The sequence below is a fragment of the Suncus etruscus genome, chromosome 12 (genome assembly GCF_024139225.1).
Source record: "Suncus etruscus isolate mSunEtr1 chromosome 12, mSunEtr1.pri.cur, whole genome shotgun sequence".
NCBI lineage: Eukaryota > Metazoa > Chordata > Mammalia > Eulipotyphla > Soricidae > Suncus > Suncus etruscus.
In genome coordinates, this window is record NC_064859.1 from 101,791,856 (window position 1) to 101,931,374 (window position 139,519).

Consider the following 139,519-nt stretch of genomic DNA (forward strand, 5'->3'; position numbering starts at 1 on the left):
TCCTCCTTCCTTCCTTCCTCCTTCCTTCCTCCCTCCCTCCCTCCTTCCTTCCTTCCTTCCTTCCTTCCTTCCTTCCTTCCTTCCTTCCTCCTTCCTTCCTTCCTTCCTTCCTTCCTTCCTTTCTTTCTCTTTTCTTTTTTTTTTTTTTGGTTTTTTGGGTCACACCAGGCAGTGCTCAGGGGTTATTCCTGGCTCCAGGCTCAGAAATTGCTCCTGGCAGGCACGGGGGACCATATGGGACGTCGGGATTCGAACCGATGACCTCCTGCATGAAAGGCAAACGCTTTACCTCCATGCTATCTCTCCGGCCCCTCTTTCTTTTCTTTCTTTTCTTCTTTCTTTTTTTCTTTCTCTTTTCTTTTCTTTTCTTTCTTTCTTTCTTTCTTTCTTTCTTTTTCTTTCTTTCTTTCTTCTTTCTTTCTTTCTTTCTTTCTTTCTTTCTTTCTTTCTGTCTGTCTTTCCTCTTCCTTCCTTCCTTCCTTCCTTCCTTCCCCTCCTTCCTTTTTTTTAAATATGGAACATTTCACGCATTTGCGTGTCATCCTTGCGCAGGGGCCATGCTAATCTCTGTATCATTCCAAATTTAGTAGATGTGCTGCCGAATCGAGCACACCAGGACGACTTTCAAAGCATCTTTTTTTAGTTTAGTTTTGTTTTGTTTTTGGGTCACACCCAGCAGTGCTCAGGGGTTCATCCTGGCTCTACGCTCAGAAATCCCTCCTGGCAGGCTCGGGGGGGGGGGGGGGGGGAACGGCCACGACCATATGGAAACCAGGATTCGAACCACCGTTCTTCTGCTTGCAAGGCAAACACCCTGTCTCCATGCTAGCTCTCTGGCCCCTTTTGTATTTTATTTTTTTAGCCTTTTCTTGAGTCAGATTAATTCAAAGAAAAGAGGATAAGAACTTGGGGCAGGGCCAGAGCTCTGTGGTTACACTTTGGGGTGCAGGAGGCTGGGCCTGGTCCCCAGCATCGGAGAAGAAATGCCAGAAAGGGTCAGCTGCTTCCCCCCTCGGCTCCCAGGCCCACTGCAGGCCAGCAGGGCGGGGATGGCACGTGACTGAGCGATGCTTGAGCTGGAGCAAAGACCTCGAGAGTCGAAGATCCTTCGCGTGAGCTCTTGGTCACTCAGGTGCCAGAGGCCCTTGCTCAGAGACCGTTTTGGGCCACGGCCCACAGTGCTCAGTCTGGCCTGGCTGCATCCTCAGGAGTGGCTCCTGCTGCGGGCCATGGTCCTCCTGGGGTTCAGACCCGGAGGGGAGCCTGCAAGGCATCCGGATGCTTTACCTGCAGCTCGGGTGTTCCAGCCCAATCCTTCAACACCCCTTTAGGATCGAGCTGCCCGGGCCCCATGCCAAGCACCACGGAGGCTCAAACTGCCCGAGTCCACTTTATAGATTCGCTTCCAAGCTTTCCACGGTGTAGCAGTCCTACCAGTTTCTTGTAGCAAACGGCATCAACTGGTTTTTTGTTTGTTTGTTTATAGGGTTTTGGGTCACACCTGCGGGGCTCAGGAGTTCTTCCTGGCTCTATGCTCAGAAATCACTCCTGGCAAGCTCGGGGGACCATAAGGGATGCCGGGATTCGAACCACCGACCTTCTGCATGCAAAGCAAACACCTTACCTCCATGCTATCTCTCCGGCCCCTCAAAGCATCTTTGCTGTTAGTCGAACGCAGTGCCAGCCTCACCATCCGCCCATCCCTTCCCTCTCCCAGCACTGGCATCCAGCATGATGCCATTAGGGCCACCAGGGACTTGGTGGAAAAGAGCAAGGATATGAGGCACTTGAGCCGAAGATGTTTGGCCCTGGGTTCAATCCCCGGCGCAGGACTAAGATTAGTGCTTCGGTTTTGTTTTTGTTTGTTTGTTTAGTTTTGGGGTCACACCCATCCCAGCGGCACTCAGGGGTTACTCCTGGCTATGAGCTCAGAAGTCGCTCCTGGGATCTGTCCTGTGTTGACCATGTGCAAGGCTATCGCTCCGGCTCCTAGTGCTCTGGTTGTAAGAAAAATAAGACAGGGCTGGAAAGATAACATGGAGGTAAAGGCGTTTGCCTTGCATGCAGAAGGTTGGTGGTTCGAATCCCAGCATCCCATATGGTCCCCTGAGCGCTGCCTGGTGTGACCCAAAAACCAAAAATCAAAAAAAAAAAAAGAAAAAAGAAAAAAAAGACATTATGGTCAGAATCCACAGAGACAATAGAGATGAGGGCTGGAAGGGCTGGCTCACAATATGAAGCTTGTCACAAAGAGTGGCGAGTGCAGTTAGAGAAAGAACTACAAATAAAGATTAAAATTAAAAAAAAAAAGATTATTGGGCCGGAGAGATACAGCACAGTGGTAAGGCTGTGCTTTGCCTTGCAAGCAGCTGACCCAGGACCAACAGTGGTTCGATTCCCATATGGTCCCCATGCCTGCCAGGAGCGATTTCTTTTTTTTTTTTTTTTTTTGGTTTTTGGTTTTTGGGCCACACCCGGTGACGCTCAGGGGTTACTCCTGGCTATGCGCTCAGAAGTCGCTCCTGGCTTGGGGGACCATATGGGACGCCGGGGGATCGAACCGCGGTCCGTCCTAGGCTAGCGCAGGCAAGGCAGGCACCTTACCTCCAGCGCCACCGCCCGGCCCCATCCCAGGAGCGATTTCTGAGCACAGAGCCAGGAGTAACCCCGAGTGCCGCCAGGTGGTCCAAAAACCCAAATAAATAAATAAATAAATAAATAAATAAATAAATAAATAAATAAATAAATAAATAGAGTAGTGTTTCCAGCAAGTCCAGGATGACTTCCGGGGAAGTGGGAGTATAGAAGTGCTTTCGCCCCATCTCCCCCTCCCTGCAATCCCCCTAAAGGACTCTGGTTGGAATCGCTGCTCCTTTGAGCCTGGGCTTTGGGGTGTCCAAACCCCAAACCGAGTCCTGCACTGGAACAAAATGGGCCTGGCTGGAGAAGAGTTGGTTCCACTCCCTCAGACTTGCCCAACTGAGTGTCCCCGGGGTTGACTCTGTCCTGGGGAGGAATCCAGACAGTTGAAGCTGCTTGTGGATTAAATATTTGCTCCAAACACCACAAGACAGGTCCAGAGAGAGCCATAGGGCATTTGCCTTTCATGTGGCCGACCCGGGAGGGACCGATTCCCAGCACCCCATATGGGCCCCCAGCCAGCCAGGGGTGATTTCTGAGTGGCGCTGGGTGTGGCCAAAAAATCAATAAATAAATAAAGTTAAAAAAAACAAACGGTGGCCAGAGATAGCATGGAGATAAAGCATTTGCCTTACATGCAGAAGGAAGGTGGTTCGAATCCCGGCATCCCATACAGTCCCCCGAGCCTGCCAGGAGCGATTTCTGAGCATAGAGCCAGGAGGAACCCCTGAGCACTGCCAGGTGTGACCCCAAAACAAACAAACAAAAAAAGAAAAACACAGCAGAGAGGTGCCAGAGTAATAGCACAGCAGTAGGGCGTTTTCCTTGCACGCAGCCAACACAGAATGGACCTGGGTTCAATCCCTAGCATCCCATATGATCCCCTGACCTGCCAGGAGCAGTTTCTGGTGCAGAGCCAGGAGTAACACTGAGAGCCACTGGATGTGGCCCCCCCCCCAAACCAACAAACAAAAAACAGGAAATAATTTCTGGGCCCAGGGATCAAGCGCTGGGTTCCAGTGTCTTGGCTTGGGTCCAGGTTCTACCTCAGCCTTAGCACCCCTGATGTAAACCTGGAGCTCCTGAGCACTGCTGGCTGGACGCATCGCAGGGCCCTGGGACTCTGACTTTAGATCCTCAGCCCCGGCTGTGTCCTTGCAAATGTCCCCTGCGTCCCCCTATCACCTCTTAGAGCCTCCTGGCAAGCAAAGCCCAGAAAACCCAAATCTCTCAGTACGAAATGTTGGGTTTGGGGCCGCACTGGGGATGCTCAGATGCTGTTACTCCTGGCAGTGTTCGGGAGGACCGCTGTGGGATCCCAAGGACCAGACTCTGGGTCCCACCTGCCAGTGCCCAGCACATGGAGTCCATCTCTGGACCTGACTGAAGCTGGTGTGTTTTTTCTGTTTTGTTTGTGTTGGGGTTTTTAGTTTTCTTATTATGTTCTTGAACAAAGTTTTTTTTTTTTTTTTACCTTTTTTTTTTTGGTTTTTGGGTCACACCCGCAGTGCTCAGGGGTTCCTCCTGGCTATGCACTCAGAAATAACTCCTGGCAGGCTTGGGACCATATGAGATGTCGGGATTCTAACCTCTGTCTTTCTGCATGCAAGGCTAAACATTTTATGGGATTATTATGTTACTGACCCTACCCTGATTGGTGACCTGGTGTTCTGCCGCCACCCTAGGATGGTACCTGATTCTGCTTCCACCATTGGGTGGTACCTGATTCTGGGGGATAAAAACAAGGGTCTGTGGAAGGCGAGGGGCTTTTGGCTGGAACTGAGGCTGAGACTTTGGACTTCAGTCTTGTCCACCGAATAAAGCTAATATTTCCACAAGCCTGACTGTCTGCGAGCTGTTTACCCACCACTTCACCTCAGAACCGCTGGCTGAACAGAGTGGCAGACGCATGCTCCAAGCTGGAGGGGAAAGACCTCATCCTCCATCCCTCCGTCAGTCAACCTCTTCAGGGGCTGACTTGCAATAGCTAACTAACGCCCTACCTCCATGCTATCTCTCCAGCCTTTTTTTTTTTTTTTTTTACCTTTTTTGTTTTTGGCTTTTTGGCTTTGTAGCCCACACCCAGCAACACTCAGAGCATACTCCTGGTCCTGTGCTCAGGAATCACTTCTGATGGACTTGGGGGACCCCATGGGATGCCAGGGAGCAGACCTGGGTCCAACGCGTGCAAGGCAAACACCCTCCCTGCTGTACGATGGCCTCTGCCCTGAGGTTTCACCCCTGTCCCCGCCTTCCAGGCTACCTGCAGAAGCAGCCGTACTTCGGAGCAGTGGTGGGCAGAGTGGCCAACCGGATCGCCAAGGGCCGCTTCACACTGGACGGGCAGGAGTACCAGCTGCCCATAAACCGAGAGCCCAACAGCCTGCACGGCGGCTTCCAGGGCTTCGACAAGGTGAGGCGCCCCCACTCCTGCTTGAGGGCCCCCCACACTCGAGGCGCTGTGCTGGGTTCACATCTGGCTGGAGGGACAGACGCGGGGGGGGGCACTTGAGTTTTAACAGGGAAATGGTTCAAAATCCACTTCCAGATGGGCTGGAATGATAGCACAGCAGGGAGGGAGCTTGCCTTGCACGCGGCCTGCCCAGGTTGGATCTCTGACATCCCTTAAGGTCCCCCACGCTCCGGGGAGTGATTCCTGAGTGCAGAGCCAGGAATAAGTCGTGAGCACTTCTGAGTGTGGCCCTAAAGCCAAAAAAATTAAATTAATAAAATTTCACCACCAGGGGGCCGAAGAGATGGCATGGAGGTGAGACATTTGCCTTGCATGCAGAAGGACGGTGGTTCGAATTCTGGCATCCCACACGGTCCCCCGAGCCTGCCAGGAGCGACTTCTGAGTGTAGAGCCAGGAGTAACCCCCGAGCGCTGACCTGCTGGTATGACCCAAAAACCAAAACCCAAAACCAAACAAACAAAAAATTAACCACTAGGACCTGGAGAGACAGCACAGCAGGTGGGGCACTTGCCTTGCACACAGTCAACATGGATTTGATCTAGGCCTTCCAGATGGTCCCCTGATTACTACTAGGAGTGACCCCTGAGCACAATCAGAAATTTATCCTTGGGGCCGGAGAGACAGCATGGAGATAGAGTGTTTACCTTTCATGCAGAAGTTCGGTGGTTCAAATCCCAGCAGACACCTTACCTCGAGCGCCACCTCGCCGGCTGAATATTTTTTTCTTGTTTTTTTTTTTTTTTTTTTTTTTTTTTTGGTTTTTGGGCCACACCCGGTGACGCTCAGGGGTTACTCCTGGCTATGCGCTCAGAAGTTGCTCCTGGCTTGGGGGACCATATGGGACGCCGGGGGATCGAACCGCGGTCCGTCTCCTAGGCTAGCGCAGGTAAGGTAGGCACCTTACCTCGAGCGCCACCGCCCGGCCCCTCTTGTTTTCATCGCACATATGTCAAGCTGCATATTTTAAGTAAGATCAACATTTCTGGGAGATAATTGGGTGTAAAATTAATTTCTGATGAAGATGAGTCTATTCCAATTGCCAACAGTTTCCCCCATGGGGGACGATGGCCAGCATCCCTGTCCTTGGCAGGAAGCCCCAGGTGAGGGCCGTGGGGGTCTGGGGCCCCAATCATGGTGGGGGGACCCCTCACTGCCCTCCTGCCTGTGGGGAAGAACAGTCTAGCTTCGCCCTGAGCGGGCAGCAGACACAAACTGCCGTAAGGAGAGGGAACAAATGTTCAGCCATATCACCTTAATCTATCCAGGGCTGTGGGTGACTTTATTGGGGGGCAGCTCCCAGGGCTGCTCAGGCCTTTCCTGGCTCCTCTCAGCGGTGCTCAGGAGGACCGCGTGTGGCAAACCAGGGTTGGCTGCGTTCAAGGTTAAGTGCCTCAACCCATGGACTGTGTGTCTGGCCCCCTGCAGGTGACTTTTTTTTGTTTTTGGTTTTGTTTTTGGGTCCCACCCAGCAGCGCTCCTGACTCTACGTTCAGAAATCGCTCCTGGCAGGCTCAGGGGACCATATGGGATGTTGGGATTCGAACCACTGTCCTTCTGCATTCAAGGCAAACCCTTACTTCCATACTATCTCTCCGGCCCCGACTTTTGGCATTTCCCCCCCCCTTAATAGAAAGCCTAGAGGAGTGGGGTGCTCTGTGTTTCCCTTGAATTGTGGGAGGCACATGTGGACTGGCGAGGGCCCCTGAAAACCTGTTCTGAGAACTGAGACATCTGTGACATCAGCGCCACTGGCCAGGGCACTCGGCTTAGAGGTGCCACGTTTGATGTTTTTGTTTGTTTTGTTTTTGTTTCTGGGCCACATCCATCAGTGGTTGGGGATTGCTCCTGGCTCTGCGCTCAGAAATTGCTCCTGGAAGGCTTGGGAAACACTATGAGACGCGGGGATCAAACCCTGGTCGGCTGCATACAGGGCAAACACCTACCTGCTGTGTTATCACTTGGCCACTGATGTTTCGTTGTTGTTGTTGTTGTTTTGGCTTTTGGGTCACACCCTGTGATGCTCAGGGGTTATTCCTGACTATGTGCTCAGAAATTACTTTCTCGGGGAACCATATGGGACATCGGGGATCAAACCAAGGTCCTTCTAGATCAGCCACATGCAAGGCAAACGCCCTACTACTGTGCTATCCCTTCAGCCTGTTTTATTGCCGTCTCTGTTTTGTTTTGTTTTGGGGCCACATCCAGAAGCACTCAGGACTTACTCCTAGCTCTGTGCTCAGGAATTCCTGCTGGCGGTGTCCCTCTGGGATGACTGACCACATCTGAAACTCTCTGCCCAGGTGCTCTGGACCCCACAGCTGCTGCCCAACGGTGTCCAGTTCTCGAGGGTCAGCGTGGATGGCGAGGAAGGCTACCCGGGGGAGCTGAAGGTCTGGGTGACATACACCCTGGAGGGGTCCGAGCTCCAGGTCAACTACCGAGCACAGACCACACGGCCCACCCCGGTCAGCCTCACCAACCATTCGTATTTCAACCTGGCGGGCCAGGTGAGTGGAGGGGCCGTTTCCCCAGCCAGAAGTTGCCCTGCTGAGACGAGCAGTGTCCACGCAGGAGGCAGGTGGCACATAGTAGGTGCCCAGTAAGTGGCGGTGCCAACCCAGCCAGGGGACATTGGCCAAGCTGGCTCAGTTTCCCGTGCGCTCAGATGACTCATTGCTATTTCAGACAAACTCCCCACTCAGTCTCAGGACGGTTCCATAACAGCGGGAATGCAGCTGGCATCTGCTGCCCTGTGCCAATCTCCTCGTGCCCACCCACCCAGCAGCGCCTCCCAGCAGGAACTTCCAACCTGGGGCTCTGGAACTGTGCGTGGTCTCAGTCCCTGCGAGGTCTCTGCCCCTGTCCAGCCCTAGCTCGGGGTCTGAAGAGGCAGCACAGCAGGTAGGGCACTTGCCTTGCCCAGGTGGGCCCAGGTTTGAGCTCTGACACCTGGCAGGAGGCAGAGAATAAAGTAAGGCTTGAGCATGGCTGGGGCTTGGCCAACAGCAAAAACTAAACAAAACCCAAAAGGAGGGGAAAAAAATGGTAGGGCCACAGTGATAGCACAGTGGAGGGCATTTACCTTGCACAGTTTTTTTGTTTGTTTGTTTGTTTTGGTTTTTGGTTTTGGGGTCACACCCGGCAGCGTTCAGGGGTTCCTCCTGACTACACTCAGAAATCACTCCTGGCAGGCTCAAGGGACCATATGGGATGCTGGAATTCGAACCACTGTCCTTCTGCATGAAAGGCAAACGCCTTGCCTTACCTCCATGCTATCTCTCCGGCCCTACCACTGTACTTTGCTCCAGCCCCTGGATGCTCTGAATCTGGGCTACAGCCCTGAACCCTCCATGCTGTTGACATAGTTTCAGGGGGGTGGCGAGGTGGCGCTCGAAGTAAGGTGTCTGCCTCGCAAGCGCTAGCCAAGGAAAGATCTCGACTGCGGTTTGATCCCCCGGCGTACCATAGGGTCCCCCCAAGCCAGGGGCAATTTCTGAGCACTTAGCCAGGAGTAACCCCTGAGCATCAAACGGGTGTGGCCCGAAAAAAAAAAAAGTTTCAGCTTCTGTGGATCATGTAAGGAGGTTGGTCTCTGGGGCCGGGTAGGTGGCGCTGGAGGTAAGGTGTCTGCCTTGCAAGCGCTAGCCAAGGAAGGACCGCGGTTCGATCCCCCGGCGTCCCATATGGTCCCCCCAAGCCAGGGGCAATTTCTAAGCACATAGCCAGGAGTAACCCCTGAGCGTCAAACGGGTATGGCCCAAAAAAAAACCAAAAAAAAAAAAAAGGAGGTTGGTCTCTGTGCATCCCCCAGAAGTGTGCAGCCCCTCAATATGGAGGAGAAGGAGAAATGAGTGGAGGAAGAGGGTGGCCACAGTGCTGGGGCTGGAAGGAGCCCTCTGGAAGAGGGAGTGACAGACATTCCCCCTCCAGCCGCTCTCTGCAGTCCCAGGACCTTTGCTCTGCCCTCTGCTGCTCTGAGGCCTCTTATTGTTTTGCTGAAGATCTGAGTCCAAATGCCTTCAAGCCACCTCTGACTCTGCCTTTGCCTAAGCGAAGAGAAATGCAGGCTGGGGTCCTTCTGTGAGATGCTCCCCCATTCCCGTTGTTGTGTGCAGATCCTAGGTCCCCAACCCAAGTGAATTTTTTTTTTTTTTGGTTTTTTTGGTTTTTTTTTTTTTTTTTTTTTTTTGGGCCACACCCGGCGATGCTCAGGGGTTACTCCTGGCTCTTTGCTCAGAAATCACTCCTGGCAGGCACGGGGGACCATATGGGATGCCGGGATTCGAACCACCATTGGTCCTTGGTCAGCGCTTGCAAGGCAAAGACGCTACCGCTGTGCTATCTCTCCGGCCCCTTTTTTTTTTTGGTTTTTGGGCCACACCTGGTGATGCTCAGGAATCACTCCTGGCAGTCTTGGGGGACCCTATGGGATGCCGGAGATGGAACCCCAGTCAACCATGTGCAAGGCAAACACCCTCCCCTCTGTACTGTTGCTCTGGCCTCCTCCAAGTAAACCTCTTAATCATCTCCCCCCAGTTCACCCCAAGGAGATTCCTACAAGTATCTGTCATGGCTGAGAATGTTTCTGTTTTTTGTTGTTGTTGTTTTTTGGGCCACACCTGTTGAGGCTCAGAAGTTACTCCTGGCTATGCGCTCAGAAATCGCTCCTGGCTTGGAGGACCATATGGGACACCAGGAGATCGAACCTGTGGTCCGTCCTAGGTTAGCGTGCATGCAAGGCAGACGCCCTGCCTCAAGTGCCACTGCTGTGGTCCCGGGGCTGAGAACATTTCTGCAGAACTGAGTTACTCCACAGAGCGAAATTCCACGTGAACTCCCCTTTCCCTCTCCCCTGCCAGGGGTCCCCCGATATATATGACCACGAAGTCACCATCGCAGCTGATGCCTACCTGCCGGTGGACGCCAACATGATCCCTACAGGTGGGTGAGAGGAGCCTGGCTGGGTCTTCCCTGTTCGCCGCCGGCCCTACGTTCGCTGTACTCTGTGGCTTTTCCAGGGGAGCTTGAGGCAAGTTTCTGCGAGACTAAAATTCCAAACTGGGAGAGTCTAGACGGGACCTGGGCACTGACACCCAGCGCTGTGAGGAGCAGGCAAGAATCAGAGCTCAGTCAGGGCAGCAGGTCTGCAGCGGTGGGACAGCGGTGCTGCCCAGCCACGCCTGAGACCCTGGGACGCCACTGGATGCAACTCTGAGTCACCTAAATGTTCCATGTGCCAGGGGCCGGAGCAATAGCACAGCGGTAGGGCATTTGCATGGCACACAGCCAACCCCGGATGAACTCCGGTTCGATTCCCAGCATCTCATATGGTCCCCCAAGCCTGCCAGGACTGATTTCTGAGCGTAGAGCCAGGAGGAACCCCTGAGCACAACCGGGTGTGACCCCAAAATAAAAATAAAGAAAGAATATAACCCAAGGTCCAGAACACCAGAGCAGTAGAACAGCAGGGAAGACCTTGCACATGACTGACCAGGATTCGCTCCCTAGCATTCCGTCGGGTCCCCCAGTCTGCCGGGAGTGATCTCTGGGTGTGGCCCCTAACCACAAAATTCCGCATCCTCTTGCCTACAGCTCAGTGGTCGGTGCTCCTCCTAGTCCGATTCTAGAAATGAGACAAAGATTTGGGTGCAGGTCCTTAGGCACTGACCCCCGTTTTGCTGTCTGGCCCCCAGGAGAAGTGGTCCCGGTGCAGGGCACGGCCTTTGACCTCCGGACTCCAGTGCAGCTGGGGAGGCGCCTGCAGGAGCTGGGACTCCCCGGCTTCGACCACAACTTCTGCTTCGAGAGATCCGGGGAGAAGCGTCTCTGTGCTCGGTGGGTGCAGCGGAGGGGAGAATCTGGTTTGGGGGGAGGCCCTTGGAGACTCAGGATGAGGAGACTCAGCCCTTCCTCCACTCACACCCCAGTGCCCCACATGGCCAGGATCCACGTCCCCCCCCAGGGGTCCCAGGTGGGATTGGGGCTGGACTGCAGGGACTCCCCTATAACCAGCTCTATCCCCAGGGTCCGCCACCCTGCCAGCGGTCGTGTGCTGGAGGTGTCCAGCACCCAGCCGGGGGTCCAGTTCTATACGGGCAACTTCCTGGACGGTTCGCTGCGCGGCAAGGGTGGTGTCACCTACCCGAAGCACTCGGGCTTCTGCCTGGAGACGCAGAGCTGGCCTGACGCCGTCAACCAGGTAACTGGTCTGGGGATGTTCACGCTGTCCCCCACGGCTCAGACACCGAGTCCCCCAGCTCATCCTGCCTTCCTGCCCTCCCTTCCCAGCACCATTTGAAGAGTGAGAAATCTTATTCCATGTGGGTCCCCCCAACTTTCTCTTCCTGGGCTACCCCATGACTGCTCAGAGCTGAGCCCAGGACAGGCCCAGCTCACAGGGCCACGGTGCCCCTCTGTTCAGCAGGATAGTGGGCCAGTCACGGGTGGGCTCCAGGCTGGTCTGTCTGAGCATGCTGGGAGGGACCCCGAGTGGTCCCACGTGCGACTCGGAGGTCTTTGGCCTGTCCCCCTCTGGGCCGGGCAGTTTCCAGATGGGCCCTGCTGTAACTTCATGTCCCCTTCTTTTCCCCTCACAGCCTCACTTCCCCTCCACGCTGCTGAGGCCCGGCCAGGAGTACAACCACACCACGTGGTTCACGTTCTCGGTGGCCTGAGGAGGCGGCTGCACCCCTGGGAGCACCTGGCTCCAGATTCCTGCCCTGATATTCGCAGCCAGGACTCTCGTTCTCGCCCCCCACCCCCGATGGGCTCCAGGCCTGCCCAGTCTCTCTTCTGATTAAAATGATCCATCCCCCCAAAAATGATCCCCCAGAAGTGCGTCTGCTTCTGCTTCTTCGTCAGGATTCGTCCATCATGCCACTGTCCTGGGGTCCTTAGACCGAGGTTGAGGCCTCAGAATTCTAGAGTTGAGGGCCAAGGGTCGACCCAGTGGATAGGGCGTTTTGCCTTGCCACACGGCTGACCCAGGTTTGATCCCCATCATCCCATCCCGAGCACAGAACCAGGAGTAACCCCTGAGCGCCGCCTGGTGTGGCACAAAACCAAAACCCAAAGTTACTGAGCTCATCCCTTGGGTACAGCGGCTCCTAGTGGGACTGATTTGAACTGCGGTGGGTTGTCGGGGAGCCCTGGGCACAACATTGACCTGAATGAATCCTGCAGCCAGCCACCAGCCCTCTTTGCTTTCTCCATGCTAGCTGGCGAAGGGTGAACCTCGCTCGGGCAGGCAGCCTTCAGCACGGTCCCGTTCTGGAAAGCCTCAGGAAGGTTTTGACTTCATGCCCAGGCCCTCGAGAGAGTACAGCGGCAGGACTCTTGCCTAGCACTTGGTTAAGTTGGGTTGAATTCTGGGCACCCCACGAGCCCAGAATCCCGCCAAGATCCTGGAGTATAGAGCCAGATTGAGTTCTGAGCACAACTGGGTGTGGCCCAAAATAAAAACAAACAAGAGTGTAGTAAGATGATGGGCTGGAGAGATAGCATGGAGGTAGGGTATTTGCCTTGCATGCAGGACAGTAGTTTGAATCCCGGCATCCCATAAGGTCCCCCAAGCCTGCCAGGAGCGATTTCTGAGTGTGGAGCCAGGAGGAACCCCTGAGCACCGCCGGGTGTGACCCAAAAACAAAACAAAAGAGAATGTAGTAAGATGAATATCTAAAGTTCGAACTCTGGCCTTGAGTGCTCGCTTCTGCAGCATATATACTAAACTGGAACGGTACAGTGAAGATTAGCATGGCCCCTGCGCAAGGATGACATGCAAACTCTGGCCTTGAGAACTGGAGCTAAAACACAGCGGGTAGGACACCTGGGTTCAATCCTTGGCACCACATACGATCTGCCGAGCCCACTGGGGCACAGAGCCAGGAGCAAGCCCTGAGCGCCTGAGCCAGGTGTATCCTGACCCCCAAAAAGAGATGTTCCCCTGAGCACCACCAGGAATGATTCCTGAGCTCAGAACCAGGAGTAAGCCCTGAGTGAGCGCCACAGGGTGTGGCTCCCGAACAAAGCTGTTTGGTTTTATGAAAACAGGGCCGGTCTAGACTACAGGCTTAATTGTTGGAATTTGGGTTAAGAGCCCAGCTTTGGGGCCGGAGAGATAGCATGGGGGTAGGGCATTTGCCTTGCACATAGAATGAGGATGGTTCTAATCCTGGCATTCCATATGGTCTCCCCAAGCCTGCCAGGAGCGGATTTCTAAGCATAGAGCCAGGAGGAATCTCCGAGCGCTGGCGGGTGTGACACAAAAAAAACAAAAAACAAACAAAATAGTCCAGCCCTGACCTGGGAGGTCTGAGCATGCAGGGGTCCTGAGGAAGGGGGGAAGTGCCTTACCTTGGGTCTGCCCTCTCGCTGCTTGGCAGAACTGAGGTGCGCAGAAAAAGACCCACGTTTCAAGGCTGCCACTGAAAGGGCAGGAAACTGGTCATTTTGTTTTTTGGGGGGGTCACACCCGGCAGTGCTCAGAAGTTACTCTGGGCCCTGTGCTCAGAAATCACTCCTGGCAGGCTCAAGGGACCAAATGGGATGCAGGGGATCAAACCCGGGTCTGTCCCGGGTTGGCCACATGCCAAGATAAACACCCTACTGCTGTGCTATCACTCTGACCCCCAAAACTGGTTGTGTTAACTGACCTGTGGGGTGACTGAGGAGCAGGCAGTGTACACAGCGTTTCCACTTATGCAGGATTTCTGAGGTCCAAATGAGGGCAGAGTGGGGGCACCATGCACCCAGGAGACGAGATCATGTCCTAGTCGGTGATACCGTGGTTGGTTGGATGGAGACCTTCTGGTCCAGAACTGTCTGGAAGGAGGAGTGTATCCTCACTCCCAAAATGAAACGAGGAACCAGAGATAGTGCAATAGGAAGAGTTAGTTTACATATAGCTGACCCAGGTTTGATCTCCAGCATCCCATATCCCGAGCATTGTCAGGAGGGATTTTTCTTGTTTTGGTTTTTGGGTCACACCCGGCAGCGCTCAGGGGTCACTCCTGGCTCTAAGCTCAGAAATCACTCCTGGTTGGCTGGGGGGGGGGGGGACACCACATGGGATGCCCAACCACAGTCCTTCTGCATGCGAGGCAAACGCCCCCCTCCATGCAATTTCTCTGGCTCGAGGAGTGATTCAAGCCATCAGTAAGCCATGAGCACTACTGGGCAAGACTCCAAAATACTCAAAACAATAGACAACAGCTTGAAAAGTTGGGCGAGCTATAAAGAGCTTAAGTTGCTTTCTACACCTAACTCTGGTTCCATCCCCAGTACACAAGTAGGACTTGATCCTGAGCAGATAGCCAAGTCTTTTTTTTTGGGCCACACCCGGTAACGCTCAGGGGCTACTCCTGGCTATGTGCTCAGAAGTTGCTCCTGGCTTGGGGGACCATATGGGACACCGGGAGATCGAACCACGGTCCGTCAGCGCAGGCAAGGCAGGCACCTTACCTTTAGCGCCACCGCCCGGCCCCATAGCCAAGTCTTAAAACAAGGTGAAGAGCCAAGTTTGGTAACACGACTCTGACTGGGGCCAGGGAGCGTGTGCCTTGAGTGCAAGAGACCCAGGTTTGATCCTCAGCACCGAAAAAACAGAAGTATACAGCAGCTAAGTAGAAAAGAGGTTAACTTTTTAGTTCTTGACTTTCCCATGCTTATTGCCATTTTTTAAATATATATCATTTGCTATTAACCTTCAAACGCTTGGCTTGCTTCCAGAAATCCCCACAATCAGGGTGGAGCGCTAGCAGTGGCAGGGCATTTGCCATGCAGTGGCAACCCAGGACAGACTTGGGTCTGATCCCTGGCATCCCAGATAGTCCCCCGAGCCTGAGCCTGCCAGGACCGATTTCTGAGTGCAGGGTAATAATCAAAGTGCCACCCGGTGCGGCCCAAAAACTAAAGAAAAAATCCCCATGCTCCTTTAGATTGCAGAAGTGACTAGCTTGAGACCCAGGGCGGTTGCTCAAGGAACAGAGGGCACAGTGGGAAGCCCAAGTTCAAGCGGGGGAGTCCACACGGTTGGACTAGTGCCACCCGGTTCCAGATGTGTCCAGTCCTGTGTTTCATTCAGCTCAAGGTCAGGTTTTTTATTCTAGGGGGGTCCAAGTTTTGGCCCCAACACCATATGGTCTTCCTAAGCTCTCTCTGCAAGAAACAACCCACTACATGGGAGTGCCAGATGGAGCCCAAGACAGAAAAACAGAAGCTGACTTTGCCTAAGGGGAGCCCCAGGGGACTCACTCCAAGGACTGCCATTTGTCCCAAGGCCACCTGGAGTCACTCCAGAGTAAGATCTTGGGCATCACAGGGTGTCAGACTGGAAAAGGCAGTTCCTGAGGCAGTCAGGGACACCCACATCCCTTCCCCAGGGGCAGGGAATCATTCTGGTTCCTGCCCTGGCCCCGCCCCATCTCCCTTTAACCCTTCTCTTCATGCTAAAAATTCATCCCAAAGCTGAAGAAGCTATCTCTACTTCCAACTCCCAATTTCAAACACAGTAGAGATCAGGATAGTTTGTTCTCGGCAGCTTTATTGAATAATCTTTATATACAAAACAGACCTGCCAGTTGTACAGAGCTTCATAACGGCATTGTATTTCAGCAGAAATTTTAAAAGCATCTGAATTCCCAACCCACTACACATCACTCAGGCAGACCAGTCATTCCAGATCTCAACGCTCCGGTTCACAGCTGAAAAGCCTAAACAAGGGTCAACACCAGCAGTTTTCTCTTGAACACTAAAACCCCCAGCCAGTGAAAGCTTGAGGCCAGAAGTAACCACTTGATCTGCCCTACTCCAAGCATTTCAAGTCTGAACAATTTATCAGCTACATCAGCCTAAGGACTACCAAGATACAAAGTACAGCTATAGGTCAGAAGCACAAAACTGCTTAAGTGTCTTTAACATTTCCGGCTTTAACATCTTTAAAAGCTTTGCACCAGCCTGGCAAAATAAGGTTCCACTATGTTGGAACAGGAATTGAGAAAACCAACTTGGAAATAAAGAGTTGAAACTAAGCCTATCCATATCAAGAGGGTAGGTAGATCCCGGCTGGAAAATTTTGCAAAGCTGGTTTACAATGTCTTTTGTCCTAAATTCAAACAATTCCTCAAACATGCAAATTATTTTATATAAAATATTTTTAAAAAGAACATAAAAGTAGAACTTTCTAAAGTGGGAAATCATAATTTGACACCACCGCATCGCATCCAATAACCTGAACTTTAGCTACTATAGGCCCCGAAATGTTTCCCCAACATTAAATAACGATTTTAGCGCTTACTTTCAGTGACCTATCTTGTCGCTGGAGACATCAGCCTGACCTTAGACAATGCCAACTCCAATTTCAAACCCCTTCATGATGCATTCAGTCCAGGTGACATGAGCGCCCATTTCACCCTAACTAATCATTCAGGATCTCGAGAACTCCACGAAGCTTTCGATGGAGGTCTGTCTGAGATCAAGGGCGACTCGTGTTTGCAAATGGAGTATTAACATTGAACACAAGTCCGAACTCTAGTTAGAAACATTTTATTTAAATGTGCCAAATAAAAACCCATTTTCAGACTGTAGGATGTTAGTCAATACATTCAACAACAACAAAAAAGTATAATCTGACTGCTGTGAATTTACAGAGTAATAGATCCATTTTGATTAGACCGTTGGTTCGAAACCTTCCCAGGTTATTGCGGACATCACAAATCCCTTAGAATAATGTAAACAAAAGAACTTTCCCCCAAAAGGCGGCATTTCAGTCCACTCTTTCCGGACTTGCACTTCTTCTAGGACTTCCTGATGGGGAGCGACTAGAAATGAAAACAGATCGGGAGCCGATTAGAATCTCCTGAAACCAAGTACTCACATAGATTCGCACTGAATGACCAGGCTAACAGTTGTGACTAAAAACTGTCAGCTTGTCTAGATTGCAGTATTTCCACTACGTTTTTATATATAGCACCAATTCTCCAAAGAGCTCAAAGTCTGAAAAGTGAGCAGAAGAGCCTGCTGAGCAGCATTTCCCAAACACCAGCTTACCTTCTTTTTGGAGATGGAGATCTGGACTTGGACCGGCTGTCAAAACATGAGAATATTCTATTAAGAAAAAGGTAGTAGCCAATCCCTTTCTCAGTCAAATGCAAAGAAATAAACCCCCGAATTCTCTTGATCTTCCTAGCCAAGGCTTCCTGCCTCCTTTGGCGCTGCTCGAAGCAGGTGTTGCCGAAAAGCTCTCTGAAGGGCTTCTTTAAAAGTCAAACCCCCATACTGCTCAAGACCAAATACAGCCTCAACTTCACGACCAGCCTGCTTTTTTTTTTATTAATAAGCAGTGTGCTCCCGTCCAACAACACACAAGTCGGTATTTGAACTTTCAGAACACTTTGAACTCTTTGGATATTGGTGCCATATAAACCAGTCGAGTCTCAACAGGAGCTGAGTTCTACCCACCTGCTTCTTGGCCGTGAAATCGACCTGGATCTTGATCTTGATCGCGAGCGTGATCTTTCAAGAAAAGTGACACCAATCAGCCCACAAATATTACTCCAACACCACCAAGCAGCCCATTTCGGTATAACGCAGAACATAGCCGCAGACCCAGTGCCACTTCCAGAAAAGCCTGCGCTCATCCCGCCATCAGTTCATTCAGTCCCCTACACCTGGAGACTCCAATTTGCACCCATGAGACGTCACTACATGCTCTAGCACCTTCACCTGGAGTCTCTTCAGTGAGGCTCAGCTGGGCCAGGCACAGAAGTCCAACCATGAACCGTTATGGCCCAGAGTGGGTAGAAAGGGCCCACAGTAGTATTGGACATCTCCAGCCCCCACCACACTAGAAGAGGTCCAGAGCTCTCAGGTGGGCAATTCTCACAAGTTTTAAAAACTAGGTTCAACACTAAGTGTCCCCCTCACAGAGGGAGCAGCTTTACTTATAGTTTGCACTTTTAAATCCTCTTCTACTTGGGGCCGGAGAGATAGCATGGAGGTAAGGCATTCGCCTTTCATGCAGGTGGTCATTAGTTCCAATCCCAGCATCCCATATGGTCCCCTGCACCTGACAGGAGCAATTTCTGAGCAGAGAGCCAGGAGGAACCCGAGCGCTACCAGGTGTGACCCAAAAACCAAAAAAAAACTTGCGTAGGGACCATTCATTTACAAGGCCAAGAGATAGATAGGATATAGCACCATCAGGTGTGATTCCCAGACAGCACCTTGAGGAGTCATCAAGACAATCTAGGGCTTAAAGAGCTTGCTCTTAGCTTTGGGGTCTCACCCTTTGGTGCTCAGAGGATTATGTGCTGTGTGTGCAAGGCAGTACAGTACCACTTGCCTTACTGTGGCTAGACCATACCCTCAGCACCAATAGATAGGTCAGGTCCGGTCTGGTCTCAAGCAGAGCCAGAAGCAACCCAAACCCCAATCCCTCCCCTCCTCAGACAACCCCAAAACGAGAATAAATGTGTTACATACTGGAAATACCTCGATCCTTTTATAGAACCAGACCTAGAACGTCTGAGCGAAGCAGATCTCGATCGACGTAGAGACACAGACCTTGATCGCCGGGGAGATGCCGACCTCGACCTAGAAATTAAATCCAAGTTAAGCTCAACTCCTAAATTTCTGCACCGGACACAGGAACACAACACACGCGAACCAATCTCTCACCTCCGGCCCCTGCTCCGACTGCGTGAGCGAGAGTACCGCCGACCTCGGGACCGCGAATGGGATCGAGAGCGTGACCTAGTTTTCAAGTCAGAAAAAAGAAGATCGTTAGGACAGTAGCTTGGGGTTACTGTCTATTTGCCTCTGCTGCAATCGAATCTCAGAACTATTTAAAACTTTAGTGTTTCGTTTGGAAATAAACTCTGGGCCTATTAGTTGTCGTTTAAAAAAAACTTCCTAAAAAAAGATGTTAAAAATGGAATTACATCTCAGAATTACATAATAGAAAGCACTGTAATGTGTATTTAAAATAAACCTTGCAAGTCTGCAGGTCGACCCTCTTTGGCCCATGGTCTAGTAGGTCTAGCAGATCTAGACGATCTAGAAGTATCTATAGCCGATCGCTGCATCTAGGAGTTCTCTTCAATCTAACGACGATCAAACTGACAGCCAAATGAGCCAGGTGAGGCTTGATTGACGCAAGAAGATTTTTCTAGGTGGGAATGTGGTCAATCTCGTGTTCCTCTTTCTAAACCGGAGGGGGCCCCAATTGTAAGCCAATTTTACTGCTACGGCGATCACCGGCTCAAATTTTCTGCCCTTTAAAGAATAAGGTGAAGCTAGGTGTAGATGACTCGAGGGGATCTGGCCTCTTATGCTGATCACCTCAAGGTCTAGGAGGATCTTAATGGTCGGATTTGCAAGGCGCCTCAGCATATCATAAGGCTCGTGACATTCTGAATCAAGGCGACTGACTCAAACGAAGAAACCTGAAAGGTTTTGACCAGGTTGATTATTAATATAGTAACATTTGTTTAAGTACACAAAAATCGTAAAAAAAAAAAAAAAACACCTGTACATTTAACATTCAAGTTTATAGAAAAACACTAAGCTCTGCCTGCTGCTAACAAAGAGAGTTACTTGATTAACCAGTATACCGACCGTCCTTCACTAAATAAATACCTGCTCCTTCTCCGGCGGCTGTAGCGGTGACAATCGTAGGCATAATGCCCCTTTTCGCCACACTCATAGCATCTGTCGTTGGGATCAAAGGGACGGCGGGCGGGTGGCCTATCGAAACGGGACCTGCGAGGCATGCCGGTGGACAGCTCAACTCTCACTCGGGAGCCACAAATGACCCTGCAAGGTTTAAGGAGGAAAAGGCAACATCAACTACAGCTCAAGTTCACAAGTACTTGCCGAGCGCATAGCGGCCCAGACTCTGGGGACAACTCGGCCCCCAGCAGCCTGCCCCAAATGCAGCCAGGTGTCAATCCTAAGCACCACGGGTGTGTGGCCCCAAAGCCAAGATGTTGAAAAAGAAAAACAGCAACCCCGCCTTGACTTCCGGGCCGGACATTACTTAAGGAGAGGTGAAGTTGCTTTGCACAGCGCCACCTGGACGACCCTTGCACCTGAGCACCTTGATACAGCCAGTGCTCCCCCCACAACCCAAACTCAGAGCAGTCGGGGCAATCTTACACCCCTTAAAAACAGTAACAGGGCCTGGAGAGATAGCACAGCGGCGTTTGCCTTGCAACCAGCCGCTCCAGGACACCAAAGGTGGTTGGTTCGAATCCTGGTGTCCCATAGGGTCCCCGTGCCTGCCAGGAGCTACTTCTAAGCAGACCGCCAGGAGTGACCCCTGAGCAACGCCGGGTATGGCCCAAAAACCAAAAACCCAAGCGGGCTCCCGTAGGCTACCGCTTTGGGCAACTTCGGGGCGTCCTCCTTTCCCCCCTCCTACCAGTACTCACTTCCCATCCAGGCCTCGGACAGCGTCCTCGGCATCACGGGGGTCCTCGAATTCCACGAAGGCGAAGCCGGGAGGGTTCCGGGCGATCCACACGGTGCGCAGGGGCCCGTAGTAGCTGAAGGCCCGTTCCAGCTCGCCTTTGCCGGCCCCGGTGCCCAGGTTGCCCACGTACACCTTCGTTTCTGCTCGGGGGGGGGGGGGGAAATAAAGACATAAACACAAGTTGATTGCAAAGAACATAACAAAAATATGTAAACCGCACGCAAAACATACTAAACGCTGCACGACTGAAACAAAAAAAAATAACAAAAGACATAAACTGCGTGCAAAAAGCATTCACCGCAAGCTGCGTCATCAAAACATAAATTGGACGCAGATGACGTGTCCATAGAGTGCGCAAAATATATATAACCTGTAAACAGCACGATTAAACCCAAACGCAAACTGGGTGGCGACGCTGCGAACAAAGCTGCCGGGGCGGGCCGGGCACTTCCGGTGGCGGGAAAAGCGGCCGGAAGTGCGCACCCGGCGCGCCAAGATGGCGGGCGGCGTGGCGTGAGGGAGGCGCGCAGCGGGCCCGCAGCGCCGGGGGCCCAACGGCCGCCTCAGGCCCGGCCGGAAGCAGTAGCCACGCCGCCATCGCGCACGCGGAGCCGCCCCGTCCCAACCGCCGCCCGCCCTCCCGCCCTCCCAGCCTACGGGGCCCGGCCGGCGCCCACCTCCTCCGTAGCGCCCGTAGCGCGACATGGCGTCCGTCCGGCGCGAGCGGGGCCCACAGGGAGCTGGCGTTGGCGGCGGGCGGCTCGCAGCGGCCGGGCGAGAGCGTGCGGCGAACGCGGAGCGGCGGGAGCGCGGCGCTCAACGGTCCCGGCGGCTCGGACTGGCGACTGACGGGGGCGGCGCCGGCGAGCGCGTTTATATAGGATGTGGGCGGGGGCCCGCCGCCGCGCATGCGCCGAGGCCGCGTAGGGTGGGGCCGTGGGCGGGGTTCGGCGCAGCGCATGCGCCGCGCCCGCGTTCGGCGCCGCACAAAGGCCCGCTGGGCGGAAGCGGCGGGGCGGAGCGCGGCGCGGCCGGGCGGAAGGATCCGTTGCCACGGCGACGCCTCCCTTGTCGCGCCTGACAACGACCCGGGCGGGCTGGCGGCCGGCCGGGCGCGCCGCTCCTGCATCCGTCCCCATCCTCCGTCCCCGTCCCCTCTCCCTTTGCCCCGACCCCTGCGCCCGAGCCGCCGCGGCCTCCCGAGCCAAGCCGCCGCAGGTGCGCCGCCGCCGCCTTCGCCTTCCCCGGGTGGTCGGGCTCCTCCTGAGGGCGGTCGGCCGGGCCCCGCCATTCATCGGGTCGGAGTGGGCTGGGCTGGACTCGCGGCCTCCGCTCGCAGACACGCACCCGCCCGCCGACTCCAGGAGCCCCGGATGTCGATCTTGGGGTGGACCAAGGGCCTGGCACGAGGCCGCCCCAAGCGGGTAATCCCCGAAAATCTGAGCTCCCCCAAAAAACGCAATTAGGCAAAACGGGGAGCAAGCCCTTGCCTAAAGTCCTGCTTGGAAGGGCCCCCCTTCTTCTTACCTCTGTTTTTTGTTTTTAGTTTCAGACATTGAGCACAACACCATGTTCGTTTCCTGTTAGCTGAGCTGCAGGGCTGTCAGTTGCCATGAAATTCAAAGTGATGCCACATGGCCAGCTCCAACGTGCAGGCAATATATAAATTGCTTTTTTATTTTACTTTTCCCAATTTTTTTTTTTTTTGTTTTTTTGGGCCACACCCGGCGGTGCTCAGGGATCACTCCTGGCTGTCGGCTCAGAAATAGCTCCTGGCAGGCATGGGGGACCCTATGGGACGCCGGGATTTGAACCAACCACCTTTGATCCTGGATCCTGCTGCTTGCAAGGCAAACGCCGCTGTGCGGTTGCATCTCTCCAGGCCCTTATTTTACTTTTCTAAGTTGCTGGGTCATGCACGGCGATGCTCAGGAATCACTGCTGGTGGTGCTCAAGGGACCCTATGGGACGCCCCCCCTTGGAACCACATCTCCTGCAAAGCTATCGCACAGGCTCTAGAAATGCCCCCTCTTTGGTCCTACCCTGGTCCCATGTGCAGTGGTGGTCTCAGATCGGTGCCAAGCATCTGGTCCCACGTCCTACCTATATGCATGCATCTTGCCTTGCTCTGCTGCATAGATGTAGGTATGTTCATTCTACACAGACCCCTCCCCACACACACACTCACAATACATCGTCACCCCAAGAGGATATGGAGCTCCCTCGTTTGCACACTGCAGGTCCAATCCCTGACGCCCCTTATCCCAATTCCCCGAGCCCTGCTAGGAGTAATCCCTGAGCACCACCAAAGGAAAGCAAAACAAAAAATCAGAGTACCTGAGTAGCAAGGCAAAAAGGCAATTCTTTGCGACCTTTTTTTAAATTTTTCATCTCCGATTTGGGGTGAAGCTGAAGTGGATTCTTTTGTGGAACGTGCTAGGGATTAGTGCAGACATTGTTCATAATACAGTAGTTCAGCACCAACTTGGCCACCAGCGTAACATTCCTTCAGCATTGTCCCCAGTTTCTCACCCACCCACCACCCTAGCCTGGCTCCTCAGCTGGCAGAAAATAATTTTATTCTTTAGCCAACAAAATGTCTAGTGGAATTATTGAGAAATACTTCAGCAAAAGAAGATTTGCATTTCTCACGAAGGGATCCTTAAGTCGTTGTTGGAAGGTTTACTGAGCTGTTCGTTGCTAGCTGAGCCTTCCGTGTTGATGTTTGATTTCGCTTTCTTTCTCTTTTCCTTTTTGGGCCACACCCAGCAACGCTCTGGGCTACTTCTGACTCTGGGCTCAGAGATTGCTTCTGGCAGGCTAGGGGTCTGCAAACGCCTGCCCTACGCTCCAGCCCCTATGTTGATGCTTTTGTTTGTTGAGCGCGTAGGTGGTTTCTAAGCTACTCTCCCATCCTGTTTGCTGTGCTTCTACCAGGCTGTCAGGGCGGAGAGAAATTTGGAGGTGTTGCATGGCCTCGGGCTACAGGAGCTCTGGGAGCCATAGAACTAGGACAATTCTCAGCCCACCCTGTCCTGAGGGCACCCCAGGAGTTTTCAGCTCAGAGACCTGTATACACAAGTGTAGCTTGGCTCGATCTTTTCTGGATCACTCCTGGTGCTGTCTATAGCACAGACTGTAGAACGTGGATGTCGCTGTAGCTTTAAGTTTACTTTGTCTTCTCCATTTTAGTTTCATCTCTCTCTTATTTTTTTTTTGGGGGGGGGGCACCTACCCTGCAATATCAGGGTTTCTCCTGGCTCTGCACTAGGAGATACTCCCACAAGTGTTCAGGGAGCCATATAGGATGCTGGGTTTCGAATTTGTGATCCCATTTGGTCCCATGACTCCCCCTGAAAAGATCCCTGTGAGCCCTAAGCAGAGCTGAGTGTGCCCCTCTCGAACAAAATAAAACAGGTCCAAAGCAAGAGCACAGCTGGGAGGACGCTCATGTGGTTCCATCCCCTTCCTGGCATCCCAAAAGCTCCACCACATGTCCCCAGCACAAGCAGGAGTCACTCCTTAGCACAGTGGGTATGGCCTGCCCCACCCCCCAAAACAACTCACAAAAGCGTGCCCTGTCCTGCCCCCGACCAAGCCTTTGATCTGGAGTGACCCTGCCCTGCAGGTCCCCAAGGGCCAGCAGGCACCAAATAAGCTGGATTGCACAAGGACTGCCGCAGGGCAGTTTAAGTAGTAAGCAGAGGCTTTCACTGAACTTTGTCATTTGCGAAACCTGCACTAGTGTCTGGGCCACTGACCTCACAGAAGTTTCCTTTCTGCCACTGGAGAGTTGGCTCCTGGGCAGAAGGACTGTGTAACCCCATCACCAAAGGACCCCCAACCCTTCCTCTCACCCTGCCTCAGTTTGGTGAATTTGTCCTCCCATATGTTGCCTTTGGATCTTATCACACCTTCTCACCACCCTCAGACACTATGGCTGATTTTGCTAAGAAAAAGAGAGGGGGGAAAAAAGAGGGGGTGGGCTACCCCTAGAGGTGCTCAGGACCATTTCCGACTCTGTGCTCAGGAGTCAACCCTGATGGTGCTCGGGACCATAGATAGCAGGGATTGAACCCGGGTTTGTCACGTGCAAGGCGAGTGCCATACTCCCTGAATTAACTCTCTGGGCCCTCATTTCTTTTTTTTTTTTTTCCCCCTTTTTTTTCTACACGCAGCGATGCTCGGGTGACTCCTGGCTCTGCACTCGGGGGTCATTCCTGGCAGTGCTCGGGGGACCATATGGGATGCCGGTGATGGAACCAAGGTCGGTCTCATGCAAGGCAACTGCCCTACCCACTGTGCTTTTGTTCCAATCCTGGGCCCTCACCTTATTTTTATTTCGGGGGGGTAACTACTCCTGGCTATAGGTGGGGACACAGAGCTCTGTGCTCTGCTACGTCCCTGGAGCCCAGGTAGACCTTTTTCCCTTGTTGGGTTATCCCCAGTGGCAAGGTGCTTCCTAGCTCTGTGCTCAGGAGACCACAACACCCCAGGGCCGAGCTGGTGCTCCTTCCAGCAAGCCTGTGTTCTAGGCCTCTGACAGTCTCCTCTGCTCTCAGGTAAACCTTGGGGAAGCAAACCCGATGGAGCTGGAGAGGCAGTATGGGGCACAAGACTGATCCAGGCCTGATCCTCAGCACCACGTATGGTCCACTGAGTCCCACCAGGAATGACTTCTTTTTTTTGGGGGGGGGGGTCACACCCGGCAGTGCTCAGGGATTACTCCTGGCTCCATGCTCAGAAATCGTCCTGGCAGGCACAGGGAACCATATGGGATGCCGGGATTTGAACCAATTACCTTCTGCATGAAAGGCAAATACCTTACCTCCATGTTATCTCTCCGGCCCCAGGAATAACTTCTGAGCCCAGAGCCTGTTCAGATGTGCCCCCCCCCAGCCAAAAAAAACAACTCTGTCAAAGAAATATGGATCCTTACACTGTCATTCTCAGCGCATTGTTTCCATACACATGAGAGAAATGACTGAGCATTGGAGAGATTGTACAAAAGTCAAGAGAAAATTGACCAAAAAGAAAAAAGAAACCCAAAAGGGGCCAGAGAGATAGCACAAAGGTAGGGCATTTGCCTTGCATGCCGAAGGACGGTGGTTCAAATCCCGTCATCCCATATGGTCCCCCAAGCCTGCCAGAAATGACTTCTGAGCATAGAGCTAGGAGCAACCTTGAGCGCTGCCGGGTGTGACCCAAAAACAAACAAACAAAAAAAAGAAAATTGGCAGCATATGGCTGTGGCTACAGCTTTGGTATGATCCAGCTCTGGTATGATCCATAGGTGGCCTTGAGCACCACTGGGTGTGGTCCAGAAGCAAAAGGAAGGCTGAGGGAAGGAATGAGTTGGCGGGCTTACAGTTTAGAGATAAGAGGAATTTTATTGAACCCCAATCTTGCTGCTCAAATGAGAGGAGCCTCCCCAGTATACAGAGGTGAAAACACACTTCCAGGTCCAGACCAAGAGAATTCTCAGGGCCAGGTCAGGGATATGAGAAGAGCATTTGCCTTGCATGCAGCTAGCTTACCCAGGTTGGTCCCCCCACACATGGATGGTCCCCCGAGCCCCATCAGGAGTGATCCTGAGCACCGAGCAAAGAAGTAAGACCTGAGTACCATGCGATATTACCCCACAAAAGAAAAAAAAATAAAAAGATCAGGGGCTGAGATGAGAGCACACTGGTAGGGCATTTACCTTGCACAGTGGCCGAGCCAGGGAGAAATCTGGGTTCGATTCCAGCATCCCATATGGTCCCCTGAACCTGCCAGGAGCAATTTCTGAGTGTAGAGCCAGGAGGAACCCCTGGTGGCCCAAAACAAAAAGAAAAAAGAAAAGAAAGATCAGTCTAACCTCAGTAGAGTTCTACAATGCTAGGAAAATGGGAATTTTTGCTTTGGGGCCACACCAGCAGAGGTCAGGGGTGGGTATTAAATAGATAGGGCAGGGGCTGTGAGTGTGCTTGCCCTGCATGCAGCTGACCTGTACTTCATATGGTTCCCCAAGCACCAGGAATGATTCTTGAGTGCAGAGCTAGGAAAAAACTGAGCATTACCGGGGGTGGCCCCCAAACAAACAAAAAAATAGGTGCCTATCAACTGGTTAGATTGGTTCCTAAAAGTGGGCGATGCTGGAGAGGTGGGACAGCGGGTAAAGCATCTGACCCTGGTTCAGCCCAGGCACCACCCACCACCCAGGGTCACTCCTGGGCACAGAGCCAGGGATAGGCTCTGGTCACCCCGACTGGGGCCTCAAAACCGCAAAATAAACACACGAGAGAAAAACGCGAAAGAAACAGCCCAAGAAACAGGGCCAGAGTATGCAGGACATTGACTGGCAGTGCCCACAGACTAGGGAATTTCAGAAGAGATCAAATTCCAGCGAGTTTGGATGGGGAAGAGGGGTTCCATGGACTCTGGTTACTAATCTCATTACTACCAGAGACTGGAGGGAAGGAAATAAACTCCACACACTTCCATTTTCTCCAGTTCTTGGGGATCTGATGACTATTGCTGCTGCCCAGAAAAGAATTTTCCTGCGGGGCGGAGGGGCTTTCCCTCCTGAGCTAAATCAGTGTGTTTGAACTTACCTTTTCAGTGCACAGCGACTACCTTGCACAGGCCCTGAGACCAATGGAGCCTTGAGGGGAGAAAGGAAGAAGAACGCAGCCAACATGTCCAGTAGTCCCGCCCTGCTCTGCCTGCTGTAAGAATCGGTTCCCTTTGCTCTAGTGTTTCTCTTCCCTTTTTTGGTTATTTCCCTGTTTGACAACCCTTCCATTTTTGTTTGTTTTTCGTCCTGCTCAGCTGTGCTCAGGGCTTGCTCTGACTGCACTCAGGCATCACTCCTAGCAGTGTTCGGGAAACATATGGATGTCAGGTATTGATCCCTGCAAACCTGCATTGGCTAATGCCATGCTAGCTAACACCGAACCCCTGTAAATACTTGAGATTCCCTCCTTTTAATATTAAAATCCAGAGTCGATGGGATCGGAGTGATTGTATAGCAGAGAGGCTGCTTGTCTTGCATGCAGCTGACCCAGGTTTGATCCTCGTACCCGTCCCACCAGGAGAGATCCCCGAATGCGGTGCCATCACCAGGTGTGACTCCCAATAAAGAAACAAAACCCTAGAACTAAGCCTTGAGCACCTCCAGATGTGGACTGGAAAGTTTTCTTGTTTTTGTTTGGACGTCACACCTGGTGGCACTCTGGTTACTCCTGAGTCAGAGCTCAGAAATCACTCCTGGCAGACTCAGGGGCCCATGTGGAATGCTGGGGATGAAACCTGGGCCAGCTGCGTGCAAGGCAAACTCTCTACTTGCAATGCTGTCGCTCCAGCCCCAGGACTGGAAAATTAAAAAATGGAAAGAAACTGGGCCCGGAGAGATAGCACAGCGGCGTTTGCCTTGCAAGCAGCCGATCCAGGACCAAAGGTGGTTGGTTCGAATCCCGGTGTCCCATAGGTTCCCCCCGCGCCTGCCAGGAGCTATTTCTGAGCAGACAGCCAGGAGGAACCCCTGAGCACCGCCGGTGTGGCCTAAAAACCAAAAAAACCAACAAAAAAAAAAAAAAAAAAAGGAAAGAACTTCTGTTTGTATTGGTGTGGGGGACTGGGTAACACCCAGCTGTGCTCTCAGTTTATTTCTGACTCTGTGCTCAGAGATCATTCCTGCAGTTTGGGATGCCCGGGGTCACCTGGGTTGGCTGCGAACAAGGTAGGCCCCACAGCCCAGTGCTACGGCTCCGGCCCCTCAGAGTGCTCCCAAGGAGCCTGTCTTCAGGTTCCTTCCCGCTAACTTGAACTGGTCGGATGCCAGCGACCCACGCCCTCCCTCCGCCCGTCTGTCTGTCCACCAGGTGAGGCCATCCCCAGGCAGCGCCTCTAGGACCCTGGACAGCAGCACGGACAGACAGGCCGCAGCGATGGCCCCCCTCGCGGGACTGAAGAGCGACGGGGAGAGCCAAGACCTCGCCCTGCTCCCGCTCAGCGGCCAAGAGCAGGAGAAGGACGAGCAGTTCCAAGACGCCTTCGAGGTCATCCCGGCGGCCCCGACCATGAGCCTGCTGGCCTCCCTGGAGGAGTGCACCACGGGCTTGTACCTGTTCCTCAACAACCGCTTCTCCGAGGCCCTGAGGCTCATCTACCCCTGGTCCCAGAGCAGCCTGTACCACGCGCTCATGCACAGCGTCCTGATGGTGGTCAAGGCCGCGCTGACGCTGGAGCCGCAGGACATCGAGGCCGGCCTCCTGGCCGCCAAGTCGGCGCTGCGCACCTGCGGCCGCTTCCGCCGGCGGTCCCGCGCGAGCTTCGGCCGCCTGGTGAGCCTGCGGGAGGAGGAGCTGCACGCCGAGCTGTGCTACGCCGAGAGCCTCCTCCTCAAGTCGGCCGCCAGCTTCATCCAGGACGACAGCCTGCTGAGCTACCTGCGCGGCGGGCTGGCCATCGGCTCCAGCTACCAGATCCTCAGGGACTGCCAGCGCGCGCTGGCGCAGATGCCCGCGCCCCGCAGCGAGACCTTCCGGCACCTGGCGGGGGGCGTCCAGTTCGGGCTCGGGCTGTTCAACCTGCTGCTGCCCCTCGTGCCGCCCAAGACCCTGCGGCTGCTCAGCGTGTCGGGCCAGGCCGGCGACCGCGAGGCCGGCCTGCAGCTGCTCGGCCAGAGCGCCGCCGAGCCCCACCTCAGCAGCGTCCTCAGCGCCCTGCTGCTGCTCTTCTACCACGGCTACGTGGACGTGGCCCTCGGGCCGGAGCGGGCGCCCGACGCGGCCGTGGAGCGCCTCCTGCGCGCGTCCTGCCGGCGCTTCCCCAACTGCGTGCTGCTCAAGTTCTTCCGGGCGCGCTTCTGCGTGCTGGCCGGCCAGCTGGCCGAGGCCCGGCTCCGGCTGCACGAGTGCGTGTTCGTCCAGAGCGAGTGGACGCAGGTGCACCACCTCTGCTACTGGGAGCTCATGTGGTGCTCCGTGTTCCTGCAGAACTGGCGCCAGGCCTTCCACTACGCGCGCCTGCTGGCCCGCCACTCGCGCTGGTCCCGGGCCGTCTACGTGTACAGCAAGGCCGCGCTCCTGGCCCTGCTGCCCGCCGACTTCGCCAGGCTGGTCGGCGAGGACGCCAGCTCGCTCTTCCTGCAGGTGGCCTCCCTGCGGATCAAGGTGTTCGGGACGTCGGTGCCCATCGAGAAGTTCATCGCCGAGAAGGGCCAGCGCTACGGGGCCACGACGGGCTGGTACCCGGCCCAGCCCATGCTGGAGCTCATCTACGCCTGGAGCGGCTTCCGCGTCATGAGCAAGAAGCTGGACCTCATCGCCCACTGGCTGGCCGTCATCGACAAGGGCGAGGACCTCCTGCGGGGACACGCCAGCGCCAACGCCGAGTACTGGGCCGACGACGTCACCTTGCTCTTTCTGCTCAAAGGCCTGTGCCTGAAGCACCTGGGCAGGTACCTGATGGCGGAGCACTACTTCAACTGCGTCCTGCAGAGGGAGAAGCTGCTGAAGCACGACCACTACCTGGTGCCCTACACCCACTACGAACTGGGGGTCCTCTACTACCTCAAGGGGGACTACGCCAACGCGGCCAAAAGCCTAGACAACATCAAGAACTACAGGGACTACTCCATGGAAAGCCAGCTGCAGTTCAGGGCGCACGTCGCTTTCGAGCAGATCTACAAGGAGTTGTGACTCGGCACCATGTCAGTCTGGTTCTGTTCGTTGTGAGCCAAGGGATCTACCGCGAGCCAGGCTGTGACGGGAATTTCTGGGTCGCAGAACTCAAGGCAAGACACACCCTGAGCATCCAAGCTGTGGCCAACTGCTGCCTCCATCCCTATCCCTTCTGATAAAGCGGCCTGGCCAAAACTAGCGGTGGAGGGAGGTCTGTGTCCTTGACAAAAAAGACCGATTCTGTCCATTGTAGACTCCTCTCTGTTACCAATGCATCCATTATCTCTGAGACCATTTTCCCAGCTGTGCATTTTTTCTTTTTGGTCTAGGGCCACACCCGAAGATGTTCAAGGGTTACTCTTGACTCTGTGTCCAGGACACACTCTTGACTGTGCTCAGGGGACATCTAGTTTACTAGATATGGGATGCCAGGAATCAAACCCAGGTTGGCCGTGTGCAAGGCAAACACCCTCCTCACTCTGGCATTGCTCTGGTCTTTCTTTCTTTTCTTTTCTTTTCTTTTTCTTTCTTTCATCTTCTTTCTTTCTTTCTTCTTTCTTTCTTTCTTTCTTTCTTTCTTTCTTTCTTTCTTCCTTCCTTCCTTCCTTCCTTCCTTCCTTCCTTCCTTCCTTCCTTCCTTCCTTCTTCCTTCCTTCCTTCCTTCCTTCTTCCTTCCTTCCTTCCTTCCTTCCTTCCTTCCTTCCTTCCTTCCTTCCTTCCTTTCTTTCTTTCCACACCCGGCGATGCTCAGGGGTCACTCCTGGTATCTGCTCAGAAACAGCTCCTGGCATGGCTCGGGGGACCATATGGGACACCGGGATTCGAACCAACCACCTTTGGTCCTGGATCGGCTGCTTGCAAGGCAAACGCCACTGTGCTATCTCTCCGGGCCCGCTATTTTCTTTTTTTTTGGGGGGGAGGGGGGCTTTTGGGCCAAACCCAGTGGTATTCAGGGATTACTCCTGCCTCTGCACTCAGAAAACAATCCTGGCAGGCTCAGGGAACCATATTGGATGCTGGGATGAAACCTGGGTCCTTCACGAGTCAGCCACATGCAAGGCAAACACCCTATGGCTGTGCTCTCATTCCGCTCCCTAATTCATATTTGACCAAAAAAAAAAAATCAAATACAGTTCATTGTGAAGACTCTCCTTTCTGTTACAAAAACATTTTCCTAGCTTCCCCCCCATTTCTCCCCCCTTTTTTGGGTCACACCCGGCAGCGCTCAGGGGTTACTCCCAGCTCTATGCTCAGAAATCGCTCCTGGCCGGTTCAGGGGACCCTATGGGATGCCCGGGATTTGAACACCATCCTTCTGCATGCAAGGCAAACGCCTTACCTCCATGCTATCTCTCCGGCCCCCATCCATCCCATCCCCCTTTGTCTGATGGTACCAGTGTTGGAACCTGCGCTTCAGATGTGCTGCTTCTCTGCTCTGCTGCTGAGCTAGCTCTATGGTCAGCCCAGATAAAAATCTCTTTTGGGGGCTGAGGCAATAGTATTGTGAGTGGGAAGGGCACTTGACTTTCAAGTGGCCGACCCAGATTCGATCCCGGAATCTCATAAAGTCCACCAAGTATTGTGAGAGAAATTCTTTTTTTTTTTTTTTTTTGGTGAGAGAAATTCTTGAGTGTGCAGGGTCAGGAGGAAAGCCTGAGCATCTCCAGGTGCTTCCCCAAACCAAAGAAAAATCTTTTCCTGGATCTGGAGAGATAGCACAGCAGGTAGGACACTTGCCTCGCATGCAGCTGGCCCAGGTTTGATCCCCAGCACTGCCATGAATCATCTCTGAGGGTAGAATCAAGAGTAAGCCCTGAGCACTGCTGAGTGTGGACCCCCAAAGACTTTGAGGCTGCGCTGATGACTGAATGGGCTGAGTGCATGTTATGTACCACCAGGCATGGCCCAAAACCAGGGGGGGAAAAAAAGAAAAATATTGTAATAGTTGATTAGATATTGCAAACATCAGCAAGTAATCAAGGAACGTCCTGTTCGGAAACCGTAGTGTCCTGTATATATTTTATTTAGTTCTCTTTTGGGGGTGGGGGTGGGGGTGTTGAGCCGGTGCACCAGGCAGTGCTCTGGGCCATGCCCAGCAGTATTGGGGAACCGTGTATGGTGCCATTATAGGGATTCAAACTACTGATTTTGCTACAGCATCATAGGAGGCAAGTTTTGTTTTTGTTTTTTGGTTTTTGGGTCACACATGGCAGTGCTCAGGGGTTCCTCCTGGTTCTATGCTCAGAAATCGCTCCTGGCAGGCTCAGGGGACCATATGGGAGGCAGGGATTGAGCCAATGACCTTCTGCATGAAGGGCAAAACACTCTACCTCCAAGCTATCTCTCAGGCCCCAGAGGCAAGTGTTTTAACTTCAGGCCTCCCTCTCCAACTCTGTTGTTAAAAGGAAAACAGCCTTTAATATTTTATCAAAACAATGATGTGGGGGTCAGAGACAGAACACAGCCGGCAAAGTGCTTGCCTTATACAGTATGAACCCAGCTTAGTCCTCAGCTCCCCATGTGGGTCCCTGAGGCCTTCGAGGAGTGATCTCAGAGCCAGAGTCAGCCTTGAACACTTGGTGTGCCCACAACCAAACCAAAACCAAACCAAAAAGATCAAAACACACTGAAACAAAGCTTGTAGGTGAATGTGCTGAGTCATCTATGCCATTTGCTTCGAGGGGCCAAGAAGGCAGGTCGGGCTGGAGTCACACCGCAGATCTGCCTCTAATTGTGGTCTCAGCGGCCTCAGCTAGAAATAAGTAACTGGTTACTGGTTCTATAACACAACGGTTGTGAATGGAGTTAACTCATTCATTGCAACCAGAAGAGAAATACTGATTTTTTTTTTTTTTTTGTGTGTGTGTGGTTTTGGGTCACACCTGGCAGTGCTCAGGGGTTATTCCTGACTCCAGGCTCAGAAATTGCTCCTGGCTGGCACGGGGGACCATATGGGACACCGGGATTCGAACCAATGACCTCCTGCATGAAAGGCAGACGGCTTACCTCCATGCTATCTCTCCGCCCCGAGAGATACTGATTTTACATTGCTTTCTTGAATAAAGAAAAGGTCTCTTATCTATTTTGACAATCTAAATTTGCCCCATTTTTCTTTTTCTTTCTTTTTTTTTTTTTCTTTTGGCCACACCTTGCAGCACTCTGGTTATTCTGAGCACTCCTGGCTCTGTGATCAGAAATCACTCCTGGCGGGTTCGGGGACTCATATAGGATACCGAGGATTGAATCTGGGTCGGCCATGGGCCTATCTATTGTGCTATTGCTCCGGCCTCATTTAATTTTTTGTTTTGAAGTTATTTTCATCACTTGTGATATCAGTAAATCTCCGTCTAAGTTACAGTTTTGTCTTTTGTCCCCGGAGACGGCAATTTTGTTAACGATTAAACAAGTGCGGAACTCCTGCTGTGTGGAGGGGAGGGAGCCTTCCAGCCTTAAAGATAATAACTCTGGGGCTCCCTCCTGAGGGTGCTGGGAAGGCAATGACTAGCGACAGTGCTGCTTAAACAGGCCTTACTCGTCAGCAAGGTGAAGGCAGGCACCTTAAGTCTGGCATGAGGTTTCCTGGCTTTTTAGTTTTGCCAGACAGAGAAGGGGGCCTTGCGTCGTGCCTAGCAAGGTTGGCTCTGCTCAGGAATCACTCCTGGTGGTGCTTGGGAGACCATACACAGTGCTGGGATCAGCCACATGCAAGGCAAGCCCCCAAACCCCTGACACCCTCTCCCTAACCCTTACAAATTCAAGTTTGACATGTGCTGAGTCTATAGAGTTCACAAGTTATGCCCAACATTTTCGTTTGTTTTTTTTCTGGGCTAATTGGGCAAGCGATAAGGGGTTACTCCTGGCTGAGCTCAGAAGTTACTCCTGGAAGGGGCCAGAGTGCTAAGACAGTGGGTAGGGCATTTGCCTCGCTTGCTACCCACTCAGGTTCAATACCCAGCACCCCATATGGTCCCCAAGCCCGCCGTAGTGATTTCTCAGATGCTGGGAATTTAACTGGGTCTGCTATGAACAAGGCAAACATCTACCACTGTGCTATCACTCCAGCCCCAGTCTTTCCTTTCTGAAAGGAAATCAATCTCTTGGACAGTGCAGGACGGAGGATAAAACTGATTTGGAGAAGCTACTTCCTTAAAAGTGGATCTCCTTCCAGAAAGTTGCTCTGGTGGGGCTGGAGCAGTGGCGCAAGCGATAACGCACCTGCCTTGCTCATGCTAGGCTAGGAGCAATTTCTGAACATATAGCCAGGAGTAACCACTGATCGTCACCGGGTGTGGCCGATAAACCAAAATAAAAAAAAAAGAGTTGCTCAAGGTGGAGCTGGGTGGTGGAGCACAGTGGTAGGTGCATTTACTTTGCATGTGGCCGACCCAGATGGGCCTGGGTTCAATCCCCCAGGATCCCATATGGTTCCCCGAGCCTGCCAGGAATGACCCCTGAGCGCCACTTTAAAAAAAAAAAAGTTTGCTCTGGAAACACCCTTTCCCAGCCCCACCTCAGTTTTTTTATTGTTTTTATTTTTGTTTTTTTTGGCTTTTGGGTCGCACCCAGAAGCGCTCAGGGGTCACTCCTGGCTCTATGCTCAGAAATTGCTCCTGGCAGGCTCAGGGGACCCTATGGGATGCCGGGATTGGGATTCAAACCAACAACCTTCTGCATGCAAAGCAAATGCCCTACCTCCATGCTATCTCTCCGGCCCCTGGATTCACTTGGAAAAGGCACAGGAACAAAGGAAAGGGGCTTTACCATCACCACGAAAACAACTTAAAACAGTTGTTTTCTGGTAATAGAGGTGACCAGACGGACTGGAAAGAGTATGGAAGGGCTTTTGCCTTGCATGTAGTTGATGAGGGTTCGATCGTTATGGTCCCTTGAACACCACTAGGAGTAATTTCTTTTTTTGTTTGTTTTTTTGGGTCACACCCGGCAGTGTTCCTTCTGGGGTTCCTTCTGGCTCCACGCTCAGATATCACTCCTGGCAGGCTCGGGGGACCATCTGGGATGCCGGGATTCGAACCACCGACCTTCTGCATGAAAGGCAAACGCCTTACCTCCATGCTATCTCTCCGGCCCCAAAGGAGTAATTTCTTAGTGCAGTCAGGAATACAGCCCTGAGCGGGTGTGCACCTCCCCAAGAGAAATTGTGTTCAGAGAGTAGAGACTAATTTTTTAGCTGTGCTGCTTCAGTCAGAATGAGCCTGAAAAAAGGCATCAGCCTTGAGGTGATCACCTTTAGCTACTACAGGTTGGGGAGATAGCTCCAGGGGCTAGAATACAGAAGGCTACTCAGCACTGCATATGGTTGGTTTCCCAAACACAGTCAGGGGTGGCCCCTAGGTATAGCCAGGTAGCCTTAAATACTCCCTCTGGAGGAGCAAAAAACCAAAGAAATGCACCCCAAATCATCTGGAAGGAGGAAGAGAGGGAGAAAAGATTGTTAAGGAAGGGAATCGAAGGCATGAGGATATCGATTGTGGGGGTGAGGGGAAAGGAAGAGGCAGCTGGGTCGGGAGGCCTTTCTGAGAGTGCGGCTAAGACAAGGGCTTCATGCTTTGTACATACTGGGAATAAATGTTCAGTCAGGAGGGTGGGAGCCACAGAGCAGCAGGGAGGGCGCTTGCCATTGACACCACATATGGTCTCCTGAGAACCGCCATGGCGTGATTCCTAGTGCAGAGCTAGGGTGTGGCTAAAAAATAAAACACCCTAAGATTCAGTTAGATGTCTAGAGGGAGGGCGGGAAAGGGAAGGGCACTGCTGAGCTTGTAGTTACACACCCACGGAAAAGAAAGTTAGTGGTTGGTTGGTTTAGGATGCAAATGACTTTAGCACTGGGGTTTTGGGGCACATCTGGCTCTGGACTTAGAGGTCACTGTTGGCCGTGCTCCAGAGCCATAAGGGATGTTGGGGACTGAACCTGGCCAGGTCAGAGTTGTTCAAAGCAAGTGCCCTTCCCACTGTCTTCTCTCCAGTGTCCTAATTCGTTTTTGGGTTTGCCTGTGTTCAGTCATGACTTGACAGTGCCGGTCTGGTCCACTGGGAGGGATGTGTCTATCTCCTGTATTCTGCGCCAGGCTGTAGCTATTTTTGTTTTTTGTTTTGTTTTTTTTTTTTTTTTGGCCACACCTGGTTAAACTCAAGGTTTGAACCTGGGCATTAAACCTGAGCCAGCCACAATGAAGGCCAAAGCACCTTACCTTTCTCTGTCCTATCTCTCTGGCCCTGTAGCTATCTTAAACGGGATATTTTATTATGAAAGCACTTTTTTTTTGCATATAATGCAGTGTTTTTATTTCATTATGCCATAATTATGGTGTCGGTACAGAAAAGAAGTATTTGGTCCTACGCACAGATCAGTGTTTGGTGTACGTGTCTGTGGCAGCGAGGAAGAACATTTGGTTCACATCACTGATGGGCACGTCTCTCAGTGCTGGGATGGCCTCTTCCTGGTATCTCTTCTGCTGCTGTTTTTCAGCATAGTTATCTGTGATGGTGTTGATGGAGTTGAGGGGTGCGGTGCTCATCATATTCATTCCGAACAAGAGAACGTAGCCGATTACCACGGTGATGAGGAGATAGATGGGCAGAGCCACGGCCCAGTATTTTTGAGGCCAGTAGGTCAGTCCGACGTAGTGCAGCCAAGAATCAGGCACGAAAGCCCACACGAGGTAGAGCATGAAGCCAAACTGGGAGCTTAAGAAAAGCACAAAGCCATAAATCGCTCTCTCTGGCAATGGCGAAGGTGAATTCCCCACCATCGTCTCCTCTCTTCCCTGGGGCTTCGGACAATCGCCTGGACGCGATTTTGAACACGGACACTTGGCGTCGTACTTCTAGAGCCGCAGCAAAGTATAAAAGCGACTAACGGGGCCCGGAGAGATAGCACAGCGGCGTTTGCCTCGCAAGCAGCCGATCCTGGACCCAAGGTGGTTGGTTCGCATCCAGGTGTCCCATAGGGTCCCCGTGCCTGCCAGGAGCTATTTCTGAGCAGACAGCCAGGAGTGACCCCTGAGCACCGCCGGGTGTGGCCCCAAAACAAAACAAACAAAAACAACCAGCCAGCCGCTCCTTCGATGAGTGTCAGGTCGCAGGGAGGGGTGCTAGGAAGTCATTCCCAATAAACCCCGCAGGCTGGGGCGGGATGAGCTCCAAAGACTGTGGCCGGGCTGGCTCCGGTGGCCGTGAATGACACCGGCCTCAGGACTCACGGAAGCCGCCGCGGGGAGAGAGGTCGGGAGAGCCCGGAGCCCGGCCTGACCGACTGTCAGTTTCGACGCCGAGGCGCCACCGGCCAGCCAGGCCCCTCTGCAGTTCGTCCGTCGAGGAGCGAGGCTCGGCCACCTCGGCCCCGACTTCCTTCCTTGGCTTCCCGGCCACTACCGCCAGGGTTCGGGGGAGCCTGGGTGATGCCGGGGGGAACCAGGTGGGCCCTGCCCCGTGCGCTGCCCCTCCGCCACTCAGAAGCCGGCTTTTCCCGAACGACTCCCGACAAAAACGAGAAATCAACACACGACTGTCAACAAGTCACACGAATTAGCACAAGCAAACAAACGCTCCTGAGTCATCACGCATCGACAGCGCACAGAAGGCGCTCTGCCCACGGCCCTGCCCGGGGCGGCAAGCGGCGCCAAGCTCTCGGGCCCCGCCACGCTCCGCGACCCGCGCTGCGCCCGCCGGCAGGCTCGAAGGTCCCCGCGAACGAGGCGCCTGGCTTTGGCCGCGCGAAGGCGGGCACCGGGACGGAGCGCTGGCGCCGGAAGTGACGCAGACTCGCCGGGACCTGCCGACGGAAGCGCCCCGTGGGGGCCGGAAGTGACGGAGCGCGCAAAGCCCGCTGGGACCGAAGCCGCCAGCACTCCCTCCGGAAGAGCCCACTGGAGACCGGAAGTGGTGCGGCGCAAAGCCTGCTGGGACCGAAGGTGTTTTTGTTTTTTAATCAAGTTCCCCAGATGCCGGAAGGACGAGGCTTAAGGCGTAAGGTGTCTACGCAGAGCGACGGAGCGGGGGGGCGGCGCGCTGGATTCCGGAAGTGACGCTCGACCCGCGGGCTTCCGGGACCGACCCGGAACGGCGGAACGGCGGAGCGGCGGCCGCTGGGGCCCGGACGTGACGTCACTCACGCGCCCGGGACCGACCCCGGAAGGCGGAGCGGAGGCCGGCGGGGCCCGGAAGTGAGGAGGCGGCGCTGCAGCTGGTTCGAGCCCCGCTCCCCGCTCCCCGCTCCCCGCTCCCGGCGGCCATGGGCGAGTGGGCGGACCGGGGCCCGCTGCAGTGGCAGGAGTGGACGCGGCGCGCGGTGCGCGTGTCGGCCGGCGGGCGCGAGTACCGGGGCTGGGTGCTCACCACCGACCCCGTGTCCGCCAGGTGAGCGACCAAGTCGGCTTGGATGAAGCCGGGTCGTGTCCAGTCAAATCGAACTATGAAAATCCAATAGGATCAGATCAAGTCGAATCCCTTTATTTTTGTTTTGTTTTTTTTTTGTTTTGTTTTGTTTTGTTTTTGGGCCACACCCGGCGGTGCTCAGGGGTTCCTCCTGGCTGTCTGCTCAGAAACAGCTCCTGGCAGGCACGGGGGACCCTGTGGGACGCCGGGATTCGAACCGATCACCTTTGGTCCTGGATCGCTGCTTGCGAGGCAGACGCCGCCGCGCTATCTCTCCGGGCCCCACTTGTCTGTTTCTACCAGACGCTAATTGAATAGGGGAGAACCTTGTCCAGTTTTGAAAAGCTTCTTCTTTGAGTCTTGCTTGTTTTCTGTCTCCTGGGGTGGGCGTGGGCTCCCTGCGGCGCTTGGGCATCCACGCTGGGTGGTGTCCAGCGTGCAAGGCCTTTGCATCTCCCCAGCCCGAGGTCCCCCTGCTCCCCCAGAGGCCTGCTGGGCCTCACCCCTGGCCCCCACTCCCTTCCCTTCCTCCTGTGGTTCTCTGTTCCTATCCCTGAAGGTTTTCCTTCTGCAACTCAGCTCCGAACTCGCTTTCCTTCCACAGCATCGTCCTGGTCACCTTCCTCGAGGATGGCAGCCTGTCCGTGACAGGCATCATGGGCCACGCCGTGCGGTCGGTGACAGCTGACACGGAGGCCGAGCTGGACGGGGACGGGAGAGAGCAGGAGACGCTGGCGCGCTTGTTCGAGTCGCCCGACTTCTCCGAGGCCTACAGCCCCGAGCTCCTGGAGAAGAGGAAGGGCAGCTTGAAGACGTGGCTGGAGAAGAACCACGTGCCCGTCGCTGAGCTGGGAGACGCGCCCTCCAGGCTCTGCGTGGCGGGGGCCCTGACCGTCGAGCCGCCCTACCGCCCGGAGGACTGCAGCTGTGCCAACGAGATCATCCTGTCGCGCATCCAGGACCTCATCCGCCGCTCCTGGCAGCCGCCTGGCGAGGCTGACCAAGAGCTGTGCGCCGACCTTTCCGCCCCCGGAAAACCCTAGCCCTGGTTGGCCTGGTGGTCAAGACACTGACCCACACTGGCCACCGCTGGGGGAGCACCCCACCCAAAAGGAAGAAGTGAGTTGCATAAATACCAGCGGCACCACACGGAATAAAACTAGCCCGGGGATATCGAGATCATCTTTCTTTTTGGACCATCCCTGGCAGTGCTCAGGGCTCTTCCTTCCTGGCTCTGCACATGCTCGAACCCAGTTCCAAAATGTGCGAGGCCAGGGCCCTACTCATTGTACTTATCTGTCCAGCCGCCGAGAATCTTATATTTTTTTGATCTTATTTTAAGCTTATTTTTACGTTTTTGTTAAAAAAAATGTTGTTAGAAAAAATGCACAAGATTCCATATAAAATCTTAGAAAAAGTCCCTTGTAGAGACTGGCTTTACTTGCGTGGGGGGAAATTCGATCCTCACCTGGCGCGGGGGCTACTTTATTTTCCGGGGCACTGCACCACTGCTAGCCCTACAGGAAGACTGCAGAAAGAGCAGAGGTAACCACGGGGCTCCCCATTCCCTGTGTGGGCTCTCTAGATGGCGTGTGATGGCTAGTGTGGGGCTCTGTCCAGGAAGATGTCTAAAGTGACCTAGGGATTCCCTAGAGTTAGAACTCGGTCCCTGGTGTCCAAGGAGAGGTCAGTTCAGTTCAGACTCGGGGGACCCATCTGGTCTGCTGTACCCCTTGTTTTTCTTGTTTGTTTTTTTGTTTTTTGTTTTTTGTCTTTGGGCCACACCCGGTGATGCTCAGGGATTACTTCTGGCTATGCGCTCAGAAGTCACTCCTGGTTTGGGGGGCCATATGGGACTCCGGGGAATCGAACTGCAGTCTGTCCTAGGCTAGCGCAGGCATGACAGGCACCTTACCTCTAGCGCCATCATGCTGGCCCCTGTTGTACCCCTTGTTAAGGCCGCATGATCGGGACCCAAGCCTCTGGCTGTTCCTCTGTTACCACCAGGACCGAGTGAATGAAGATTGCAGCAGTAGCAGCAGTGCCCTGGATAGTGTTTGTGGAGACTTGGACTAGTCTTTCAGGAGATCCATCCTGGGGCCAGGATGGATGTTTCTGAACCAGTGGCTCTTCGCCTCCAGCGATGCTCAGGAGTTTCTCCTGGCTGTGCTCCAGTCGCTGTGAAATGCTGGGAATTGAACCTGGCTTGGCCACACACAAGGCAACACCCTCCCTGCTGTTCTATCTCCCTGGCCCCTCTTGTTTGTTCTAGCACATTGACCAAGATCCAGGAGGTTTACTCTAGCTAATTAATAAAAGATGAGTTTGTTTTATTACTATGTGTTTGCTTTGGAGCCACACCGGGAAATGTTTGTAGTCTCTTGCTGGTGTGGTGCTGGGCTCACTGCCTGGCCTGGAGTAGCTTTTGAGAAAGATGGTTCAAAGGACATGCTTGCCCCTTGTTTCCAGGGAAGGCATAGGTGATGTCTCCTGCTGTCTCACTAGCTTTTTCAGTAACTTTTCCCCTTTTATTTAAAAAAATTTTTCTCCTTTTAGTCTCCATTCTCCAGCCTTTAATGCTTGAAGATGAAAACCAGCTATGAATCATCACTATTTTCTTTCTTTTCCTTTTTGGGTCACTGTAGCATAAAATAATTAACGATGGGGCTGGATGGCGGTGGATGGAGGCCTTTGTGCTTAGGCCCCAGCCACGTGGCTTCATCCCCCATCCAGCTGGCAAGTTCCAGGCCCAGGTAGTCGGCGTAATCAAGACTCACTCACACGCAGGCCATCAGGAAGAATCATCTTTATTCATGCCCTTGCCACCACAGGTGTGTGGCCTATGTTAACCTTTTAAGCATTCAGCTATATTTTGCTAGCCCTGCATCTTATCTCCTGTTAGCCATCTTCCCTTTGGGCTCCATGCGGCCCAAAGATTCAAAAGCCAGGAAGCCAAGCCGGGCCAAGAGAGAAACGGCAAAAGGCAAAAGGGGCCGAATCCCTTTCGTCCCAGGCTTATCTAACTTTTTCCCCGACCCCTCCCAGGAATGGGAGGTCTTGCAGGTAGGGTCACACCTATTATCCGGTTAAGACCCCTCCCAGAAATGGGTGGGTCTTAGGGTACACCACAGGTCACACCCTGTGATGCTCAGGGGTTACTCCTGGCTCTGCGCTCAGAAGTCGCTTCTGGCTCAGGGGACAATATGGTTTGCTGGGGAATCGAGCCCAGGTTCACCCTAGATCAACTGTGTGCAAGGCAAACGCCTTATCTGTGTTATCGCTCTGGCCCCGAATAATCACTATTTTCAAAGGCCACACCTGGAACTCAGAGCCTCATATTTGTGATCTGCAGTGGTCACGTTGCCACACTGAAACTGTAGATTAGAGTTGAGGTTCCACATGCAGGAAGGAAGTGGCTTTTCTGGCTGGGGCCATGCCAGGTGGTTCTCAGGGCTCACTGTTGAAGGGCTCAAGGGACCACATGGGATGCCGGGGCAAACCTAAGTTGGCTGTGTGCAACCAAGAGAGCCCTCCCTACGTCCTCTGGCGCCCAACCAGAAGGAAGATTAAAGCTGCCTCTGTGTGCAGGTCACGGCCACGCTCCGGAAACTGCCCAGTGACTGGGGAGGAGGCCACAGCTGGCCGTGCTGGGCTTAGTCTCCTGCCCAAGCAGTGCCAGGCTGGATGCGGTGTGGAGCGCCCAGCACACTTATCATAAGGGCCTTTATTGACACTGTCCCCAGTACCACCATGGCGGACCATTTGCCCCAACACTAACCCAATGTGCTGCTCACCAGGCCACACGTTCTCTTTCCAGCAAACACGTGGCAGCTGAACCTGTTCCTTCCCAAACACATCAGGGCCTCATTACTCTGATTCCTTTTGGTCTGTTTTTCGGGTCTCATGTTGGGGTCCTCAGTGGTCAGTGCCAGGCACTGGGGAAGCCCAGGAGTACAGCAAGTGCCCAAGCCCTAGTGGACTTTGGGCCTTTTACTTGGCTTTTGTGGTGTGTGTGTGTGTGTGTGTGTGTGTGTGTGTGTGTCTTTGGAGCACAGTGGTGGTGCCCAGGAGTTATTCTTGTCTCTGCACTCAGAAATCAGGAGACCGTATGAGATGCCTGGAATAGAACCTGGTCAGCAGCATGCAAGGCACCTCTAACCGCTGTATTATCACTCTGGCCTCGGCTTTGTGATTTTTTTTGGTTTTTGGGTCATACCTGGTTGTGCTCAGGTGTCACTCCTGGCTCTACGCTCAGAAATCGCTCCTGGCAGGCTCAGGGACCATATGGGATGTCGGGATTTGAACCACTGTCCTTCTACATGAAAGGCAAATGCTCTCTCCAGCCCCAGCTTTGTGATTTTTTTTTTTACTTTTTTTTGGGGGGTCATTCTGGCTCTACACTCAGAAATCGCTCCTGGCAGGCTTGGGGGACTATATGGGATGCCGGGATTCGAACCACCGTCCTGCATGTAAGGTAAATGCCCTACCTCCATGCTATCTTTCCAGCCCTAGCTTTGTGATTTTTTTCCCTTTAACCTTTGAGAGCTTTCGGAATCTGCTGGGGGCTGGAAAACCGCTCCCTGGGATGGAGCGCTGCTTTGTGGTCAGGCTAGATGGGACCACCCACAAGACAAAGTTCTGCTGTCGGGTGAGGTTTGGGTTTTGCAGTCCAAAGTTCCCACCCTCTCCGTGTTCTAGCACTGACCCATCATCATTAGTGGCCGTTAGTGCCTTGGGAGAGGGCATCAGGCTGTACCCTTCTCTGCAGCCGCGGAAGCTCTAGGGGCTGGAACGCAGCTTGGTGGCTGAGTAGTAACAGCCTCACCGTGAGGCCTTGCATTGTGTTGCAAGTCAGCCCCTGAAGAGGTTGACTGATGGAGGGATGGAGGGACGGAGGATGAGGCCTTTCTCCTCCAGCTCGGAGCACGCGTCTGTCACCCTGTTCAGCCGGCGGTTCTGAGGTGAAACGGCGAGTAAACAGTTCGCAGACAGTCAGGCTTGTGGAAATATTAGCTTTATTCGGTGGACAAGACTGAAGTCCAAAGCCTCAGCATCAGTTCCAGCCAAAAGCCCCCGCCTTCCACAGACCCTTGTTTTTATCCCCCAGAGTCAGGTACCACCCAATGGCGGAAGCAGAATCAGGTACCAACCTAGGGTGGGGGCAGAATGCCTGGTCACACCCTAGGGTAAGGCACAATCACCGATCGGGTAGGGTTAGTAACATAATTCCATAAAAAGTTTACATACACAACAGCATTGGACTTGCAGCACCAGATAATAATCAAGCCCGTTTTCAGGGGCTCAGGCTGCTTTTTCTCCCTTTCCCTGCAAGGTCCCCCATCTCAGATCAGTGGGTGAACCGAGGCAGAGCTCTGCTGTGTCATCCAAGTGATGACTACGGATGAGGGAGGGACTGCCTGCACACTTGGCTGAAGCCTCCCTGCTGTGCTAGGGTTCAAGCAGGTAGGCTCATCACTCTGGACTGGAGTGTCTGCACCCTCCAGTGACACTGCAAGGCTGCCCGAGGGTGCAGGGGGTGGGCTGTGTAGCCAACAGCATAATCCCGGCCCTGCAGCGGGGATGAGACAAACTTGAGACACGTCACCCAATGTGGAGTCTTTCTGGCCAAGTGGAATCTGCCTGGGGGCAAAGGGAACGCTCACACATCCAAGTTGGGGAGAAGCAGCGGTCTTAGGAGGGGCCTTGCAGAAGAGGCTGCCCACCCACCTGCCACTTTTCTGGCCACTGAGCCAGTTTTGCCCAGACACAGCCCAGCTCTAGGGGGATGGGGAAATAGGAAGTGAGAATCCCTAGGGAGGGGCCTGTGGGCATCCCCCACTCCCTGTTTATCTCACCTGAATGATCAGAATAACTGGGAGGGGTCTTGTAATAAAAAATAAAAGGTGCTGGCTGGGGGAAGGAGCAGTATGAAAGCATGGAGAGCAGCTGAAGGGGAGACAGAGCTCCTGAGAGAAAGAGGCAGAGAGCCAGAGGAGGAGCAGCTTAGAAGAAGCTGCTTGGAATAAACTGAGCAGAGAAGCCATGTGAGGAAATGCACATGGCGGACGGGGCCTTGGGATAAAGCTGGTTGACTCTGAGGCTGGAGAGATAGCATGGAGGTAGGGTGTTTGCCTTGCAAGCAGAAGGTCGGTGGTTCGAATCCCAGCATCCCAGATGGTCCCCTGAGCCTGCCAGGAGCGATTTCTGAGATTTCTGATCGTAGAGCCAGGAGGAACCCTGAGCGCTGATGGGTGTGACCCAAAAACCAAAAAAAAAGAGAGAGAAATTGTCCCTGGCTTGGGGGACCATATGGGACACCGGGAGATTGAACCACAGTGCATCCTAGGTTAGTGCTCGCAAGGCAGACGCCTTACCACGAGTGCCACTGCTCAGGCCCCATCAAGACCAATTTTTAGGGGCCGGGCGGTGGCGCTGGAGGTAAGGTGCCTGCCTTGCCTGCGCTAGCCTAGGATGGACCGCGGTTCGATCCCCCGGCATCCCATATGGTCCCCCAAGAAGCCAGGAGCAACTTCTGAGCGCATAGCCAGCAGTAACCCCTGAGCGTCACAGGGTGTGGCCCAAAAACCAAAAAAAAAAAAAAAAAAAAAAAAAAAAAAAAAAAAAAAAAGACCAATTTTTATATATACAAAGTTGTTGGGTTTTGAGGTCACATCTGGCAGGACTTAGGGACGCAGGGGCAGAACGTAGGCCTCCTGCAGATGAAGCATGTGCTTAACCCTTTTGCTCCCAGTCATTCTATTTTAACGCTGTGGTGGTGCTTGTGTGCTCTCGGCCTCATGAATGCGGGCAAGGCAAGCTGCCCCCAGCTGGCCCCGTCGATTCACTGTTTAGGCTGGTCTTTAACCAAAACCCAAATCCCTCAAAAATCAAGTTTACTCAGTAGCGAAAGCCCAAATGATTTTTTTTGTCTTTTTTTTTTTCTTTTCTTTTGGGGCCACACCCAGCAGTGCCCAGGAGATCAGAGGGTGCCAGGACTGAACCCTGGTCAGTCTCATGCTATGCCAAGTGCCCTCCCCACTGTGCTCTACTTCCGGCTTCCACAGCTAGATTTTCACTTTTCTCGTTCACATGATTTGTTCTTGGTTTTTCTTTCTCTCGGTTGGGCCTTTTGGACAGGCCCACGTTCTTTTCCTCACATCGCTGTCTCGTGGCTATAAAGATTGAGCAGGAGATTGATCTAGACCCACCACAGTGACCACGATGGAAACATTCCTGGGATAGTTATCAGGAAGGACAGGCTGGTGGGCCGCAGTGGAGTTCACTGGGTGGTGACAAGCTTGACGATGGTGCTGATGATGCGGGAGCCCCGGGGACAGGTGCTCAGGTCCATGCTCGGGGTCTTGATTTTGTCCTGCAGGAGCTGGTCGAGCTCCCCGCGCAGCTCCCGGACCAGCTCAGCCACCTGGGACGAGAACCAGGGTTACCAGAGTCACGGGTTGTGTGGGCGAGAGACTGTCCCCCGGTGACCAGGCCCTGCACGTCCCACAGAGTGACCGTCCGGGACTGAGCTCCAGGGGCCCGGCCCAAAGAGCCTCAGGCCAACATCTGCGCGGTGCAGCGGCCTGGATGTCTTGGTGGTGATGGCGCTTGTGGAACCCAGCGGATCAGTGCCTGGTGCGGCTCCTCCGCTGTGTCCCTCCATCCTGTGCTGCAGGGAGCCTGAAGCTGTGATGGGACACCCCCACCCCCACCAGGCCTGTGGCCACCTCACCTGTTTGGAGGCTGCCGAGAAGGAGATCCAGCCGTTGTCCAGCGAGACCAGGAACTCGCCCTTGTGCAGTCGGACGCTGACCTGGCCGCCCCCAAGCAGCAGCAGCGGGTACACGGACACCATGCTGCAGTCACGGATGAACACGCGGCTCGTCTTCACCATCTCGTGGTACACCAGGTAGGGGCTGTCGAAGTGCCGGACCTGGGTGCGGTGCATGGGGGGGGGGGGTGTGTGAGACCATCGCCTGCCTGCTTCTACCGATCCTTCTCTACCTGCAGCATCCAGGGTGCCCCCCACTTCCTCCCAGGCCTTCTCACTCCTCAGCTCATCGCCAAATGTTGCTTGATGCTGTGGTCTGGTTACTGTGGCACCTGACAGTCCTTGGGGGCCATAGGGGTGTGGGCCTGAACCTGGGCTCACTCCAGACCCTGCAGCTGTTTCAAAGGCACCACGCATAAACAAGTCCCCCACTCCCACCTGCACATCCCCTCCATCAGCTGTGGGGATGCTCCTGGTCGGCACAGGCCCCGGCTGGCACTCCTGTCAGTTCTGGGACATGACTGGGGACAGGTGGGCACGGGCAGCGGGCCAGTCCCTGGCAGGAGCCCAAAGCTGTGGAGTCTGGCAGACCCGAGGGTCGCTAGGGGCTGCATGTGGGAGGGGGCTATGAGAAACATGACGAACTGGTAGAGCACCCAGAAGTGTCCTCGTGTGACCCCAGTAGGGGTCACTGCCCAGGAGGAACTGGGCTTGCTGGGCTGGGTTGCAGGTCCAGACTCAATCCCAGCACGACCAGGAGTAGCCCCAGGACAGATGCATGAATACGGTGAGAAAAGACCGACCCCAATGGGGATCAGGGGAGGGTGTCTGTACGTGTGTGTGTGTGTCCTACCCCAGGCATTTCTGCAGCAAAGCCCAGCCCGGCCTGCTGGCTACAGGGTGAATCCAGGAGGCAGGTCTCTGAATATGGGGGGGGGGGACCCTGGGGTGACTTTTTTTTGGTTTTTGGGCCACACCCAGCAGCGCTCAGGGGTTACTCCTGGCTTGGCTCAGAAATCGCTCCTGACGAGCTCAGGGGACCATATGGGATGCTGGGGATAGAACCCAGGTCTGTGTGGGTCATCCTCGTGCAAGACAAACACCCTACAACTGTACTGCTCCAGCCCCTGGGGTGGTGACTTCTGAGGACGCAGGGTCAGGATGGGCTGGAAGTCATAGGTAGAACAACACTGAGCCAGAGGCATCAGTGGTGTGGGTGTGGGGGTCCCCTTAGGCAGGGGTGTCGTGTGGAGGGTGTGGTGGCCTGGCCTCTTCCTTTCATTCTGTGCTCTGGAGCCAACCTCTCACCTCAGAGCTTCCGGGGGCGCCAGACACAGGAATGGAGGGAAGTGCTCGGGGGACCGTGTGGCTCAGGGACCCCCTTTCCGACTCGAACCTGATAGTTCACCGACGACGGGTGGATGTACACAAAGCCATCGTTCTTGGTGACGAACTTCAGCTCCTCTGACTTGGACTGCGTCTTCCTGCTACCCCGACTGGTTTTCTGGAACTTTCCTTCCGCGCCTTTCACCTGAACCAGAGGCACAGCACAAGCCCATGACAGGCTCTCCGCTTAGGACACAGGCCTCCTCTGTGTCCCTGGGGGATGAGAATGGGGGACCCCTCCCAACCGCTACCCTCCATCCTCCATTGCCCCTTGCTTCCACCTCCCCCAGAAGGGCCGGGTCTGTGCTCAGCACCGAGGCTGGGTGCATTCAGAGCTGCAGGCGGGGCTGGCACCCGTGGGAGGCGGCTGCCAAACCTGCCAACAACCCAACGTGGCTTTACAGACACAATGGGAAAACCCCGAAACCACTGATTCCCTTCTAGAGAAACAGAAAAAGCACGTGCCGCAAACACGCCTGCGCACTGCAAGACGACTTGTTAGAACAGGCAGATTCTCTCCTGACTGGACTCATCGAAGTACTAATCTCCTCTGCTGGATTTACATGTAGAAAGAGGAACTAAGCCTCTAGGACTGTGTGCTTGGACCGGAAGTAAAAACAAAAGGGCTAAGACAGGGCTTAGGGACTGGGCCCAGCGGGCGCTGCTCAGGGCTGACTCCTGGCTCTGTGCTCAGAAATCCCTTCTGGTGGCCTGTGGGGGACCATCTGAGGGGCTGGACACGTGCCTCTCTTTACCTGCTGTGCTGTCTCTTGGGAGCCTCTGATTTTTTTTTTTTAGGTCACAACACCTGGCAGTGCTTAGGGGTTCCTCCTGGCTCTACGCTCAGAAATTGCTCCTGGCAGTCTCAGGGGACCATATGGGATGTTGGGATTCGAACCATGCATGCAAGGCAAATGTGCTACCTCCATGCTATCCCTCTGGCTCCCCCATAGAGATATTTAAAATAAATTCCTTTTTTTTGGCTTTTGGGTCAGACTCGGCAGTGCTCAGGGATTATACTCCTGGCTCTACCATATGGGATGCCAGGATTCGAACCACCATCCTTACCTCCATGCTATCTCTCCAGCCCGGGAGCCTCTGATTTTTGGGGCCACACCCAATGATACTCAAGGGGGTACTCCTGGCTCTGTGCTCAGGAATCTCCCTGCTAGTGCTCAGGCACCATATGGTAAACCAGTGGTGGAACCCGGGTCAGGTGTATGCAAGGCCAATGCCCCCCCCTGCTGGACTGTCATAGCTCAGCTCTGAAACAGGCTTTTTTTTTTGCTTTTGGGCCCCATCTGGTGGCACTCAGGGTGTACTCAGGAATCACTCCTGGCATGCTCAGTGACCATTTGGGATGCTGGGGACTGAACCCAATTCGACTGTCGGCAAGACCAATAACCCTACCCGCCGTGCTACAGCTCTGGCCCTCAAAATACATTTTCTTAAGGAAGTTCAGGAAGTGGTTCTTATGTAGTCATGCATATGTGTAGCGTGACTCTCTGGAGAGGGCGGAACTGAGGGGGCTTGGTGACCGGCCATGGGAATGGTGCCTATAAGATGTGAGCTGTGCGGGCAAGTACCCGAGCTCCAAACACAGAGGAATGGGCAGGGGAGGCATTACCTGCACGACGTTGGGGTACAGGGCAGCACACAGAATGGCCGATATCAACTTGGGGTTCTCGGCGTTGGAGTTTGCCTGCGAGTGAAAGTTTTCATTTTTGGGGCCACACCCGGTCCAGTGGTGCTCAGGGGCTACTCCTGATTGTGTTCAGGGATCACTCCTAGCAGGCTCGGGGGACCCTATAGGATGGAGGAGATTGAACCCGGGTTGGCCGTGTGCAAGGCAAGCCTGCTATTGTTCCCGGCCCCAGTGTGAAAATGAAATGCAGAACGAACGTGACTAGCACTAACACAGAAGTGATGGTCACCGAGGGACTCTTGGGACAGGAGCGGATCTGACTGTGGGATAACGGGAAGATGAAGAGATGTCCCTGTCCTTGGCTGGCTCTGCTCCCCTCCCTCCCCTCCCCACCTCACCTCCTCTCCGGTGGCTTCCAGTATGCCGTCTCCGGCCAGAGCCTTCTTCTCTATCTCACGTGCCCGTAGACCCTCCCTCACAAAGCCGATGTCCGACAGCAGCTCCGTGAACTGCCGCTTGAGGCTGGCTATTTCCTGGGAGGAGGGGAGGCGGGCGGCCCTCAGGTCAGCCAGGAAACGGAGGGCCGTGAGGGTGTCAGCCCCCCAATGCCAATGCCCTCCCCACTGCGCCATCATCGCTCCTGCGCCAAAGAATAACATTAGGTCTCGGTGTCCCACAGGGCAAGGAGAGGTCTCGGGGACTCACCTGGAGCACCCGGCCCGACAGGAAGTTCTCCCGGCAGTAGCTGTATCTCGCAGACACTCCGTTCCTCCAGCTGTGCTGCCAGCCCTGCCAGAGTTGGGAGTGAGGCCTGGTCCGCTCGGCCACCCCAGGGCGCCTGGCCCAGGCCGGCCCTTACCCTGTACGCCTGCAGGAGGGCCAGGTAGTCGCTGTTGGCCGAGGCGAACTCCAGCTTCTTCTGGTTGGCTTCCTCCTTCTTATCCCACGGAGACACCTAAGTGAAGGGAGCCAGGCTAAGTGAAGTGAACCGGGTTGGGGCTCCCAGGGGGACCCGCCTTCCTTTGGCTGATCAGGGAGAAGGCGCCTGTGGGAACACTACACCAACTTGTCCTCCCGGGCTGCGTTGTCCCCCAGGAACTCCGCGGCCACTCAGCTGGTTGGCTTCGTTTTTTGGGCCACACCCGGTGTTGCTGAGGATGACTCCTGGCTCTGCTCTCAGGAATCACTTCTGGCAGGCTCACGGAGGCCGGGATGGACTCCAGGCCTGGTACAAGGTCAGCAACCTCCCTGTTGTCCTCTTGCTCACCCTGGGACCGTTCAGGCCTAGACCACACGACAGCCACTCTCTGGTTGTATGTTTTGGGGCTGTGTCTGGCGACGCTCAAGACTTATTTCTGGCTCTGCATTGAAGCGTCATTCCTGCTGGTGCTCAGAGAACCCTAGGGGGTGCCGAGGCTCAAAACTAGGAGCTGCTCTCTGGCCTGTGAGCCTTTCACTATGAGTGAGTGCTCCACCCAAGACCTAAAGTCTGTGTGTGTCTCTGGTTTTTGACTTTTTTTTTTTTGGTTTTTCGTTTGATGCTCAGGGGTTACTCCTAGCTAAGTGCTCAGAAATTGCCCCTGGCTTGGGAGGACTGTATGGGATACCGGGGGATCGAACCGTGGTCCTTCCTTGGCTAGTGCTTGCAAGGCAGACACCTTACCTCTAGCGCCACCTCACCAGCCCGTGGTTTTTGATTTTTGTCTTGTTCTTTGGGTCATACTTAGTGGCGCTCAGGGATTACTCCTGGCTCTGCTCAGAAATCGCTCCTGGCAGGCATGGGGGACCATAAAGAATGCCAGGATTCGAACTACTATTCGTCCTGGATCGGCTGCATGCAAGGCAAATGCCCTCTCACTATGCTATCTCTCCGGCCCCTGATTTTTGATTTTTATTAATTTTGGTTTTGGGCCACATCTGGCTATGCTCAGGGGTTACTCCTGGCATGCTTGGGGCAACTCAAACCCTACGGGATGCCAGCGATCAAACCTGGGCTAGCCAGATGCGAGGCAAACACCCTCCCCACTCCGCTGTTGTGTCGCTCTGGCCCCAGCCCCACAGGTCTGAACGTGAGCAAGGAATCAAGTCAAAAGAGATCAAAACCCCTTTTAGGGTCTGAGAGGTGGGAGGGATGACACGGTTCTCTCAGGCACCACATGGTGTCCCAAACATCCCACGGGTAGCCCAGGGTCCCCACGGAGTCTGCCGGACACTCACAAAAGGGGACTTGAAGGCCAGGCTGGCGGCGATGGTGAGCGCCGGGTCGAGGCAGCGGAAGATGCAGCCAAAGAGCATGAGCTTCCCGACACGCACGTCCACGGGCAGCGAGGCCAGGTGGTAGCCCAGTGGCGTGAGCTCCTCCTCGGGGGTCAGGGCGCCCAGGTCCCGCAGGCGGCTCTTAGCAGCGAGGAGAGCCTCGGGGCGTGGGGGCTCGACGAGTTGGGAGAGCACGGACTGCAAGTCTTGTGCCTGGAACATCTTAAGGCTCTTGATCCTGGGGGGTGGGGGACACATGAGTGGCTGAGCCAGGTCCTTCCAGAGCCCACAGAGGGGCAGCGAGGCCAGGAAGGGGATGCCCGAGTTTCCGGGTGGCCTTTTTCTTACTGCTGCTTGTTTTTGGCTTTTGGGCCACATCTGTGGGGCTGGGCTCCCAACAACACACTGAGACAGAACAACCGTGACTTCGGTCTCCCAGCTGCCACCGCCCAACACGTTCAGGTCCCGAAGTGCGAGGCTCAGTGTCAGAGGAACCGCCACATGCAGCCTTGGTGCCAGGCACAGTGGGTGGCCGGCAGGCCCCACACACGGAGGCGCTTCTGGAACTCAGGGCAGGGAAGCGCTCCTGAGGGGACAGCAGACGTGGGCCAGGGAGGCCTGGGCTTGACCCTAGCAGCTAGGGCTCTGCCCTCCCCTTCCAGAACTTTCACCCGCACGGCATCGTACTTAGTGACTGCTCCCCAAAGTGTTGCTGGTCACTGGTCACCCAGGAGTGGGGACCCCCCTCCACTCAGTGTCTGAGCGGTGCCCCTGGCAGTGCCAGGGAATATGGGGCCGCACCCAAGCCTGGGTTTCCAGGTCATGCACTTCACCCTTGCGCCAATTCCCTGGCCCCAAAAGCTGTTTTAAATGCAAAATTCTTACAATTTCTGGGAGAGAACAAAAAACCCAAGATATACTCAACCGTGTGTGCCAGGGATAAACTCCACCTCACACACGTAAAACAAGTGCTTCTAGTACTGAGCTGTCCCACTGTACAACATTAGGGTGCCACGGATTGAATCTGTGTTCGCCACCCACAAGGCAACAACTGTGCTATCATTGCTCTTTTTTTTTTTTTCTTTTTTTGGTTTCTGGGCCGCACCCGGCAGTGCTCAGGGGTCACTCCTGGCTGTCTGCTCAGAAATAGCTCCTGGCAGGCACGGGGGACCATATGGGACACCGGGATTCGAACCAACCACCTTTGGTCCTGGATCGGCTGCTTGCAAGGCAAAAACGCTGTGTTATCTCTCCAGGCCCTATCATTGCTCTTTTTGACTTCCTGGAATACAGTCTAATCTGTTGACTGCAGACCTTCTTGGAACCTACTTTTGTGCAGTGTCTATACATCATTCATGCCCTAAATGTTTTCTTTGGGGGGGGGGGGGCATGCCTAGTGTCACTCAGGGGTTCCTCCTGGCTCTGCACTCAGGAATCAATCCTGACTGTGGTCAGAAGACCCTATGGGATGCCAGGGATTGAATCCGGGTCAGCCACGTGTAAGGCCAGCAGTGCCCTTCTCGCTGTGCTACCTCATGGAGGCGCCTCGAGCACATCCTTAAGCTCAGAGAGGCAGGGTGGGAGGGCACCCCCAGCCCGGGACAGGGAAAGCTCTGGGAATGGACAGACCTCAGGCAGAGCTGCTCCAGCGGCACCCTCTGGATTTCGGGGAGCTGCTGTTTGAGTAGCTGGTGGTGGAAGTGGTGGCTGGTGAAGAGGTGGAAGCAGACTCCCGAGGCCAGGCGGCCGGCCCGGCCTTTCCTCTGCAGCGCGTTGGCCTGCGAGATGAACGTGTCCTCCAGGCTCTCCATCCCTTTGCTGGCATCATACCTGGAGGGACACGGGAAGGCACATTGAAGGGGGGCGGGCACCTTTTCATATTTTGGGCCACACCTGACAGTGCTTGGCTGACTCCTGGCTCTGCACTCGGGCATCAGTCCTGGTGGTGCTCAGGGGACCCTATCAGATGCGGGGATGGAACTTGGGCCAGCCAGGTGCAAGGCAAGTCCCTCCCCGCTGTGCCATCTCTCCCTGCCCTTGAGGGCACTTTCTTGAGTTGGTTTTTGGGGTTCTTCTTGGTGCTGCTCAGGAACCCAGGGTGCAGGATGAGAGACTGGCGTCTGCTCTATAAACTCTCTTTCAGACCCCAATGAGCTGGCTGGTTTTATGGGGGGTCTTTTGGGCCACAGCTGGCAGTATTCAAGGTCATTCTTGGCTCTGCATTTAGGAATCACTGTGGCAGTGCTCAGGGGACCCTATGAGAGCCAGGGATTAAACCCAAATTGGCCATTTGCAAGGCAAGAGCCCTCCCTGCCCAAGTCCTCCCCATCCAAAACAAGGTTTTGCTGTGACATCACAGGCCAACTGGCCCCCACTGCAGCTCCTTGGAGTGCAGCGGCAGAAGAGGGGAGGAGGGACCCTCCCACCCCGTCCCCGGCACCATCCCGACTGAGGTCCCGCCTGGGATACGCGACCTCTTCTCCTTCATCCTCCCCGAGTCGATGACATAGATGACGTCATCTATGGTGATGGAGGTCTCGGCAATGTTGGTGGAGAGGATGATCTTGGTGATGCCCTTGAGCGGCCTGACAAATACGGCCTGCTGCTCCTCGCTGCACAGGGACGAGTGCAAGGGGTAGATCACACACCTGTGGAGACACGCAGCATGACCACTCAGGCCTCAGCGACACTCTGAGCGTGGCCTCTGGGGGCCGGGGAAGAGACCAGAGCTGAGACTCGGGGCTGCAGAGGCAGCAGGGACCGGGGAGGTGGGGGTGGGGAGTCCCTGACTGTCCAGAGGTAGCTGTTCACCATTGAGCTGGCTTCCTGGGGACAGTGAGCCCCCATGTGGGGAGTCTTCGTGGAGACTCAGGGGCCCTTTTCCTCAGAAAACATCAGCATGCCTGGGTTTTCTTTTTTTTGGTTTTTGGGCCACACCCGGCAGTGCTCAGGGCTTACTCCTGGCTCTGCACTCGGGAATCACTCCTGGTGAGCTCGGGGGACCTGATGGGATTCCGGATCAAACCCGGGTCAGCTGTGTGGCAGGCCAAAGCCCTCTTGGCTGTGCTGTTGCTCCGGCCTTAATGCCTGGCTTTTCTGGTGGGGGCATTTGGGCCACTCCCCCACCTCTGGCCATGCTCAGGGACTACTCCGGGTTTTGTGCTCAGGACTGACCCCTGGGGTGCTGGGGATTTCAACCCGCTCATGGCAGACTCCGCTTCATGCAAGGCAAGTGCCGTCACTCCTGTTCTGTCTGGCAGATTCCCCAGAAAGTAGCATTTCTTTTTCTTTTTTCTTTTTTGGTTTTTGGGCCACACCCAGTGTGTTACACACTCAGGGTTACTCCTGGCTATGTACTCAGAATCGCTCCTGGCTTGGGGGACCCTATGGGATGCTGGGGATCGAATTGAGGCTGTCTTGGGTCAGCCGTGTGCAAGGCAAATGCCCTATCACTGCACTAACACTCTGGCCCCACACAGTAGCATTTCTTTGGGGTGATGGACACAGCTTCTCCCAACCCCAAAGCAGACATTTGAACACAGCATCTTTGTCTCAGCTGGATGGAACCTAGGTTTCCAGGGGTGTGATTGGCACCCAGCCCTTCCGAGGCTGAGCCTGCCAGACCCCCCCGAAGGGACGAGGAAGTTGGAAGAAAGCAGGTGACTCACCGCTGGCTCCGCTTGTTGTTGAAAAGCGCGTTTGCCTGGAGCTGTTCATACAGCGTCTTGATTTCTGCCAGACCAGGTAAGAACACAAGTATGGCGCCTGGTGGAGGAAAAGAATCCATTTGATGATGCAAGAAAGAAAAAGCACCTTTTTTATTTGTCCAGTGCCAAGATTTTGTAAAACGTAATTTTAAAGAAATGAAATCACTGTGTCCTGGTTCCAAAGTTGTACATGATGCGTTATCATACTATGTCCTTCCACTTTCACTGGGGCATCTTCCGCCACCAATGTCCCCCGAGAGATTTTTCTTTGTTCTGGGTTACACCCGGTGGTGCTCAAGGGTTCCTCCTGGCTCTGTGCTCAGAAGTCGCCCCTTGCAGGCTCGGGGAACCAGGTGGGATGCTGGGATTCGAACCGAGGTCTGTCCTGTGTTGGCTGCATGCAAGGCATTTTAAATGCCCTACCACTTTGCTACTGCTCCAGGCCTGCCAGTGAGATTTTTCAGTGCAGGACAGTCGGAGTGGGGGTTCAACTGTGCTCAGGGGTCCATGTGTGGCACTGGGGATGGAACCTCAGTTGGTGGTAAGCAAGGCACCCTTTCTTCCCCCCTAACTCCCTATTTTTGTGGTGGGGACCACATTCAACAACGCTCAGGGGTTACGTCTGACTCAGCACTCGTGGCAGGCTTGGAAAATCCTATGCATTGCCAGGGATTGAACCTGGGTCCTCCTCGAGGAAGGAAAACATCCTCCCTGCTGTGCTATCACTATCTCCCTCCCCCCACAATTCCCTATCCTTAAGGCATTTACTCTGTACAGAAGGGAACAAGAACAAGCAGAACCCTGACCGGGCAGAAAAGGAATCTTATTTTTTGCAACTGTGAATGGGGATGGGGTGGTGAGGGCACGTCTGGAAGAAGAACACGTGACAAGGACCGGAGTGACAGTAGAAAGTTGTGGGAGGCAGAGAGAAGCTCTGGGCAAGCCTGGGGCTCAGCATACACATGGGCCTTCCAGGGGTTAGGCCCTCCTGGGGCAGTCAATCGGCGGAAGCCCAGGGGTCCCCTCAGGGCCAGGCACACTACTCCTGGGTGTGCATGAACTGACCCGGGAGTAAGCAGTGGGGGGGGGGGGATTCCTGGGCACTTACCCATCGAGTGTGTGTGTGTGTGTGTGTGTGTGTGTGTGTGTGTGTGTGTGCAGTGCTGTGTCTGTGGGTGGGGGGTTCCTGGGCACTTACCCATTGAGTGTGTGTGTGTGTGTGTGTGTGCAGTGCTGTGTCTGTGTGTGTGTGTGTGTGTGAGCAGTGCTGTGTCTGTGTGTGTGTGTGTGCGTGTGTGTGTGTTTCCTGGGCGCTTACCCATCGAGTATGAGTGCTTCCCGGACACGATCCACTCCAGCAGGGCCTCAATCAGCTCCAGGTTGACCTTCTCAAAGTCTAGGATGGACATGGTCCTGATGACTGACTTGCTGATGCCTGTGGAGAAAGGAGGGACTCAGAGGGTAGCCCAGACCCCACGGGCCCCACGGACACTGAAAGGCCCCAAACAGGGCTCTTTGGCTCCATGTAAATTGGAGCTTTCCTGTCCGCCTCCTGGAGGGCCCTTGGCTGGACCAGCACACCCAGGCCTGTTGTGATCCCCCTTGGAGTGGCCAGAGTGACAGTGATGCCCCCAGACCATAGATGCCTTGCATGTGAGAGCCCAGAAACCAAAACCAAAACCACCACCTAACAAAAGAAGTTACTCTGGCAGGCTTGGAGGACCCTCTGGGATGCCAGGGATCAAACCTGGGTCAGCCGCATGCTAGCAATGCCCTCCCTGCTATGCAATGGGCACCTCTGTAGCGGGCCAGGAGCTGCTTGAAGTCCAGCTGTTGATCAGGCACCGAGTCCTTGGGGACGTCAGCGTCATCCTCGGGGTCAAGCTGCAAGGCCAGCCTCAGGTCCTCCTCCACCTCCTCCATGGCTGTGCGCTGGCGCCGAGCCCGTACCTGCTCCTTGGTCAAAGGCTTCCCAGAGCGTGCGTAGGGGCTGCCGGACTGCAGCACATATCTGCGGGGGACAGAGCCCGGCTGAGCTGAGCCTGAGGGTGCGGGGCAGTAGGGACCTGCGCAGACTCGGGGCTCTGTCTAGTGAGCTGGGCCAGGAGGTGGTCGGACCCGACTGTCCAGCCATCCGGCCCTCTGGCCAGTCGCATCCCCTCCCACCCGACCACGTCATTTCAGGGCCCCTGGCTCCCTGGAAACACGTCCCAAGTCATTCTGGGAGCGCAAAGGGCTAAAAATGGCACATGTGGGTGACAGGGAGGGAGCCCCAATTTCAAACACTAGAGTCCTCTCCTTACTGGTGCTCAGGTCTGACTCCTGGCTGAGTGCTCAGGCATCTTCCTTGCGGGGCTCTAGGGACCGAAGACTGAAATGGGGTTGGTGGTGTGTAAGGCAAGTGTACTATTTCTCCCTCTCTTCTTTTTTTTTTTTGGTTTTTGAGCCACACCTGGCATTGCTCAGGGGTTACTCCTGGCTGTCTGCTCAGAAATAGCTCCTGGCAGGCACGGGGGGGGGGACCATATGGGACACGGGGATTCGAACCAACCACCTTAGGTTCTGGATCGGCTGATCCCCCAAGCAAGGCAAATGCCCTCTCTGCTGTGCTACTACCTCAGCCCCTAAATTTCATTTATTTTTTTAATACTTTTTTGGGGGTCAAGAAACTCAACCATGAAAGGACGGGGATGGGCCAAACATCTCAGGTGCACTGGGAAATTAAAAGTTCTAAATATCAAGCCAAAGGCAACAACAATAGAATCCAGAGACCCAAACTCTAACAATCTAAACTTGAAATGGGCCTGTTAGACTGGCAGGTCAGGTGGACAAAGGGTGGTGGCTGGGAGACGCTCTGGGAACATGGTGGAAGGAGGTGAACACTGGTGGTGGAACTGGACCAGACGTACTGTATGTCTGAAACCCAACTAGGAAGGACTTTGTAACAATGGTCTCAATAGGGGGCCGGGTGGTGGCGCTGAAGGTAAGGTGCCTGCCTTGCCTGCGCTAGCCTAGGACGGACCTCGGTTCGATCCCCCGGCATCCCATATGGTCCCCCAAGAAGCCAGGAGCAACTTCTGAGCGCATAGCCAGGAGTAACCCCTGAGCGTCACAGGGTGTGGCCCAAAAACCAAAAAAAAAAAAAAAAAAAAAAAAGGGGCCGGGCGGTGGCGCTAAAGGTAAGGTGCCTGCCTTCCCTGCGCTAGCCTTGGACGGACCGCGGTTCGATCCCCCGGTGTCCCATATGGTCCCCCAAGCCAGGAGCAACGTCTGAGCGCATGGCCAGGAGTAACCCCTGAGCGTTACCGGGTGTAGCCCAAAAACCAAAAAAAAAAAACCAAAAAAAAACAATGGTCTCAATAAAAGAAAAATGAAAAGAAATATGCCTTAGGGGCCGAAGCGATAGCACAGCCGTAGGGCATTTGCCTTGCACGCAGCAGATCCAGGACAGACGGTGGCACCCAATATGGGTCCCCTGAGCCTGCCAGGGGCGATTTGAGTACAGAGCCAGGAGTAAACCCTGAGTGCCGCTGAGTGTGACCCCAAAACCAAAACTAACACCAAACAAAAAATTTTAAAATGACATGGAAAGTGTCGTAAAAAACAATGTGATTTTTTTTAAATAAAAGACTAACCCCCACAAAATAGTTGTTATTTTAGAGCCATACCAGCCCCTCCTCCATTTGACCCTGCTCCATTCTGGGCCGCCGATCCCTAGTTTGGGGGCCCTGTGCTGAGGTGCTCAGGGGCGACCCCACACTCTATGCCTAGGGGTCGCTCCAGGAGTCCCCGAGGCTCATCTTTGCGAGCTAGCGCTGTGCTGGAGATGGAGCCTTGAGTTGGCACATGTGAGGGAATAACGGCCTGGCCTGGCCTGTCACTGGCTCCAGAGATCTGGTTCTCAGAATGGGCACAGTAGCTCAGAGCAGGAAGTGGAGCGATTCCAATGTGTCTGGGCCCTGCCTGCTCCCTGCCAGCCCCCAGAAACATCACCCCAACTTTATGCCTTGCTAAGTTTCCAGATTTGCGGCTGAAGGACCGATGGTATGCAGGTGCATCCGTGGGGGCAGAGGAACCCTCCCCACGCACAGCTGGACCCGAGAAGATAAAGTCTGTGAATCCTGGACTCGTGGCCTACTAACCTTGTCATAGCAATAGCATCTTCCAGAAAGAACTGATGGACCGGAAACGTGCGGCCTAGGAAAAGAACAGGAAGCCTCAGCACAGCTGCAGTGACGCTGCGGTTTGGCTGCTTTCTCGAGGCAAAGCTTGATACAAGAATTTTCTGCTTGTTCCATGATTTTAAAAGCATGGATAAAAAAATCTTTGGATGGGGGCTGTTGTGTATGTCAATATTTTAGGGGATTATTATCTTACTGACCCTACCCTGATCAGTGATTGTGCCGTAACCTGGGGTGTGACCTGGCATTCTGCCCCCACCCTAGGGTGGTACCTGATTCTGGGGGATAAAAACAAGGGTCTGTGGAAGGCGAGGGGCTTTTGGCTGGAACTGATGTTGAGGTTTTGGGCTTCAGTCTTGTCCACCGAATAAAGCTAATATTTCCACAAGCCTGACTGTGAGCTGTTTACCCGCCGCTTCACCTCAGAACCGTCGGCTGGACAGGGTGGCAGACACGTACACCAAGCTGGAGGGGAAAGACCTCATCCTCCAACCCTCCATCAGTCAACCTCTTCAGGGGATGACTTGCAACAGGGGGCCAGCGGTAAGGCATTTGCATGCACTAGCCTAGGATGGACTTCGGTTCGATTCCCTGGCGTCACATCATCACATATGGTCCTCCAAGCCAGGCGTGATTTCTTTCTTTCTTTCTTTCTTTCTTTGGTTTTTGGGTCACACCCGGCAACGCTCAGGGGTTACTCCTGGCTCTATGCTCAAAAACCGCTCCTGGCAGGCTCAGGGGACCATATGGGATGCCGGAATTCAAACCATCGACCTTCTGCATGCAAGGCAAACACCTTAGCAACATGCTATATCTCTGGCCCCCAGGAGCGATTTCTGAGCGAATAGCCAGGAGGAACCCTTGGTGTCACTGGATGTGACCCCCCCAAATAGCTTTGGATAACAGAAATGGGAAGATGGAAACTTCCTTCATCTCAGAAAACCCACAACTGCCCACCCATCAGGTGCCAATAAAAATTTAGTAATTGGGCTGGAGGAATAGCATACTGGGCAAAGCGTTTATCTCCACACACCCGGCTGGATCCCACCCTGTGTGGTGCCTGGAATCCGTCAAGTAATTTCTGAGTACAGAGCCCAGGAACAAGTCATCGGGTGTGGCCCCCTAACCAAAAGAGGGAAAAAGGCCCCTGAAAGAGGGCGGGATGTGGCTGAGTGGCAGAGCACATGCCTGGCATGCAAGATGTCTGGGCTTAATCCTTGGCATCCAACAAGAAAAGAAGGAATGAAAAAGCACAGGATGGGCCAGAGAGATAGGACAGCAGGTAGGTGGTTTGCCTTATACAAGGCCAACCTGGGTTCGAACCCCAGCATTTTGTAAGGTACACCAAAGACCTGAGCATCACTGGACTCAAAACTAAGCAACAAAAATAAAATAATACAAAATGGTAATCTCCCAGTAAATGGATATTACATTACAATACACTGATTACATGGCCATAATTCTGTTAAAAACTAACCATTTTTTTTGGGGGGGAGGGTGGGTATTGTATTTTTTTTTTGTTACATCCGGCAGTGTTTGGGGACCCTATGGTATGCTGTGCTAGGGCTCCGGCCTCATAAACAAACCCACTTTTCAGGGCTGAAGTGGTACTGCAAGCTGTAAGGCATCTGCCTTGCCTGTGCTAGCCTAGGATGCACTGTGGTTCGATCCCCCAGGATCCCCAATGGTCCCCCAACCAGGAATGACCCCTAAGCGTGGCCCAAAAACCAAAACCAAAACAAACAAACAAAAAACCGACCCACTTTTCTAGGTAAAGGTGCTTGCGAATCACCTGGTATGGTAACGACCGGGCAGGAGCCAAAATACTCCGAGAAGAGCTCCGTGTTTACGGTGGCGCTCATGAGAATCACCAGGAGGGATGGCCTCTGCCGCACCAGGTCCTTCAAGACGAGCAGCAGGAAGTCACTGGAGCAGAGAAACAAAGAGAAACAGTCCGGTGGAGAAAAGCCAGCAGGAGCTCGTGTGGGGGCCGGTGTGAGCAGAGCGAGCTTGGGCTGCACGGAAGACACTGCACCCCCTCGGCATGGCCTCAGCTCTGCCCGTACCCAACAGAGACACCGAGGTCAGGAGTGCAGCCTGGAGGATGCCACGGAGTCTGCCTCTGGACCCTCTTCTTTAGTTTTGTTTTGGGGCCCTACCTGGCGGTGCTCAGGGGTTCCTCCTGGCTCTGTGCTCAGGAATCACTCCCGATGGTCTCGGGGGACCCAATGGGAAGCCGGGGATCAAACCTGGGGTTGGCTGAGCCTTCCCGTCTCTGGTCCGGCAAGCTTTTGTTTAATGTGCATGAGACCCTGTGGGTCGCTGCTCCCCCAAACCACAGCCAGTTCCCCACTGAGCATTCCTGCCAAGCGCCTTCCCCATCCTGTGACTAACAGATCAGAGGTACTGCGGGGGTATTCAGTCATCTCTGGACAAACCAGCAGACCCTGGGAAAGCACCTGTTGGCCTACTAGCCCCTCAGCTCAGGCCTAGGGCCCATACAAGCTGCCTCCCAGCTCAGCTGAGCTCAGCGCACAGCCACGCAGGTCAGCACGAGGCCCCTTCTTTGCCTTGCTGCTCCCGTGCTCCCCTCCCCATTCCACACCAGGCTGTGGGAGAGTCCACACCGGTGATGTCACCCCGGGTGCTCTCACCTCTCCTGGGTGCGCTCGTGGACCTCGTCAATGATGACGTGGGTGACGCCACGAAGCCCCGCGTCCCCTTCCAGCCTCCGCAGCAGCACGCCCGTCGTGCAGTAGAGAAGGCGGGTGCTCGAGGACTGTGCCAATGGTGGAGAGTCATCAAAGCAGGGTAAAGGGAACTTCTGGCAAGCACTTTCTGTTTGCTTGGGGGGTTATTTGGGGAGGGGGTTGACATCTGGCGATGCTCAAGGGTGACTCCCAGCTCTGCATTCTGGCAGTGCTTAGGGGACCATATAGGGTGCCAGGATTGAACCTGGGTCAGCCAGGTACAAGGAAGTACCCTGTCTACTATTACTTTGGCCCCTAAGCAAGCCATTTTTAGTGAGAAAAACAGGAGAAAAACAATGGAAAATGCCAGTAATGCCATTTAATGTACAACCAACCGTCCAAAGGCAGTTTCTTGCCAAGGAAAGTAAAAACTTTTCTATCTCTGATAAAAATCCAAAGGTATGGGCTGGAGTGATAGCACAGCGGTAAGGCATTTGCCTTGCACGAAGCCGACCTGGGATGTATCCGAGTTTGATTCCCGGCACCCCATGTGATCCCCTGAGCCTGCCAGGAGCAATTTCTGAGCCCAAAGTCAGGGGTAAACCCTGAGCGCTGCTGCATGTGGCCCCAAAATAAAAACAAACAATCTAAAGGCATATAAAAGCATTCACAAAAGACCATAAAACATCAAAACAACAATGAGGGAAGAGATCCGTCCTAGCCTATCCCTTTCTAGTCATACATGGGGTCGCTCCCATGTTCAAGGGTAAAACAGCACGCCCTAAGTCACTTCTGCTAGTGAAAAATAAAGAGAGATGGGCTCTTCCCCCTCCCCCAACTTCCTGCTTATCTCACCCGGAAAGGGAGACCCTCCATAGCTTGGAGGGGTCTGGTTGGCAATATAAGGGGTTGCCACAGGGGGGAGAGAGATGCAGCAAGAAGCCTCAGCAGGAAACAGCACGGAGAGATGATAGACAGGATAGATGCAGGAGCGGGAGAGAGGCTTCTTAGCTTAGAAGCCATACATGGTGTCTAGGTTGAGCCTTGTAATAAAACCTTGTCTCATAAAACTTCATGACTGCTGTGGCTCCACTTCATAACTTCATAACCACCAAGGACTAAATAATTAATATTTAATTCTACAATGGGCCTAAGTGAGAGCACGGTGGGGAGGGCGCATGCCATCATTTCCTCAGAAAGGCTCCACTTCATAACTTCATAACCACCAAGGACTATATAATTAATATTTAATTCTACAATGGGCCTAAGTGAGAGCACGGTGGGGAGGGCGCATGCCATATGAGGCTCTATACCTGGCATCCCATAGAGACCCCCTGAGCCTGCTAGGAGTAATTCCTTGGCATCGCCGGGTGTGGCCCAAAAAGCAAAAAAAAAAAAAAGAAAAGAAAAGAAAAAAGAGGGCTGGAGAGGTAACAGGCCGACCCTGGTTCAATCCCTGGCACCGAATATGGTCCCGAGAGCACCTGCAGCAGTAGTAAACACTTGAGCACAGAGTCAAGAGTACGCCCAGAGCATAGTTGGGAATAGTCCCAAATAAACACACACACACACACACACACACACACACACACACACACGCGCGCGCGCGCGCGCGCGCGCGCCTGGAGAGATAGCACAGAGGCGTCCAGGACAAAAGGTGGTTGGTTCGAATCCCGGTGTCCCATATGGTCCCCTCACGCCTGCCAGGAGCTATTTCTGAGCAGACAGCCAGGAGTGACCCCTGAGCACCACCGAATGTGACCCAAAAACCAAAACCAAAAAAAAAACAACACAACACACACACACATCCAAGCCCAGTTGGGAATAGTCCCAAATAAAAACACAGAAACACATACACACATTAAAACACACACACACATATATCCAAGCCCCAAATAAAAACACAGAAACACATACACACATTACAACACACACACACACACACACACACACACACACACACACACACACATATCCAAGCCCAAATAGCCTGTATAGAGAAAATTAAGTGCAACCAACTACACACTTTCCAAATTTCTCAAAGGACTCAGTCCAGCTTGAAAAGGTCATTCATGCCCATCTCAGTGGACGGAGTAAAAAAGCGCCCAACACAGGGTCTGAACTGCCCCAGAGCCTTGACCCCCAGACACCCCTTCCTATGCAGGGAAAGCAGCCAAACCAACCTTGACGCTCTCCAGCCGGATCTGGTAACCCACGCTGAGCCCCACCTTCTCGCCTCTCTCTTTGGCCACTCGCTCAGCCACGGAGATGGCCGAGATGCGCCGTGGCTGGGTGCAGATGATGTTGGCTACCTTCCCAGGGGGGCCCTGCAGGGATTCGTCCAGGATGAACTGCGGGATCTGCGTGGTTTTCCCACACCTGCAGGTGGACCCAGAAAGTCAGGACTAGGAGTCCCCTGCCATCTGCTACAAGCTACCCTCTGGGCCACCCTGTTGGGGCTCTCAGGACAACTGCCCCTAACTCTCATGGCTGCCTTCTGTGTTCTCAGGGGATCTGGCCTTGCCAGCGACCCACCCAACATTTCCTCGGAGGGACACGCAGACTAGAACCCGGCTTAGGGTTCTAGGAGGCAAAACTCTTCTCTGTGGCTGGGTACTTCTCGTTTTCTTTTTAGGGTTTTGGGACACTCTAAGTGGCTCTCAGGGGTTATTTCCGGCAATGCTCAGGGGACTCTGTGGGATGCCAGAGATCATACCCAGGCCAGCTGCGTGCAAGGCAAACGCACTCCCTGCTGTGCTATCTCTGTGGCCCCAGTTCTAGGACGTTGGCACTGGCATGGGTGCTGAGGTGCCCCTTACCCAGTCATGCCGCTGACCACCAGCACTTGGTGCTGTTTTAGCAGCTTGAGGATAGTCACTCTCTCTCCCCACGCGGGGAGGGACTGCCGTTCCCGCAGAATGGCCTGGAATTGACTGGAATTCTAGACACACAAGAGAAGAATGAGCGGGCCCCATCCCTCCACTCCGCCAACCGGGACACAAATATGGACTCATCGACTGCTCAGACCCAGCTCTGGCCGGAAGTGGCTGTGGAATCCATGTGCCCCCCTCCCCCGGCCTCACCGCAGAAACCTGCCCTTTGCCTAGCACTCAGCGCCCTTCCCCATAGTGAGCTCTATGGCAGTGCTGCCCAGAGATCTTCCCACATCCAGGGCATGTGCCAGGCCTGTGCTGTCTGACCGAGGAGTAACCTCTGGCTACACACATCCCGTTAGGCGGCACTTTCTGTGAGGTCAGCGCTCCCGAGAGTCTAAGTTTCTGGTTGTGATGGTGGTTGTGTTTTGGGGCCACCCCTGGTGATGCTCAGGGCTTACCCCTTCCTGACGCTGCATTCAGAAATCACTCCTGATGGTGCTCATGGGACCACAAGAGATGCTGTGAATCAAACCCACGGTGGCCACAGGCAAGGCACGGGTCCTACCTGGTGTGCAATCTCGCTGGCCCCGACACTGAGTGTTTTCTTTGTTTTGGTTTGGTTTTTAGTTTTTGGGTCACACCCAGCAGCGCTCAGGGTTACTTCTGACTCTGGGCTCAGAAATTGCTCCTGGCAGGCTCAGGGGACAATATGGGATGCCAGGATTCAAACCACTGTCCTTCTGCATGAAAGACAAATGCCCTACCTCCATGCTATCTCTCCAACCCTGACACTGTGTTTTTAATTAATTAATTAATTTGATTTTCGGGGCACACCCAGCTGTACTCAGGGACTACTTACTCCTGGCTCTATGCTCAGGGCTTACTCCTGGTGGTGCTCAGAGGACCCTGGCACGCAATACCTGCTTTTCCCGGAACTGCTCACGGAGTCTGGCGTTCTGAGCCTGAGTTCCTTTTGCCATGCAGTTGTGCTGCAGGGAGACCTTCTTCCTCGGGTGCATGGAGCTCTCCTCCTCCATCGCCACCACCACGGGCTCCTTGTCCTCATTCATCTTCTTCTCCACCTCCAACTCCTTCTCAGCTTGCAGAGACAAGAGGAAATGTTTTTCCATCGAGAGCCCGTTCTTCACGAAAGGAAAAAGTTCCCGTGACAAGAACCGACAAAGCCATCAAACCTGAGTAGATTATTTATTCAGCCCTGCCACACAGGGAGCAGAGAGAGCGCATACAACACGAAGGGTGCTGGGCTTACATGTGGCAGACCAGGGCTCGAACCCAACCAGTGCCAGAAGTAATTACCAGCTGTGGAACTCGGAACACCACTGGATGTGGCCCTTGAAACAAACAAATTCCCACAAACAACAACAATCTACCATATATGGTGCGATGCTGCTAGGAACTTAAACATACATCAAGTGAAAATGACTAGTGCTGGGCTGGAGAGATAGCACAGCGGTAGGGCATTTGCCTTGCACATGGCCAACCCATGACAAACCTGGATTCGATTCCTGGCATCCCATATGGTCCCCGAGCCTGCCACGAGTGATTTCTGAGCACAGCGCCAGGAGGAACCCCTAAGCCCCACTGGGCATGGCCCAAAAACAAAAACAAACAAAACTTGCCCCCTAAAAAACAAAGAAATGTCTAGTGCTGAACCAGATTGAAAGTCAGGAGGGCTGGGGCCGGAGTGGTGGTGCTAGCAGTGTCTGCCTTGCAAGCGCTAACCTAAACGAACTGTGGTTCAATCCCCCGCCCAAGCCAAGAGTGATTTATGAGCACAGGAAGGAAGGAAGGAAGGAAGGAAGGAAGGAAGGAAGGAAGGAAGGAAGGGAGGGAGGGAGGGAGGGAGGGAGGGAGGGAGGGAGGGAGGGAGGGAGGGAGGGAAATCTTTTTCTTGCCTAATTGCTATTGCAAGTACTTCCAGTACTATATTGGTTAGGAGTGGGGAGAGGGGGCAGCCATGCCTTGTGCCAGATCTTAGGGAAAAGGCTTTCAGTATTTCCCCATCGAGTATAATATTTCCCATGGGCTTGTGATATTTTCCATAGCCTTGACTATATTGAGAAAAGTTCCTTCGATTCCCATCTTGTTGAGAGTTTTTATCATGAATGGGTGTTGGACCTTATCAAATGCTTTCTCTGCATCTACTGATATGATCATATGGCTGCCCCCTCTCCCCACTCCTAACCAATACTTCTAATACTTGCACTAGCAATAAGGCAAGAAAAAGATTTAATCAAGGGCATCCAGATAGGAAAGGAAAAAGTCAACCTCTCACTGTTTGCAAATGACATGATACTATATTTAGAAAATCCTAAAGACTACCAAAGAGCTCCTCAAAATGATAGATTCATACAGAAAAGTGGCAGGCTACACTTGCTGCACAAAAATCAATGGCCTTTTTTTTTTTGGTTTTTGGGTCACACCTGGCAGCGCTCAGGGGTTCCTCCTGCTCTACGCTCAGAATCGCTGGCAAGCTCAGGGGATCATATGGGATGCTGGGATTCAAACGACTGTCCTTCTGCTTGCAAGGCACTTGCCTTACCTCCATGCTATCTCTCCGGCTCCACAATGGCCTTCTTATATACAATGAGGTACCATCTCATGCCGAAGACTGGCACACATCACAAAAAAACAAGAACAATCAGTGCTGGTGGGGATGTGGGGAGAAAGGCACTCTCTTTCACTACTGGTGGGAATGCCGTCTAGGCCAGCCTTTATGGAAGACAAGATGGAGCTTCCTCAAAATACTGGAAATTGAGCTCCCATAGAATCCAGCTATACCTCGTAGGGATAGACCCTAGGAACACAAAAACACAGTACAAAAATGCCCTCTGCACGTCTATGTTCAATGCAGCTCTATTTACAATAGACAGAATCTGGAAACAACCCAGATGCCCGACAACAGATGAGTGGCTAAAGAAACTGTAGTACATTTGCACAATGGAACACTACACAGCTGTCAGGAAAAATGAAGTCATGAAATTTTCCTATACATGGATGGACATGGAAACTACTATGCTGAGTGAAATGAGCAAGAGGGAGATGGATAGACACAGAATATTCTCACTCATCTGTGGGATTTAAGAAAAATAAAAAAGTATAAAACACCCAGAGACAATAAAGATTAAGGCTGGGAGGACCAGCCCACGATGATAGGGGGTGTGTGCGTTTTATGACTAAAACCCAACTATAAACATGTTTGTAACCATGGTGCTTGGATAAACTGTTAAAAAAATGGAAAAAAAAGAAAGCTCAAGTATCTTACTCAGTACACTCATCTTGTAAGTGAAAGTAAAAAAAGAAAACATACCAAAAAAACAAACAAACATGGGGTTGGAGTTGATGGTCTAGTGGTCGGGCATTTGCCTTGCACGCAGCCAAACCAGGATGGACCAGGGTTCAATCCCTGGCATCCCTTTTGGTCCCCCAAGCCTGCAAGGAGTGATTTCTGAGCACAGAGCCAGGAATAACTCCTGAGTGCTGCTGGATGTGGACTCCCAACCCCAAATCTGGGCCTGAGAGAGCATAGTGGTAGGGCATTTGCCTTGTACACAGCCAACCCAGGACAGACGGTGGTTTGAATCCCAGCATCCCATATGGTCACCCTGAACCAGCCAGAAGCAATTTCTGAGTGTAGAGCCAGGAGTAGCCCCTGAGCGCTGTCAGGTGTGACTGAAAAACCAAAACCAAAAACAACAAGAACAACAACAGAAAAAAAACCCGGGGCTGGAGAGATAGATGGAGGTAAGGCGTTTGCCTTTCATGCAGGAGGTCATCGGTTCGAATCCCAGCGCCCCATATGGTCCCCTGTGCCTGCCAGGAGCAATTTCTGAGCCTGGAGCCAGAAATAACCCCTGAGCACTGCCGGGTGTGACCCAAAAACCACAAAAAAAAAAAAAAAAAAAAAACCCAAAAAATAGTGCCACCCAAGAGAAGCTTGTTATTTGGGGGAAAACATCTGAAATCCAGGGGCCTGACCAGGCCTTGCCCACATCATGGTAAGCTCTGTGCGATGAGGTCACGAGCTCCACAGCAACCAAAATGGCCACAAATGAGTTAGAATGGCCTCTGAAAAGGGAGTTTCCCTGAGGGGCAGATTCTGGATAAGGGCGACCTGGGTAAGGTCCAGAATAAACAAGCCTTTGCTCTGGGTTTATGAATCATGACGTGGGGGCCAGAGTAACAGCACAGCAGGGAGGGGGCATTTCCCTCCCATGTAGCCAGCCTGGGTTCGATACTCGGCATCCCATATGGTCCCAAGTATGCGAGGAGCAATTTCTGAGCGCAGAGCTAGGAATAACCCCCTAAGCACCATCTGAGCCGGGTGTGACCCAAACACCAAAAAGAGGGGGAAAAAATCATCAGGTGAAGGGCTGAAGAGGGATTATGGTGGGGAAGGTGTTTGCCTTTCACGCGGCCAACCCAGGTTCGACCCCTGGTGTCCCATATGGTTCCCAAGCCTGGCAGGAGTGATTCCTGAGTGCAGAGCCACGAGTAACCCGAGTGTCGCCGGGTGTGGTCCCAAAACCAACGCAAACAATAAGAACCCTAAAGTGAGTTGGGATGTGAGGACTGGGAGGACCTGGCAGGCTCTGAGGGGAGAAAGAAGAGCGAGATGGGGGTGTCACGACAGCATGAATGGACACAGACTCAAATGGGTCAAAGGTGAGTATCTGGGCTGATGCCATTGGGTTCTTTGCAGCTAAGACGCACGTTAGCTCTGCACTTCCCCTCCAGGAGCCCCGAAACCCACCTCACCATGCCCGAGGAGAAGGCACCATGCCCGGGGTAGCCAGGAACTGGCGCTGAACCAGGCAGCCCCCACCTACCTTCTGGAATCTGGCTGGACACAGAAAGGTGGGCCGGGAAGGCAGCTCTGTGGCAGGCAGGCTGGTGCTTGCTAGGCCTCGAGGACAGCGAGGGAGCACTGGCTGGGGGTCCGCTGTGCTTGTGCGGCTCCCTGCTCAGTAACGGGGTGATGACGGACTCATCCTCCAGAAGGGTGAGCAGCGAGTACACGGCAGGCTCCGAGGCAGCGGCCAGGCCCAGGGCCCGGGCGTAGAGGAGCTCAGTCACATGTAGGCGACAGGCCAGGGGCAGTGCCTCGTCGGTGGAGTAGAGTGCCACGAGCGGGGCTTCGTACGGGTACCTGTGGCCCGGAGTAAAGCGGACCTCAAGTTCGTACAAGGTGGGTTTGTGCTCAGGGCCTCGCGGATGAGTGCTGGGGGCAGTCCTGTCCACTTGCCCCACTGCCCGGTCTGGGGGCGCTTCGTGTCGGAGCCTGCACTTGGCTCCGAACCTACAGCTGCCTCTGAGGTAGAACCTGCAGACCTCGGGGGGCACCTCCTGCCTGGGGCTGGCTCTGTCCCCTGGCCTGGGCCTAGGCCTGCACAACGTCCTGTTCAGATAGTCCAACTCGAGCGCCACAGTCCACACGCGGTCCTGGATCCTCTCGGTGAATCTGTCCCCAAAGATGGACCTGAGGGCGAGAACCTCTGCCCGCCGCTGTTCTGCACAGTCGTCAGCACTAACTCTGGCCGACGCGGCCTCCAATGCCTCCATCTGGTCTCTGAAGGTCTCGGCGAAGCACTGGCTGAGCAGCAGCTCCAGGGATTTGCCCACGTCCCCATCACAGGTCTGCAGGGCCAGCTGGCAGCGGTCAGAGTGGAAGCCGTACCTGAGGCAACACACAGGCACGGGACATTCGATCACTTGGAGGGGCAGGTGTGTGTGTGTGTGAATGCACAACTGCCCCTGGACTCGGGTACTAATATGAGGTGATGAAGGACATCTGTCCTAATAGGTGATGGAGGACACCTATCCTAATAGGTGATGGGGAACAGCTGTCCTCTTGGTGATGGGGGACACCTGTCCTAACAAAACGTGATGAAGGGATGAGGAGACGGGCTGGGCACCACACCCCAGGGTAAGGAGTATACAGAGGGGCCCAGGCTCACCTGGACAGCTTCAACACCGAGATGATGCTGATGGGGCCCTCAGGGGGCGGAGGCTCTGAGGCCCCTGAGCCAGCACAGTCCGAAGGGTCATAGTCGGGCACCAGGGATGCTTCTCGGCCTGCTGACCAGTACTGGCCCTCGTCACCGTCAGGCTCATCCTCGGCTTCTTCCCCGGAAGCACCACTCCTGATAGAGGGAATGGGCTGTGGGTCAGGTGTGCTCACCACCAGCTCACAGGGACCCTCAAGAGGCTGCAACCTTCATCCAGGAGCAAAAGCGGAAGGTACAGTCGGCCCGGAGCTGCCAACTCTCGCTAACCTCAGGACTCCATCATAGTGATTAAGACTCTTCACTGCAGCACTAGTCACAACAGCCAGAGCCTGGAAACCGCCCAGGTGCCCGAGAACAGAGAAGGGGGTAAAGAGACTGTGGGACCTCTACACAGTGAAATACTACACAACTGTTAGAAAAAAAACAAAGTCATGAAACATGCTTGTATATGGATGGATATGGAGGGCACTGTACTGAGTGATGAGTCAGAGGGAGAAGGATAGACATAGAACGATCTCACTCATTGGTGGGATAGAAAAGATAGAGAGTATGGGGCCGGACAGATAGCATAGAAGTAAGGCGTTTGCCTTGCGTGCACAAGGTTCGAATCCCGGCATCCAATATAGTCCCCCCAGTCTGCCAGGAGAGGTTTCTGAGCGTAGAGCCAGGAGGAACCCCTGAACGCTGCCGGGTGTGACCCAAACACGAAAACAAACAAAAAAAGAGTATGATAATAATATCCAGAGGTATACTATTAATAATATATATTACTATCCAGAGGTAGAGACAAGGGCCAGGAATCAGTCCATGGGAGGGAGATTTTCACAGAGAAGGGGAAAGGCAGTGAGGGCAGAGAAGGAAACACAAGGACCGTGAAAGTTGGGAATGAGCACTCTGGACAAGAACTGGGTGCTGATAGGAGGGAAAGTGATAGGCAGGAACAATATTGCCTTCAGGAACAATATTGCAAAACCGGTATTTAAAAGGAAAAGAGGAAGAGAGAAAGAAAGAGAAGAAAAAGGTCTGCCATAGAGGCAGGCAAGGAGGAAGGTGGATACTGGAGGTGGGAAATGTGCCCTGGTGAAGGTTTTGGATATTTGTGTCCCTGAAACTCAATCATCCACAGAATTGTGTATCTCACAGTGACTCAAAGGAAAAAAACGAAATCAAAAACACAACAGAAAACATCCTGGTCCAAAACATAGGCCTGAGGTGTTGAGCTTAACACCTGCTTGGCCTTACCATTTCTGAAGGAATTATCATCCCCATCATCTCATCAGCTCCTACGGGACCCCCAAAGGTCTAGAGAGGCTCACAGTCTTCAAAGGTCACACAACTTAGAGGAACCGAAGCCCAACCAACCCATCTGCGCTTGTGTCTTGGGCTTGATGTTCTGGGGGGCAGTCCCAGTGGTGCTGGCTGGACTCAGGGCAGGTGTTGGGGACGGAGCCCGGACTGAGATTCTGGGAAGCAGAACTCACTCGGAGGCCGAGGCGGCGTTCTGTTCGTGTTCCTGCAGGTCCCGGAGCAGCGCCCGCACTTTCTCCTGGTTTTCCGAGGTCATGTGCAGCCTCTGCAGAGGCTCTTGGCCACTGAGATGCCGCCGGGGCTTTGCCTCGGCCTTCTGCTCACTGCTCTTGCGGAGTCTGCGGGTGACACAGACACAAGTGTCTCCCACTGGCTCTGGAAGGAGGGGGGCTGCGGGCATGTCAGTGGTGACAAGGGATCTACGATCTTGCAGAGACACAAGGAATAAAGCACCCTCACTGGCCTTCCTCAGGAAACTACCAAAAACCAAACCCAACCAGGGGCAGGATGCAGCTGGATACAGCCAGCAGGACTGGCACCACCAACACCAAAGCAAATCAAACAGGTCAACCTTTTTGTTTTATTTTGTTCTGGGGCCACACTTGGCCCTGCTCAGGGATTACACATGGCTCTGCACTCAGAAATCCCTCCTGGCAGGCTCAGGGGACCATATGGGGTGCTGGAGATTGAACACGGGTCAGCCATGTGCAAGGCAAATGGCCTACTCGATGTGCTATTGCTCTGGCCCCTGGTCAGTCTCTTTAGCATGAATTCTTTGCGTCTTATTTTTTTTTGGATGGGGGTTGGGGGGATATACATTCAGCTGTGCTCAGGGCTCACTCCTGGCAGGACTTGGGTTCCTCTACTTGGGGATGGGGAATGAAGCTGGGTCAACTGTGTGCAAGACCTTAGCCCTGTCCTTGTTCCCCAGCCAGACAGAATAGTCCCATTTCTTGTATTTATTTCCCAGCTCATGCTGGTGATAAGAAAAGACATGCAATTCACAGTGGGGTATAAGTTGAACTTAGCAAAAACAGCAAGCAGCTGTCATCTGTCTGCCTGTGGGAGAGCCTAGAGGGACCATCACAGGCCAAAATAAGAATGGGGAGTGGGACCAGCTTTCAGTTGCTCCTCACCCACTCTTTGGGCTCCCTAGTCAACACAAACGGGTACTGGTTCCATACCTGACATGCGAAAAGCGTAACTGAGGAAGATGCTTGAAAGGTGGGAGCCCATGTGTTGCAGCCCCCTTGCCCCCAACCAACCAACTACAGACAGACCCTGAAGGCAGAACAACCTGGAGGAGGAGGAGGGGCATCTCGATTCACTGAAGACACAAAAGTCATCATCATCGTCCCAGATCCTGCTAGAGGCCTTCTTGGTGCCACCGCCGCTGCCACCACCACTGTGAGATTTACTGGTCTGGCTTCTGCCTCCTTTCCAGTCTCGACCAGACCCCTTCTTCCCTCCTTTGCCAGGCTTGCCTTTTCTTCTTACTGAAGAACTCATGCTTACCTATAAGAGAAAAAGTCACAAATCCGGCAAGTTCCCATTATCTGTCAATACCACTGTGGAAGAATCAAAGAGAAATGCATATTTTGATTTTTGATTTGGGGGTCAAACCCAGTGGTGCTCAGTGGTTCCTCCTGGTACTGTACTCAGGGATCATTCCTGGAAGGGCTCGGGAGCTTATTGGATGCCTGGGATGGAACTTGGGTCAGGTGTATGCAAAGAAAATGGCTGACCTGCTGTTATAGTTCCACTCTTGGGAAATGCATTTATTTATCCAGTTAGTTCTTTCTTTTTGACCACATTGGCAGAATTCAGTGGTTATTCGTACCTATGCACTCAGGAATTACTCCTGGCAGGATCGAGGGACCATATGGGATGCCTGTCAGATACAAGGCAAACACCATACCCGCTGTAACTATTGCTCTGACCCTCCGTTACCCATGTTTTTTTTTTTTCTAAGAAAAGAGCCATAAACCAGAGCTGCCCCACTTTCCCAAGAGACGAAAATGCCAATGTTAAAATGGGCCATAAAACTGGGACTACCTAGAAGAAGTCATGGAAGAGTTATGCAGCCCACCCACTCTAATCTCAAGGTTTTTTTTGCATCAGACTGATCAATTGCTTCTCCAGAGCTGTGCAAGCCCCTTGGTGCAGCAGAAGGCCCTAGAGAAGGGCTAGTTAGACAAAGAAATGGGGCTGTAGGACTTAGAACTGGGAACCTGGGAGGTGCAATAAAACTTGAAATTGTTCAACTTTTGGTGACTCTGCAGGACTGCATAATGCTAGGACCGTGGGGTCTCAGCCCTACTGCCGCCATAATTTAAGGAAAGTTAAAATCAGAAGGCCCGCTGGATTCCCCCAGTGCGGATGGCTGAGAAAAGACCTCAAAGAGAGGTGGCTTCCTTGAAAAGTGAGGGTGGTATTTCTCAAGCTTAGTAATAGTTTCAAAGAATAGTTGCAAACATATATTTGGCCTAATAAGAATCTCCCTGCTTAGGTCGGAGAGATAGCATGGAGGTAAGGTAAGGTTTTGCCTTGCATGCAGAAGGATGGTGGTTCAAATCCCGGCATCCCATATGGTCCCCCCTGCCTGCCAGGAGTGATTTCTGAGCCTAGGGCCAGGAGTAACCTGAGCCCTGCTGGGTGTGATCAAAAAACAAAAAACAAACAAAAAAAGAATCTCCCTGCTGCTGTGCTAAGTATGTATAGAGTTGAACATTTACTTCCAGATGACAAAATCAGTACATACAAATGTGGCCTTTACCTGGGAAAAACCAGCATCCAGAGAAACATAAAAATCACTTTGTGGTGCCAGTGAGGTGGCACTAGAGGTAAGGTATCTGCCTTGCAAGCGCTAGCCAAGGAAGGACCGAGGTTTGATCCCCTGGTGTCCCATAGGGTCCCCCCCCAAGCCAGGGGCAATTTCTGAGCGCTTAGCCAGGAGTAACCCCTGAGCATCAAACGGGTGTGGCCTGAAAAAAAAAACACTTTGTAATCTATTCTCAAAGTAAAGTCAGTCTTTTAAAAGATATTCTGCTCAATCAGATGAAAGGAGCCCTTTGTAGGAACATCTGGGAAACTTGCTAATCTGTTCATTCATATCAGAATGGGCACCCAAGGTCCCGCTTAGGAGTAGAAAAACTTTAAGATGTTAAAAGTTTGGGGCCTGGAGAGATAGCACAGTGGCGTTTGCCTTGCAAGCAGCCGATCCAGGACCAAAGGTGGTTGGTTCGAATCCCGGTGTCCCATACGGTTCCCCGTGCCTGCCAGGAGCTATTTCTGAGCAGACAGCCAGGAGTAACCCCTGAGCACCGCCGGGTGTGGCCCAAAAACCAAAAAAAAAAAAAAAAAAAAAGATGTTAAAGTTTGGAGCCGGCGAGATAGCATAGAGGTAAGATAAAGGTAAGGCGTTTGCCTTGTGTGCGGAAGGGCAATGGTTTGAATCCCGGCATCCCGTATGGTCTCCTGAGCCTGCCAGGGGCAATTTCTGAGCGTTGAGCCAGGAGTGGCCCCTGAGCGCTACGGGGTATGACCCAAAAACCCAACCCCCAACCCCCAAAAAAGATGATAAAGTTTGGGGTCGGAGAGATAGCATGGAGGTAGGGCATTTGCCTTGCATGCAGAAGGACGGTGGTTCAAATCAAGCATCCATCTGATAGGGCCGTCGAGCCTGCTAGGAGTGATTTCTGAGCGTTGAGCCAGGAGTGGCCCCTGAGCGCTGCCGGGTGTGACCCAAAAACCAAAACCAAAACCAAAAGAAAAGTTAAAGTTTGCTCTTGGATCCCAGAGAAGCCTCTGGCTCAACTCCCCTGTGTCTTTTAATTGGCGCTTCCCATTCAGAAGATTTTGAACCCGCACTAGAGCCTGTGAATTGTCTGGTGAAGAAACCTATAGGAGGGGCCGGGCGGTGGCGCTAAAGGTAAGGTGCCTGCCTTGCCTGCGCTAGCCTTGGACGGACCGCGGTTCCCCCGGCGTCCCATATGGTCCCCCAAGCCAGGAGCAACTTCTGAGCGCATAGCCAGGAGTAACCCCTGAGCATTACCGGGTGTGGCCCAAACCAAAAAAAAAAAAAAAAAAAAAGAAACCTATAGGTCCGACAATATAGTGTGTCCTGAGAAGCTTGCTGCTAACAAGCCAAGTACAATTTGTTGTAACCCTGCAGGAAAGCAGGTGTAGGCAGTCTCTCACATGTAAGAATCATGTTTCCATACACCCCTGTTGGGGCTGGAGAGATAGCATGGAGGTAGGGCGTTTGCCTTGTACGCAGAAGGACGGTGGTTTGAATCCCAGCATCCCATAGGATCTCCCATGCCTGCCAGGGGCGATTTCTGAGTGGAGAGCCAGGAAGAACCCCTGAGCGCTGCTGGGTGTGATCCCCCCCCCAAAAAAATAAAACAAAAAAAATTAAATTACTGTCAGAAAGTGAAAAAGTTGGAGCCAGAGCGAGAGGACGGTGCTAAAGTGTTTGCCTTGCACACAGTCGACCCACTATGGACCCAGGTTCTACTTCCAACACCCCATATGGTCCCCTGAGCCTGGCAGGAGCGATTTCTGAGCGCAGAGCCAGGAGGAACCCCTGAGCGCTGCCGAGTGGGACCCCCAAACCAAACGAAAGAATAAGCAAAGAAAGAAACAAACACACCCCTGTAGCTTTCCACCAGCTGACAACACACTTGTGATCCCCACCGAAACCGAGTGTCTCCGCCCGCCCTCCTTCCCTTCCTTCTTTCCTTTCTTCCTTTCTCTTTCCTTCCTTCCTCCCTCTCTTCCTCTTTTCCTTCTTCCTTCCTTCCCTCCTCCTTCCTTCCTTTCTTCCTCCCTTCCCTCCCTCCTTCCTTTCCTTCCTTCCTCTTTTCCTTCCCTCCTTCCTTCCTTCCTCCTTCCTTCCCTCCCTTCCTCTTTTCCTTCTCCCTTCCTTCCCTCTCCTTCCTTCCTTTCTCTTTCCTTCCTCCCTCCCTCCCTCCTTTCTTCCTTCCTCCTTCCTTCCCTCCCTTCCTCTTTTCCTTCTCCCTTCCTTCCCTCTCCTTCCTTCCTTTCTCTTTCCTTCCTCCCTCCCTCCCTCCTTCCTCCCTTCCCTCCTCCTTCCTTCCTTTCTTCCTCCCTTCCCTCCCTCCTTCCTTCCTTTCCTTCCTTCCTCTTTTCCTTCCCTCCTTCCTTCCTTCCTCCTTCCTTCCCTCCCTTCCTCTTTTCCTTCTCCCTTACTTCCCTCTCCTTCCTTCCTTTCTCTTACCTTCCTCCCTCCCTCCTTTCTTCCTTCCTTCATTCCTCCCTCCCTCCTTCCTCCCTTCCCCCTTCCTTCCATCTTTTCCTTCTCCCTTCCTTCCCTCCTCCTTCCTTCCTTCTTTTCCTCCCTCCCTCCTTCCTTCTCCCTTCCTTCCTTTCTTCCTCTTTTCCTTCTCCCTCCTTCCATCCTCCCTCCCTCCCCTTCCCTCCTTCCTCCTTCCTTCCTCCCTCCCTTTCTTCTTTCCTTCTTTTTTTCCTTCCTCCCTCCCTCCCTCCCTCCTCCTTCCCACTTCCCTCCTTTCTTTCTTCTCTCTCTCTCTTCCTTCCTTCCTCCCCTGACCCCTGACCCCCGCACCCCCTTTCCTGGGCGACCCCGAGAGGTCCCTCAAGAGGCCCGGACGAAGGGGGCGAGGCCCCTTCCGACTCACCCACCGCCGCACGGCTCGCTTTCGGGGCGCTCCGGCGGCACGCAAGACTCCTCCGGGCTCCACGGAGTCCCGCGAGCGCGCTTCCGGGTCTCCCGGCGGTCGCCCCGCCCCCGCCCCTTCCGATTGGCTGCGCCGCGGGCGCTCGCGATTCACTTCCGAGTCACCGCCTCTGGCCCCGCCTCGAGCCCGGGTCCGCTTCCGGGTCAGGCTGCCCGTCGCCCCGGCAACCGGGGACGCCCAGGAGGGGCGAGGCCGGGCGGGCTGGGGAGGCGAGGAGGGAGCTGTCAGCGGCCTCGAGGCCAGGCGAGGCGAGCTGGCGGCCCCCGGGAGCCAGCCCAGCCAGACGGACGCGTCGCTGGCGTCCGGAGCCCGTGAGTGGCCGCTTGGGGGACACGTCGAGGAACCCGAGTTTGCAACTGCACTTGGGGCCCCCCAGTGTCCCGGAGGAGGACGACGAATTAGTCTATTGACATGACATTATGTTGATAGGCGATAAGGAGACGTAGTGACAGATTGTCTTTCGATTAGACAATATTATATTATACACATATATTATGATAGAATGTATTAAAGAATAGATGTCTTATATTCTAATAGGTTAGAATATATTTATATGATAACTATAGGCTATCTTATACTAGATAACAATAGATAGTATTATATTTATATTAGGGTATATATTAGATTTTATATTACATAGAATACACTATATATTAATGTGTGTTATATAGGACATGTAATAAATATATTAAGGGCCCGGAGAGATAGCACATCGGCGTTTGCCTTGCAAGCAGCCGATCCAGGACCAAAGGTGGTTGGTTCGAATCCCGGTGTCCCATAGGGTCCCCCGTGCCTGCCAGGAGCTATTTCTGAGCAGACAGCCAGGAGTGACCCCTGAGCACCGCTGGGTGTGGCCCAAAAACCAAAAAAATAAAAATAAAAAAGCAAACAATAACATCTAATTAAATATATTATACTTGTATTAGAAACATATTGTTTATATTACTTTTGTTTGTTTTTGGGCCACACCCGGCGGCACTCAGGGGTGGCTCTGTGCTCAGAAATCTCTCCTGGCAGGCACAGGGGACTATATGGGATGCCGGGATTCGAACCACCGTCGTCCTGGGTCGGCCACTTGCACGGCCAATGCCCTACCGCTGTGCTATCTCTCCGGCCCCTCTCTTACTTTAATTATGTTATACATATTATATATTAATAAATACATTGTATATTAATTTATTTTATGATCACTATATCTATGCGCTTATATTTCTATTATGTACTTAATCTAATACGATGATCTATGTAATCATGGTGGTAATTACAATAATATATAATTACAGTAATCATTATTATGACAATAGCGGTGAGGGTCCAAGAGGATCCTGCCCCATCCCACTTTTGTGTTTTTTGGCGGCCACCTCCAGCGATGCTCAGGGTTGACTCCTGGATCTGCACTCAGGGATCATTCCGAGGGGGTGCTGGGGACTCAGTGGGATGCCAGAAATCAAACCCAGGTCTGCTGCATGCAGGGAAAACACCATCCCCGCTGCGATTTGGCTCAGGCCCCAAAATTGAAAGGGCTAGGCCTGTTTAGGCAAACAATGTATATTTGGTTTGTTTGGGGGTTTTTTGGGGGGGCACACCCATGGTGCTCAAGAATTTACTCCTGGCTTTGTGCTCCAGAATCACTCCCAGTAGGCTCTGGTGACCCAGTGGGATGTGGGGATTTGAAACCGGGTTGGCCATCAGCAAAGCAGTCTCCTTCCTTGTTGGATTCTCTCTCCAGCCCCTTTGCTTCATGTTTCGGGGCCACACTCTGCTGTGCTCAGGACTGGAGTGCTGGTAGGACCCTATGGAGTACTAGGGATTACATCTAGGTCCACCGTATCCACCTTACATGCCCAAATCACTTGACCCACTTGCTATGCTAACCCTCTGGTACGTCTTAAAATGATTATTTAAAAACAAAACATAGTGCGCGCTTCGGCAGCACATCTACTGAAAGTGGAACGATACAGAGAAGATGAGCATGGCCCCTGCACAAGGATGACACACACATTAGTGAAGCGTTCCATATTTAAAAAACAAAAACAAAAAACATAGAGGTGAAAGGGTAGAGTGATAGCACAACATGAAGGCCATTTGCCCTACACCCAGCTGACAAGGGTTTGCATCTTGTAGGATCCCTGAGTTTGCCGGAAGTGCAGAGCCAAGAGTAACTGAGCCTTGTCGGGTGTGGGGCCAAAACAAGCAAACAGATGAAAAAAATAAACCCAAAACAAAAACCAACCAAAATGCTAAAAAACAAAACATAGTGGGCAGGGTGCTTGTCTTGTAAGTGGCTGACCTGGGTATGGTCCCTGGCACTGCATAAGATTCCCCGAGCATCGCCAGGTGGTGTGGCCCTAAAACCAAACCAAACCAAACCAAAACCAAAACAAAATACAACGATGGAGGAGTAGGGCTGGTAAAATTCATTTTTCTTTCTTTTTTTTTTGGGGGGGGGGTCACACAGGGCGGTGCTCAGGGGTTACTCCTGGCTATCTGCTCAGAAATGGCACCTGGCAGGCTCGGGGGACCATATGGGACACCGGGATTCGAACCAACCACCTTTGGTCCTGGATCGGCTGCTTGCAAGGCAAACGCCGCTGTGCTATCTCTCCGGGCCCAAAATTCATTTTTTCTTTATTTGAGGTTTCAGGTCTATCCCCTGCACTGCGAAAGTCAAAAAAACAGCAACAACAACAAAAACCGATGCTTTTAATATTTGTGTCTGTCTTCAGGGACAGGTTGGGGTGGGTGGTAAATTGGGGACGCTGCTGAAGGGAAGGTCACTCTGGTGCTGGAATTGGTATTTGAACATTTCATGCCTGAAATGGCCGTCTTGTGAACAACTTCGTAAAACATAGTGTTATAACAACAGGGGCTGGAGAAATAGCACGGAGGTAAGGCATTTGCCTTGCATGCAGAAGACGGTGGTTCTAATCCCAGCATCTCATAGGGTCCCCCGAGCCTGCCAGGAGCGATTTCTGAGTGTAGAGCCAGGAGGAACCCCTGAGGGCTGCCTGGTGTGACCCAAAAGAAAAAAAAAACACTGGGGGGGTGATCCAAAAAAAATTAAGTTTTGTGTTATGTGAATTATATATTAATAAAGCAGTTGTAATAAGAAACATCAGACAAGAAAAGACAAGCAAAAGCCAGAGAAGAGAGATAGCACAGCCGTAGGGGATTTGCCTTGCATTCAGGCGACTGGGATTTGGTTCCCAGCATCCCGTATGGTCCCCCAAACCTGCCAGGAGTGGTTTCTGAGCACAGAGCCAGGAGGAACCCCTGAGTGATGCCGGGTATGACCCAAAACCAAAAATGATTAATTCATTTTTAAAAATCAGTCAGAATCGTTTCACCAGCCCCTACATAGAATATGAGTATGTGAGCCCGGAGAGCCACAGCAGCGTTTGCCTTGCAACCAGCCGATCCAGGACCAAAGGTGGTTGGTTCTAATCCCGTTGTCCCACATGGTCCCCCGCGCCTGCCAGGAGCTATTTCTGAGCAGACAGCCAGGAGTGACCCCTGAGCAACGCCGGGTGTGGCCCAAAAACCAAAAAAAAAAAAAAAAAAAAAAAAAAAGAATATGAGTATGCCTAATAACCCTAAGATACATGACTGTGAATTATCTTATGAATGAGCCTGATTGGGCAACTCTTAAAACACATTTGTTATAGGCCTATGACATACACAGAATTGAACTTAGTTTACGTTTCTCAATTTGTTTTAAAGCTGCTGAAGAAGTATATAAGATAAGCTTTATTTTTCCAAATGGAGACAAGTACGGTAAGTGGACATTTAGAATTTTGCACATACAGACTAAAATGAAATAGCTGAAGAGCAAAATATGAGGGGAGACTGGACACATCTTAGGAAACTGATTTCTGGGGGCTAGAGAAAGAGCACAGAAGGGAAGGCACTTACCTTGCACACAGTTGACCTGGATTTGATCCCTGAGCACTGCCAGGAGTAACCCCCGAGCAGCACCGGTGTGGCCCAAAAACAAAACAATAAAACCCATATGACTGGGTGGTTAATGCCATTAAAAAAAGGTCTGTTAGAAATACTAATAGAGGGCTGGAGCAATATAGCACAGTGGTAGACATGCCTCGCACACAGCCAACCTGGATGGACCCCTGTTTGATTCCCAGCATCCCATATGGTTCCCCGAGCCTGCCAGGAGCAATTTCTGAGTGCAGAGCCAGGAGCAATCCCTGAAGTGCCTCTGCAAGTGACCCCCCCCCAAAAAAAAAAAAAACCACAACAAAAAATACTAATAGAAGTAATAGCACAGTGGAGAGGGCATTTGCCATGCACATGGCCAACATGGGTTCGATCCTCAGCATTCCACAGGGTCCCCCAAGCCTGCCAGGAGTAATTTCTGAGTGCAGAGCCATCAGTAATCCCTGAGCATCACTTGGTGTGGCCCAAACACCACCCCAAAATAAAAGACCTACTAATAGATAAGCAGGTGTGACTTGAACGGGCCTTCCCAACAGCACTTAGGGGCCTCTCTTGGTGGGTGTTGGGCTGACTGTGGGGGTCTGGTGGACTCAGCCCCTAGAATGCTGAGCTCCGAAGCCTGGTTGTACTCAGGGCTCTACTTGGCAGTTCTCCAAGGTCTTGTGGCATTGAGGAACTAACTTGGGGCCTTCTGCATGCCAAGCACGAGTGCCAGCCTTTCAGTCCTCCCAGGTCCAGTGAACATATTTGAATTTGGTTTTAGGGTCACACCCGGCAGTGCTCAGGGGTTCCTCCTGGCTCTATGCTCAGAAATCGCCCCTGGCAGGCACAGGGAACCATATGGGATGCCGGGATTCAAACCACAGTCCTTCTGCATGGAAGGCAAACGCCTTAACTCCATGCTATCTCTCTGGCCCTCTAATAGGAATTCTAACAATTCTAATGCTCTGTCTGTTTTGTTTTGCTTTTGGGCCACTCTGGCAGTGCTCAGGGGTTACTCCTGGCAGATTCAGGGGACCCTGTGGAATGCTGGGGATCGAGCCCAGGCCGGTGACATGTAAGGCAAACGTCCTCCCTGCTGCGCTATTGCTCTGCCCCCACCCCCAATGTATGTCATAACTCTGGCACCTGTCACTCTTCCTGGGCCTTAAGTCTCGATTGTCACAGGATTTTCTAGGCCCATCTCTGGATTCAGGGCTTAGTTTCAGTGTGTGGGATCCAAGCAGCCACAGGGGTGCCCGTCTTGAGCAGGCCTGGCCGAACTACTCAGGCACTGTGCTCACTTATGATCCCAAGTGTTCTCTCATGTAGAAGGTGAGTGCACAAGATCGCCTTCTGGAGTGGTGGAGAGAAACGGAACTGGAACCCACACCACTCCGAATGGGATTGTCTACACCGGCAGCTGGAAAGATGACAAGGTACCAGTTGTCTCAGATGCTGACAGTGGATGAGTCCTTTTTTAGATGAAAGGAATCATTTATTGTTTTTATTTATTATTATTATTATTATTATTATTATTATTATTATTGGCTTTTGGGTCACTCCTGGTGTCATCCATAGGTTACTCCTGGCTCTGCACTCAGACATCGCCCCTGGCAGGCTCGGGGGACCATATGGGATGCTGGGAATTGAACCATCTTGGGTTCTGGATTGGCTGTGTTCAAGGCAAATGCCTACCACTGTGTTATCTCTCTGGCCCCAAGAATCATTTTTCAGATTATACAATTGCCTAGGTTACTCACATGAGCATATCTAGACAATAGAAACCAAATGGTTGCATTGAGACACAAGCATTAAACACAGACAGGCCCTCATTAGCATCGTTATTTCTCTGAATTGTGAAGCAAAACCGAACTAGTCGTGTGGTTTTCTCCTTTTGTCCTGGTAGCACCTGCAAGATGTCGTGTCTTACTTTATAGTTTTTGGTTTCAGGGCCACATTCAGTGGCGCTCTGTACTTACTCCTGACCCTGCATTCAGGGATCACTCCTGGAGGGACCATATTTGATGCTTGGGATGGAATCCAGGTTAGCCACATGTAGGAAAAGTGCCCTCTACACTTTCCTGTGGCTCTAGTCCCCAATAGTCTCTCTCATAAGTGACTGAAGGCAGTTTCATTTTTTTTTCCCAGTAAGAATGTGTTCCATGGTGCCAGAGAGATACACAGTGGTAAGGCATTATATGCTTTGGACCTGGTTCGATTCCTGGCATCCCATATGTTCCCTCAGCCTGCCGGGGATGATTTCTGAGTGCAGAACCAGGAGTAACCCCTGAGCACCACTGGGTGTGGCCCAACAACCAACCAATCAATAAATAAAATTTACCAAAAAAAAAAAAAAAAAAAAAAAAAGAAAAGAATGTGTTCCAAATCTGCCTGAAAGCACTTGGTTCTTTGCTGAGTCCCATTGTCTGGGTCGGGCCTGGAGAGATTGCCTTGTAAGCAGCCGATCCAGGACCTAAGGTGGTTGGTTCGAATCCCGGTGTCCCATATGGTTCCCCGTGCCTGCCAGGAGCTATTTCTGAGCAGACAGCCAGGAGTGACCCCTGAGCACCGCCGGTTGTGGCCCAAAAAAACGATTGTCTGGGTCTGCTAAACTGGGTTTCCTTTAGGATTGGATTTATTTATTTATCTATTTGTTTATTTATTTATGTTTGGTTTGGGGCCACACCCAGTGGTGCTGAGGATTTACTCCTGGCTCTGCACTCAGAAATCACTCCTGGCAGGCTCGGGGACCATATGTGATGCCAGGGATTGAACCTGGGTCCATCCCAGGTTGGTCAAATGCAAGACATTTGCCTTGTAGGGCATTTGCCCTGCAGCTGTGCTCTCTCTCTGACCCCCTCCTTTAGGATTTTTAAATGTATTTTCAAGATATCTCGGGGACCTCTATTACCATCACATTGCCTCCCTAGAAGTTCAAATGCCTAGATTGGGACTATTTTCCTTTGTTTACAGACACATATGGCTATCTTTACAGACACATATGTAGGACATGATCAAGATGTTTTGGGTGATGTTTTGAGTGACAGCTGGCAGTACTCAGGGGTTACTTCTGGCTCTACACCCAGGGGTCATTCTTGGAGGTGCTTCAGGTGACCATATGAGAGCTGGAGATCGACCCTGAGTCAGCCACAAACAAGTCAAACACCCTCCCCACTGTACTAACGCTCTGGCCCCAAAACTTTTTTGCCACACCCAGCATTATTCAGGGGTGACTACTGGCTCTGCTCTCAGGGATCACTTCTGACAGGAACTTGGGAAAACTTATGGGGTACCAGGGACCAAATCAGGATGGCCAGATGCAGGGCAAGTGCCCAAACATCTTATTTCTGTGGAAATAGGAGGCGATACGGTAATAGATGAGACTGAGTATGTCATAGACACAGTTGTACAAGGGAGGCGTGTTCTGGGGGGGTGGGGCTCGTGGCTGAAGCATTTCCTTCATCCCAAACAGATGAACGGCTTTGGGCGTCTGCAGCACTTTTCAGGCACAGTCTATGAAGGACAGTTTAAGGACAACATGTTTCACGGACTGGGAACTTACGTATTTCCAACTGGGGCGAAGTACTCTGGAAATTTCAATGAAAATAGGTGAGGTGAACAGAAAATTCTTTCCGCAGTCCTTCAAGATTCTTTCAAGGCATAATTACTTCGGGACTATATTTAGTACTATCGTTTTTGTGTAAATGTAATATCTGTGATCCTTAAATCTTGGACACCCATATGTATATTATGGCATGCCATTTTTTTGGTGGGGAGCGGTATCTGGGAGCACACTTAGCAGTGTTCTGGGCTTACTCCTGACGCTGTGCTCAGGGATTGCTCCTGGTGGGCCCTATGCAATGTTGGAGACTGAACCAAGGTTTGTGCATAAGGCAAGGGCTTCAACCTGACAGTGGTTATTTGAAAAAATAAATTTTGGGGGGGGGGGCGGAGCAGTGGCACAGTCATTAGGATGTTTGCCTTGCATGCGCTACCTAGGACAAACCCGGTTCATTCCCCAGCATCCCATATGGTTCCCCAAGCCAGGATCGATATCTCAGCACATAGCCAGGAGTAACCCCTGAGTGTCAATGGGTATGGCCCCAAAACAAAACAAAACAAAACAAACAAATGAACAAAAATTTGGGGGAATGTATGAAATCAGCATCTGAAAGTGAAAAGAGAGAAATTCTCAGAGTAGGGTTTAGGTAAGTGGTGGAGGCATTGCCAGTGTGAAACTTTGGGATGGGGTCCCAGCACAGGAGGAAAGAAGAAGGTAAGGAAGGAAAGAAGGGTGCTGAAGCAATAGCACAGCAGTAGGGCATTTGCCTTGCACATAGCCAACCCGGGATAAACCCTAATTTGATCCCCAGCATCCCATATGGTCCCTGAAGCCTGCCAGGAGTGATTTTTGAGCGCAGAGCCAGGAGTAACCCCTGAGCACCAATGGGTATGGCCCAATAAACAAACAAAAGGAAGGAAGGGGTAGGGAGGGCAAGAAGGAAGTAAGGAAGGGGGGAAGGAAGAAAGGAAGACACTGTGGAATACCTGGACAGTCTCATCTGGACTGCGGCTCCAGTTCTTGCCAGGGTCCTGACTGCTGTTATGCTCCCTGCAGGGTGGAAGGTGAAGGCCAGTACACAGACACCCACGGGCTGGAATGGGTCGGCACCTTCCACTTCACCGCTGCTCCTGGCCTGCGACTCAAGATGCACATGTAGCAAGAGCAAGCGCCCTCGGCAAGGCTCAGCTCTGGAGGGAAGGAAAGCGTCAGGCGGCGTTCACAGTGTGTTGCTACCGCAAGGTTCAAAGTTGGCCAGGAGAGCCATCCGTCAGGCTTTGTTTCGTGTCACCTATGAAATGACGTGGTTCCACTAAGAGTGTTGTTGGTTTTAATAATTGTTATTAATAAAAATGTTTTCATCTTGACAGTCGATGTCTGGTTCTCTGCCTCAGTTTTGTCACGTGCTGCTTTTCAAAGTTCTTGTTAAGTCACTTCTTGGCTTTGTTTGGGTTTGGGGTCACACCTTGAGTGCTGGGGTCCCCCCCAGTGATGCTCTGGTGACTTTACAGTACTGAGATGAATCTAGGTCTCCCACATGTATTTTGTTTTTGAGGCCACACCCAGCTGTGCTCTGCTTACTCCTGGCTCTATGCTCAGAGATCATCCTAGCAGTGCCCAGAGGACCACATGGGATGCCGGAGATCGAACCTGGGTTAGCTGTTTGCAGGTAAGTGCCCGCTCCACTGCAATTTTCTCCACCCTCCCCCCATTTTGTTTTGTCTTGTTTTATTCCTCATGTATGTGAAGAGGGCTCTCAGTCCATTCTTGGGCCCAAGATCGTTCATTTTCTATGAAATATAGGGCTGGAGTGATAGCACAGCAGTAGGGCTTTGCGAATTGCCGACCCAGACAGACCTGGGTTCAATCCCCCAGCATCCCATATGGTCCCCTGAGCCTGCTAGGAGCGATTTCTGAGCACAGAGCTAGGAAGAATCTCTGAGCACCACTGGATGTGCCCCCCCCCCAAAAAAAAAAGATATTGGGCCGGAGAGATAGCATGGAGGCAGGGCGTTTGCCTTGCATGCAGAAGACGGTGGTTTGAATCCCAGCATCCCATATGGTCCCCCAAGCCTGCCAGGAGAGATTTCTGAGCATAGAGGCAGAAGTAATCCCTAAGCCTGCTGGGTGTGACCCAAAAACAAACAAACAAACAAACAAAATATATATATACACACATGTACTTTTTCATTTGGGGGCTGCATTGTCTATACTCAGGATTTAACTCTTGGCTCTCTGCTTTGGGATCATTTCCTGGAGGAGCTTGGGGGAAAAACAGGTGTTGCTGGGTTGAACTAGGTTGGCCGCATAGAAGGAAATTGCCTTAATCCATTTGTGGTGGATTTATAAAATTAGAGCTTTATAGACTTGTGTAGGATTAATTTATGTTTTTAGGATTAGATATTATTTTCATTCTATGTATAAAGATTTTAGACTTCAGCAATACTGGACAAGTTAGGATAAAGTGAAAAGGTATTTACAGGGACCAGAACATACAATACAGATTTACAAAAAAAATGTAGAAAATATCTACTGCATAATAAATTTCCCCATTATTTTTTTCTGGAATGTTATTAAAGGCATCCAGAATGTACTCTTGAAATATATACATTTTTTTAGTAGTCTTGAAATATTTGCTGTTTTTACTGACAGTGAAGTAGCTTTGCAGTGTCCAGGTTTCCAGTTTTCTCAGATAAGCAAGTCAGCCTCTGAGTCCTTCTCTTTCTTCTACTCCTTGAAGCTGAACCATCCAGTTTTTTGATTAGTTGGTGCTGGAGTGTGACCTAGAGCTTATATAATTAGAGGAGCCGCTGTTTTTTCTCATTGAAAACCCTACTTGGCATCTGACTTTCTGGGGAAGTCAAACCTCTCTACTCTTTTTTTTTTTTTTTTAATAACCTTCAAGTTAATTGAGAATTCAGATCTGATCCGAGGATGGTCTAAGCCAGCCTGCACCATGGGGTAAGTAGGATCTTCTTTGAGTTTCGAGACAGTCAAAGGGAAAATGTTTTCTTGGACAAAGAGTCCCAGGCATTCTTGCTCATCGAGAATAATTGGTCAAAATAAGCTAACATACCTCTCAACTGCCATTCAAGCAGTTAACTTTTTTTTTGAATTTGTGGTTAAACCAATTTTTAAAATACTGAATTTCTTACCTTGTTCTGTTCTGTTTTCACCTGCTTATCTAGGGGCACATTGGCATGAAATGTCTGAGGACTGAAGAGCTTTTTGCTGGTTTATATTTTGAGTGGGAGCTGAGTTAGATTCTGAGGGAGAACAGGAAATAAAGGATCAGGGTTCAAGAGGACAAAGCAACCCAAGTTAAACCTGAGATTTGCCTCTCTGGGATTCAGAGTGAATAAGGGAGATGTAAAAAGATCTCAGGGTGGAACTTCTGGAACAAAGAACTGATGCTTCTGTCAGTGCTGGGTTCACTTTAAGCAGAAATGGTGTTGAGAATGGCTTTAACATTAGTGAGGAAAGTAAGTCGAAAGTCTCTGGGGTTTGAAGAGCAGGATGAAGAGAGATGGGCTTCCGAGTGCCTGTACTGAAGTGAGAATGGAATTCCTTTGGAAGGAGTATTAGAATTCCTTGGGTTTCAGATGTTGAATTAATAGCATTTTGAAGATATGGAAATTTGTATCACTTTTTTGTCTTTTTTTAATTATTTTTTTGGGGTTTTTTTGGGGGGCATACTCAGTAACACTCAGGGGTTACTCCTGGCTATGTGCTCAGAAATCACTCCTGGCTTGGGGGACCATATGGAATGCCAGGGATTGAACCCCTGTCCATCCTGGGTCGGCCATGTGCAAGGCAAATGCCCTAACACTGTGCTATCGCTTCAGCTCCTCTTTTGTCTTTTTTTTTTTTTTTTTTGGTTTTTCGGGCCAGGGTTACTCCTGGCAAAGCACTCAGAAATCGCCCCTGGCTTGAGGGGACCATATGGGACGCTGGGGGCTGGGGGATCGAACCGCGGTCCTGATCCTTGGCTAGCGCTTGCAAGGCAGACATTTATCTCTAGCGCCACCTCACCGGTCCCCTCTTTTGTCTTTTTTAATTGTTCTTTTCTAAACAAAATTATGTTGCTGAAATTCACATAGCCATTTTGATCTAAAGTTATTTTGCTGAAATTCACATAACTATTTTATAAACAGTATTTCTGAAGGATGAATATAAATCATCAGAAATTTAGACCAGGGAGATAACTTTGCTTTGTTTTGTTTTGTTTTGTTTTGAACTACACGAGCAGTGCTCAGGGTTTACTCCAAGCTCTGAGATCAGGCCAAGAGAACTGGGGAGACTATCTGGGATACGGAGGATCAAACCAGAATTGGCCACACGCAAGGCAAACGCCCTACCTGACCCAGAAGGTTTTGGGGGCAAATGCGCTTCTTGACCAAACTTTTTAAATACTTTTATTCTCAAGCCTTTCCATAAATATCTATGCTTTCATCAACATATGTGCTCTGGGGTGGGGGTCTTGCTGGGAGGCAATTTGGTGGGCTGAGCATGCAGGAATCTCAGGTTCAGCTCCCTGAGACCTGCACGATTGGAACTGAGCCCAGAGCACTGGGCCAGGAGCAGCCGCTGAGTCCCACTGGGTGTGGCTCAAACACAGTCAGTCTGGTTCACCCTCTTCCTTCTCAAAGCTTCCAAGATTGCAGGCTGCATTTTCAGAGCCGGTAGTTTGCTCTGGGTTTCTGTTTTGGGGTCACACTCAAGGGTCTTCAGGGCTGGGGCTGGTTACCAGCAGAGCCTGGGGATCCACGTGGGGCCAAGGGATTGGACCTACATTGGGGTTTTTCTCAGTGGGTCACACTAGGCCACACCTGGCATTTCTCAGGGGTTCCTCCTGGCTCTGCACTCAAGAATCATTCCTGGAGGGCTGGAGGGACCCTATGGGATACTGGGGATTGAAAGCAGATGCAAGGCAAACATCCTCCCGGCTGTGCTATTGCCCCTGCACCAAATTTCACCCACTTTGGGTTGATTTGATTCGGACAAAACTGCGGAGATGGGGATCCTCTTCCTTCCTTCCTTCTCATTCTCTGTCCACTGAGCAGACATGCAAAGACTCTCTTTCCTCTCTTTCTCTCTCCTCTCTTACCCCCCTACTTCCCTCTTTACCTTTTCCCATTTCTTTTCCTGCTTTGTTGTTGTTGTTGTTGTTTTGGGTCACACCCGGTGGTACTTAGGGTAGTCCTGGTTCTGTACTTAGAAATTGCTCCTGGCAGGCTCGTGGGACCATATGGGATGCCGGGGATTGAACCCGGGTCCATCCCAGGTCAGCTGCGTGCAAGGCAAATGCCCTATCGCTGTAATATAGCTCTGGCCTCTCCTGCTCCCCCCCCCCAATCCATTTTTCTTTCTTTTAGGGATCCAGGATGCCTTTTTAAATGTTTTAGAAACCGAAACTGGAGAGAGGCTGGGTCAAGGTGTTTGCTTTGCATTTGGTCAACTTGGGTTCCATCCCCAGCATGGCATGGCATATGGTGCCCTTAGCATCTCCAGGAAAGATCTGAGCACAGAGTCAGGAGTGCCGGGTGTGGCCCCCAAACAAAGAACAGAGAAAAAGCCTACTTCTCCGCACTCTAAAGGCAACGTTGCACAAATGTTTTTGCAGTTATTTCAGACTGCCAGGTGGCCTGGAAAACCGGGTCTGGGGACCTCGGTTCAGAACCTTTGGAGCCTTGGATTTTGGTGCTGAGTGCACATTTGTGCTCTGAGCACTGTACTGTGTGGCTGAAAAAAAAATCACAGAAAGGGCCTGCGAGTTGGAGCTTCAGGACTGGAGCGGGTTGCTCAGTCTTTCTTCTTGGCTTCTAGGAATGTCAGGTAGTAATTCCTGCACAGCTGTCTGGGGGGCCATGTAGAAGGTGACGTGTGGACCCCTAGAAGCCCCCTTGTTGAGAACAGGTGGTTCTATTGGCTTCTAGGACCCACGTCACCCATCCTCATCCCCAATGGCTCTGGGTGGATCATTAGGACTTTGGAGAAAGCTGGGGTGCACCAGGGAGCAACAAACAGGTGGAGGCTGATCCCAACCAGGGGTGGGGGATCGGCCGGCAGGCAGAGGCTGGCACCCACCCGGGAAAGTGCTTTGGGGTCCCGTGAAATTCGCTCGCTCATAGCTTGTGGGGTGAATGCGAGCAGGCTGTCATGTTTGCTGCCCCGTCACCGAACTAAGAGACGCATCTTCCTGAGAGGAACTGAGCTGAAAAGGGGCCCCCTGGGAGGAAGGCACCTAGAATTGGGGTGGGGGCAGGTTCCTGAGCAGAAATGGGTCGAGAGCTCAGGTCACCCTTGCCTCTTGCCCGCGCTGCCCTAGTTTCAGCAGCTGCTGCTGTCTAGAAAGCCACAACCTCTGAGATTTCTCTAGGCTTCTTGTATTTTTTGAGGGGGGCTCCTGAGCAATGTTGGGGTCACCTTGGGGCCCCTCCTGATGATTCTCATCAACTGGGCCAGTGATTTCAAGGTCATGGAGTCCTCCCTAAAGGTAATGGGGGTCCCCAGACCACTCAGTGTCCTCACCCCGGGCTTTCTTTGCCCATGAAGAGGGGTAGGGGCCAGACTGGCTGAAGGGGTCCCTCTGTGTGTGGGTCCTGCCCCAGCAGAAAAGGAGGTCCAAAAGTGGGGGTCTGTCTTTCCTGCTGCCGAACTTACCCCCTTCCATATTGCTGAAGTCAGAGATGAACATTTTTCCAGCACATTCCTCTTTGTTTTCTGGTTCAGATGAGCAGAGACCAAGTTTTTTAAAATTCCCCTTTTTCTGGGGAGGGGGGAAACCTCAGCAGTTGCCAACTCTGCTTTCATCCCAGTAACCCATATAGGCTCCCCAAACCCTACCAGGAGTGAGTCCTGAGCACTTCCAGGTGTGACCCAAAATGGGAAAAAGCAATACCAAAAAATAAGTGTTTTTCTTGAATGCAAAGAACCCCAGGTCCGTCCTAGGATTCCAACCTTGTATCTGGTTCCCTGAGCACTGCCAAAAGTGAACCCTGAACCCCAAAGCAGAAACAGCCCCTTAGCACCTCTGGGTATGGTCACACTCTCCACTCTACCGAAACTCTCTTTTGTTTGATCATTTCTAAATTTATTTTGAGAGACTCTGCAGCAGGCATGGGGGTGTCAGAGCCATGTCCAATGGTGCCAGAGAGATGGTTTTGGTATCAGGGTTAAATTCCAGGGCCCCACGCATGCCACGAATGAGTTATCGCCCCAGCAGACAGCAAGGAGTAATCCCTGAGCACCACCAGGTGTGACCAAAAAAGAAAAAGAAAAAAAAATAAATCTGAAGGAGACAGACAGACAGAGACAGGGACAGAGCTGAAAAGGTGCTCTGCATGCAGGAGGTCTAATTCGGTGCCCACATGTGTCCTGTGCACCAATGACAGACTCCCAAGCACAGAGCTGAGGTAGCCCCCAGCATCTTCAGCTCTGGTCCCCCAAAACCACAACCACCAAAAATGGAATTTTCTGAAAGAGATTAGGTAACGTTCCAGAGGGGTTGGGAAGACAATACTGGTTTGGAGGTCCTTGCTGCAGACGGCTTGCGTCCCTAAGCAAAACCTTAGTGGGGTCAGAACATGCTCACATGAAGAGAGCGGGTACACAAAATGGACGAATATGAAGTATGAAATAATGATACCACACGCAGTATGTGTGGGATCAACACATTTCTGGTAGGAGTGCGACAAATTTAATCTTCAGGCAAGGGAGTATATAAAGGGAAAAAGAGGCAGTCATAACATGAAAGGAATGTAATGTACATTGTTTGATTTTTAGAACAAATACTCATAGCTTTAGGTGGTTTGTAACCTTAGAATAGAATAGGTTTCAGTTAGGAGTTAGAGGATAAAAGAACGGCTAATTTTTTACATATCAAAGAAGTTCCTGGCCCTAGGTGTCATTACTGATGTAAATTAAGGAATAGCAGGAAATCCTGGTTTTCTCCTGATACCAAATATTCTTAACCTGAGGGAAATAGTAGTCTAGCTAGGGGCTTAGACCCACTTCCTAAGATCTGGTAGTAGAAAAAGATAAAACTAAAGAAACGGGTGCAGAATTATACCTAGTAAAATAGCCCAGTTCTACACTGACCAAACCTGTTTGTAAGTAGGTATTCAAAGTGACAGGCTAAGTCCCAGAGGCAGAAATCATACTGTTGTTGTGCTCAAAGGCAGGGCGAGAAGACCATTGTCTTGAAGATGCTATGTTTTGCCTTGGCCTTTGGAAGTAAAAAGGCTGACAGAAAGAGAGGTAGCTGGCTGGATTTTGAGTTGCAAATATACTAAGCTAGCAGGGAACTTTTAGCAGTTTTCTTTGGTACTGAAATTCCTTTATGACTGCAGGATAACTAAGGCTGAATTTCTGTAGTATAGCAGAAACGAATTAAAGGGAAAATGTTAAGTCACTACCATGTAAGAAGTATGACAGAAATATCGCCAGTGATCCACGCAAGGGTCCATGATTGACTTCTCCAACGGGCCTTCTGGCAGATATTTCTCGAGAGGAAAATTAGGCACTGCACCAGGAAAGCCAAAAGCCACGTCTGGTGCGTGCTTCCTTAATAATTAGGGTCATGCATGCTGCATGCCTCTACAGTACTGGCCTCACATGAGGCCAGGACTAACCTGGTATGGTCCCCGACACCAGTCAGTCCCTGCAACACTGCCTGGTCAGCCCTGGCCCCCAAGCACAGTGGGATGGTGCACAGTGGGATGAAGCCTCACAACGGCTTCAGGACTCACAGGGGAGAGTTTTGGGGGACGAAACTGGTACTGTCCAGACTTACTTTTGGTGCTGTACTCAAGGATACACTCCTGGGAGGGAGTCTGGGGACCCTCTGTGGTGCTAGGGGCTGAACCCACATCAGCTACATGCAAGGCAAGTGCCCTGATCAAAAATCAAAACAAAAACCTACAAGATGTTGACCTAGGACAACTGTCAGGCAGCTGCAAAAGTCATGGATGGAACATAATACAGAAACATCTTCTGCACACCTATGTTCATTGTGGTACTATTTATAAGAGCCAGACTCTGGAAACAACCCAGATGCCCGACAACAGATGAATGCCTAAAGGAACTGTGGTACATATACACAATGGAATAGCCATCAGGAGAAATGAAGTCATGAAATTTTCTTACACATGGATGTACTTAGAATCTATTATGCTGAGCAAAATAAGTCAGAGGGGGAGAGAAAAGCGCAGAATAGTCTCACTCATTTGTGGGATTGGTGAGCGCAATTGAGAAATAACTACATCAACCACTATCATGACAATGGTAGTGAGTGAGAGAAGTAGGATGCCTGTCTCGAATATGGGCAGGGGGTAGGGGAGGAGGTAGAGGGGGGTATTGGTGGTGAGAAAGTTGAACTAGTTAAGGGGGGGTTTCTTTTTATGACTGAAGCCCAACTACAATCATGTTTGTAATCATGAAAAGAGTCACAAATGATGCCTGAACTTGGCACAAAGCCCGTCTACATTGCTGAGACATAAGGATATGAATCCAAGGCCTGTTTCACTTTTTACTTTGAGAAAAGAAAAAGAAAACTTTTCTGGGATTTAGCGGGGAGGACAGTAAGCCCTGAGCTCCACCTGGTGTGGCCCAGAAACTCATTTCCTCAGGAAACTCAAAGCTCTCTTCCTTTCTTTGTAGGAGTTACTCCTGACTCTGTGCTCAGGGATCAATCCTGGCAGGCTCAGGGGACCATATTGGATGCTGGGATCAAACCTGGGTCCTTCACGAGTCAGCCACATGCAAGGCAAACACCCTATAGCTGTGCTCTCATTCCGCTCCCTAATTCATATTTGACAAAAAAAAAAAATAAAATACAGTTCATTGTGAAGACTCTCCTTTCTGTTACAAAAACATTTTCCTAGCTTCCCCCCCATTTCTCCCCCCATTTTTGGGTCACTTTTGTGTATGTAAATATTTTGGGAGATTACTATGTTGCTCACCCTAATCTGTGCCCTACCCTAGGGTGTGACCTGGCATTCTGCCCCCACCCTAGGGTAGGACCTGATTCTGCTTCCACCATTGGTTGGTATCTGATCCCACCATTGGGTGGGACCTGACTCTGGAGTATAAGAGCCAGGGTCTGTGGAAGGCGGGGGCTTTTTGCTGGCTGGAACTGAATCTGAGTCTTTGGACTTCAGTTTTGTCCATCCGAATAAAGCGAATATTTCCACGAGCCTGATTGTCTGCGAGCTGTTTACCCGCCGTTTCACCTCAGAACCGTGGGCTAGACAGGGTGGCAGACGCGTGCTCCGAGCTGGAAGAAAAGGGCCTCATTCTCCATCCCTCTATCCATCCCTCCATCAGTCAACCTCTTCAGGGGCTGTCCTGCTACATAATGGCGCCCGAAAACGGACCTGAACCCTGGACCCTCAGATCTGTAAGTGAAATACTTCATTGGAAATTTCCTATGCTGACCATCAAATGGTTTCTGTGGTTAGTCATGTGGATTTTACCACCCTTAGTCTTACGCATTGGTGCTCTAGTATACAAGTGGATCATTCCATTTTGTTTAAAACTAATTGGTTTTGATCTAAGGACAATCACTGCAGTTGGATGGTTGTGGTCTATATTTCAAATGAAAAGTGTAGTGTCTCTAGCCATCATAGTTTGTGGAATTTCTGTGTTGACTAACATTATTATTATGAGCATAGTTATTTGCTGGTATTTAGGAAATAGAAAGTGTAGAAATGGTGAGGCTAAAACCAGTGTAGATAATAAGGAAATTTATCTGACGAAAACTCAGACCAAGGTGCAGGCTGATGAATCCAGCCCCACCATCAACAATATAGAAATTTTTGCTGGAAGAAAAACAACTCAGAATGTTAAGCCTGATTCTAGTGAATTGCTTGACAATAGTGACTCAGATAATGATCAACCTCCAGTGCTAACTCCACGAGGGAGGACTCCTTCTAGTCACAAAATTGAATTGCAGAGCAGAGCAGATTCAAACGATGAACCACATGCTCGGTCTCAGAGCTCTATTCAGAGTAATTTTGCTAATCAGGCCTTATCCCCTATAGACGGGGTAAATGTTTCTAACTATGTACCCTATCAGATGGAAGAATTAGATCGGTTTAAAAGAGCATGTAAAGAAAATGGGCCAAAATCGCCATACAGTGTGGAGTTATTAAGACTTTGGAGTCATAACTCATCTTGGACTTTGTATGATTTTAAAAGAATCGCTGAAATATGCCTGTCGTCTAAACAGCGAACTGAATGGGAAATGTACTATTCAGAAGGCGTAAAAGCTAAATTATATAGTCCGGATGGTATGAAAAAGCAAGTGGCAGGTGTTACTCTATCGTATGAATTATTGATGGCAGAAAATCAATTTGCAAATATTCAGACACAAGCAGCTTTACCTAAGGAAATCTTAAATTTAATCAGGGAGATTGCATTGTCAGCATGGGAAAAAATTGATTCTAACAGCATTGGTAGAGGAAACTTTTTAAAAATTACCCAAGGCCCTTATGAGTCATTTGCAGAGTTTGTAGGTAAGATTAAAGATGCTCTGAAGTTACAGGTGGAAGATGAGGAGATTAGAAACTTCCTAGTAAAATCTTTGGCCTATCATAATGCAAATTCAGCCTGTAGATTAGTATTGAATACATTAAATGAAAAGTCAGATCTGAATGATTACCTTTATGCCTGCCGGAATGTCTATGTGGAACCCTAACCCCCACCCCACTTAGACTCAGTACAAACCTTCCCAGTTACCAAGGGAACAATGCCTTACTCCCCTCAGGGACAGAACACTTTCCGGAAACCAGGTCTTTGCCCAAAATGCAAAAGGGGTCGCCACTGGGCGAAAGATTGCAGATCCAGAAACCTCATTAATAATAACCTAAGTAGAGGTTTCAACACAGTCCCCAGGAGGCAAATCGCCTGCTACCATTGTGGAAAACAGGGACATATCAAAAGAAATTGTCGTCTCCTTATAAATTCAGCTCCCCAAGAACACACATACAAGATGCAGGGAAACGCCCACAGGGCCTCCCCCCAGGCCCTTCCAAATCAGGGGCAAAGTTCACAGACAATAATCCTTCCAAGCCCAGCCCAAGAAAATTCATCACGATAAGGGAATTAATCCACTCCACTTCAGGGAGTGCCGGATTAGACATATTATGCCCAGAGGACATTACAATTTACCCAGGAGCATGCCCTTACATGTTAGAAACTGGCATTGTAGGCCCGCCACCCCCAGATACTATGGGTTTGATTCTTGGCAGAAGTTCCCTCAACATAAAGGGTATATCAGTAATCACTGGTGTCATTGACTCAGATTCCATGGGAGAAATCATTGTAGTTATTACTGTACCAGTTACATGGACCTTTAAAAAAGGAGAAGCGATTGCCCAGATAGTAATAGTGCCTTATGTCAAATTTGGGACTTCAGATAAGACTAGAATTGGAGGTTTTGGAAGCACAGATCCGGGTGCTGCTCAAAACCCAATCGTGGCTCTGTTTACTAAATGTAAAGATGAACACCCAATGATCAAACTTCACTTGGAAGGCAAACCCTTTGATGGAATGATAGATACGGGTGCTCAGATTACCGTAATTTCTGATAAAGAATGGCCAGAAAATTGGCCTCTTCAGGAAATCCCGTATTCCCTAGAAGGAATAGGAGGCCTGAGTTCCTGTCTGTTGAGTACGAGGACTATGCTATTTTACGGCCCAGAAAATCAAAAAGCAATAATCAGACCTCACGTGGGCCCATTTTCACCATCCCTGTGGGGCCGTGACCTACACAAACAGTGGAAAGCAGAATTCCACATCCCATTAGCTCCAGAAGAGCCCGAACCTTCTTTTGATTTAAAAACCAAAAATTTTTAGTGGGGGCCACTACCGTAAAAACACCAGACCAATAAAAATAAAATGGAAATCTGATGAACCAATTTGGACAGGTCAGTGGCCCCTTAAAACTGATAAATTAAAGGTGCTGACAGAATTAGTGGAGGAACAGCTAAGTTTAGGACATATTGAACCATCTTTTTCTCAATGGAATTCACCTATATTCACTATAAAAAAGAAATCCGGTAAATGGAGACTTTTGATGGATCTTAGAGCTATAAATTTATCCATGATACCTATGGGCAAATTGCAGACTGGTTTACCATCACCTGTAGTTATTCCAAAGGAATGGCCACTAATTATAATTGATCTGAAAGACTGCTTCTACCATATTCTATCCACCCAGATGATAAAAAACGTTTTGCATTCTCAGTTCCTTCTCTCAATAATACCCATCCCTGCAGACGTTTCCAATGGACTGTTCTCCCCCAAGGCATGCTGAATTCACCAACCATGTGTCAGTTTTTTGTAGATAAGGTTTTGAGCCCTGCTCATGAAAAATTTCCTCAAGCCATGATATTTCATTATACAGATGATATCTTGCTCACAATGAACAACGAAACAGATTTACAGGAATTATACTCTTATGTTACTGACTGTTTACAAACATCAGGACTGAAAATAGCTTTAGAAAAAATACAGATAATGCCACCGTATCAATATTTGGGTTTTATTTTGGACCGGACGTCTATACGTCCACAAAAATTTTCTATCAAAAAAGAAAACCTCAGAACGCTTAATGATTTTCAGAGACTTTTTAAAGAAAACTCAGTTTGTTATTTCTTCAATTGTTCGGGATTCCCCTATCCCCAATGCCAAGGTTTTTTACATTGATGGATCCCAAAATGGAAAAGGAGGAATAACTGGAGACAACATTAATATGACCATAGATACCAAATATAAATCTGCACAGAAAGTTGAATTAGCAACGTTAATTTACCTGTTAGAAAATGTATCTGAAGCCATGAATATAGTTTCTGATTCTTTGTATGTGGTAAATTTATGTCATGTGATAGCCACTGCATCCCTTAATGCTAATAACCCGATCATACAGGACTTACTTAAACAATTACAGCAGCTTCTTCAAAAACGAACTGAGCCCATCTTCATCAAGCATATTAGAGCCCACTCAGGTCTTCCAGGACCTATGGCTCAAGGAAATAAAACTGCTGACTTGCTAGCAATGCCTATATTTAAATCACCTGTAGAGGAACATTCAGCCCTACACACAAATGCTCGCCGTTTACATGTGAATTACCAAATTCCATGGAGGCAAGCTAGAGAAATCGTAGAAAACTGCAACGTATGTGCACCGTTAACAAAAAAGACTCACATAGCAGGAGCAAACCCAAGAGGCTTACAGTCTAACGAACTTTGGCAAATGGATATAACTCAAACAGATTTATTTCCAAGGAAACCATATCTTCATGTTGTGGTGGACACTTATTCTCGGTTTATGTGGGCAATTCCCATGTCTTCTCAAAAATCTAAGGCTGCTTGTAGTTTTCTTTTACAATGTTTCTCTGTGATGGGTATTCCATATTCTATAAAAACTGATAATGGGCCAGCCTATGTTAGCAAAACTTTTGAATTTTTTTGTAAGGAATGGCAGATAAGACATCTCAGAGGAATTCCTTACAATTGTAGGGGACAGGCCATTGTAGAAAGGACTCACAGAACCTTAAAAACTCAATTGCAAAAAAATAGAAAAAGAGGTTTACCACCAACGGATTTGCTGTCTTTGACTCTTATCACACTAAATTACTTTAACTTACCCCAAGGGGAAAGTTACACTGCAGCGGAAAGACATTTTAAGGAAGATATTCAGAGACAAGAAACAACCCATAAACCTATTTGGATCAAGGAGGATGAAAAATGGATAGCTGGCTATCTTCTCCTAAGAGGAAGGAGTTATGCCTATGTTTCTATAAATGATGACCCTCCCAAGAAATTTTGGGTTCCATTACGTCTTGTTAGAAATCGGGCTAGCACAAATGATCAGGTTCAGACTACAAACTCCCCTTCACAGAAAAAGCAGAATACTTCAGACACTAACAGCAGTAATATTGCTGAGGTCTCTGGGGCAGGGAACGATTTAGCTGTCACACACCATACAATGAGTGAGACTGATGGTAGTTATAAACCCTTACACTCCGAGATGCAAAAGGAAAGACAGGAACCTGTCTTAACTGGGCTCCAAAATATAGGAAACTCTTGCTACATGAACTCAATATTGCAATGCTTGTATAATATTTCAGACTTAACTCAGTATTTTTATAAAGATCATTATAAAAAGGATATTAACAAGAAAAATCCGATGGGGCATGAAGGTAAATTAGCCGAAGAATTTGGTCGGCTCATCAAAACCATGGGAAATGGATTTCATAGATATATTAACCCTGAAAGCTTCAAAGTAACAATTGGTTTACTTAATGACCAGTTTGCTGGACACAATCAGCAGGATCCTCACGAACTACTGATGTTCCTAATAGAGGGATTACATCAGGACTTGCTTACTGTAAATCTAATGATAGACAAAACTACACATCTCATGGGAAATGAAAATTATGAACAATTTAGTCCAGAACACCAAAAGGCTCACAGATCTATTATTTATGATCTCTTTCAAGGACAATTCAAATCTATACTCCAGTGTCTCACTTGCCACCAAAAGTCTGAGGTTTATGAGACATTTGTTCATTTGTCTTTGGCTGTTACATCTACAGATAAATGTACATTACAGGAATGCCTCTCTGAATTTTCTAAAGAAGAAGAATTAAGAAATGACAACAAAGTTCTGTGCAACAGTTGCAAAAATAGAAGGGATTTTTCAAAGAAAACGTATTTATGGAAACTGCCACCAGTACTTATAATACACTTGAAACGTTTTGCTTTTGATGGCAAACAAATAAAAAAATTGCATACTTATGTAGATTTTCCTTTAGAAGACCTCAATTTAGAGGAATTCACTTCAGAGAATAAAAGCAAGATTAAGAAATACAACTTATCATCGGTGTCAAACCATTATGGTAAAGTTCACTATGGACACTGTACTTCATACTGTAAAATTGCTGCAAAACAACACTGGATCAATTTTGATGACAAGAAGATCAAAAAAGTCCCTAATACATTGGTAAAATCCACAGCAGCATACATCCTGTTTTATACTTCTTAGAGATCTACAATGAACACCAGATAATCATTTTACTTCCTTATCAGTTGCTATTAATGCTCTAGGATTCTTTCCACAGGCATGATCAATGAATATAGATTGAAAATCATGAATCCCCAATGTGTTTCCTTGTAGGATGGATTTATGTCTTAATTTCATTATTGCTCTAGGTCTCAGTTAATCATGAAATTTTACAAATTAATTTAGTCAAGGTTCACCTGAAAGAGAAATTTCTCATCATATTAATGTTGTTTTTCTTTCTAGGTATACTCATTTAACGACTTTCACTCTTTTTATTTTAACATCATTGCTTTATTTCCCTCAATTTAGGTTTTAAGACGCTGACATAATGATAATTTTAGGTGGACTTTCTTCACAGTGCTTCTTGCCTATGATTGATTATCATAAAGTTACTGTTATACAATAACTTTGTATATATACTGATATACACGTATAGTAGAGTTTTCCATGTTTGTATTACGCATGAAATTCTCTTTCAGATCTGCTAGGCAAAACCATAAAAAAAATTTTTTTTTGTGAATTTGAAATGATTTATCTAAACAATTGCCGGCTATTACATTTTAAGGAGCTTTTTAGTTGATTCAGCTGAATTCTCTTTTCTTTTGCTCTATTTTGGATCCTTTCCAACAAATATTTTTTAGTATGAGTGAGTGTTATGACCATATTTTTTGTGAAGTCTGTGTGTGTATGTCTTGTTTAGTGTCTGTCTGTTCTGCATATTTTGTATATAGTTTCCTTTTTCCTAACTTTATCTTCCCCAAATTAGTCTTACTTATCCTTCCTTCTCTCTTCCTAGTCCTTAACATTTTAATTTTCAGGATTTCACATGTGCAACCCATCTCCTTCACCCACAACTACAAGCTTCCTGATCTCGGCTGGAAGAAGAAATCCATGACTGTTGGAGTTTTACACCATATATGCTGCAAACTTGTTGGAAATGAAGCCACCTGGAATTTGTGTCACAATGTAACCCCAGAGAAAAGATCCAGGGACAAGACCCACAGTCTCTGGATCCCAGTTAAACTGTGCTATCTGAATTTCTGGTTTTCCATCCACATACACAATGCTGTTGTTGACCGTTTCTACAATGGCTACCCCAAGATTGCACCGATCCCAAAGGAAATACAGAAGCCCAACCAACTTATGATGTAATGATGTAACGCTTGGGGATGCCCCAACACATGGATGACTGTACTGGCCTTCCTTCTTCATTCAGCTTGATGTTATCTCCTGTACAAGGCTTCAACCCGCTTTTCCAGACCCATCAAGTGTCTTCTGCCGGTCTTTTTGGAGTTCCAGACCCCTCATATTTACAGATTGGTATTGAACTCTGTAGAAATTTCATCTGTTATTTTTCCTATAACTGTAATCCTTTGAAGTTATATTTGGTACTACACTTCTTTTGACTATCATAATTAATGTTTTTCTTTTTCTTTTTTTTTTTTTTTTTGGTTTTTGGGCCACACCCGTTGATGCTCAGGGGTTACTCCTGGCTATGCGCTCAGAAGTTGCTCCTGGCTTGGGGGACCATATGGGATGCCGGGGGATTGAACCGCGGTCCATCCAAGGCTAGTGCAGGCAAGGCAGGCACCTTACCTTTAGCGCCACCGCCCGGCCCCCTAATTAATGTTTTTCTATTTTAGTTTTTAATATTAGGAATCGATGTTGTATTACATTAAGGTTTTGCTTTCTTGACTTTAGGTTTGTGAGTTAGATATTATTGTCTATAATTTCCCAAATGATATTTTTGTCTGTTCTCAGGGTTTTTTGCGTGGGCGCATCATAGGCAAAATACTAGGTTTATAGAAGGTTCCATCCATTTTGGATGGGCCCTCAAGTTGTTTATTTACACAGGGAGGGTCTCAGCCTTAAACATTTTGTTTTGGTTTGTGACTTAAGCTCCCATCTATAAATAGTCGACATCAATTTCAGACATCTTATGGACTTCAGACAGGATTAAGAACTTGGACTAAGTTCAGATACCTATTGATCATCATTGCAGTGGCTCCCCACTGTGCAGAGGGTGTATGTGCCTCTTCTTCCGAAATAAAGGCCTAGTTCAATGCCCTCAAAGATGGGCTTTCTGGTCTACCTGAACTTGAATGAAAATGGAGCTGGAGAGATAGCATGAAGGTGAGGCGTTTGCCTTTCATGCAGAAGGTCATTGGTTCAAATGCCGGTATCTGCCAGGAGCGATTTCTGAACGTGGAGTCAGGAGTAACTCCTGAGCACTGCCAGGTGTGACCCAAAAACGACCACCACCACCACCACCAACAACAACAACAAATAAAGAAAAGGTGCTTCTTCTTGCCTGCTACACAACCTTTCTGGTGTCTCTTCGAAAGATCTATGTACGTCTTAGATTTATCTTCTCAGGAGCTTGTAGTTGATTCCTTGATACATGTTTCTGGTTTTAGACACCCTGTGCTTAGGTTAGAAGTTTTTCTTTACATTTTCCTGTGATGCGCTTATGCAAACAGCCGCTCTTTTATTATTGACTAATTTTTCTTTTAATAATTGTAGACAATATTGTTTGTTTACTAAAAACAAAAGGGGGAATTGTTGTGTATGTAAATATTTTGGGGGATTACTATGTTGCTCACCCTAATCTGTGCCCTACCCTAGGGTGTGACCTGGCATTCTGCCCCCACCCTAGGGTAGGACCTGATTCTGCTTCCACCATTGGTTGTTATCTGATCCCACCATTGGGTGGGACCTGACTCTGGAGTATAAGAGCAAGGGTCTGTGGAAGGCGGGGGCTTTTTGCTGGCTGGAACTGAATCTGAGTCTTTGGACTTCAGTTTTGTCCATCCGAATAAAGCAAATATTTCCACGAGCCTGATTGTCTGCGAGCTGTTTACCCGCCGTTTCACCTCAGAACCGTGGGCTAGACAGGGTGGCAGACGCGTGCTCCGAGCTGGAAGAAAAGGGCCTCATTCTCCATCCCTCCATCCATCCCTCCATCAGTCAACCTCTTCAGGGGCTGTCCTGCTACAGGTCACAATGAAAGAAGTGAAAAACATGTTTTCCCCTACACATTCCTGATGGGAGTTGTCTGTCTCTTTCTCATGCAATGCAATGTTCCCCCCTCACCCTCCCCTCAATTTATCCTGACAGATCAATGAGCTATGTTAACTACCTGCTTGTCTCTTATCTACTGAGCTACAGGTGCTGATCCATTTGCTGGCTCCCCATGGTTTTACAGACCCCGCATTAATCGTCCTGAAGACATCTTGGAGACTTAAAGTCTGGGTCCCGCTCACTTGGAGACTTGAAGTCTGGATCCCTACTCACACCTACCCCCAAAATCTCTGGATTCCCCCACATCAAAGCCCATTCCTGTTTCCGCTGTAAAAATAACACAGCCCACCTGAAAACTGTATAAAAACCCCCTGATTTCAGACCTCGGGGTTCGCAACCTCTGCTCTGCTCTGAGCACGTTTCGAACCTCTGATCGATCAGATTAAATTGGAACTTGCCTGCAATTGCTGAGCACGTGCCTTTTTCACTATTCTGCGCTGGGCAACTGGGGGGGACGGGTCGTCCGGACTTTTCAGTTTTTGGCGAGCCAGCCAGGAGACCCTTACACACCCCGCCCGAGCCGGACGAGTGAACAAGGTCTGCTTGGTAAGTTCCCTGGGATCCCTTCTCCCTCCTCCTCCCCTTAGGTCACTCTCTAGCTCCCTGAGTGCTTTGCTCTGGGTTTATCTGTGGGAAGCGCCGTTTTGCATTGCTATTGTAAACACACCTGGTAATTCGACTAGGAGGCTTAGTCGTGAAAGTGTGGCTTTGGAATCCCAGACTGAGATTCCCACTTGACGCGTATACCGAGTGGCAAAAGAGTTGATGGACTCGGGGCCGGGAAGGTGGCGCTAGAGATAAGGTGTCTGCCTTACAAGCGTTAGCCAAGGAACGGACCGCGGTTCTATCCCCCGGTGTCCCATATGGTCCTCCCAAGCCAGGGGTGATTTCTGAGCACATAGCCAGGAGTAACCCCTGAGCGTCAAACGGGTGTGGCCCAAAAACCAAAAAAAAAAAAAAAAAAAAAAAAGAGTCGATGGACTCCAACGCAAAGTCGCATCCCTGGACGCGCGCACCAGGGAGCCTAGGAGGCAATTTAAGGCAACAGGGAAGACGTTCCCTGGTTGCAGGAGGAGGTCTGTCTGTGTAGGCATGCTGCATTGTAGGTTCGCTTTCCGCCGCTACTATTGGATTTGAAACTGTTGTTGGAATATTGGCTTGCAATTTGAGTTGAATATCTGGCAATTCTGATATTGTCATTGTGTTTCTCTATTGTGAGTCCCTTGGGGGCTCGTCCACTGATTGTTACCCCGAAAAACTTTCTGTTTGAAATCTCTAACTGTATCTAAACTAACACTACTGAGTCCGACCACAAAAGTCCCCCAGAGCCAGGTACCCTGTACACATTGGTTTAAGCAATACACTACTCCCTCTAGTGGTCGGACATTCTTTTTCTATGTCTTCTGCGACTGTCTCTCTCTGTCCCCCTACTTGTGACTGGGCTGACCCAGCCGCGTATTCTGGCACACTCATCCCAGTGTGTTGTTTTCTCTCTACGGAACACCCTACCCTTGTTTTTGTGTTTCAAATCGGACTCTGTATTGTGTTTTTTTTTATTCCTTGTTGGTTGTTGTACTGTTCTGTGTGGAAAGAGGGCTTGATACATTGCTGTCAAGTATTCTGTGTGAAAGAGAGGCTTGGTAACAGCTGTTTGTGCATAAGGCTGGTGAGATCAGGCAGCAATGGGACAAGTATAATCCACACCACTTGCTTACACTAGAGCATCGGAAAGAAGTTAACAAAAGGGCAAAGAAACAGTCTTAGGTTATAAAGAAGAGAAAATGGCAGGCATTTTGCTCTTCCAAATGGCCCTCCTTTGATGTAGGGTGGCCTCAGGGAGGCTCTTTTCATTTGCCATCCATACGAAAAGTAAAAAGCGTTATCTACCGCGCCAAACCCGAGGGACACCCAGAACAGGAGTCCTATATTCTTGTCTGGGAAGATTTGTGTGAAAACCCCCCGGAATGGATGCGCCCCTTTCTGTTTCCAACAGCTCCCGACAGCCTGGTCGCCTTGCCACCTGACCCTGAGCGCTCTTCCTTACCCCCACCTATTAACCATAGCATTCTTCCCGTAAGAACCCAAGAAGGAGGCGCCCCGGAGGAGATAACGAAGCCAGCCCCTCCCAGCTCACCTCTATGCCCACCACAGTTCCCCAACATTTATCCAGATACAACTGATCTTCTTCTTTTCGAGCCCCCTCCCTACAGGCCCACAGGACAGAGATTCGTTCCACCAATGCCTGCCCTGCCCGCATCCACACAACGGGAGGCACCTGTCCCCTTTGCGACTTCCTGTGAGGGCGTAGAGAAGCAGGGAGCAGGCCAAGGGGCGTGGCTGCTTGCTGCGTCTGCAGAGCGAGAAGTGTCTGCCCCCCCTGCGTCTCCCTCAACTTGCGAGAGTTCGGAGAAGGGAAGCGCAGACCAGGGGGCATGGCGGCTCACCCCAGCTCCTGCCCCGATCTGCGGGAATGCGGGAAGTGCAGACCAGGGGGCGTGGCGGCTCACCCCAGCGCCTGCACTGGGGAGAGGGGAACCGTCCACACTGTCAGCTCCCACTGCCCCTCCCCAACCACCACCACCACCACCACTATTAACCAAGGGGCATGACCGGGCCCCTTGCCTACCTTCTGTTTTAACAACAGACGGACAGGAATCATACTATCCACCCTCCCCCCCTGACTCAGAGGGAGGGGATGGACGCACAGGGCCAGCTGCAGGGACCCGGAGCCAGCTAAGAGGACAAAGCTCTGCCCCTCATGCAGCATCTATCATGCCACTAAGACCAGTGGTCCCCAACGTTCCTTTGCCCGATGGGCATGGTGGAAATATGCCTACCTTACAGTTCTGGCCTTTTCCCTCCTCTGATTTGTACAATTGGAAGCTAAATCACCCTTCTTTTTCAGAGGACCCTACTAAGCTAATTAACCTTTTTGACTCCCTAATGAATACTCATCAACCAACCTGGGATGATTGCCAACAACTGATAAAAACCCTTTTTACTACTGAGGAACAAAACAGAATCCTGGCCGCAGCACGGAAAAATGTGATTGGGAATGGTGGTCTAATCACCGACAGGCCTGATGAAATAGATGACATCTTTCCTTTGCGCAGACCCAACTGGGACCCCAACGCTCCTGGAGGTAGGGAACATCTGTCCACTTATCGCCAGACACTCATGAGATAATACAAGGGCCAGAGGAGCCACCAGCTGTCTTCCTAGAAAGACTAATGGAGGCATATAGGCGATATACCCCATTTGACCCTGCTTCTGAGGTCCATCAGGCATCAGTAATCATGGCTTTTGTAGGACAGTCAGCAACAGATATTAGAAGGAAGTTACAGCGGCTAGAAAATGTACAAGGCAAAAATTTGCAGGATGTGTTAAAAGAGGCAGAGAAGATATATGAGAAAAGAGAAACAAAAGAAGAGAGAAAAGAAAGGTTAGAAAAGGAATGTAGAGAGTGGGAAGAAGAGAGAGAAAAGCGTAAGAAGGAAGAGGAAGAGAAAGAAAGATTAGAGAGAGAGCGGAAGGAAGATCGGAGAGATTACAGGAGAACTAAGGAAATAGCGCAAGCCCTGGCCGTAGCAGTCAGTGCAGAAAGGGCAGACAGGGACCTGGGCCCACGTAAGAACCTGGGATGGAGCTCAGGCCCGAGTCGTGATTTAGGATCACGACGGAAGCCGCACAAGCTCGAGAAGGACCAGTGTGTTCGATGTGGACAGATAGGGCACTGGGCACGGGAGTGCTCCCAACTCCCAAAACCTCGCTCAACAAAGACCCTAGCAATAGACTCCAAATGAAGGGGTCGGGGCTCCAATCCCCTCCCGGAGCTCAGGGCTAAGTTTAAAGTGGAGGGGACTCCCGTGGATTTTGAGTTAGATTCAGGAGCAGTATACTCAGTCCTGAAGAAACCACTAGGGCCATTGGCAAACAAACTAACTTTAGTACAGGGAGCAAATGGAAGCAAGTACAGACCCTGGACTACTAGTCGTACAATGGATCTGGGGAGAGGAGAAATAAAGCACTCCTTCCTGGTCATTCCAGACTGTCCTTCACCTTTAATGGGTCGAGACCTATTAACTAAATTAAGGGCATAAATTACTTTTGAGGAAACAGGCCCTGAGGTAATTTTTAGGAATCCAAAAGTCCAACCTATTGGAACATCCATTTTAACCATGAGAGCTGAGGACGAGTATAGAATATTTGAGGAAGAAATCCATACCTCCAAAACAGATCTGGACTGGTGGTTAGAAATAGCACCAGCAGCATGGGCCGAGACCGCTGGACTAGGGCTGGCAAAACTACAGGCACCAATAGTGGTGGAATTAAAGGCAACCGCAATCCCTGTAAGAATCAGGCAATACCCCATGAGTCAAGAAGCAAAGCAGGGAATAACTCCCCACATCAGGAAGCTCTTTAAGCAAGGAATTCTGGTAAAATGCCAGTCCCAATGGAATACTCCACTCCTCCCTGTCAAGAAACCTAGCTCTGGGGACTATAGACCAGTACAGGACTTGAGGGCAGTTAATGCCCGAGTGGAAGACATTCACCCTACGGTGCCCAACCCCTACAATCTGCTTAGTACCCTCAGTCCAGACAGAATTTGGTACACTGTGTTGGATTTGAAAGATGCCTTCTTCTGCTTACCTTTGCACCCAGCTAGCCAGCCGTTGTTTGCTTTCGAGTGGACAGACACGGAGGCCAGCATCTCAGGCCAGCTGACATGGATGCGACTCCCGCAAGGATTTAAAAACTCCCCCACCATTTTTGATGAAGTTTTGCATCAGGACCTAAGTGCTTTTTGCAAACAACACCCACAGGTAACTCTGTTACAGTATGTCGATGACTTGTTGATCTCTGCCGAAACCGAGGGCAGTTGCAGGCAAGCCACTCTAGATTTGCTACAAGAGCTAGCCCAGCTGGGATACCGGGCCTCTGCCAAGAAGGCCCAATTATGCAGACAGGAGGTAACGTTCCTAGGATATACCCTACGTGATGGCAAACGATGGCTGACGGAGGCTCGGAAAAAAGTAGTTGCCCAAATCCCGCCACCAACGACATGGCGCCAGTTCCTGGGAACAGCAGGGTTTTGCCGTTTGTGGATTCCGGGTTTCGCCAACCTGGCAGCACCTCTATACCATCTCACAAAGGGAGATGCAGCATTTGAATGGACTCCTGATTGCCAACAAGCCTTTGATGCAATCAAGACGGCCCTGCTGTCCGCCCCAGCGCTGGCTCTGCCTGATGTGAGTAAGCCATTCACTTTATTTCTGGAAGAAAGAGGCGGGGTGGCCAGAGGCGTCTTAACCCAAACACTCGGGCCGTGGAAAAGACCAGTTGCCTACTTATCAAAGAAATTGGACACAGTAGCCAGTGGCTGGCCCAAGTGCCTTAGGGCAATTGCAGCCGCGGCCCTTTTGGTAAAAGATGCTGACAAGATCTCCCTTGGGCAAAAGCTAACTATAGTAGCCCCACATGCACTGGAAAGCATCATCCGCCAGCCTCCGGACCGGTGGCTCTCAAACGCAAGAATTACACACTATCAAAGTATTCTGCTAGACAAAGACAGAATTCATATCGGAGTACCCGCCACCTTAAACCCGGCCACTCTGCTGCCTGAAGAAGAAGCAGAGCCGATACTGCACAAATGCCAAGACATACTGGCTGAGGAAAGCAGTACCAGAAAAGACCTCCAGGACCAGCCGTTAAAGCAGTCAGATGTGATATGGTTTACAGATGGCAGCAGTTTTGTAAAAGGAGGAGAAAGAAGAGCCGGAGCAGCAGTAGTAAGCAATCATAAAGTGGTTTGGGCCCAACGGCTGCCAGATGGAACTTCTGCTCAGCGGGCAGAACTAATTGCATTAACAAAAGCTTTAAAATTAGCAAAGGGGAAGAAAGCCACCATCTACACAGATAGTCGGTATGCTTTTGGAACCACCCACGTCCATGGCATAATTTATCAAAGACGAGGGCTGCTGACTTCAGCGGGAAAGGACATTAAAAATAAAAAGAAAATACTGGAATTATTATCTGCCCTTCAACTCCCCAAAGAACTGGCCATTGTTCACTGCCCCGGGCATCAAAAAGGAAATGGAGCAGTAGCAGCAGGGAACTGAAAAGCAGATGCAGAGGCAAAGGCTGCAGCTGAGGGACTACTGCCTTGCCCTGTCGCAGGACCAAGGCCACTTCAGGAGGAGGCGTTAGTATGGGTCAGAGAAGACATCCCTATACCTCCACTCAAACCGGAGTGGAAAACTACAAAAATTGCTGAACTAGATCCGGAAGAAATAGAAGAGCCTGACCCAGAGGCAAGAAGGTTGTTGCCACTCAAGAAAGTACCTAGACAAGAGAAAACTTCAAGAATTCAAGAGTACCTAAAAACACTCCATCGCCTCACCCACCTAGGGCCCAGGAAAATGTTAGAAATTGCAAGAGACTGGCTGGGGGGCACGCGCCCCGAGGAAATAAAAAGACTTGCAGAACAAGTTGTTAAGTCGTGCCAGCCATGTCAGCTGGTAAATGCCTACCCTGGAAGAATCAAAATGGGAAAACGATTAAGAGGAACACGACCTGGACAGCACTGGGAGATTGACTTCACCGAGATCAAGCCCACCAAATATGGACTGAAATACCTATTAGTTTTTGTGAACACTTTTCCCCGCTGGGTAGAAGCCTACCCCTGTAAAAATGAAACTGCGCAAATGGTATCCAAGAAAATTCTGGATGATATTTTCCCCAGGTTCGGACTTCCCCAGGTAATCGGGTCCAATAACGGACCTGCTTTCGTGGCCCAGGTAAGTCAGGGATTGGCCAGGGCTCTGGGAATCAATTGGAAGCTACATTGTGCCTATCATCCCCACAGCTCAGGTCAGGTAGAGCGTATGAATAGAACTATTAAGGAGACTTTAACTAAATTATCTCTCGAGACTGGCGTAAGTGACTGGATTTCCCTCCTCCCTTCAGCCCTTTTCCGGCTCGAAACACCCCTCTCCCCTCCCAGCGTAGTTTAACCCCTTTTGAAATCCTATATGGGGCTCCTCCCTCAGTAAAAGTTATAACTGATACTTATGAACCTTCTCTTGCTTCCTCTTCCCCCTTGGCTGCCTGACTGGCTGCTGTCACCACGCTGCAAAAGTGCATCTGGAAAAATCTTCAGCAAGCATACGAGCCCGGGGACCTGACAGTACCACACAACTACAAGCCAGGAGACTCAGTCCTCATGGGGCGACATCGTGCTCTAACATTAGAACCCAGGTGGAAGGGACCGTATGTTGTCCTCCTCACGACCCCTACTGCAGTTAAGGTAGACGGTATTGCGGCGTGGATACACGCCTCACATTTAAAGCCAGCACCAATAGAATTGAATCAGAATGAGTGGGCAGTGGAGCGAGCAGAAAACCCGCTCAAAATCCGGCTTAAACGCCAGCAAACTGCTCCTCCTGCCTCAACTCCTGTGGTTACTTCTAATGCCCCCAGTCTTAGGGGGGTTTGATCGGCCAGTGGATCACCAAAAGTTGTTAAGGACTCTCTACGGTAACTCCTGTGACTGCCCCGGAGGTCATCAGTTCAAACCTGAGTACCGAGCTACACAGGCAGTCGACTGTGGCACTAGAACGGCCTATCTCCAGCTCAAGCCATCAGCTTCCACAGGTGAAATCAAGGCTCAGTGGGTATTGTAAGCAAAACCCCCAACCCCTTCCCCCAGACACGAAAGGAACCTGCCCCCCAGGATGTGTAGAGCTAACTCAGGTACACTCAAGGTGCTATAAAACCTATCAGCAGTGCGTTAAAAATGGCCAACTCCACCTGGTGGCGAAACTAACCAATACCTACAAGGGGAGCACGGGAGGTGAATGGGGTCCTGAAACTTTTAAAACTCCATACGGGGCAGCACATTGTCTCGCAAATATTGGAGATGTGGTCTGCTGGCCTCTAAAAGCCCCTTTACATATATCAGATGGGGGAGGGCCCACAGATCAAGAAAAAGAAAAGGAAGCCATAAAATGAGCCGAAAAGGAAGTTTATAACCTAATGCCAAACTGGCCCAAGCACCCCTCCCTTCAAGCTAGGGTGCTAAATGAGGATCTAGATTCAAATATACATGACATTCTTTTTTTTTTTTTTTTTTTTTTTTTGGTTTTTGGGCCACACCCGTTTGACGCTCAGGGGTTACTCCTGGCTATGCGCTCAGAAATCGCCCCTGGCTTGGGGGGACCATATGGGACGCCGGGGGATCGAACCGCGGTCCTTCCTTGGCTAGCGCTTGCAAGGCAGACACCTTACATCCAGCGCCACCTACCCGGCCCCCATGACATTCTAAAGTACACTCACAAGCTCTTAAATCAAACCAACCCAAGCTTAGCGGCTGACTGCTGGCTATGCATGAAAATGAGTAACGATTGGCCATTAGCAATACCTGTGCCTAAACCAAATATAAGTAGCTTTTCAAACTGCACCTATACCAAGCCCTTTAAAGTAATCCCTCAGGGATTTGACTCCTCCACTTGCTATGTTAGAAATTACTCACTAACCATAGATTTAGGGCAAGTACCAACAACAAGGTGCTCCAACATCTCCGAAGTCTCGTTGGACTTGGGATGCCTCCCCCCAGGACAGGTCTGGGTCTGTGGAGGAAATTTGGCTTATCCAGTGTTACCCAGAAATAGCACAGGCATTTGTGCACCTGCCTTCCTGCTACCCAACACTGATGTCCTCCCAGGAACTGAACCAGTCCCTCTTCCCAGCATAGACCTCCTGGGAGGACACTGAACTCGTAGGGCTGTAGTATTACTACCCCTGCTGGCTGCGTTAGGGGTGGTCGGAGATTAGGAATGGGAGCTGCAGGGTTAGGAGTTTCATTGCACCGGTATAATAAGTTATCTGATCGACTGGCCTCAGACATCCAGCAGGTTTACAAGTCTATCCAGGACCTACAAGACCAGCATGACTCACTCGCCCAGGTGGTCCTGCAAGACCGGAGGGGACTAGACTTAATCCTAGCCGAGAGAGGAGGATTGTGTGTAGCTTTACAAGAAGAAAGTTGCTTTTATGTTAATAAATCCGGAATAGTACGAGACAGAATAAAGAAACACCAAGAAGAATTAGCAAAGCGACGGGAGGAACTTTATGATTAACCATTATGGTCTCTGTGGGGAGGAATCCTCCCCTACCTCCTGCCTCTACTTGGTCTACTGCTAAGTGTACTCTTAATAGTTGCAGTAGGACCCTGTATCGCAAACAGAGTTGTAACTTTTATCCGCACTCAAGTGGGGGAAGTTAAGCTAATGGTGCTAAGACAGCAATATCAGGAAGTACCCACAAAACTCTGAGTAACCACTTGCTGCACCTTGAACTTAACCCCTGAAACCAACTCCGCCCCACCTCAGCAGGAAGTAGTTACAGAAGAGAAACCGTCTGCCCAAAATCCCTTCAATGTTCTTGGCTAGCAGTGGTTACTTCTGTGTTAATTCTAAGATTAGAATTATTAACAAGAAGGAGTGGGAAATGAAAGAAGAGAAAAACATGTTTTCCCCTACACATTCCTGATGGGAGTTGTCTGTCTCTTTCTCATGCAATGCAATGTTCCCCCCTCACCCTCCCCTCAATTTATCCTGACAGACCAATGAGCTATGTTAACTACCTGCTTGTCTCTTATCTACTGAGCTACAGGTGCTGATCCATTTGCTGGCTCCCCATGGTTTTACAGACCCCGCATTAATCGTCCTGAAGACATCTTGGAGACTTAAAGTCTGGGTCCCGCTCACTTGGAGACTTGAAGTCTGGATCCCTACTCACACCTACCCCCAAAATCTCTGGATTCCCCCACATCAAAGCCCATTCCTGTTTCCGCTGTAAAAATAACACAGCCCACCTGAAAACTGTATAAAAACCCCCTGATTTCAGACCTCGGGGTTCGCAACCTCTGCTCTGCTCTGAGCACGTTTCGAACCTCTGATCGATCAGATTAAATTGGAACTTGCCTGCAATTGCTGAGCACGTGCCTTTTTCACTATTCTGCGCTGGGCAACTGGGGGGGACGGGTCGTCCGGACTTTTCAATACCTGGTTGTGCTCAGGTGTCACTCCTGGCTCTACGCTCAGAAATCGCTCCTGGCAGGCTCAGGGACCATATGGGATGTCGGGATTTGAACCACTGTCCTTCTGCATGAAAGGCAAATGCTCTCTCCAGCCCTGGCTTTGTGATTTTTTTTTTTTTTTTGGGTCACACCTGGCAGTGCTCAGGGGTCACTCTGGCTCTACACTCAGAAATCGCTCCTGGCAGGCTCAGGGACCATATGGGATGTCGGGATTTGAACCACTGTCCTTCTGCATGAAAGGCAAATGCTCTCTCTAGCCCCGGCTTTGTGATTTTTTTTTTTTTACTTTTTTTGGGGGGGTCACTCTGGCTCTACACTCAGAAATCGCTCCTGGCAGGCTCGGGCGACTATATGGGATGCCGGGATTCGAACCACCGTCCTGCATGTAAGGTAAACGCCCTACCTCCATGCTATCTTTTCAGCCCTAGCTTTGTGATTTTTTTCCTTTTAACCTTTGAGAGCTTTCGGAATCTACTGGGGGCTGGAAAACCGCTCCCTGGGATGGAGCGCTGCTTTGTGGCCAGGCTAGATGGGACCACCCACAAGACAAAGTTCTGCTGTCGGGTGAGGTTTGGGTTTTGCAGTCCAAAGTTCCCACCCTCTCCGTGTTCTAGCACTGACCTATCATCATTAGTGGCCGTTAGTGCCTTGGGAGAGGGCATCAGGCTGTACCCTTCCCTGCAGCCACGGAATCTCTAGGGGCTGGAACGCAGCTTGGTGGCTGAGTAGTAACAGCCTCACCGTGAGGCCTTGCATTGTGTTGCAAGTCAGCCCCTGAAGAGGTTGACTGATGGAGGGATGGAGGATGAGGCCTTTCTCCTCCAGCTCGGAGCACGCGTCTGCCACCCTGTTCAGCCAGCGGTTCTGAGGTGAAACGGCGGGTAAACAGCTCGCAGACAGTCAGGCTTGTGGAAATATTAGCTTTATTTGGTGGACAAGACTGAAGTCCAAAGCCTCAGCATCCGTTCCAGCCAAAAGCCCCCGCCTTCCACAGACCCTTGTTTTTATCCCCCAGAGTCAGGTACCACCCAATGGCGGAAGCAGAATCAGGTACCAACCTAGGGTGGGGGCAGAATGCCAGGTCACACCCTAGGGTAAGTAAGGCACAATCACCGATCGGGTAGGGTTAGTAACATAATTCCATAAAAAGTTTACATACACAACAGCATTGGACTTGCAGCACCAGATAATAATCAAGCCCGTTTTCAGGGGCTCAGGCTGCTTTTTCTCCCTTTCCCTGCAAGGTCCCCCATCTCAGATCAGTGGTGAACCGAGGCAGAGCTCTGCTGTGTCATCCAAGTGATGACTGCGGATGAGGGAGGGACTGCCTGCACACTTGGCTGAAGCCTCCCTGCTGTGCTAGGGTTCAGGCAGGGAGGCTCATCGCTCTGGACTTAGGCCTCCTGCAGATGAAGCATGTGTTTGACCCTTTTGCACCCAGTTACTTTTTTTTTTTTTTTTTTGTGGTTTTTGGGTCACACCCGGCAGTGCTCAGGGGTTATTCCTGGCTCCAGGCTCAGAAATTGCTCCTGGCAGGCAGGGGGGACCATATGGGATGCCGGGATTCGAACCGATGACCTCCTGCATGAAAGGCTAACGCCTTACCTCCATGCTATCTCTCCAGCCCCCAGTCATTCTATTTTAACACCAAGTTGGCGATGTCTGACGCTGTGGTGGTGCTTGTGTGCTCTCGGCCTCATGAGTGCGGGCAAGGCAAGCTGCCCCCAGCTGGCCCCGTCGATTCACTGTTTAGGCTGGTCCTTTATTTTTTTTTATTTTTGTTTTTGGGCCACACCCGGCGATGCTCAGGGGTTACTCCTGGCTGTCTGCTCAGAAATAGCTCCTGTCAGGTACGGGGGACCATATGGGACACCGGGATTTGAACCAACCACCTTTGGTCCTGGATTGGCTGCTTGCAAGGCAAACGCCGCTGTGCTATCTCTCCGGGCCCTAGGCTGGTCTTTAACCAAAACCAAAATCCCTCAAAAATCTATTTTACTCAGTAGCGAATGCCCAAAATGATTTTTTTTTGTGTCTTGTTTTTGTGTTTTTTTTTTCTTTTCTTTTGGGGCCACACCCAGCAGTGCCCAGGAGATCATGAGGGTGCCAGGATTGAACCCTGGTCAGTCTGATGCTATGCCAAGTGCCCTCCCCACCGTGCTCTAGTTCCGGCTTCCACAGCGAGATTTTCACTTTTCTTGTTCACATGATTTGTTCCTGGTTTTTCTTTCTCTCGGTTGGGCCTTTTTGACAGGCCCACGTTCTTTTCCTCACATTGCTGTCTCGTGGCAATAAAGATTGAGCAGGAGATTGACCTAGACCCACCGAAGTGACCATGCCGGAAACATCCCTGGGATAGTCATCGGGAAGGACAGGCTGGTGGGCCGAAGCGGAGCTCACTCGGTGGTGACAAGCTTGACGATGGTGCTGATGATGCGGGAGCCCCGGGGACAGGTGCTCAGGTCCATGCTCGGGGTCTTGATTTTGTCCTGCAGGAGCTGGTCGAACTCCCTGCGCAGCTCCCGGACCAGCTCGGCCACCTGGGACGAGAACCAGGGTTACCAGAGTCACGGGTCGTGTGGGCGAGAGACTGTCCCCCGGTGACCAGGCCCTGCACGTCCCACGGAGTGAGCGTCCGGGACTGAGCTCCAGGGGCCCGGCCCAAAGAGCCCCAGGCCAACATTTGCAGGGTGCAGCGGCCTGGATGTCTCGGTGGTGATGGCGCTTGTGGAACCCCAGTGGGTTAGTGCCTGGTGCGGCTCCTCCGCTGTGTCCCCCCATCCCGTGCTGCAGGGAGCCTGAGGCTGTGATGGGACCCCCCCCACCCCCACCAGGCCTATGGCTACCTCACCTGTTTGGAGGCTGCCGAGAAGGAGATCCAGCCGTTGTCCAGCGAGACCAGGAACTCGCCCTTGTGCAGTCGGACGCTGACCTGGCCGCCCCCAAGCAGCAGCAGCGGGTACACGGACACCATGCTGCAGTCACGGATGAACACGCGGCTCGTCTTCACCATCTCGTGGTACACCAGGTAGGGGCTGTCGAAGTGCCGGACCTGGGTGCGGTACATGGGGGGGGTGTGAGACCATCGCCTGCCTGCTTCTACCGATCCTTCTCTACCTGCAGCATCCAGGGTGCCCCCCACTTCCTCCCAGGCCTCCTCACTGCTCAGCTCATCACCAAGTGTTGCCTGATGCTGGGGTCTGGTTACTGTGGCACTTGACAGTCCTTGGGGGCCACAGGGGTGTGGGCCTGAACCTGGGCTCACTCCAAACCCTGCAGCTGTTTCAAAGGCACCACGCATAAACAATCCCCCACTCCCACCTGCACATCCCCTCCATCAGCTGTGGGGATGCTCCTGGTCGTCACAGGCCCCGGCTGGCACTCCTGTCAGTTCTGGGACATGACTGGGGACAGGTGGGCACGGGCAGCGGGCCAGTCCCTGGCAGGAGCCCAAAGCTGTGGAGTCTGGCAGACCCGAGGGTCGCTAGGGGCTGCATGTAGAAGGGGGCTATGAGAAACATGACAAACTGTAGTTCGTCACAAGTGTCCTCGTGTGACCCCAGTAGGGGTCACTGCCCAGGAGGAACTGGGCTTGCTGGGCTGGGGTGCAGTCCAGACTCAATCCCAGCACGGCCAGGAGTGGCCCCAGGACAGATGCATGAATACGGTGAGAAAAGACCGGCCCCAATGGGGATCAGGGGAGGGTGTCTGTGCGCATGTGTGTCTCCTACCCCAGCATTTCTGCAGCAAAGCCCAGCCCAGCCTGCTGGCTACAGGGTGAATCCCAGGAGGCAGGTCTCTGAATATGGGGGGGACCCTGGGGTGGTGACTTTTTTTTGGTTTTTGGGCCACACCCAGCAGCGCTCAGGGGTTACTCCTGGCTTGGCTCAGAAATCGCTCCTGACGAGCTCAGGGGACCATATGGGATGCTGGGGATAGAACCCAGGTCCGTGTGGGTCATCCTCGTGCAAGACAAACACCCTACAACTGTACTGCTCCAGCCCCTGGGGTGGTGACTTCTGAGGACGCAGGGTCAGGATGGGCTGGAAGTGACTTCCAGGCAGAACAACACTGAGCCAGAGGCATCGGTGGTGTGGGTGTGGGGGTCCCCTTAGGCAGGGGTGCCGTGTGGAGGGTGTGGTGGCCTCTTCCTTTCATTCTGTGCTCTGGGGACTTTGCTCTGGGCTTTCTGGAAATGTCCGGAGCCAACCTCTCACCTCAGAGCTTCTGGGGGCGCCAGACACAGGAATGGAGGGAAGTGCTGGGGGACCGTGTGGCTCAGGGACCCCCTTTCCGACTCGAACCTGATAGTTCACCGAGGACGGGTGGATGTACACGAAGCCGTCCTTCTTGGTGACGAACTTCAGCTCCTCTGACTTGAACTGCGTCTTCCAGCTACCCCAACTGGTTTTCTGGAACTTTCCTTCCGCGACTTTCACCTGAACCAGAGGCATAGCACAAGCCCATGACAGGCTCTCCGCTTAGGGCACAGGCCTCCTCTGTGTCCCTGGGGGATGAGAATGGGGGACCCGTCCCAACCGCTACCCTCCATCCTCCATTGCCCCTCGCTTCCACCTCCCCCAGAAGGGCCAGGTCTATGCTCAGCTGGGTGCATTCAGAGCTGCAGGGGGGCTGGCCCCCGTGGGAGGCGGCTGCCAAACCTGCCAACAACCCAACTTGGCTTTACAGACACAATGGGAAAACCCCGCAACCACTGATTCCGTTCTAGAGAAACAGAAATAGCAGTGCGTAGACCCACACGTGAGCATATGCCGCAAACACGCCTGCGCTCTGCAAGACAACTTGTTAAAACAGGCAGATTCTCTCCTGACTGGACTTATCGAAGTACTAATCTCCTCTGCTGGATTTACATGTAGAAAGAGGAACTAAGCCTCTAGGACTGTGTGCTTGGACCGGAAGTAAAAACAAAAGGGCTAAGACAGGGCTTAGGGGCTGGGCCCAGCTGGCGGTGCTCAGGGCTGACTCCTGGCTCTGTGCTCAGAAATCCCTTCTGGTGGCCTTTGGGGGACCATCTGAGGGGCTGGACATGTGCCTCTCTTTACCTGCTGTGCTGTCTCTTGGGAGCCTCTGATTTTTTTTTTTTTTTTTTTTTTTTTGTGTTTTTTGGGTCACACCCGGCAGTGCTCAGGGGTTACTCCTGGCTCCATGCTCAGAAATTGCTCCTGGCAGGCACGGGGGACCATATGGGACGCTGGGATTCGAATCGATGACCTCTTGCATGAAAGGCAAACGCCTTACCTCCATGCTATCTCTCCAGCCCCGAGCCTCTGATTTTTTTTTTTTAGTTCACACCTGGCAGTGCTTAGGGGTTCCTACTGGCTCTATGCTCAGAAATTGCTCCTGGCAGTCTCGGGGGACCATATGGGATGTTGGGATTCGAACCATGGTCCTTCTGCATGTAAGGCAAATGCGCTACCTCCATGCTATCCCTCTGGCTCCCCCATAGAGATATTTAAAATAAATTCCTTTTTTTTGGCTTTTGGGTCAGACTCGGCAGTGCTCAGGGATTATACTCCTGGCTCTACCATATGGGATGCCAGGATTCGAACCACCATCCTTACCTCCATGCTATCTCTCCAGCCCGGGAGCCTCTGATTTTTGGGGCCACACCCAATGATACTCAAGGGGGTACTCCTGGCTCTGTGCTCAGGAATCTCCCTGCTAGTGCTCAGGCACCATATGGTAAACCAGTGGTGGAACCCGGGTCAGGTGTATGCAAGGCCAATGCCCCCCCTGCTGTACTGTCATAGCTCAGCTCTGAAACAGGCTTTTTTTGTTTGTTTTTGGGCCCCATCTGGTGGCACTCAGGGTGTACTCAGGAATCACTCCTGGCATGCTCAGTGACCATTTGGGATGCTGGGGACTGAACCCAGTTCAACTGTCCGCAAGACCAATACCCTACCTGCCGTGCTACAGCTCTGGCCCTCAAAATACATTTTCTTAAGGAAGTTCAGGAAGTGGTTCTTATGTAGTCATGCATATGTGTAGCGTGACTCTCTGGAGAGGGCGGAACTGAGGGGGCTTGGTGACCGGCCATGGGAATGGTGCCTATAAGATGTGAGCTGTGCGGGCAAGTGCCCGAGCTCCAAACACAGAGGAACGGACAGGGGAGGCATTACCTGCACGACGTTGGGGTACAGGGCAGCACACAGAATGGCCGATATCAACTTGGGGTTCTCGGCGTTGGAGTTTGCCTGCGAGTGAAAGTTTTCATTTTTGGGGCCACACCCGGTCCAGTGGTCCAGTGGTGCTCAGGGGCTACTCCTGACTGTGTTCAGGGATCACTCCTAGCAGGCTCGGGGGACCCTATAGGATGGAGGAGATTGAACCCGGGTTGGCCGCGTGCAAGGCAAGCGTGCTATTGTTCCCGGCCCCAGTGTGAAAATGAAATGCAGAACGAACGTGACTAGCGCTAACACAGAAGTGATGGTCACCGAGGGACTCTTGGGACAGGAGCGGATCTGACTGTGGGATAACGGGAAGATGAAGAGATGTCCCTGTCCTTGGCTGGCTCTGCTCCTCTCCCTCCCCTCCCCACCTCACCTCCTCTCCGGTGGCTTCCAGTATGCCGTCTCCGGCCAGAGCCTTCTTCTCTATCTCACGTGCCCGTAGACCCTCCCTCACAAAGCCGATGTCCGACAGCAGCTCCGTGAACTGCCGCTTGAGGCTGGCTATTTCCTGGGAGGAGGGGAGGCGGGCGGCCCTCAGGTCAGCCAGGAAACGGAGGGCCGTGAGAGTGTCAGCCCCCCAATGCCAATGCCCTCCCCACTGCGCCATCATCGCTCCTGCGCCAAAGAATAACATTAGGTCTCGGTGTCCCACAGGGCAAGGAGAGGTCTCGGGGACTCACCTGGAGCACCCGGCCCGACAGGAAGTTCTCCCGGCAGTAGCTGTATCTCGCAGACACTCCGTTCCTCCAGCTGTGCTGCCAGCCCTGCCAGAGTTGGGAGTGAGGCCTGGCCTGCTCGGCCACCCCAGGGCGCCTGGCCCAGGCCGGCCCTTACCTTGTATGCCTGCAGGAGGGCCAGGTAGTCGCTGTTGGCCGAGGCGAACTCCAGCTTCTTCTGCTTGGCTTCCTCCTTCTTATCCCACGGAGACACCTAAGTGAAGGGAGCCGGGTTGGGGCTCCCAGTGGGACCCGCCTTCCTTTGGCTGAACCGGGAGGAGGCGCCTGTGGGAACACTGCGCCAACTTGTCCTCCCGGGCTGCGTTGTCCCCCAGGAACTCCACGGCCACTCAGCTGGTTGGCTTCGTTTTTTGGGCCACACCCGTTGGTGCTGAGGATGACTCCTGGCTATGCTCTCAGGAATCACTTCTGGCAGGCTCACGGAGGCCGGGATGGACTCCAGGCCTGGTACAAGGTCAGCAACCCCCCTGCTGTCCTCTTGCTCACGCTGGGACCATTACAAGACAGCCACTCTCCGGTTGTATGTTTTGGGGCTGTGCCTGGCGACGCTCAAGACTTATTTCTGGCTCTGCATTGAAGCGTCATTCCTGCTGGTGCTCAGAGAACCCTAGGGGATGCCGAGGCTCAAAACTAGGAGCTGCTCTCTGGCCTGTGAGCCTTTCACTATGAGTGAGTGCTCCACCCAAGACCTAAAGTCTGTGTGTATCTCTGGTTTTTGACTTTTTTTTTTTGGTTTTTCGTTTGATGCTCAGGGGTTACTCCTGGCTAAGTGCTCAGAAATTGCCCCTGGCTTGGGAGGACTGTATGGGATACCGGGGGATCGAACCGTGGTCCTTCCTTGGCTAGTGCTTGCAAGGCAGACACCTTACCTCTAGCGCCACCTCACCAGCCCGTGGTTTTTGATTTTTGTCTTGTTCTTTGGGTCATACTTAGTGGCGCTCAGGGATTACTCCTGGCTCTGCTCAGAAATCGCTCCTGGCAGGCATGGGGGACCATAAAGAATGCCAGGATTCGAACTACTATTCGTCCTGGATCGGCTGCATGCAAGGCAAATGCCCTCTCACTATGCTATCTCTCCGGCCCCTGATTTTTGATTTTTATTAATTTTGCTTTTGGGTCGCACCTGGCTATGCTCAGGGGTTACTCCTGGCATGCTTGGGGCAACCCAAACCCTACGGGATGCCAGCGATCAAACCTGGGCCAGCCAGATGCGAGGCAAACACCCTCCCCACTCCGCTGTTGTGTCGCTCTGGCCCCAGCCCCACATGCCTGAACGTGAGCAAGGAATCAAGTCAAAAGAGATCAAAACCCCTTTTAGGGTCGGAGAGGTGGGAGGGATGACACGGTTCTCTCAGGCACCACATGGTGCCCCAAACACCCCACGGGTAGCCCAGGGTCCCCACGGAGTCTGCCGGACACTCACAAAAGGAGACTTGAAGGCCAGGCTGGCGGCAATGGTGAGCGCCGGGTCGAGGCAGCGGAAGATGCAGCCAAAGAGCATGAGCTTCCCGACGCGCACGTCCACGGGCAGCGAGGCCAGGTGGTAGCCCAGTGGCGTGAGCTCCTCCTCGGGGGTCAGGGCGCCCAGGTCCTGCAGGCGGCTCTTAGCAACGAGGAGAGCCTCGGGGCGTGGGGGCTCGACGAGTTGGGAGAGCACGGACTGCAAGTCTTGTGCCTGGAACATCTTAAGGCTCTTGATCCTGGGGGGTGGGGGACACATGAGTGGCTGAGCCATGTCCTTCCAGAGCCCACAGAGGGGCATCGAGGCCAGGAAGGAAATGCCCAAGTTTCCGGGTGGCCTTTTTCTTACTGCTGCTTGTTTTTGTTTTTTGGGCCGCATCTGGCGGCGCTCAGGGGGAGCACTGTGGGGCCGTACTCCCGACAACACACAGAACAACCGTGACTTAGGTCTCCCAGTTGCCACCTCCCAACATGTTCAGGTCCCAAAGCGCGGGGCTCAGTGTCAGAGGAACCGCCACATGCAGCCCTGGTGCCAGCCAGGCATAGCGGGTGGCCGGCAGGCCCCACACACGGAGGCGCTTCTGGAACTCAGGGCCAGGGAAGCGCTCCTGAGGGGGACAGCAGACGTGGGCCAGGGAGGCCTGGGCTTGACCCGAGCAGCTAGGGCTCTGCCCTCCCCTTCCAGAACTTTCACCTGCACGGCGTCGTACTTTGTGACTGCTCCCCAAAGTGTTGCTGGTTACTGATCCTGAGCCCCACCCAGGAGTGGGGACCCCTTCCACTAACTCAGTGTCTGAGCGATGCCCCTGGCAGTGCCAGGGAATATGTGGCCGCACCCAAGCCTGGGTTTCCAGGTCATGCACTTCACCCTTGTGCCATCTCCCTGGCCCCAAAAGCTGTTTTAATTGCGAAATCCTTACAATTTCCGGGAGAGAACAAAAAACCCAATATATACTCAACCGTGTGTGCCAGGGATAAACTCCACCTCACACACGTAAAACAAGTGCTTCTAGTACTCAGCTGTCTCACTGTACAATCTTAGGGTGCCACGAATTGAATCTGTGTTCGCCACCCACAAGGCAAAAACTGGGCTATCATTGCTCTTTTTGAGTTCCTGGTATACAATCTAATCCGTTGACTGCAGACCTGTTCGGAACCTACCTTTGTGCAGTGTCTATACATCATTCATGCCCTAAATGGTGTTTTTTTTTTGGCGGGGGGGGGGGGGGGCATGCTTAGTGTCACTTGGGTTCCTCCTGCTCTGCACTCAGGAATCAATCCTGACTGTGGTCAGAAGACCCTATGGGATGCCAGGGATTGAATCCGGGTCAGCCACGTGTAAGGCCAGCAGTGCCCTTCTCGCTGTGCTACCTCATGGAGGCCCCTCGCACACATCCTTAAGCTCAGAGAGGCAGGGTGGGAGGGTGCTCCCAGCCCGGGACAGGGAAAGCTCTGGGAGTGGCCGGACCTCAGGCAGAGCTGCTCCAGCGGCACCCTCTGGATTTCGGGGAGCTGCTGTTTGAGTAGCTGGTGGTGGAAGTGGTGGCTGGTGAAGAGGTGGAAGCAGACTCCCGAGGCCAGGCGGCCAGCCCGGCCTTTCCTCTGCAGCGCGTTGGCCTGCGAGATGAACGTGTCCTCCAGGCTCTCCATCCCTTTGCTGGCATCATACCTGGAGGGACACGGGAAGGCACATTGAAGGGGGGCGGGCACCTTTTCATATTTTGGGCCACACCTGACAGTGCTTGGCTGACTCCTGGCTCTGCACTCGGGCATCAGTCCTGGTGGTGCTCAGGGGACCCTATCAGATGCGGGGATGGAACTTGGGCCAGCCAGGTGCAAGGCAAGTCCCTCCCTGCTGTGCCATCTCTCCCTGCCCTTGAGGGCACTTTCTTGAGTTGGTTTTTGGGGTTCTTCTTGGTGCTGCTCAGGAACCCAGGGTGCAGGATGAGAGACTGGCGTCTGCTCTATAAACTCTCTTTCAGACCCCAATGAGCTGGCTGGTTTTATGGGGGGGTCTTTTGGGCCACAGCTGGCAGTATTCAAGGTCATTCTTGGCTCTGCATTTAGGAATCACTGTGGCAGTGCTCAGGGGACCCTATGAGAGCCAGGGATTAAACCCAAATTGGCCATTTGCAAGGCAAGAGCCCTCCCTGCCCAAGTCCTCCCCATCCAAAACGAGCTTTTGCTGTGACATCACAGGCCAACTGGCCCCCACTGCAGCTCCTTGGAGTGCAGCGGAAGAAGAGGGGAGGAGAGACCCTCCTACCCTATCCCCAGCACTATCCCGACTGAGGCCCCGCCTGGGATACGCGACCTCTTCTCCTTCATCCTCCCCGAGTCGATGACATAGATGACGTCATCTATGGTGATGGAGGTCTCGGCAATGTTGGTGGAGAGGATGATCTTGGTGATGCCCTTGAGCGGCCTGACAAATACGGCCTGCTGCTCCTCGCTGCACAGGGACGAGTGCAAGGGGTAGATCACACACCTGTGGAGACACGCAGCATGACCACTCAGGCCTCAGCGACACTCTGAGCGTGGCCTCTGGGGGCCGGGGAAGAGACCAGAGCTGAGACTCGGGGCTGCAGAGGCAGCAGGGACCGGGGAGGTGGGGGTGGGGAGTCCCTGACTGTCCAGAGGTAGCTGTTCACCATTGAGCTGGCTTCCTGGGGACAGTGAGCCCCCATGTGGGGAGTCTTCGTGGAGACTCAGGGGCCCTTTTCCTCAGAAAACATCAGCATGCCTGGGTTTTCTTTTTTTTGGTTTTTGGGCCACACCCGGCAGTGCTCAGGGCTTACTCCTGGCTCTGCACTCGGGAATCACTCCTGGTGAGCTCGGGGGACCTGATGGGATTCTGGATCAAACCCGGGTCAGCTGTGTGGTCAAAGCCCTCTTGGCTGTGGTGTTGCTCCGGCCCTAATGCCTGGCTTTTCTGGTGGGGGCATTTGGGCCACTCCCCCATCTCTGGCCATGCTCAGGGACTACTCCGGGTTTTGTGCTCAGGACTGACCCCCGGGGTGCTGGGGATTCCAACCCGCTCATGGCAGACTCTGCTTCATGCAAGGCAAGTGCCGTCACTCTTATTCTGTCTGGCAGATCCCCCATAAAGTAGCATTTCTTTTTCTTTTTTCTTTTTTGGTTTTTGGGCCACACCCAGTGACACTCAGGGCTACTCCTGGCTATGTACTCAGAATCGCTCCTGGCTTGGGAGACCCTATGGGATGCTGGGGATCGAACTGAGGCTGTCTTGGGTCAGCCCTGTGCAAGGCAAATGCCCTACCACTGCACTAACTCTGGCCCCACACAGTAGCATTTCTTTGGGGTGATGGACACAGCTTCTCCCAGCCCCAAGCAGACATGTGAATACAGCACCTTTGTCTCAGCTGGATGGAGCCTAGGTTTCCAGGGGTGAACAGGCGGGTCTGTGCGTGGTTGGCACCCAGCCCTTCCGAGGCCGAGCCTGCCAGACCCCCCACAGGGATGAGGCGTTGGAAGAAAGCAGGTGACTCACAAGTGGCTCCCCTTGTTGTTGAAAAGCGCGTTTGCCTGGAGCTGTTCATACAGCGTCTTGATTTCTGCCATACCAGGTAAGAACACAAGTATGGCGCCTGGTGGAGGAAAAGAATCCACTTGATGATGCAAGAAAGAAAAAGCACCTTTTTTATTTGTCCAGTGCCAAGATTTTGTAAAACGTAATTTTAAAGAAATGGAATCACTGTGTCCTGGTTCCAAAGTTGTACATGATGCGTTATCAGTCATACTATGTCCTTCCACTTTCACTGGGGCATCTTCCGCCACCAATGTCCCCCGAGAGATTTTTCTTTGTTTTGGGTTACACCCGGTGGTGCTCAAGGGTTCCTCCTGGCTCTGTGCTCAGAAGTCGCCCCTGGCAGGCTCGGGGAACCAGGTGGGATGCTGGGATTCGAACTGAGGTCTGTCCTGTGTTGCTGCATGCAAGGCATTTTAAATGCCCTACCACTTTGCTACTGCTCCAGGCCTGCCAGTGAGATTTTTCAGTGCAGGACAGTCGGAGTGGGGGTTCAACTGTGCTCAGGGGTCCGTGTGTGGCACTGGGGATGGAACCTCAGTTGGTGGTAAGCAAGGCACCCTTTCTTCCCCCCTAACTCCCTATTTTTGTGGTGGGGACCACATTCAACAACGCTCAGGGGTTACTTCTGACTCAGCACTCGTGGCAGGCTTGTAAAATCCTACGCGTTGCCAGGGATTGAACCTGGGTCCTCCTCGAGGAAGGAAAACATCCTCCCAGCTGTGCTATCACTATCTCCCTCCCCCCACAATTCCCTATCCTTAAGGCATTGACTCTGTACAGAAGGGAACGAGAACAAGCAGAACCCTGACTGGGCAGAAAAGGAATCTTATTTTTTGCAACTGTGAATGGGGATGGGGTGGTGAGGGCACATCTGGAAGAACACGTGACAAGACCGGAGTGAGAGTGGAAAGTCGTGGGAAGCAGAGAGAAGCTCTGGGCAAGCCTGGGGCTCAGCATACACATGGGCCTTCCAGGAGTGAGGCCCTCCTGGGGCAGTCAATCGGCCGAAGCCCAGGGGTCCCCTCAGGGCCAGGCACACTACTCCTGGGTGTGCATGAACTGACCCGGGAGTAAGCAGTGGTGTGTGTGTGTGTGGGGGGTTCCTGGGGGCTTACCCATCGAGTGTGTGTGTGTAAGCAGTGCTGAGTCTGTGTGTGTGTGTGTGTGTGTGTGTGTGTGTGTGTGTGTGTGTGTGAGCAGTGCTGTGTCTGTGTGTGTGTGTGTATGTGTGTTTCCTGGGCGCTTACCCATTGAGTATGAGTGCTTCGTGTGTGTGTGTGTGTGTGTGTGTGTGGTTCCTGGGCACTTACCCATCGAGTGTGTGTGTATGTGTGTGTATGTGTAAGCAGTGCTGAGTCTGTGTGTGTGTGTGTCTGCAGTGCTGTGTGTGTGTGTGTGTGTGTGTGAGCAGTGCTGTGTGTGTGTGTGTGTTTCCTGGGCGCTTACCCATCGAGTGTGAGTGCTTCGTGTGTGTGTGTGTGTGTGTGTGGTTCCTGGGCGCTTACCTTTCTCGTATGAGTGCTGTGTGTGTGTTCCTGGGCACTTACCTTTCTCGTATGAGTGCTGTGTGTGTGTGTGTGTGTGTGTGTGTGTGTGGTTCCTGGGCGCTTACCTTTCTCGTATGAGTGCTGTGTGTGTGTGTGTTCCTGGGCGCTTACCTTTCTCGTATGAGTGCTGTGTGTGTGTGTGTGTGTGTGTGTGTGTGTGTGTGTGTGTGTGTGTGTGTGTGGTTCCTGGGCGCTTACCTTTCTCGTATGAGTGCTTCCCGGACACGATCCACTCCAGCAGGGCCTCGATCAGCTCCAGGTTGACCTTCTCAAAGTCTAGGATGGACATGGTCCTGATGACTGACTTGCTGATGCCTGTGGAGAAAGGACGGACTCAGAGGGTAGCCCAGACCCCACGGGCCCCACGGACACCGAAAGGCCCCAAACAGGGGTCTTTGGCTCCATGTAAATTGGAGTTTTCCTGTCCGCCTCCTGGAGGGCCCTTGGCTGGTTGTGATCCCCCTTGGAGTGGCCAGAGTGACAGTGATGCCCCCAGACCAAATGCCTTGCATGTGAGAGCCCAGAAACCAAAACCAAAACCACCACCTAACAAAAGAAGTTACTCTGGCAGGCTCGGAGGACCCTCTGGGATGCCAGGGATCAAACCTGGGTCAGCCGCATGCTAGCAATGCCCTCCCTGCTGTGCAATGGGCACCTCTGTAGCGGGCCAGGAGCTGTTTGAAGTCCAGCTGCTGATCAGGCACCGAGTCCTTGGGGACGTCAGCGTCATCCTCGGGGTCAAGCTGCAGGGCCAGCCTCAGGTGTTCCTCCACCTCCTTCATGGCTGTGCGCTGGCGCCGAGCCCGTACCTGCTCCTTGGTCAAAGGCTTCCCGGAGCGTGCGTAGGGGCTGCCGGACTGCAGCACGTATCTGCAGGGGACAGAGCCCAGCTGAGCTGAGCCTGAGGGTGCGGGGCAGTGGGGACCTGCGCAGACTCGGGGCTCTGTCTAGTGAGCTGGGCCAGGAGGTGGTCGGACCCGACTGTCCAGCCATCCGGCCCTCTGGCCAGTCGCATCCCCTCCCACCTGACCACGTCATTTCAGGGCCCCTGGCTCCCTGGAAACACGTCCCAAGTCATTCTGGGAGCGCAAAGGGCTAAAAAAGGCACATGTGGGTGACAGGGAGGGAGCCCCAATTTCAAACACTAGAGTCCTCTCCTTACTGGTGCTCAGGTCTGACTCCTGGCTGAGTGCTCAGGCATCTTCCTTGCGGGGCTCTAGGGACCGAAGACTGAAATGGAGTTGGTGGTGTGTAAGGCAAGTGTACTATTTCTCCCCCTCTTCTTAATATTTTGTTTCTGATTTGGGGCCATACCTGGTGTACTCAGCAGTCACTCCTGGCAGGCTCAGGGGATCCTATGGGATGCCGGATCAAACCCAGGTCAGCTAAGGGATCGGACTCAGGTCCCCCAAGCAAGGCAAACGCCCTCTCTGCTGTGCTACTACCTCAGCCCCTAAATTTCATTTATTTTTTTAATACTTTTTTGGGGGTCAAGAAACTCAACCATGAAAGGACGGGGATGGGCCAAACATCTCAGGTGCACTGGGAAATTAAAAGTACTAAATATCAAGCCAAAGGCAACAACAATAGAATCAAGAGACCCAAACTCTAACAATCTAAACTTGAAATGGGCCTGTTAGACTGGCAGGTCAGGTGGACAAAGGGTGGTGGCTGGGAGACGCTCTGGGAACATGGTGGAAGGAGGTGAACACTGGTGGTGGGACTGGACCAGACGTACTGTATGTCTGAAACCCAACTAGGAAGGACTTTGTAACAATGGTCTCAATAGGGGGCCGGGTGGTGGCGCTGAAGGTAAGGTGCCTGCCTTGCCTGCGCTAGCCTAGGACGGACCTCGGTTCGATCCCCCGGCATCCCATATGGTCCCCCAAGAAGCCAGGAGCAACTTCTGAGCGCATAGCCAGGAGTAACCCCTGAGCGTCACAGGGTGTGGCCCAAAAACCAAAAAAAAAAAAAAAAAAAAAAAAAAAAAAAAAAAAGGGGCCGGGCGGTGGCGCTAAAGGTAAGGTGCCTGCCTTCCCTGCGCTAGCCTTGGACGGACCGAGGTTCGATCCCCCGGTGTCCCATATGGTCCCCCAAGCCAGGAGCAACGTCTGAGCGCATGGCCAGGAGTAACCCCTGAGCGTTACCGGGTGTGGCCCAAAAACCAAAAAAAAAACCAAAAAAAAAACAATGGTCTCAATAAAAGAAAAATGAAAAGAAATATGCTTTAGGGGCCGAAGCGATAGCACAGCCGTAGGGCATTTGCCTTGCACGCAGCAGATCCAGGACAGACGGTGGCACCCAATATGGGTCCCCTGAGCCTGCCAGGGGCGATTTGAGTACAGAGCCAGGAGTAAACCCTGAGTGCCGCTGAGTGTGACCCCAAAACCAAAACTAACACCAAACAAAAAATTTTAAAATGACATGGAAAGTGTCGTAAAAAACAATGTGATTTTTTTTAAATAAAAGACTAACCCCCACAAAATAGTTGTTATTTTAGAGCCATACCAGCCCCTCCTCCATTTGACCCTGCTCCATTCTGGGCCGCCGATCCCTAGTTTGGGGGCCCTGTGCTGAGGTGCTCAGGGGCGACCCCACACTCTATGCCTAGGGGTCGATCCAGGAGTCCCCGAGGCTCATCTTTGCGAGCTAGCGCTGTGCTGGAGATGGAGCCTTGAGTTGGCACATGTGAGGGAATAACGGCCTGGCCTGGCCTGTCACTGGCTCCAGAGATCTGGTTCTCAGAATGGGCACAGTAGCTCAGAGCAGGAAGTGGAGCAATTCCAATGTGTCTGGGCCCTGCCTGCTCCCTGCCAGCCCCCAGAAACATCACCCCAACTTTATGCCTTGCTAAGTTTCCAGATTTGCGGCTGAAGGACCGATGGTATGCAGGTGCATCCGTGGGGGCAGAGGAACCCTCCCCACGCACAGCTGGACCCGAGAAGATAAAGTCTGTGAGTCCTGGACGAATGGCCTACTAACCTTGTCATAGCAATAGCATCTTCCAGAAAGAACTGATGGACCGGAAACGTGCGGCCTAGGAAAAGAACAGGAAGCCTCAGCACAGCTGCAGTGACGCTGCGGTTTGGCTGCTTTCTCGAGGCAAAGCTTGATACAAGAATTTTCTGCTTGTTCCATGATTTTAAAAGCATGGATAAAAAAATCTTTGGATGGGGGCTGTTGTGTATGTCAATATTTTAGGGGATTATTATCTTACTGACCCTACCCTGATCAGTGATTGTGCCGTAACCTGGGGTGTGACCTGGCATTCTGCCCCCACCCTAGGGTGGTACCTGATTCTGGGGGATAAAAACAAGGGTCTGTGGAAGGCGAGGGGCTTTTGGCTGGAACTGATGTTGAGGTTTTGGGCTTCAGTCTTGTCCACCGAATAAAGCTAATATTTCCACAAGCCTGACTGTGAGCTGTTTACCCGCCGCTTCACCTCAGAACCGTCGGCTGGACAGGGTGGCAGACACGTACACCAAGCTGGAGGGGAAAGACCTCATCCTCCAACCCTCCATCAGTCAACCTCTTCAGGGGATGACTTGCAACAGGGGGCCATCGGTAAGGCATTTGCATGCGCTAGCCTAGGATGGACTTCGGTTCGATTCCCTGGCGTCACATCATCACATATGGTCCTCCAAGCCAGGCGTGATTTCTTTCTTTCTTTCTTTCTTTCTTTCTTTCTTTCTTTCTTTCTTTCTTTCTTTCTTTCTTTCTTTTTTTGGTTTTTGGGTCACACCCGGCAACGCTCAGGGGTTACTCCTGGCTCTATGCTCAAAAACCGCTCCTGGCAGGCTCAGGGGACCATATGGGATGCCGGAATTCAAACCATCGACCTTCTGCATGCAAGGCAAACACCTTAGCAACATGCTATATCTCTGGCCCCCAGGAGCGATTTCTGAGCGAATAGCCAGGAGGAACCCTTGGTGTCACTGGATGTGACCCCCCCAAAATAGCTTTGGATAACAGAAATGGGAAGATGGAAACTTCCTTCATCTCAGAAAACCCACAACTGCCCACCCATCAGGTGCCAATAAAAATTTAGTAATTGGGCTGGAGGAATAGCATACAGGGCAAAGCGTTTATCTCCACACACCCGGCTGGATCCCACCCTGTGTGGTGCCTGGAATCCGTCAAGTAATTTCTGAGTACAGAGCCCAGGAACAAGTCATCGGGTGTGGCCCCCTAACCAAAAGAGGGAAAAAGGCCCCTGAAAGAGGGCGGGATGTGGCTGAGTGGCAGAGCACATGCCTGGCATGCAAGATGTCTGGGCTTAATCCTTGGCATCCAACAAGAAAAGAAGGAATGAAAAAGCACAGGATGGGCCAGAGAGATAGGACAGCAGGTAGGTGGTTTGCCTTATACAAGGCCAACCTGGGTTCGAACCCCAGCATTTTGTAAGGTACACCAAAGACCTGAGCATCACTGGACTCAAAACTAAGCAACAAAAATAAAATAATACAAAATGGTAATCTCCCAGTAAATGGATATTACATTACAATACACTGATTACATGGCCATAATTCTGTTAAAAACTAACCATTTTTTTTGGGGGGAGGGTGGGTATTGTATTTTTTTTTGGTTACATCCGGCAGTGTTTGGGGACCCTATGGTATGCTGTGCTAGGGCTCCGGCCTCATAAACAAACCCACTTTTCAGGGCTGAAGTGGTACTGCAAGCCGTAAGGCATCTGCTTTGCCTGTGCTAGCCTAGGATGCACTGTGGTTCGATCCCCCAGGATCCCCAATGGTCCCCCAACCAGGAATGACCCCTAAGCGTGGCCCAAAAACCAAAACCAAAACAAACAAACAAAAAACCGACCCACTTTTCTAGGTAAAGGTGCTTGCGAATCACCTGGTATGGTAACGACCGGGCAGGAGCCAAAATACTCCGAGAAGAGCTCCGTGTTTACGGTGGCGCTCATGAGAATCACCAGGAGGGACGGCCTCTGCCGCACCAGGTCCTTCAAGACGAGCAGCAGGAAGTCACTGGAGCAGAGAAACAAAGAGAAACAGTCCGGTGGAGAAAAGCCAGCAGGAGCTCGTGTGGGGTCGGTGTGAGCAGAGCGAGCTTGGGCTGCACGGAAGACACTGCACCCCCTCGGCATGGCCTCAGCTCTGCCCGTACCCAACAGAGACACCGAGGTCAGGAGTGCAGCCTGGAGGATGCCACGGAGTCTGCCTCTGGACCCTCTTCTTTAGTTTTGTTTTGGGGCCCTACCTGGCGGTGCTCAGGGGTTCCTCCTGGCTCTGTGCTCAGGAATCACTCCCGATGGTCTCGGGGGACCCAATGGGAAGCCGGGGATCAAACCTGGGGTTGGCTGAGCCTTCCCGTCTCTGGTCCGGCAAGCTTTTGTTTAATGTGCATGAGACCCTGTGGGTCGCTGCTCCCCCAAACCACAGCCAGTTCCCCACTGAGCATTCCTGCCAAGCGCCTTCCCCATCCTGTGACTAACAGATCAGAGGTACTGCGGGGGTATTCAGTCATCTCTGGACAAACCAGCAGACCCTGGGAAAGCACCTGTTGGCCTACTAGCCCCTCAGCTCAGGCCTAGGGCCCATACAAGCTGCCTCCCAGCTCAGCTGAGCTCAGCGCACAGCCATGCAGGTCAGCACGAGGCCCCTTCTTTGCCTTGCTGCTCCCGTGCTCCCCTCCCCATCCCACACCAGGCTGTGGGAGAGTCCACACCGGTGATGTCGCCCCGGGGGCTCTCACCTCTCCTGGGTGCGCTCGTGGACCTCGTCAATGATGACGTGGGTGACGCCACGAAGCCCCGCGTCCCCTTCCAGCCTCCGCAGCAGCACGCCCGTCGTGCAGTAGAGAAGGCGGGTGCTCGAGGACTGTGCCAATGGTGGAGAGTCATCAAAGCAGGGTAAAGGGAACTTCTGGCAAGCACTTTCTGTTTGCTTGGGGGGTTATTTGGGGAGGGGGTTGACATCTGGCGATGCTCAAGGGTGACTCCCAGCTCTGCATTCTGGCAGTGCTTAGGGGACCATATAGGGTGCCAGGATTGAACCTGGGTCAGCCAGGTACAAGGAAGTACCCTGTCTACTATTACTTTGGCCCCTAAGCAAGCCATTTTTAGTGAGAAAAACAGGAGAAAAACAATGGAAAATGCCTGTAATGCCATTTAATGTACAACCAACCGTCCAAAGGCAGTTTCTTGCCAAGGAAAGTAAAAACTTTTCTATCTCTGATAAAAATCCAAAGGTATGGGCTGGAGTGATAGCACAGCGGTAAGGCATTTGCCTTGCACGAAGCCGACCTGGGATGTATCCGAGTTTGATTCCCGGCACCCCATGTGATCCCCTGAGCCTGCCAGGAGCAATTTCTGAGCCCAAAGTCAGGGGTAAACCCTGAGCGCTGCTGCATGTGGCCCCAAAATAAAAACAAACAATCTAAAGGCATATAAAAGCATTCACAAAAGACCATAAAACATCAAAACAACAATGAGGGAAGAGATCCGTCCTAGCCTATCCCTTTCTAGTCATACATGGGGTCGCTCCCATGTTCAAGGGTAAAACAGCACGCCCTAAGTCACTTCTGCTAGTGAAAAATAAAGAGAGATGGGCTCTTCCCCCTCCCCCAACTTCCTGCTTATCTCACCCGGAAAGGGAGACCCTCCATAGCTTGGAGGGGTCTGGTTGGCAATATAAGGGGTTGCCACAGGGGGGAGAGAGATGCAGCAAGAAGCCTCAGCAGGAAACAGCACGGAGAGATGATAGACAGGATAGATGCAGGAGCGGGAGAGAGGCTTCTTAGCTTAAAAGCCATACATGGTGTCTAGGTTGAGCCTTGTAATAAAACCTTGTCTCATAAAACTTCATGACTGCTGTGGCTCCACTTCATAACTTCATAACCACCAAGGACTAAATAATTAATATTTAATTCTACAATGGGCCTAAGTGAGAGCACAGTGGGGAGGGTGCATGCTATATGAGGCTCTATCCCCGGCATCCCATAGAGACCAATTGAGCCTGCTAAGAGTAATTCCTTGGCATCGACGAGTGTGGCCTAAAAAGCAAAAAAATAAAGAAAAAAGAGGGCTGGAGAGGTAACAGGCCGACCCTGGTTCAATCCCTGGCACCAAATATGGTCCCGAGAGCACCTGCAGCAGTAGTAAACACTTGAGCACAGAGTCAAGAGTACGCCCAGAGCATAGTTGGGAATAGTCCCAAATAAACACACACACACACACACACACACACACACACACACACACACACACACACACACACACACACACACACACACACACACACCTGGAGAGATAGCACAGAGGCGTTTGCCTGGCAAGCAGCTGATCCTGGATAGCACAGAGGCGTTTGCCTGGCAAGCAGCTGATCCAGGACCAAAGGTGGTGGGTTCAAATCCCAGTGTCCCATAGGGTCCCCCGTGCCTGCCAGGAGCTATTTCTGAGCAGACAGCGAGGAGTAACCCCTGAGCACCACCGGGTGTGACCCAAAAACCAAAACCAAAAAAAAAAAAAAACAACACAACGCACACACACACCACACACTCACACACATCCAAGCCCAGTTGGGAATAGTCCCAAATAAAAACACACAAACACATACACACAGACACACATATATCCAAGCCCCAAATAAAAACACATACACACATACACACATTAAAATACACACACACACACACACACATCCAAGCCCAAATAGCCTGTATAGAGAAAATTAAGTGTAACCAACTACACACTTTCCAAATTTCTCAAAGGACTCAGTCCAGCTTGAAAAGGTCATTCATGCCCATCTCAGTGGACGGAGTAAAAAAGCGCCCAACACAGAGTCTGAACTGCCCCAGAGCCTTGACCCCCAGACACCCCTTCCTGTGCAGGGAAAGCAGCCAAACCAACCTTGACGCTCTGCAGCCGGATCTGGTAACCCACGCTGAGTCCCACCTTCTCGTCTCTCTCTTTGGCCACGCGCTCAGCCACAGAGATGGCCGAGATGCGCCGTGGCTGGGTGCAGATGATGTTGGCCACCTTCTCAGGGGGGCCCTGCAAGGATTCGTCCAGGATGAACTGCGGGATCTGCGTGGTTTTCCCACACCTGCAGGTGGACCCAGAAAGTCAGGACTAGGAGTCCCCCGCCATCTGCTCCAAGCTACCCTCTGGGCCTCCCTGTCGGGGCTCTCAGGACAACTGCCCCTAACTCTCATGGCTGCCTTCTGTGTTCGCAGGGGATCTGGCCTTGCCAGCGACCCACCCAACATTTCCTCGGAGGGACACGCAGACTAGAACCCGGCTTAGGGTTCTAGGAGGCAAAACTCTTCTCTGTGGCTGGGTACTTCTCCTTTCTTTTTAGGGTTTTGGGACACTCTAAGTGGCTCTCAGGGGTTATTTCCGGCAATGCTCATGGGACTCTGTGGGATGCCAGAGATCATACCCAGGCCAGCTGCGTGCAAGGCAAACGTACTCCCTGCTGTGCTATCTCTGTGGCCCCAGTTCTAGGACGTTGGCACCGGCATGGGTGCTGAGGTGCCCCTTACCCAGTCATGCCGCTGACCACCAGCACTTGGTGCTGTTTTAGCAGCTCAAGGATAGTCTCTCTCTCCCCCCACGCGGGGAGAGACTGCCGTTCCCGCATAATGGCCTGGAATTGACTGGAATTCTAGACACACAAGAGAAGAATGAGCGGGCCCCATCCCTCCACTCTGCCGACCGGGACACAAATATGGACTCATCGACTGCTCAGACCCAGCTCTGGCCGGAAGTGGCTGTGGAATCCACGTGCCCCCCTCCCCCGGCCTCACCGCAGAAACCTGCCCTTTGCCTAGCACTCAGCGCCCTTCCCCATAGTGAGCTCTATGGCAGTGCTGCCCAGAGATCTTCCCATATCCAGGGCATGTGCCAGGCCTGTGCTGTCTGACCGAGGAGTAACCTCTGGCTACACACATCCCGTTAGGCGGCACTTTCTGTGAGGTCAGCGCTCCCGAGAGTCTAAGTTTCTGGTTGTGATGGTGGTTGTGTTTTGGGGCCACCCCCGGTGATGCTCAGGGCTTACCCCTTCCTGACGCTGCATTCAGAAATCACTCCTGATGGTGCTCATGGGACCACTAGAGATGCTGTGAATCAAACCCACGGTGGCCACAGGCAAGGCACGGGTCCTACCTGGTGTGCAATCTCTCTGGCCCCAACACTGAGTGTTTTCTTTGTTTTGGTTTTTGGTTTTTGGGTCACACCCAGCAGCGCTCAGGATTACTCCTGGCTCTGGGCTCAGAAATTGCTCCTGGCAGGCTCAGGGGACAATATGGGATGCCAGGACTCAAACCACTGTCCTTCTGCATGAAAGACAAATGCCCTACCTCCACGCTATCTCTCCAACCCCGACACTGTGTTTTTAATTAATTAATTAATTAATTAATTTGATTTTGGGGGCACACCCGGCTGTACTCAGGGACTACTCCTGGCTCTATGCTCAGGGCTTACTCCTGGTGGTGCTCAGAGGACCCTCTGGGATTCTGGGGATGGAACCCAGGTTTGCCAGGTGCAAGATAAATGCCCTCCCCACTGTGCTATCACTCTGGTCCCATTTTAGTGTTTGTTTTTGGGGCTATTCCTGGCTGTACACAGAGCCTGTTGCTGGCTCTGTACTCAGGAATCACTCCCAGTGGGTTCAGGGAACCATATGGGGTGCCGGGGACTGAACGCCGGTTGGCAGTGTGGAAGGCAAGCACCCTCCACACTACAGTTTTGCTCCAAAGCAAGTTTTCAGTTTTGATTCAGTGACATCTTAGCAGCCAATGATTGCCAATGGGCTGCGACATCAGAGAGCACGCCGGCTATGGACAACACGGACACCTAAAACATGACGAGTAATATCACATTATTTCCAAGACCGGTAACAGGAAAGCACCCACCAAGGGCCTGGCCAATCACCATGGATAACTGACAACTGGGGGATAATGGTATAAACACGATAAAGCAAAGTTAGACCTGGAGCCAGAGAAATGGTGCCATGGGGAGGGTGATGGCCCTGCACGTGGATGACCCAGGTTCAATCCCGGCATCCCATAGCATCCTCCGAACCTGCCAGGAGTGACTTCTGAGCGCAGAGCCAGGAGTGGCCCAAAAACTGCCCCCCCCCCCCAAAAAAAAAGAAAAAAATAAGCAAGGTTAAACTACAAAGTATTTTTTTCGGGCCACACCCATTTAATGCTCAGGGATTACTCCTGGCTAAGCGCTCAGAAATCGCCCCTGGCTTGGGGGGACCATATGGGACGCCTGGGGGATCGAACCGTGGTCCTTCCTTGGTTAGCTTGCAAGGCAGACACCTTACCTCAAGCGCCACCTTGCCGGCCCCTCAACTACAGAAGTTTTATGGGCCGAACAAGAGCACAGTAGGTAGACTGCTTCCTTGCACACAGCTGAACCAGGTTCAAGCCTCAGCACCACAAAGTCCCCTGAGCACTGTCAGGAGTAACCCGAGAGCTGAGCCGGAACAGAGCACTGACAAAGATCATACAAATTTCTCTTTCTTGACTTTATTTTATTTATTTATTTTTTGGTTTTTGGGCCACACCCGGCGGTGCTCAGGGGTTATTCCTGGCTGGCTGCTCAGAAATAGCTCCTGGCAGGCACAGGGGACCACATGGGACACCGGGATTCGAACCAACCACCTTGGGTCCTGGATTGGCTGCTTGCAAGGCAAACGCCACTGTGCTATCTCTCCGGGCCCTCTTTCTTGACTTTATGGGACTCTTTCTCCCACCTCTTGTGCTTTATTATCAAAGAAAGATTTGGACATCATTTTCAGCACTGAATTTCATTACCAAATGTATAATCAGCTCTGCACAGTGATCAGATCACACGTCTAATTTTTAATTTCTTCCCACATTATTTATAGCATGAGCTCACACACACGCCATTACTAGATGGGTTCTGTACTTTGGAGGTGAAAAGTTCTACTTTGTTCAACGTAAGACTAGAATCTACAGCTGAAGTCCTAGAACCTGCGGCTGGAAGGGCCGGGAGGCCTAGAGCCGATCGCCAGAAGGGTCGGAAGGGAGACCTAGGACTTACTGTCAGAGGGTTGGGAGACCTAGAATTT

At 51.8% G+C, this 139,519-nt stretch overlaps 7 protein-coding genes and 3 non-coding genes across 11 annotated transcripts in view; 6 read left to right on the forward strand and 4 right to left on the reverse strand.

Moving 5' to 3' along the window:
- Positions 1 to 11,819, forward strand: part of GALM (galactose mutarotase) — a 12,860-nt gene extending 1,041 nt beyond the window's left edge. Inside the window, 6 exon segments of the mRNA XM_049784269.1 lie at positions 4,899 to 5,053; positions 7,415 to 7,621; positions 9,974 to 10,055; positions 10,808 to 10,949; positions 11,139 to 11,313; positions 11,711 to 11,819. Coding sequence (XP_049640226.1) covers positions 4,899 to 5,053; positions 7,415 to 7,621; positions 9,974 to 10,055; positions 10,808 to 10,949; positions 11,139 to 11,313; positions 11,711 to 11,788 — 839 coding nt within the window. The 3' untranslated portion in view covers positions 11,789 to 11,819.
- LOC126025172 (U6 spliceosomal RNA) lies at positions 508 to 611 on the reverse strand. Its single transcript, XR_007501217.1, has one exon. It is a non-coding gene; the product is annotated as a U6 spliceosomal RNA (small nuclear RNA).
- Positions 11,820 to 12,812: 993 nt separating the features above from the next.
- On the forward strand, positions 12,813 to 12,918 carry LOC126025306 (U6 spliceosomal RNA). Its single transcript, XR_007501329.1, has one exon. It is a non-coding gene; the product is annotated as a U6 spliceosomal RNA (small nuclear RNA).
- A 3,721-nt stretch (positions 12,919 to 16,639) lies between these two features.
- Positions 16,640 to 21,416, reverse strand: SRSF7 (serine and arginine rich splicing factor 7). 2 transcript variants are annotated; one of them, XM_049784273.1, is made up of 8 exons: positions 21,261 to 21,416; positions 20,543 to 20,723; positions 19,749 to 19,925; positions 18,789 to 18,863; positions 18,594 to 18,704; positions 17,571 to 17,624; positions 17,160 to 17,195; positions 16,640 to 16,930 (listed from the first exon to the last, which is right to left on the reverse strand). In XM_049784273.1, the coding sequence occupies exons 1-8, from the start codon at positions 21,286 to 21,288 to the stop codon at positions 16,876 to 16,878; spliced, it is 717 nt and encodes a 238-aa protein (XP_049640230.1). In that variant the 5' UTR covers positions 21,289 to 21,416; the 3' UTR covers positions 16,640 to 16,875. The 2 variants fall into 2 exon arrangements, with proteins under 2 accessions (XP_049640230.1, XP_049640231.1); XM_049784274.1 differs by lacking the exon at positions 17,160 to 17,195.
- Positions 21,417 to 28,514: 7,098 nt separating this feature from the next.
- Positions 28,515 to 30,357, forward strand: LOC126024320 (tetratricopeptide repeat protein 39B-like). The gene has a single exon (XM_049784705.1). The coding sequence runs from the start codon at positions 28,515 to 28,517 to the stop codon at positions 30,267 to 30,269; it is 1,755 nt and encodes a 584-aa protein (XP_049640662.1). The 3' UTR covers positions 30,270 to 30,357.
- Positions 30,358 to 36,567: 6,210 nt separating this feature from the next.
- LOC126023900 (phosphatidylinositol N-acetylglucosaminyltransferase subunit P-like) lies at positions 36,568 to 37,052 on the reverse strand. The gene has a single exon (XM_049784290.1). It carries the CDS (start codon positions 37,022 to 37,024, stop codon positions 36,620 to 36,622), a length of 405 nt encoding a protein of 134 aa, XP_049640247.1. The 5' UTR covers positions 37,025 to 37,052; the 3' UTR covers positions 36,568 to 36,619.
- Positions 37,053 to 38,505: 1,453 nt separating this feature from the next.
- On the forward strand, positions 38,506 to 40,122 carry GEMIN6 (gem nuclear organelle associated protein 6). The gene is made up of 2 exons (XM_049784275.1): positions 38,506 to 38,630; positions 39,253 to 40,122. Exons 1-2 carry the CDS (start codon positions 38,506 to 38,508, stop codon positions 39,689 to 39,691), a joined length of 564 nt encoding a protein of 187 aa, XP_049640232.1. The 3' UTR covers positions 39,692 to 40,122.
- A 5,772-nt stretch (positions 40,123 to 45,894) lies between these two features.
- Positions 45,895 to 74,007, reverse strand: DHX57 (DExH-box helicase 57). The gene is made up of 23 exons (XM_049784245.1): positions 73,792 to 74,007; positions 72,671 to 72,823; positions 71,139 to 71,324; positions 70,011 to 70,858; positions 66,081 to 66,259; positions 65,104 to 65,225; positions 64,468 to 64,663; positions 62,249 to 62,373; positions 61,387 to 61,520; positions 59,556 to 59,610; positions 57,210 to 57,424; positions 56,732 to 56,848; positions 55,375 to 55,471; positions 54,181 to 54,354; positions 53,336 to 53,536; positions 51,668 to 51,944; positions 50,310 to 50,405; positions 50,156 to 50,239; positions 49,849 to 49,983; positions 49,433 to 49,507; positions 47,816 to 47,950; positions 46,381 to 46,581; positions 45,895 to 46,071 (listed from the first exon to the last, which is right to left on the reverse strand). Exons 1-23 carry the CDS (start codon positions 74,004 to 74,006, stop codon positions 45,928 to 45,930), a joined length of 4,164 nt encoding a protein of 1,387 aa, XP_049640202.1. The 5' UTR covers position 74,007; the 3' UTR covers positions 45,895 to 45,927.
- Positions 74,008 to 74,876: 869 nt separating this feature from the next.
- Positions 74,877 to 86,874, forward strand: MORN2 (MORN repeat containing 2). The gene is made up of 6 exons (XM_049785001.1): positions 74,877 to 74,903; positions 78,111 to 78,531; positions 81,941 to 81,994; positions 83,483 to 83,589; positions 85,626 to 85,762; positions 86,772 to 86,874. The coding sequence occupies exons 1-6, from the start codon at positions 74,877 to 74,879 to the stop codon at positions 86,872 to 86,874; spliced, it is 849 nt and encodes a 282-aa protein (XP_049640958.1).
- LOC126025132 (U6 spliceosomal RNA) lies at positions 80,138 to 80,244 on the forward strand. Its single transcript, XR_007501178.1, has one exon. It is a non-coding gene; the product is annotated as a U6 spliceosomal RNA (small nuclear RNA).
- Positions 86,875 to 139,519: the final 52,645 nt, after the last annotated feature.

Coding starts and splice junctions, on each gene's coding strand:
- SRSF7 (XM_049784273.1), bottom strand. CDS start 21,288: ATGTCGCGCTACGGGCGCTACGGAGGAG. Junction 19,926..20,542: donor GTCCGAGGCCTGGATGGGAA/GTGAGTACTGGT, acceptor TAAACCTTGCAG/GGTCATTTGTGGCTCCCGAG. Junction 17,625..18,593: donor AAAGGATCGAGGTATTTCCA/GTATGTAACACA, acceptor TTTTCTTGAAAG/ATCACGCTCGCGATCAAGAT.
- LOC126024320 (XM_049784705.1), top strand. CDS start 28,515: ATGGCCCCCCTCGCGGGACTGAAGAGCGACGGGGAGAGCCAAGACCTC.
- LOC126023900 (XM_049784290.1), bottom strand. CDS start 37,024: ATGGTGGGGAATTCACCTTCGCCATTGCCAGAGAGAGCGATTTATGGC.
- GEMIN6 (XM_049784275.1), top strand. CDS start 38,506: ATGGGCGAGTGGGCGGACCGGGGCCCGCTGCAGTGGCAGGAGTGGACG. Junction 38,631..39,252: donor ACCGACCCCGTGTCCGCCAG/GTGAGCGACCAA, acceptor TTCCTTCCACAG/CATCGTCCTGGTCACCTTCC.
- DHX57 (XM_049784245.1), bottom strand. CDS start 74,006: ATGAGTTCTTCAGTAAGAAGAAAAGGCAAGCCTGGCAAAGGAGGGAAG. Junction 70,859..71,138: donor TCGGTGTTGAAGCTGTCCAG/GTGAGCCTGGGC, acceptor GTGTTGCCTCAG/GTACGGCTTCCACTCTGACC. Junction 50,240..50,309: donor CCCTCCTGCAGGCGTACAGG/GTAAGGGCCGGC, acceptor CAACTCTGGCAG/GGCTGGCAGCACAGCTGGAG.
- MORN2 (XM_049785001.1), top strand. CDS start 74,877: ATGGCTGAGAAAAGACCTCAAAGAGAG. Junction 78,532..81,940: donor GTCGCTGGCGTCCGGAGCCC/GTGAGTGGCCGC, acceptor TTTGTTTTAAAG/CTGCTGAAGAAGTATATAAG. Junction 81,995..83,482: donor TCCAAATGGAGACAAGTACG/GTAAGTGGACAT, acceptor TCTCTCATGTAG/AAGGTGAGTGCACAAGATCG.